Genomic DNA, 105,718 nt, shown 5'->3' with positions numbered 1-105,718 from the left:
TATACTTTCTCTCTTTCGAATATAGGCTTGCATGAGCAATTAAACTTCTTTTCTGTTTGATGTATGACGCGATTCTCCCGAGGAGTCAAAAGATGAAGGTGTACCTAACCTGTCATCCCGAATTATGCACTTGGCGAGTTGAAGAAGTCAACGTGTCATCTGATATTCCAGCCCATGATCCCAATATAATTGGTTTTGAGTATTTTGGGTTGAACAATGATGAATTGCGTTGATTTGTGCATGGTAGGGCAAACTTGCCGCTGCTCCAGCCATATGGCGTGTTGTGCTTGATTTTGATACTGATCCAGGTGATACACTTGATAGCTTGATGGAGAGTTGTGTAAAGTGACTGTCATGGTTCGGCTGGTTGGTTGCTGGTTGTTGAATATTGTGATTGGTATTTGCACGGATGATGATATGATATGGAATGTGATGAGATGGTGTACTAGCACCCAAGACGACACGTGAATGTTTTGGGGGATTTGATGCGTAGGTAGAAGAAACAAAGCCTCAGTGTCGACATTCCCGCCCAAAAGCCACAAATCTTGAAGCTGTACACAGTTTATATGCTTCTTTTGTGCTGGGAGAGTGCGGGTAGATATCCTATCTTCTGTATGTGTGGAAAACTCAGCTGACTTACCTCACTTGCTTTCTTCAGCCAGGACGGGCGTCGTTGAGACGGCTCGGTTACCGGCACGGCGTTATAGAGAACATTTTCTCTGCGATTTGTAGCCGAAAAAGAAAGGTGGAAGAGTGGGAAAGGAGAAGAAAGGGAAACGTGCCCGGATACGTGGCATGGTGGGATTATGTGGATGGTAAATACCTACACATGACCTCGAGGTCTTTGATCTGACATCTGTGACTAGCGTTGCCAAGTGTAGCAACTCAGCTTGAGAAAGTTTTCAGCCCTTATTTTTCTGTTTTTATTGACGTAAAGAGGGTTATAGTTTCTAAATCAGCACTAGCTTGGAAATTATATTCACACTTATTCTTTCATCACAAGAAATCATATATTTGCAGATATGTTCGATGTTCGCCATCCTGTCTCCTTTAATCTGCTTCGAGACCTCCACGCAAACCCCAATCCTCTTTCTTCTGTGGGGATTTCTCAAAACTATACTCCAGATTCCACGTCCTCCGAAAGCTCCGAGAGTCAACATTTATGGATTTCTATTTGCAATTGGACCCGAAACTTTGCTATACAACCTCTATACACACCCCCACTAGGGCTTCGTGTTGAATTCTCAAGTATCTCTAGATTGAGGGGACACTGGTCCTTTCTATCCCCCGCCCCAGTCCATGGAAATGTCTATTGCAAGCCGATAGTGGATTCTTAGAGTGAAATATATTCAAACAAATCCTAGCTTTTCAAACCATGGAGACCAGTCCTTGTATTAATGGTGTCAATCCGGATGACCGGATCTCCTAAAACAAATGAGACCCTCAATTTATCAATGAGCCTTGTCATAATGAATCTTAAGATATGGTCTAAGACGCATCAAACATTCTGTGTGATGTCATCAAGATACTTGCTTTGCATTGAAATTCGTAGACGAGTATATTTGATGCGATTAGCTCCAAGAGAGTTATACCACGCCATGAGCATACTTGGGTGGCCAGGAGAGTATGCGACTCCGAAGTTAGATGGAAATAAGACGTTGAACTATAGTCTACAAGACCGACCAAGTTTTCTTAGCGTCGAGTTACATACTTTTGGGCCGCAAAAGCAGTGATACATCCGTGGAGACATGATGCTGATGCATGGGCCATAAGTGATAGCTTCGGCGTAGCCGAGATTGAGTGCACATTCGAATCAAACATCGTCTTCAAAATTCTTTGGTTAATTAATCAACACATATTCCCATCTAGAACCAAGCATCGAATGGTTCGGAAGCTAACTGTTTATGTATGTGTCAATTTTTTTCTAAACTCAGAAAAGATTTGTTAACAAAATCTACATCTGGGAAGAAACATTTTTTAAGATTCATCGATTTCGGTGATTTCGGTGTGTATACACTTTCATTCACACCAAGATAGCTTCATAAAAAGCGTCGGAAAGAGTTCCGCATTAAGAAGGTACACCCAATATCAGAAACCGATGATTTGAGGGGTCAATTGCGGGACGAGCCCACTGTCACGGTATGGAACAAACCGTCGCGAACGGCTGAACTTCGAAATGTGTATCATCCCGTGTCTAGACTTCGGGGTTCAATTAAAGTTTCGAGATACATGTGGAAGCCCTGTTGAATTCAAGGCTAGCACCTGTTCAAACTTCAAAGCGTTTGGCATCACGCTAAGATGGCAGATTACGACTGAACTCGTAATTTGCGAGTTCAGTTGGCGTTTACTCGCTTGTGGCGATAGGAATAGACAGGAGACGTGCAAAAACTGGAAGATAATCATTGTAAGGTTTTTGAATGCGGCTCGAACATCTGATTACACGGATTGGCATCACTGGATTGTATGTAACCAAAAGGACTACTACTTGCGAAGTCTAACAGTTGTATATGCCGATGTCAAAGCAAATGTGCTATCCCTGCCTCGGTAGCTTCGGAAATTGTTCATTTTGCAATCAATTGAACATTTCTAGCTGATTTCTGTAGCAAAGAGCTTGTCTGTCAGCATCAAGCCATAGGATTTGCTCCGTCGGCTCTTTTTTCTAATAAAATACTGAAGCACAGACGTTGCCCTTAACTGGAAGGGCTCGGTACCGGTATCATCATAAGTGCCTAACAGTGTTGAATAGAGTTTGTGGATAAAATGTCTTTCTTAACGGCCTTGAAGAGGACCAAGCATCAATGAATGTTCTAGCTTCCCACGACTTATTGCCGATGCGACTATTGAGCCACCTCCGTGATAGAATGATGCACTCTGATAGTAGTGCGCTTGAAGAAATCCTTGCTTTGACGTGGAAAAAAGTATAACGATACATCATAACGTTCATCAAGTCAACGATACATCCTTGAATTCCCTCTACCCGAGGTTTGAGGAAGGCGAGAACACTTGAGCCGTCCTGTATCAAACTCGTCAACACCGCAGTACACATTCATATCCACATAGAATACCATACGATCATACGAAGTCCCTAGCTAGGTATGTACAACATACCTCTCAAACAACTTCGAGATGGTGCAGACCCATACGTCGTTTCGAATGATCTTCATACAAGTCGCATTGGCACGAGTACAACCCCGTGCACACTCTCCATTGCAATGATCGCATCATACATGTTGAAGCCACGATAGTAACCTTACGACGGATACATCCTACCCGCAATATAGAAGACTAATTTCGAGCGATAAAAATCAATGGAACATACGCACTACCTCTGTATGTAATGTTGATATCCACACCTAGTAAATATTTATCCGCCAAACCCCCACATCCATCCAAAAAAATCGAAGTGGGGGATCTTCCATCCCCTGTCTCTCCATCCATCCATTCTTTTCAGCCTCCCGCTTCCTCTTCCTCGTTCCAAATCCACGGCTGAAGAACTCGGTTACCTCACCATATACAGTGCTTACATACATATTACATACATACATTCCTCACATTTACGTTTCAGCTGAGGAACTACCTCCTCAACATTATCGGGAGTTAAAAAGCAAAAAAAAAACTGTCTTTTTAAGTTTCGATTTGTCAGATCTGATCCCCGTGGGCCCCCCCAATTACCCTTAGAATTCAAAGGGGGTCCCCATATTTGGAGAAGAAAAATCTTCATGTGAGGAGGCTTTGAGCTTGATGTCAAGCTAGTTCACGCCATGAAGAAGAAGCTGTGTCCAGAAGACTTCCAAAGCTTCATCGTACTGATTGGGAAAGAAGAAACAGTCAATACGTACAAACTTAGCCGTGAACACGCGGTGCCCAGGTGGTGTTCGGTGCCGGAATGACTAAAAGGAGATATGTCGTATTTTTAAGAACTCGTTGATTCCTTTTTGCACCCCCAAAGATATCATCCATGTGATTATCAATACTTCTACATTTCATTCGGCTCGATTCTCCCGATCCTCGCTTTAGCATGGCGAGGATCGTCGCAGCGTTCGTGGCTCGAACAGAAATCATGCTGTATAACTGGCTCGTAGACAGCCACATATGCGGACACTAATGTAAGGTACTCGACTAGAATTATCAAAAGAAAATCTCGCCCACCAGAAATTCGGACTTTTGAAGATGGACATTGGTTAAAATATTATATTTGAACATGAATGGAGACTTGGATGAAGCCTGTAATCAGAAATTGTGTATCTGTGTATGCACCGAAGCTGAACCTTTCCCTTGCTTCTCAATGAATAAAAATTCCATGCTGTTGATCGCTCAATATGCTCCTTCGTCCCTTGCTTTTGCAAATACCTGAGATCCAGCTCTTTCCATGTTTTTTCCCTAGCCGTTGACGATACAAGAGAAGCAAAATTGACCAATAAAACTCCATCGGTGACGAATATATATCCCCAAATTCAAAATGAAACCCATCCAATAGCTTTCCCGAACACCCTGCTCAAAAAAGCTCGCCTAATAAAGAAGTACATCGATTCGCTGAAGTGCTATGTTGATGCCCGGAATTTGTTTCGGAAGAAAATCGTCCAAAATCCTGCCATGTGATGTTGGGGGTATTGGTGCAAGGTCAAACGCGAAATAAAAGTGTCAATCATGGTACGTGAAGTCGAATGTGATATGTGGAACCTCATAGAGATTCTGGAGGATTGGTGATGACGTCGACGTTCATGAGCATAAAGGGCAATGCCCGGGCACGACAATGTATCGTTCATGGGGCCCCTTTGCACATTGGCGTTCTTTGCTTCCGTCGATGGAGGTTGAGAAGTAGTGAGCTCCGGGATCGATACATGAAGTGTAGATGTAGTAGTTCCTTGTGTATTCGCACATGGTTCTGAAGAGAATGGTGTATTTTGAGGATGGCTTAGGTATAGGTCAGTATGGCGAAAAGGGTTGGAGGAGTAGGTAGCATACGTACTAGGTGGGGCTAGGGGAAATAGTGACGTGAGGTATAACTTCAATGAAGCTCGAGTTGGAATGCGAGTGTGAAGTTGATATCGGACAAGTACGAGTCAGGGAGAATCTCATACCTTTATATATCCACTGCCGAAACTTCTTGAGGCTGAAATATAATGAAAAGAATAGTTGTGGATATATCACCTGAACCTTCCCTGTCACAATGTTTGAAAAAGCAACAGAATGTAAACAAGTATGAAGGCGTCACGGAAAGGTAATCAATGAGAAAAGTAAGGGAAAGTTGTAGCCACCAATGTCAAAATGGTGTCTGAGCAGAGACAAATCGGTGACTGTGTTAGATCTTGAGTACAACTGTGATATTGTAACCTGTACACGATAGATACAAACTCAAGAGTCAAGAAGCGAAGAAAGAAACGAATGATGATACCATATACCTACTCTAAAGTTGCGGATGCGAACGGATGATATACGCTGCCAGCGGGGAGGGCTCGGTAAATCAAAGCTTCACACCCGTAACCCCTGGTGGGATGGCGCGCCGCGTACCCAAACATCCACAGGCAGAGAGAGATACAACGAGCATCCGTATCGGGTACCGGGCAGATGAGCGTGGGAAAGGCGACTGTCTGGTATGTATCAGACGCCATATTGGGACTTTGCACCTACCATCCATAGTTCATGGGCATTGGGGGCTGTTGGAAATGTGGATCATGTGGGAGGATCCGATTTAAGAGACGTGGGAACTGGACAGGGTATGCCCGTGTGAGATTTGGTTGTGTCTGTTAGATAAATTAACTGGTGCGGTGTTGTGCGAAGCATTTTGGGAACTTTTGAGTGAAAGTCGCAGCTTGAGAGATGTGTGTCCGTGACATGGCGTTGAAAAAAAAAGTAGCGCAAGGTCCGTGATTTCTTGGATCTAAACCTGGTGGAACCATGTCAATAACCAATTCTCAATAACGATTTGATGTATGTATACATGTATATCTGTACGGATGGGGGCGATGAAAAGCAAAAGGCATCTTGTACGAAAGAGACAATTTCCCGTTCTGAGAGTCATTACATCCATCGGCACACATCAATACCTAGATAGATTTTGAGATCTTCCCATTACTCCCATTACAGAAAATCTTACAAGGACGGAAAGGGCTAGAAAGGCTGACGAATACAGATATCTGTTCGACGAAAGCATCTAGCTAATATCTCCAATACTTGAGAAAAAACATTGAGAATGATCAAATATGGTAATATGGTTGTTCATCTCCCACAAACCTGCTCAAACGCGTACTCTACAAGGAATTACAAGGACTTTGCAAACCGGGGATTATCCAAACGGGACCTCCTATCGGATCGTGGATTCAATAATTTATTCCAGAAGTCGTCTGTACTGCACTAGATCTAAGCACGCATCCCTATCTTATCTCGCCAAAACCTCCTATTTGCGTATTCTCTACCGTGCTCTTCGATCACGATCTACTCAGATCTCACACACCATGCTACCGCCAAATCTCAAATCGATTTGATGAAGCGGAACCGAGATATCGAAGGGCAAAAGCAATTATTTGCTCAATGCAAGCAAGTCTGTGCCCTATGGATCCTATCTATTTCTACCCCGAGCCCCAAGGAACACACCCACCCATGTAAACGGCTCGACGGCGATATAATTGCAAAAGTCTAAGGAGGGCTTGTGGAACCAGATTTCATACATGGGGCCGCAGGATCGTTGCTGTCTTGCTGCTACTAATTTCTCGGGACATGATTTCAAAGAATGCCGAGGGAAGAAGTAAATGTATGATAAGAAAATGTCCTCAAAATTGTCCACTTGTGATAATTCCCGAGGTTTTTTCAGGTGTAAAAATAGCAAGTGCCGAAACTAGCTCAAGGTCACATGCGATAATTTTTAATAGACATACGATGTACACAGTAATACAGGACATGAACAAGTCCCAAGGAGCTAAATAACCTCATCGGTGATACTTTTACTACCTGTCCTCACCTAGGTCCTTTGCCTTGCTTCATCTCACCGTTGGATAAAAAAGAGGTCCAAGCTGAAACTAATACATCACTGGATTTATTTACAGGTCATAGCAGATTCTCGTCTGATATGTATAAGGAATTATTCGCCATTTTTGCTGCATAAGAATGCATCAGCTACGGGAGCTAAAAACAACCAGCCGGTTAAGCTCTTAAGGTTTCTGACACAAAGATGGATTCAAGGACAGCTGTCTCCCAGCACTACCAATACCAAGCTCGCACTCGGGAACCAGGGGACGTGACAACAGTGACATGTAATTATCGGGGAATTCATCTATGTGGCACGAGGACATTGACAGTTTGGAAAGGCTGGCATATCGGCTACTCTCCCCCGTCCACGGTTAAGCAGTATGCACTGTATGTATTAGAGTATTCTTTAATTCACGGAATGTATCAGTATCAGCATCAGCATATGCCGAAAGTCATCTAATCTAATCGTCTCTATGCCATAAACACACACGTCCCGTCCCTCTCATCATCGTCTCACTCTTTCAGATTTCTTCAATCGAGGACGGGACTAGGTATGCTTCATGCAAGATCACAGAACCGAGCCTCCTCCGAGGTTGTTTCCCCAGGTCGAGACTCTAGGCTCATTTCAATCCCGGGAATACGTACAGTATCCTCATAGTGTTCCTGGTCATTTCGGTAAAGAAGCCGTTCGAACGACTGATATTATGGACCCGCCGGTCTGGTTGAAGAATCTAATCCTAGCATTGCAAGGTGCAACGAACTTCCGGGTTTTGAAGTGAGAACATTGAAAGTGCCCTACTTATGTAAGAGATTTTAATCTCGATGTCAATGTCGGGAAGAGCGGCGGAGAATTCCGAAAGCTACAGTTGATTTATCTAGACGATCTCAAAATTCACTATCCGTGATCGTGTTTCGAGAACCTTGAAGGGACAGTCGCTCTTTCTTTTGCGAATTGATATGAGCATTATTCATTTGTTCAGCTTCTGGAAGCATGGAAATGATGTATTATGTGTGGAAAACTAGAAGTGAACTAACTCGGCAGCCTTCTTCCTATCCCTGAAAAGCCCCAGTTGTCTTCCGAGAAGCAGGTGCTTTGGTCTCAGGTACCAATTATTTAATATAACATAACCACCGGATTAAGCTCCACAAACCTAGATTTGACCCCGTATGTCAACGTATCATGCTTGCAGAATCAGAAGTAATCCCGCCTACACCCCTTTGTCATATGCTGTGTAATCTCTTACAACAAACCGACGATGACTGCCAATCCACCAAGCAAGCCAGCTCCAGCACCAATTTCCTTTTGAAGTCCCGCGTTACTTGTGGCAGAAGCTGACGCAGAAGTCGAGGATCCAGTTGCTGTATTTGACGAACTTGTGCCCGTTCCCGAAGCTGTAGTTGAACCTGAAGTTGTTGTGGCTGTCGCTCCAGTCGCACTGCTTGTTGCGCCGGACGAGGTCGAGCTAGCGGACGATACGCACGAGACTACTGATGGTAAATTGGTTACGCCCGAAGTTCTACATAGATTCTGAGCATAAGCAACTGCAGTCTGCTCATCCTCGGCATCACAGGCGTCGGCCAAGCAACACGCGATGCCACTCAGAAATGAAGAGTTTGAGCAAATGCAGGCGATGTCGAGGCTGGCGCATCCAGCGATTTGAGAGCCCGTCGTGTACTGGGTAACACACGATTGCTACATGGAATATTGATATCAGCAAGCTGGCTTCATGATGCACAACATATTGACACACGGCTGAACCAGAGATAAGGGTGATTGGTATAACGATGGGAAGGAAAGCTTATCCAAACTCACTGCACAGGTTGGGAGACCATTCTGTGCCGAGGTGAAACCTGCGAGCACTGTGGTGATGGCAATCACGAGGGAATTAATCTTCATGTTTTCGAAAAAGGACGACGATAGATGGTTTAACGAGTGAGTTGTCGAATTGATTGAGTTGCTTTGGCAAAATGAGAGTAAATTCGCGCAGACTGGGTTGAAAGATGGATGACCTCGGGATTCAAGAGAACTCTGAAATTCACTGTCTCTCTCAAAGAGGAGGTAGCATTCAGGTTTAAATAAAATCAAGCCATACAGAGTACAAGTTGTGCAAGCCACCACCATACCATTTCGCGATTGGCACGACTTGCAGTTCGCGTCTGGGAAACAACATTGGCAGCATCGGCACTGCCCCTGCTAAAACCTTTTTGTACAACAAACTCAAAATGACAATCGCAGCTATACTGAGGAATTCACGAGGTAATTAATTTCTTTTCTTATTGTTGAATGGATAAATAGAAAATTAAGAAATGAAGGTCATCACGGTCGAACTTTCAATTACCAGTATCTCCTAGCTCTAGGTTCGTATTTTTCATATACAACCCTAAAGTTTATATAAAGTTTTGGCAAAGTATAAGTACCTAGGTACCTCGCTAACAAGATAAGATGGTAATTGCAAGACTTGAATGAGTAGCTCTCCAGCTATATCAATACTGCCTCATCTGTACTAGATAGCTACCTGCTAGGTGAATAGATAGTAGGTAGTCTTTTCTATTCGTGGTCAATATTGAGTCTATGCAACAGACTACCGGTAGTAAGTGAATCATTGCTTTCACATCTTGTTGATAGGTCTCATTCCAAATATACCCTTTAACAATTGCTTCTAAATTCTTCAAGACAGTGTCTATTCAAATAGCCAAATTGCATAGATATTGTCGATATTAACAGTATAATTAGTTCTGTTTTTGTTTACCATTGATTTCTATTAGATCACCACCCTATCTATCTATCTATCTATCTACAAGGGCATGTTTTGATGAATGTCAGACTGAAATTTAAGCGAATTTCCTCACGAAAATCATACTTTATTTTATATATTTATAAATATATAATAATTCAAATATGATTATAAAACTTTGAAATTTATAATATATAAAGAGATTTAACTAATAATTATTTTGAAATTAGAATTATTAATTTTTGAACTAAATTAATAATAAAATTCTATATAGAAATTTGATTCGTAAAATAAATATTATTTCTCATAAAAATTTTAAATATCAAAAACTCAATATAATTTTGATTTAATTAAAAACTTTAATAAAAAAACTAAAGGTTTATTATTAGATTTTAAATAAAAATTTATCACTTTACAAAATTTCAAATATATAATAATATTGATTGATTTTAATATTGAATTCTAAATGAATAAATTTTAATATAGAAAAGTAACTTTGCACACAGAACCCAGTATTCAATAAAAACATGCCCTCATACCAAGCAAGATACTCTTCCTCTTCCTTTTCTTTCTTGTCCTTTGTCCACCTGAATAGCTGGAAAGTAACTTGGGAGCTTAGCTATAACGTGGTTTATCATCGGATCGCCAATATCACCAGATCGCTACTTTTTTCATTATTTAATTACTTTAATTTCAATTCACAATATCTCAATGAATTATTATAAAAACACAATCAAAAGAAGCCCGAATCATTTTAATTATTAAAACTATTCGAAAGTCTAAAAATTTAACAATTACAAAAACTACAAAAGTCTATTTAATACCTTGATCTATATTATATAATAAAATCAATAATTGAAACAATTAAATAAAAATTCGAATAAATAAATATAAAATAATTGAATTAGAAAAAAAAGTATTTCTTTAATATATAATTGATATAAATAATAAAGGGTTTATATCTAAATTGAATAGTATAAAAGATATAGCAAATTATATTCTTGAGTTACAAGGAATAAAAAAGATTGAAAAGCTTTAGGCTTATCAATTCATAAAGTGTTATATAAAATTAAAGATATGTTTTAATTATATTTATAACTTTCAAAAAGCTCTCTATAAAGATCCTAAGCTTATTGAAAAGTGATTTCAAATAATAATAAATATACAAGCGAAATATAATATTCAAGATTGCGATTTCTACAATTTTGATAAAACAGGTTTTATAATAGAGATTATAGTTATCTATATAGTTGTAATTAATGCTAAACGAAATAGCAGAAGCAAGGCAATACAGCCAGGCAATCGAGAATGGGCTATAGCAATTATATATAGTAATAGAGAAAGTGAAATTATACCTCTATTTCTGATAATTCAAGGATAAGTCTATCTTTCGAATTGATATACCAAAACCGATTTTCCTGCAAATTGAACTATTAAACCTACTTCCAATAAATAGACGAATAATGAGATAGGATTAGAATGATTAAAGTATTTCGATAAACATATTATTCATCAAAGAAAAGGCAAATATCGAATATTAGTACTGGATGAATACAAAAGTTATGAATCAATACCTTTTCAATTATATTATAAAGCAAATGATATAATATACGTAAAGCTACTAGTACATTCTAATTATTTAATTCAATCATTTGATATTAAATATTTTAATATCCTGAAACACTTGTATAATAATCAAATTAATAGATTTATCAAGGTATATATTAATTATATCTCTAAGATTGAATTCTTTATAGCTTTCAAAGCTACATATCAATAATCAATTATATCTCAAAATATAAAAGCTGGATTTTAGAGAACTGGATTGATACCATTTAATCCTAAAGCTATACTCTCAAAATTAGATATTCGAATTTATATATTTATTCCCTCCCCTTTCGATCTAGATCCTTAAATTTCTCAAATCTCTTATAATCCAATTGAAGCTTTTTCTTAATCAATTTTAATAAAATCTCAAATAAATCAATATTAATCAAACTCTCCTATACCTATATTCGAAACCGTACTAGTTTTAGCTAAAGGTATAGAGAGATTAGCTTATAAGAATACACTTCTGAATACAGAAAACCGTATATTTCGAAAAGCAAATGAAGTATTAAAGCGGCATACCATGTTGCAATAGAATGTATACAAAAGCTACCCTTACAGGATAAAGCAGCTTTCAAACAAATACTATATAGGAGATCGGAAAGCGCGCACGGAGGCGCTCAGAGGATCGGAGACAAAGGCGCAAGTGCGTTAGCCATCGCTTGGGAGGCTACTGAGGGTATTGAGACCCCATCCCTAGGAAAGGGGGATCATGTAAATTAGAAGATCATCCCGCAGTTAGCCCAACCGTAATGCCCCCTGGGAGGCTCGCCTATACGGCCCGGTTGAAAATTACTAATAATAATAATAATAATAATAAATGAAGTATTAAGCAAATATCGATGTGCAAAAAAGATTCAATTATATCAAGAAGAAATATTTATTGAATAAAAGGCTTTTGATATATTATCTCAATAAAAGATTGATATTCAGATTTAATATAATAAGTATAAAAAGAGGGGGAATTTTAATAAAAAAGCATTTTCTAATTGATACTATAATATATATGAAAAAACTGATCACAATTCAAGAACTTGTCAAAATAGTATAATAAACCTTAGATTATTAGATCCTTAATAGTTTCAATTAATTGATTAAGTAATTGTTGAATAATACAAAATTGAAATAATTGAATAGTGAAAAAAGTGGCAACCCGGTGATATTGGCGACCCGATGATAAACCACATTACCTGCTACCTAGGTAGGGATGACAACCCCCATCCATGTTCAAGGTTCCCCGCAAGCATTCTCGAGCCACTCTGACCCTTTTTTGGCTGATCATAATATCAATTGATCTTAAGCTTACCTACTACCTAGGCACGTGCTAGGTACTCCAGTCCAGCTCTACCGAATGAATAATCTCATTAGCCGATAACCATTTTAGCCACAGCACTAGCCCCAAACATCTCCCATGAACCCCCAATAATAAGTTATAATCGTATCACCGGTCGCATTTCCAATTCCAGCCTTGTCCGTAAGCACAACCAAAGTATCTAGGAATGGATCCCAAATTATTGCGAGAGTAGAACGGAAGCACTTCCCATCACTAAGCCCAACCAGTACAAACCATTTCGCTGCTGGACTTACATTCATGAACAAGAGACCTTTCTTATCTATCAAAGATGGGGATGCTTATTCTAGAGGATAGGATGGAACATGTTCCTGGTAGGATTTCTACCTTTTTTGGATCGGAAATTTACTTTGTACTGATTGTTCCAAGGCACCACTAGATATTTTGACGACCCGGAAAGACCCCAAGTCGCAAGTGCTGCATCTGCCGGCTTGAAGTGTGATACATCGGGTCCTGTTCCTATCATTCTCGTCCCGCAACCCAGCGATGACCCCAGGGATCCACTGGTATAGTCTTCTATCCAACACGGGGAGACATGTCTCTTACTGATTCCTTCAATGGTATTTAGAATTGGCCATTATGGAAGCGCGATGTTATCCTCCTGGTCCTCTCAGTCGTTTCGATATTCGCAACCTGTCTGGGTCCTATCCTCGCTGCGAATACCCTAACTCTGTCATTGCATTTCGAGCTGCCATTTACAGAGATTGCGATTCTGACGGGGTACTATCTGATGGGCGTAGGAGCTGTTGGAATCTTCTACATACCGTCGGCTAGAATATGGGGCAAGAGACATCAGTTCCTTCTTGGGACGGTCATCTTGATTTTCTCAAGTGCTTGGGGAGGTGCTTCCAAATCTTACGCAAGTCTGGTTTGGGCAAGGATATTCCAAGGGATAGGAACAGCTCCCTTCGAAGCTTTAGTCAACGCTACCGTTGGCGATATATATTTTGTTCATGAACGTGGTAAACGTATGGCTTTGACTAACCTTGCAGTGTTTGGTGGTTGCTTCTTTACACCAATTCTAGTTGGCAAAATTACCCATACAATTGGTTGGCCATGGTCGTTCTACTTTGTCGCTATCTTCGTTGGAGTTTGTCTTCCACTTGTGATCTTTTTCGTTCCCGAAACCGCATATGTACGACCTCTTCATTTTAACACCGATCTGGCATCTACCGATGAAATAGATCAATTTATATTGAAACCAGGCCATGAATTAGAACAAATACTTCGTGGACCTAATACGACAGAAACCACCGTCACAGCAAATAGTAATGGTAGCTTGTCCCCGCATGATAAACCTAGAACGCACATTTCATATGGCAAAGGTAAATCGAATTACAGGAGCACTCTCATGCCATTTAGTGGTCGCTACTCCGATGAAAGTTTCTGGAAACTTTGTTTGCGCCCATTCCCTCTGTTTTTTCAACCAGCAATCTTTTGGGCCTGTCTTATTCAAGGGGCCCTTATTGGCTGGACCGTCTTCATTGGAATCATTCTTGCGGCAATCTTTCTTGGTCCTCCTCTTTTCTGGGACGAAGTCAAAACTGGTTATGCCTATACGGGTGCGTTCGTCGGCGCGATTCTTGGTTTCATTGTCGCCGGTGTTCTCTCTGATTGGAGTGCCAAATATATGACGAGAAAGAACAAGGGTATATACGAGCCAGAATTCAGAATCTTGTTGGTGATCCCACAGTTTATCTTTGGGTGCGCGGGGCTTTATGGATTTGGGATTACGGCAAATAGACCAGTGGATTTTGGCTGGTTTTGGCCAATTTTCTTCTTTGGCTTAGAGGTTATGGGAATGGTAATTGGAGCTGTGGCTAGGTGAGCTTGTTCTACCACGCTTTAAATCTTGCAGAATAGATTAGCTAACATGTTTAGTTCTCTTTATATTGTTGATGCGCACAGTTTGTTTTCCCATTTCTATTTACCCTTCCCTAATCTAATATGCATGATTCTGACAATTGATATAGGGGACATCGCTATCGAAGCATTTACTTGCCTTTTGATATTTAAGAACTTCTTCAGTTTTGGCCTCACATGGAGTGGATACGAGTGGCTTGTCAAGAATGGCGTTTATGATACTTTTATGATCATTTCAAGTATCCAGGTTGGCATTTGTCTGCTAAGTGTTCCAATGTGTAAGTTCTATTTGGTTCTTCAATAGTAAAATCAAGCATGATTTTCTAGAAATCTTACTGATAATTACTCTAGATGTATTCGGAAAGCGGAATCGGGCTTTCTTTCATAAGCATGATATCCTTGGACTTTTGGGTTTAAGGTGAACAATACGAGGTTTAATATCCGGATCTGTGAGAATAGAGCAAATTAATGTCTTTGATGAATTTTGTTTCAAGTTCGCCAACGGGTATCTGACAAATTGGATAAATGCGGGATGTCAATTACTCTTTGCATGCCATATCCTACCCATATTTTAATGGTTATGTGGAGAGGGGCTTAAACCTCTTTATGAATTTACCCATATAAGGGTGTCCTGTTGGAAAGATTGGACTTGGTAGGAAATGTATTCGTGCCATCGGTTCTTAAGTATACATCTGGCGTGTCTGACTCATTTCTCTTCTTACATTTTCCCACTCTATGTCAATTCTGTATGCCATACATAGAAGTCTCAAGTGAGAGTCAATTACCACAGACAAGGGTCTGGTTCATTCGGATACACATGCCTTAGATGGCAGTCTCTTCAATTGATGAATCATTCCCCTTTGGACCTCGGATATCACATTGCCAACATCCAATCTAGAAACTGAAAGAAGTCTTACTACTTTTATTGTAGGAGCTTCGTTCTTAATTATTATGTGGGTTTCACCTCTTCTGCTTGTAGGGTATAAGTCCGCTATGGCATGCTTGATTAGCTGAAGGATGAACTGGATAATATCAAAACCTCGGACAGACATAATGTTCCGATTTCTATAGGGGCTGATTGTAGAAATCCAACTATAGGATGACGGAGTACCGAACCCTGTATTGCGTGAATAGGAACGGCTTCATTATGATCCATGTCAGGCTACAAGTAGATTTTATTTCTCTAGATCCATATCATTCTCCACCCCACTTTCTGCGAGACAGCCTCAACCTAAAGTCCTATGCTAGGGTACGATTATCTTGATTGTTGACAGCTGGAGGAGGTATGTGCTCATACGAAAGGTGGAAACAGTCGATAAAGCCTCTGAGACGCATCAGGGTCAACGCAGTCCGCAGTCTATGCCTAATACTATCAAGCTCCACCACGCGATTATGATTCATTCCTACCAAAGGTTGTCTAACTTCCTGTCCACGAAGTTGCCAACCAACCCCAATCCATCGAAGTGCGATGTTGTTGATATTACTAGGAACGTAATGATCCCCAATTGTGGAAAGGATCGAATTCAGCAAATTTACATTATGGCCGTCTGTCGAGAATAGACAGATCTGAAACCAGTTTGTCTCTTCTTGAACTCACTGTCCTCTAACCCAAGTCATTTCCATGAATGCAAAGTCAACGAAGAGCAAGGAAACTTTATCAAAAATGTCACAGTCCTTTCTGACGTATTCTGCATATTACAAAGTTACTCGTTGCTTCAGAGAATGTTTTTGGCGGTTTTAGAGTGCAGTAATAATCAATCTTTCATGATTTTGATATCCAACATCTTTGGGGTATCAAGTCCTTTCAGGAAGATGGGATTATGTTCAAAGGGTTGTAATTCTCTCGAAGATGCAGAGATTCAATGGTGGGTTGCATTTGATTTATTTTAAAGTTGTGTTGCCATCTCCCAGATCAAATGAGATGCTCAATTCATCCGCAACAGCATTAGCGTGTGTTGAAAGATTTGATAGTGAATATAAAATACAAAAATTATTTTGGGTTGAAAAATCCACATGAAGTGCTATACTGTTTGCTGCTTCACATCAAAGAATTTATCACTGTTATCGTTAATCCAATAATTCAATCCATCGCAAAAATGTTTCCATCATGAGCAATGTTTATTCATGCAAGTCATTATATGAAACACAACCGTGAAATCAGAATCCATTCAACTGTTTATTTGACTAAAGGAGGAAGGTAGTATGAATATATTGCCAATCACTGCAAAAGAACCCCTTCAAGCAAATTTCGCTTGTTCAGAGTTCACCAATTCAAAAGAAAGTGCACTGGTCATGTTGTTCACCTCCCATAATGACCGATACATTCCTCTTTTCCTAAACCATTCCTCTAGTGTCAAGTGATTGATGATATATTCGTGGGCCGCAGTACACTTCCCTCCCCCATTACTTGTGCCTACATATCCGCAAAGTATCTTGTATTCTGATTCATTCCACGAAGTCATCTACTATGCAATATTAACCAATCTCCTCCCCTCCAACTTCCACAATACCCCCACATCCCACCTTCACGCTTCACCAAAACCCGACAATAAACCCCCCAATCCCCCCCTCAAGCGTTCTCCAACTCCATGAAAGAAACAGTCCCCATCTGCCCCTGACTCGACGACCCCGCCTGATACGTCACACACATAAAATCTCCACTCTCCCTCTTCTGCAGCGTCAACGCCGTCACAATCCTCTCATGCTGTCCCTTATGCAGTTCCAAATACTCATCGTTAACCCCATACTCGTAGAGTACCTGCGGGGCGTTCTCGCCGCGGCCCAGCTTCCACTTGATTTCTATCTTGCAGATCTTGTAGTTCCAGTACTCGTAGTGGCGGTAGTGGTTGCGGATGGAAGACTCGATGCTGGTGGACAGGGCGTTCCATGCTTCGGTTACAGAGGGATTCCATATGGTCTGGATGGTTTCGTACCAGAGTTCGTAGTCGCGGGCGTTGCTTAGATTGACAGTCATAGGTGGCGTGGGGAGTCGAGTGAATCTTACTAGGACCATAGACATGATGAAAGTTTGGCGATGTGTGGTTTTCTTACTTCAAGATTGTAGATCTGGTCTGTGTATGATGTTGAAATTTATGGAGATGGGGAGCACATTTATATGGTCAAGTTATTAGCTTGAGAGATTAAAGAACTCACCTATTCTTAGGAGATGAAAAGCAGAGCAACGTTTCGATGTCAATGGTTGTTTGGAAAATCCCACCGCTTTCCATGCCTTTCAACCCTGGCTTCAATGAATATCTCGCATTTTCACCATCTCATTTGCTTTACTCATAGGAGACGATCAATGATGGACTAAATTTCCACAACCATTGAGGACATACCATCTACGACTCAACAAAACTCCCTTATTGAAATCGAATTCGAACACACAAGGGAATCTTACCATATGAGCTAGAGAAGATTAGCATTAAGCGAAGTATAGCAATAAACATCATCAAGATCCCAAGCCTCCGTACATATGTCAAACAGAGATAGATCCGACTAAGCAGAATAGGATAGAAAGACTGCAAGACTTCGGCTATTATCCCATCACAACAGATCCTCAACCTCCCTCCCGACTACAAAATCTCACGATCCAGCAATCCCATAAACCACATGCAAAACCTCCACCATCGAAGCCCCTCCCCCCAACTCCTTCAATTTCAATCCCAACGCCCCCGCATCAACAAACCGACACTCTTCCATCCCAAGTCTCCCCACCCAAAACGTAACGGCAATATTTTGAATCAGGACACTCGTCGCGCTGCAATCATGTTTTTCTGCAATCAGTTGCGCAACGAAATTCCATAGGATTTCGGCGGGGCCATCATCGGGGTGGACAAACGGCAAGTCGCGCTGTGTATCCCATGATTCTTGAGAATCTAGGGTTGCAGGCGGGGAAGGGTCGTTCACTTGTGTGAATCTGATTGTCACTATGGTCATCGTAGAATTCCTGTACACTGTCTATTGAGAAGTGCTGCGTAGGTGGCGATTAGCAGAGTCTCGGTTGCTATTCAAATTTGATACATTCCGAACTAAGTGATTCTAGACTTTTATATAGGGAGGTAAGTGAAGGTAAGAATGTTTGTAAAAACATCCCGTGGACAGCGGAGACTACAGGGTAGCAGATGATAGTCTCTTCCTGTACTATGACTAACATACAAGCAGGAGAAGAAAAATACACCAGACAGACAAAAATCACAGGTTCGAGGTTCAAACGATACGCAGTCACAGGGGGGGTCATCTACAATTTATACAGATATCTAAAGTCCAGCATGACTAAAATAGGAACTCCTGATATATCCTATTAGGAATAGTCACAATAAAGATGAATTTTACCCTTCATTATCATACTTCGTGGCATATCCATGGGTCCTCTTCACAATCATTTCCTTCAGTGCTCTTTCCGCTGAATAGTCTCCATGAAATGAGTAAATTTCAATATGAAGAGAAAAATATCCAGACTTGACAGTCAGTAATTGAAGTCTGCAATTTCCCAAAAAGACAGTGCGCATATTTTCACAATGGATGAAGTAGCAGTTATGTTCCAACGGATAGGGCCTAGTCATCTTCAAACAGTCGTAGATTGAAAAGGAAAACCAAAGTTGTGCTGATGAATTCATGTTGTACTTCCTATCTACACAAACAGACTTAGCAATAACCGCCCAAAACACCACAACCCATTGCTGAAATGCTACCTCATCATGTCCCCACATTGATATCATTTTAGACTTCTTAGAAAGCCATTTCCTTCTTAATCTCCGCAATCGCCAAACCAGGGTTCAATCCCTTCGGACATGTCCTCGAGCAGTTGAGAATGGTGTGACATCTGTACAAACTCATGCTGTTATCCAAAGCTGCCTTACGTTCTTCCTTCTTCTGATCACGGGAATCTGCAAGCCATCTGTAACTTTGCAACAAAATAGCTGGTCCCAAGTACTCCTCACTGTTCCACCAGTAGGAAGGGCAAGATGTCGAGCAGCATGCGCAGAGAATACATTCGTAAAGACCGTCAAGCTTCTTACGGTCCTCCTTGGATTGTAAGTATTCTTTTCCTTCTGGTGCTGGGTCGGTGTGTTGAAGATATGGCTTAATGGACTTGTATTGCTTGTAGAATTGTGTCAAATCTGGAACAATATCCTTAACGACATAGGTGTGGGGTAGTGGGTAGATCTTCGTTTCGTGCTTAGCGTCTCTTGGAATGCGGCCTGTAGAAATTAATGGTCAGCAAATGTGTTTCAATGTCGAATGGATGATTAACGTACACAAACAAGCCAATGTGTTTACTCCATCAATGTTCATTGCACAACTACCGCAGATACCTTCTCTGCAGGATCTTCTGAATGTAAGAGTAGGGTCGACCTCATTCTTGATTCTAATAAGCGCATCCAACATCATAGGTCCAGTCTTGTTGAGATCCAAGGTATACGATTGCATGCGGGGCTTGCTGGTTGGCTCATCTGGGTTCCATCTGTAAATGTTGAATGTCTTGATCAAAGACTCAGAGTCGGCAGCAGGTTCCTTGACAGTGGAAGTCTTGGATGCAGATTCCACAGGACGAGATGGAGAAACGGTAGGACTTGGAGGTGCTGAGCTGTCGACTGATGCCATCGTTCGCATCTGTGTTCTGAAAGCTGGTCGTGCTGCGGCGAATATCGCGCGTGCACTGCGGGCACTTGTGCGGAGAGAAGCCATTATGGAGGAGTGGAGTTGGGATATCAGGATCAATTGGATAAGGTGAATAGGTTTGAAAGGTAGTTGAGTATTATTACAATGTTATATGTATCAATGGTAAGATAGAGAGAGAGAGCCCTTGTTTGAAATGTCAAAGGATCAAGACAAAATTACGAACAAAGTTGTCAATTGCATTTAAGAAGTTGTGGAGAAGGCGAAACTGCTCTTGAACCGAAATACCGACGAAAGTCGCTTACCTCACCTGATGAACCAATCAGAAATTGTTTTATTCAAATCAAAAAACGGAAAAAAGCGGGTGAGGTTATTCCCGTAAACTTGTAGCCGGGTCCCGACCAATTATTGGTATTGGGATTCAATTACCTAGGTAAATTTATTACCGTATATCTTCAATATATACCGAGTTGGAGCTATGTATTCTTGTTTTATCGTCTTAATCATGTTTTATATATTTTATATCGTTTATATAATTTGAATCCATATAAAGCCATCAACATTACCATCACATTACATTCATTACATTACATGAATTGTTTGGAAGCCGACGTCGTGCGTGCATAACAGACTCAACCTGAGTATGTAGTCAAGAGCGGCTCCAAGCAGATCCCGGCGCGGCTATGACTGAGTATCTACCTGCAGAGTGTTCAATGTCATGTGATATAGGATGAATGAATCATGTTATTGGTTGTCCACTGCTTCAATGGGTCCGGAATTGTCGTATTCGGAAAATGTGTGAAAGAGCAACTGCAATACACTCACTCTATGACGTTTAGACTACTTAGGTAATGCTAGGTAGGTATATGCTACATTTCTTACACTCAAAAGCTGCGGGCCAGGCATAAGTAAGGCGCAACACGCTTTTAATTCTTGCCACTTGTTAAACTTGAGATCCGATCCATTAGATCCAGCGTCTTGTGCTTGTGTATTGATCGAAGCTAGCAAATCGAGTAACCGTTCTGAGCCATTTTCACCACAGCACCCACCTCTCTTTCTTCAGCAGTACTAGAAGTCTCTAAATTGTGCTCGCACATGTCGATAGACACTGATCGAATTACATTTCAGTGACGGATTAGCTCAATGGATTAAACACTGAGAATAATTAGATACGCCATGTATCAACTGCCAAGAGCGTGGTGGAGTTTGCAAACATCTGTGCAGGCGAGTTTAGGGAGTTGTTCACATGTCTGAACTGCTTTGGCAAAACATCAAGTGATGAATTTGAACATGCTATTGGCAATGAGAAATAATGCAACCAATTGCGCATTTCGTTGGAAATGACATCTCGAATCTGTGTACGTTCAAAGCATGCCATTATCTCGCCTGTTATTTGAGTGCATTCGGACCCGGGATCTAGGAATTCATTTTTTCCCCAGCAAGATGGATACTGAGTAGTATCATTGCCCAATGTTCTTACATAGCAGGCATGATTAGGTTTCAAAAGTCTTGGTTGGGTAGGCTTTATGCGATGCTAAGTCTCGTGGGAGCTGGCAATTGATTGCTCATTTGGCTTCAAATTGATACCAGTACAAAAACACTCCACAGTCTCGCTTCGCCCATATTTAGAGCATCATTGCTAACAGGGGATTTGGAATCCAGCCAGTCTTCAATATGTCTTCAAACATATCTTTCCTTTACCGACTGCGGCGTCTGGAGCACATCTGTCATTCCTTCAGAGAGATGCCAGGCCTCACAAATTCTTGGAATATGCTATTTTTATGGTAGTATGACAAGGGAAACAATGGAGACCGTCATAAATGGCGATATACTCCGAGTAATCGATTCACGTTGCATTTACTCCACGATAATGTCAGGAGCTAAGATTCGGGGGATCTCCAACGGTAAATGATTTGAAACTCCGTAACATTCTGATAAAGGAAGGTGTGGATGGAAAAGATATTTTGGCTTGCGACAGGTATCGTTATCGTTAAGAGGGACAGGGCATGACTTTGTAGCATCACGGGCCTTAACTGCCCCTCTCAGTCCTGATACCATCATGGACTGCAATCCACGTACGTAAATCTACGACAAGATCTTTTAGAGGAGGCAATCTCCGCTGAGCACAAGGAATGTATGGCTGCAACTATCTTTCTTCCTGCAAAGAAGTGTTTAAGGTTAATCATCCTTGGGGTGTCAATGATCAATCTGTGCCCGGGTTCGCTGATCTCCAGTTTAGAGCAAGCAAAGTTTCAAAGATTCAAAATCACTCTTTGGATTTTCTCCACCCTTCGAACAACAGCTATATGTTTGAGTCTAAATCAAGATGCCCATCAGAATTTACTAGGAATTGGAGATAAATTTATCTGCACATGGCAAGCACGGAAGTGGCTTTACCCCAGCAAAGTATAATTACCCCGATACCAATAAGTAAGACTGACAAAATTCAATCTCAAAACACTCGTCAATCTGACCAGGAACCCATTTCAAGAAACAATGCGCAGCCCTTGAGCTGACCTTGGCCCAATTTCGTGTCAGCTGATGTTACATCTACGCCCAAAAGAAGACACTTACCACAAGAAGCGAACATGATTTTTCCAGGTATGTCATCCTCATCCTGCCAAATCACACCCAGTAAAATTCGAGAATTTCAAACTTACATTAACGGCATGCGAAACGTGTCTAAGAAGCTATTCTGCCGTAAAAATTATGTTTGGCAGGATCACATCTTCCGTTATTTGAGGAGGTGCACAATTTTGCTCACTCCTTATACACTGAGCCACCATGCCGAGCATGTATGGAAACTCGTTCGTAAGATCCTCTTTGGCTGATTTCTGCAAGTGCTTCATAGTAAGTCCTATCTCTATATATACATTCTCGAGTTTCTTCACCGGAAATGTTTTTCTTGCATCATCAAGTTTTTCCATTTCCAGTTTTCAATACTTCAAAAGCTTTTCAGCTTATCGTCATTCCTTGTTTTCAGGCTTAGTCCTACCCACATTCTTTTCTGTTTCAAAACACACACATATATTTACAAAATGCATTACTCCTTTGCTTTGTCAGCTTTCGCTGCCCTCGCCTCAACGGCATCTGCTTCGCTCATTATCAACAACTGGTCAGCATACGTACTTTCAATATCGTTCAAGTTATTGCTAACGTGCGTCTAGGTGTTCTACAGATGTATACCTCTACAAGTCAAACAATGGAGGTTGCAATGCCGGTACTAATGGAGCTTGTTCCACTGCTTCCAATGCTAGCCCTTGGATCATCAAAGCAGGAAAAGGATCTAGCAGCACCCTTACCCTTCCATGGGACACCGATGGACACGGAACATCAATCAAGATCGCCAAGACATCCAACTGGAAAACCACCCCTTCGGTTCTTCAATTCGAATATGCTTGGACAACTGGCCAATACTCTGGCCTTTACTGGGATCTCAGCGATTTGGACGGTTCCGGGGCTGGGCTGGTTGGAACTCCTTTCATGAATGATAACGTGAAAGTTACCCCATCTGGTACTGGCAGCGGATCAGGAACTTGCGTGAAGCTCAAGTGCCCTGCAGGTGCTCTATGCAAGGATGCGTACAACACCCCCGATCAAACCGCCACCCGATCCTGCCCATTGAAAACCGGAACCATGTGGTTGGATCTGTGTGAGCCAACCGGCGGCTTCAATTCCAGGAGGGAAATTGGCTTTGCGGCTTAGTCGTTGTTGATGATGGAGCTAAATTTTGGGGGATGGGATGATCTCGCTTATGGTCATGCTTTATAGGAGAAAACTTGCCTGGTTGCTAGAGTTTTCTTTTCATATGTTCATATATTTGTGAGGGGGCGGGAGTAGTGCGGCACCATTGTATGATAAATATGCTGGTGGCTAATTTATCTCATATGTTCATGTACAACCAAATTTAAATACCATGGGGGCGTTGAAGGAGCAAGGCAAATGATACCCTTTTCTTTGCTTTGAATTTATCCGTTCTATAACCAGCATCTCTGAACCAAATCGGAACACAGGTCATTATGTTTCGTCATGATTTTCCAGCAGTGCTGTTGAAGAAGAGGAAGATACCACGTTTCAGTTTCGATTTGTCTGTCATCGATCCTAAAATACGACACTCATAACATTCCCCTGTGGCGGAGTGCAGAAGTGTCAGACGAACCCTGGTTTGAGATTCTGAGACAATGCAATCTTGCTATTTGAATAGAGCCTTAGTACATCGTAAATATATCTGTTGCGTCACCACCGCAGACTTGGCTTTTGAACATCTTCTGAGTTCCAACTGACCACAAGTTTCTGATGCTCGAGTAAGTTGTCTTGTAGAACAGAAAATCGCGGATAAGGTCTTAAGCGGCTACTCGTATGTGATTGGCTGGGCCAGACGTCGGACTCTCCACACACTACATCTCCCCGAACTTCAATGCCGATGTTCTCTTCCCCAGGAAACATATTAATCAATGAATGGGGTAAGTTTTGCTGTAAGTTACTGATTTTTTCATTTCCTTCTATTTATATTCTCTCTTCTATCATTACAGTATTTCGCATACTCGTCGTGGTTAATTGAGACAGGAAACCGTTCAATTGACAAATCGTCAAGAATTAACTACCCCTCCATCCCAATCTCCCCTCAATCCACAAACCAATATGTCAACCGGACCTCTTCGCAGAGGTCTCTCGCAGATCCTCAAAAAAGACCCCTCAGACATCGTAATTCTCTCTTCCCTCCGCACCCCCATAACCCGTTCCTACAAAGGACAGCTCTCCTCCGCATACCCCGAACAACTCTTACACAGCGTTCTCAAAGCCACCCTCTCTGCCAATCCCTCTCTCGACCCCGCTCTCATCGACGACGTATGCGTGGGCGTTGTTCTCTCTGAGCTCGGCGGCTCGAAAGCCGGTCGTATGGCGATGAACCACGCGGGCTACGATACCCGCACCTCGTTTTCGACAACCAACCGCGCGTGCAGTTCGGGATTGCAGGCTATTACCAATATCGCAAATTCGATTGCGACGGGCGGGATTAATATCGGTGTTGGAGGCGGAATGGAAAGTATGACGAGGAATTATGGTTCGAAAGCTATTCCTGTGGATTTGTGGCCGGAGCTGAAGGATGCGGAGAGAGATACGAAGGATTGCATTATGCCAATGGGTCTGACGAGCGAGAATGTAGCGAGTAGATATGGAGTTGGCAGAGAAGAACAGGATAAATTGGCGGTGGAGAGTCATCGTCGTGCGGCGGAGGCACAGGAGAAGGGGTGGTTCGATGAGGAAATCGTGCCGGTTACTACCATGTGGCAGGAGACTGGTAAAGGAGGCGTGAAAGTAGGAGAACCTAAGGAGGTTACTGTTACAAAAGATGATGGGATTAGAAAGGGTGCTACGTTGGAGAGTATGCAGAAGCTAAAGCCTGCGTTCAAGGAGGATGGTGCTTCGACTGCGGGTAACTCGTCGCAGATTTCTGATGGTGCAGCAGCTACATTGATGATGCGTCGTAGCACTGCTACCTCGCTTGGATTATCTTCTTCGATTGTTGGTAAATGGGCCGGTACAGCAATAGCTGGATGTCGTCCAGATGAAATGGGAATCGGACCTGCGCTCGCAATTCCAAAGTTGATGGAGCAAGCTGGCATTCAAAAGGAAGAGGTAAATGTATGGGAGATTAACGAGGCATTTGCTAGTCAAGCTATCTATTGTGTGAGGGAATTGGGATTGATGGGTGCATATGAGAAGGGCGATGTGAATCCAAAGGGAGGAGCCATTGCATTGGGTCATCCATTGGGTGCTACTGGAGCAAGAATGGTGGCAGGTTTGTTGGCAGAGTTGAAGAGAAGAGATCAACAGGTGGGTGTTGTCAGTATGTGTATTGGTACCGGAATGGGAATGGCAGGAATGTTTGTTAGGGAATAAGTAACATAAGGAAACACAAAAACTTGTATCAATTATTGGCTTGCATGAGTTGTACGAGATAGGTATTTGGCACATTAAAATCTGATTATCGAGTTAACAATTTCTTGTTTGAGGCCTAACGGTTCAGGTACTTTGATTGTCCCTGTCGAAATTTGACAATTGAATAATTAGGTAGTCTCCAAAGACTCCGGCCATTGAGTACCTCCAGCTAGTCCTTTCCTTTTCCAGCCACAACCTTGAGCTTAAGTCCTTTTCAACGTTTTCAATGTCCCAATTCGAATTTGACAATCGAATGAGCTCCCAGGCCAGCAATTATATTTGTATTACTACATATCTTATTAATGTCTCCAAAGGCGCACTGCCTTATCTGCTCCACCACTGCCCACTTTTTCTCCATCCGGACTCCAGTCTACGGCATAAACTTCGTCTTTATGGCCAGGTAAATCTGTGATCATTGTGTCAGCTTTTTATGTACATTTGAATGTCGAACTTAAATTGGAACATTGTGATGTAAACATACCTTTAGCTAACTTGTGGGTTGCCATGTCCCATACTTTCAGTGTTGTATCCTTACTACATGTCACTAATAGCCTAGAATCAGAGCTAAAAGCGCATTGGTAGACGGGTGCAACATGACCTCTCAATGTATTGATGAACTTTCCATCGCGGGCGTTCCAGATCTTGGTATGGTTGTCGAAACCAGAGGAGGCAATGAGTAGTCCATCGGGCGAGAAAGCTACATGGTTCACTTGTTTTTGATGACCTAACATTCGTGCTATAGGCTTCGTTTGCTTAGAAGGTTCCCAGAGATACATGGTGAAATCGTCACTGGCTGTGACAAGGCGTTCCACGACTTCACCCTGAATTCGGGAGGCTTTGAGGAAACGCTCCTCTGCTTTCTTGACCTTTTCCTCCTCTGTTGCAGGGACCTTGCCAGTGTGGTCGAAGTAGCCGGTTCGCGTGACAAATTCTGTCGATAGTGCGAGATGGTTGACCCAGTGCGCATGAGCATTAAGAGAGTGTGCGAGAGTTCCGTCCTTTGCATTCCAAACTTTGACAGTCTTATCGCGGGATGCGGTATATATAAATCCAGTTCCTCCCCATTTAACACATGATACTGCGTCTTTGTGTCCAGTTAAGACCAATTCAATCGTCTGTTGATTAGTCGACCATACTCTAACAGTAGAATCTTTAGAGGATGAGGCCAGTCTAGGTTCTCCCGGTTTTTGAACGTGATACGGCTCCCAAGCAAGATTTGTGACCCATTTTGAGTGTCCCTTCATTGGTCTGCCTAATTGCTTTCCGGTTTTAGGATCCCATATCCTGACAGTGTTGTCCATACTACCCGTCGCAATCCTCGACTCATCCGGCGACCAACTAACAGCCAATACCCAACTTGTGTGCCCCTTTAACGTGTGTACCGGGGTTCCTGTATCGCAGTCCCAGATACGTGCCGTGTTGTCTCCGCTACCACTGACCATTCTGGAGGAGGACCTAGGAGAAAATTGTGCGACTAAAATGGATTCGCCATGGCCGGGAATAGTGGAAGCGCATCTCGAAACTGATTGGACTTTAAATACAGCTTGTGGTGCTGCTGAAATATTTTGGGTCTCTTCGGTACTTATTAGACCCGGTTTTATCAAGGTTTTGTAGACTTCAGTAGGGTAGGCGGTTGTAATCTTCTCTGCGGACTTCTTGTCTGATACGGGTAGGGTAAATCTGTATGGAATATACTCTGAAGAGTCCTGGGATAATTGTTAGCTCTAAAGATTCAAGACCGTTGTGAGCAATGATAATTCTTCAATCTTCAGGATATTTGCGAACAATCAAAAGCTTTCAATCTTCAGGATAATTGCGAACAATCAAAAGCTTTCAATCTTCAGGATATTTGCGAACAATCAAAAACTTTCAATCTCCAAAATATTTGTGAGAAACCGTAAGGTTTGAATGTCCATAATCGAAGCCAACAATGACAGCCTTTTGATTGTCTGTAAGATATAGAAACAATGATAGGCCGAGAGTTTCCATAGTATTCTTGAAAAATAGTAAACTTACATGTCCTAAAAGAGTATTCAACAATAGCTCCAGATTCTTTGGGTCTGCGTTTGCGACTGGTACAAGAACTGGCCCATTGCCGATAGGAAGACCTGTAGTTTCGTCGAAGAACTGGATTCGAAGACTTCCTGCGTCACTGGGTATTTCCTCAATGTCTTGTTGCGCTCTCGATCTCTCGAAAGCATCCGTTCTCTGCCTTTTGCTTGGGGGTGGAAGTTGGGTCGACATGGTGGAGAAGGAACAGTCTGATCGATGAAGTATTTCCAAAGAGTTGCAAAGTAAGAACAGACTTGCCTCTTCGCAAGTTCTGATGGAGAGGATGTAGATATTAAAAGAGGAAAGGTCCTTTGCGGGGATATTTCTGGAAATTTATAGTCATCAAGGATTATTACGCTAACAAGACTAAAAGTGAATTCTTGCGTCTTGATTCAACTTTTTTCAACAAGATTTTGTGGGGCTAGCCTTGTTGGCTTATCATCGATAAGGACTTGATTAGTCACTGATCAACAAGCCAATCATTCACAGGATTGAAATCTGCAGTAACCCGATCAAGATGATCTGCGCAATCTCCAGTGCTCTCCCCACATTTCCTGCCAATCTTTTCTTGTCATCACATGCAAACTATTCCAACTCTCGCAAGATACTAGAGTAGTGGTATCCATTCATCAATGAGGACTAAAATCATTCATCGTCACTTCACTTCATCGTCTCATCATCTCATCACCTCATTACAATTACAATCCAATTAGCTGATTCCGTTGATACGGGAAGAAGAGTCATATCGTCGTTGGATCTCAGCAATCAACGATCCATCCATCCACTTTGATACTCGAACTAATACTTTAGTTGTTAACTCGTGATACTTCCACAGATTCGACGTTACATATACTTCAAAGGAATGCTAGGTGGTATTGAGCATGGCTTCATTATCAAGACCCTCAACGTCTTACAGTACTAACTCTACGTCTTCTCCGTGTGGGTACACAAACTCTAATTCGTATTCCTTGCCTCCTCATGGTCGTCGCTCAAGCACTGCTCGTCCTAGTACAGCCCGCCCAAGCACTGGACGTAGGTCACGGGCAAGTTCCATTCTTGGAGGGGGTGAGTCTCAGCAGATCATTTGTGCTGTCAGTGAAGGTCGTGGAGTATCTCCGACTGTCGGATTAGCATTTGTCAACATTTCAACTGGCGAAGCAGTCCTCAGTCAGATCTGCGACAATCAGTTCTATGTCAAAACTCTTCATAAATTGCAGGTCTTCGAACCTACCCAGATTTTGATTGTATCTACTTCCGGGCCTCCGAACCCGAAATCTAAGATGTATCAAATTGTGGAAGAGAACATATTGGGAGCCAGAATTGTTACAGTAGATCGTCGTTACTGGTCAGAAACGTCTGGTATTGAATACATCCAGCAATTGGCGTTCAAAGAAGATCTTGAGGCGATCAAGGTGGCTATCGGAGGCAACTACTTCTCAGTGTGCTGCTTTTCTGCTGTAAGCTTTCACAGCAGCCCTTTGCCCCCTCTTCGTGATAATTTCTAACATATACAACATATGTAGGCATTGAAATACATTGACATGAGCCTTTCTCTTACTTTTGCATTTCACTCTCTGCGAGTTAAATACCAACCCTCGGAGGACTCTATGATGATAGATCTTGCTACCATTCAATCACTTGAACTAATCCAGAATTTGCAGAATGCCAAGTCAAAAGATTGTTTATTTGGACTGATGAACGAGACGCTGACACCAATGGGATCACGATTGTTGAGAAGTAATATTTTACAACCTTCGACCCAGACAACCTTACTAGCTGCCCGTTACGACGCATTGGCCGAATTGTCGGAAAATGATGACATGTTCTTACAGACCAGACAAGGTTAGTCCTACGTCCATATGTTTGTGTGCTCTCGACGTGGAAATGGTTTCATCGCTCTTCCTGTCGACGCATAGTCCAATCATACTCCCATGTTTCGTTCCTTACTAATCAAGTTGTAGCTTTGAAGTTGATTCCTGATATTGAAAAGTTGCTTACTTGTGTATGCCCCCGAGTCTGTTTGTTTGTGCCAACATCCCCTGACATTCTGTAGCTTATTATCATCCCGACTGTATCAGGTATTTGGAATTCTGAGCAAGATATTAACAACATTCTGATGTTGAAATCCTTTGCACATTCAATCGGTCCAGTCTTTAAAAGTCTATCAGGTGCTCGATCAGAGCTATTGGTTCAGATACGTGATAATTGTCGTACAGAAGTGGTCGAATCTACAATACAGTTCATTGATGAGGTCATAAATGAGGATGTTACATACCAGAAGACTCCTCTAGATCTACGAAACCAACGGACATATGCTGTGAAAGCGGGGGTCAGTGGTTTCTTGGATGTGGCACGCCAAACCTTCAAAGAGGCGACTGAAGATGTACATCAGCATGTGTCAGAACTCAATCGTATGCTTACCTTCTTCTGATGTACTGCATTTTGCTCATATTGGTGGCAGAGAACTATAAAATTCAAGGGGAAATTAGATTCGATAATCTCCGAAAATACTACATTCGCTATTCCGAAAATGAATTTGATGATCGAGCCATACCAGATGTACTCATTAATCGATTTCGCAGAAAATACTATCTCGAATGCCAGACTCTAGATTTGATAAAGCTCAACCAGAAAATTGAAGATTCTCACATAGAAGTTATCTTGGGAAGCGATAAAACCATACAGGAACTCCTCGAAAATGTACGAACCGAAATTCCCAACCTCTTTAAAGTGTGTGAGAGTATTGCCATGCTCGATATGATTGCTTCCTTTGGGCAAATAGTCACGAACCAAGATTGCTACGTCAGGCCGGAGATTACTGATTGCATTGCTATCAAGTCTGGACGTCATCCCATTCGGGACAAGGTATGTAGGGCTTAATCTACATCGTTTCAAAATACTAATTCATCTCTCTCTAGGTGCCATCACACAAATTTGTACCCAACGACTATTACGCAACGCAGCAATCCCGTTTTCAAATTATAACCGGATGTAACATGAGCGGAAAAAGTACGTACATAAGAGGGGTCGCTCTTATGAGTGTGATGGCGCAAGTTGGTTGTTTCGTACCAGCAAGCTATGCATCTTTTCCAATAATTCATCAACTTTTTGCCCGCGTGTCAATGGACGATAGTATCGAAGCAAACGTTTCTACATTCGCGTCTGAAATGAGAGAAACAGCATTCATCCTTAGGTTCATTCCAGATTTTTCTCGCATTTTCATTTTACTGACTCATGGTTATAGAAATATTGATGAGAAGAGCCTTGCCATAATTGATGAACTTGGTCGTGGGACCAGTACAAGAGACGGTCTAGCGATCGCTCTAAGCATTGCAGAAGCATTATCAGAGAGCCGAGCACTCATCTGGTTTGCCACCCACTTTAAGGAGCTTGGTTCGAAAAAACTCGTTATGATCTGATGAGTATGCTTGCTAACAAGAATAAGCACAAATCATGTCTGAGCGCCCTGGGGTTAAAGTCTACCATTTGTCAGTTGACATGAGCGACCCGACCACCATGACAATGCTCTACAAGCTTGATCAAGGCTGTGTTAAAGAACAACACTACGGTCTCGCTCTAGCGCGTGTGGTTGATCTACCTCCAAAAGTGCTCACAGTGGCAGAGGAAGTATCAAAGACTCTCATTGCACAAGCTGCTGCGAGGAAGAAGTCTTCTAGGACTTCAGCGATTGATAAACGAAGGAAGCTTCTGAATGCACTAAGAGAGCAACTCAAACAGCTTCTTGATAGCCCAATGGAGAATCAAGAATTGCTAGAATGGATTGGAAAATTGCGCAGAGAATTCATAATTCGTATGGAAAATATAGAGATTGTAATGGTGGATAGTGAGACAGAAGATTCAGAAGATGAAAGCGCAATTGAAGAAAGCGAAAGTATTTTCAGTGGGGATCTGAGAAGTGAAGAGACAGTGGCAAGCGACGGTACTTGAAGTTATGAATTCACAATCACTTAGCCTAAAGAGCCTCCTAAGTATGACTAGGTATGAGAAAGATATCTTTTGAGATGTGCCGCAAACGCCAGATCAAGAAGCACTGCAATACTAATCTCGAATAAAATTTGGAAGTCCATTATGATCCCTTCTTTTCAAGCCATTTGGAGACCCAGAAATAGAAATAAGCACTTTTCAGTATATTGCCATTGGCCATTGTGTTGATGTATTTAGGCATGCAGCAGTACGTGCGTGGGAGTGTATATGGAAATCTCAAGCACGAAAGATGAGGGCAATTTGATTTCGAAGTGCTCCCATTGTCTATCAACGTTGTCGTTGGCATTCGTGTAGTAAGTCGAGAGCTAAGGTCATGAAGCAAATAGATGGCGGAAGTGTGTTCTTTTTGAGAATCGGTAGAAGGACTGGAAGGTATTATTTGATCGTGTAATCAATGAAATCATAATTGAGGACCTCGGGAGGCTCATTTGGTGTTTAGGTTTGGAATGAAATATAATGCGATAACAAGATGCAATTATGATTGACTTGCCTATTATTGACAGCAAAAATAGAACGACTTCTTGCACAGGACATATTTCGGAAGGTACCACAACCACTCTCCAACCATCACAGCCCCTTCCCGAAACTAGCTGCCATGCTGATCATCACGCAAATGTCACACAACAGGTCGTACGACATCCACCACATAAAATCATGACAAAAGACCATTTATGCAAGCGACCGAACAATTACATGACATGCTCTCCTCATTTTGCCAACATGTGTATGCTGTTTCAAAATGCGGGGTGGACCATTGCGCCCGCTCAGATGATGTGTGGGGTGATTTCATCAGCATCGTACGACCTCTTCGTCTGAGGTGAGGAATCCTGCGGTTTTCACAACAATTGTGTTGGCTGATGAGTGGTATGAATTGTATTGTATGCAATGGATTTTAAATGAAGATGCGAGGGAGGATTTTTTGATATTCGGTATATAATATCAATAACAAGTAAAGATTGCTACATTTCCTCACACATTGTCCGAGATCTAAATCAATTGAAACTCTTCCTCTACTATCACTCTCACAATACCACATACAACCACCATAAAATGTCCATGATGGCAAAACGCGAAGCAATCGTCATGACCGTCGCTGCAATCGGGGGTCTCATCGGCGCCAACGCCTTCCTCAAGCCTTCTCCTCACCACAGCATCAAGGCGGGGATGGATTCGCAATTACATTCCTATAATGTTCATACCAAACCGCATATTGAACAAGATCCTATGTATGTATTACTTTTTTGTGATTTTCTATCGGTGCGTGGATGTGTATTTTATTGTGATTGGTGAGAGGGGTATTTTGAGGGAGTGGGAGAAGGAAGGGAATGGAAATGGCTAATGGGTATTGGGTAAATAGGGATACGATTTTTGATCGCACGGCGTTGATGGAGAGTGTTAAGGATAGGAAACCGTGGAACAAGACGTATGCCGAGAAGGAGAGGCATAGATAGATGGATGGATGAATGGACAGAGATGGTGTGGGTATTGGGGGGGGGGGGGGGGGGGCAATGAGTCGATTCGCGTGTGAGCGGGGTTCTGGGTCGGCGTTGGAATTGGAATTGGAACTGGAGTTAGATTTCTTTTCTTGAGAGATGGATGGGATTATGTGATGAATAATAATACAATTGATGCATATGCTTGCTATGTTTTGATCGGGTACCGTTTGTGTGTGTTCGCGAATCTCGATGTTGAAATGGGACCTGAAAGTATCGAAATCACCAAAGTGACGTATTGTGGTGGAAACAGAGCATTTAGGAACTATGCCTTCTATAAAAGTGACAAATGCCATCAGAAACACAGGAGAAGGATATATGAACTCGAGAAAGGAAATTTCACGCATTCACTTCCTCAAGTAGTGTTGTGCCACCACTACCGGGTTTTAAGCATATTGGTTACGTCCGGAAGCGATACCCCTGAACAGCAAAATAATTTTTGATTGAAAAAACTCTATAGATTGCTGAAACATCTGCTCCATTAACACAAGAGTCTCTCGTTATTTTCCAAATGATTTCAAATTCGAAGACCCTGACGAAAATTGAGCTTGCAAGTTGATGCAACCGAAATGATCTGCTAATCCCAGATCTTCGATTTTAATTATCCGTTTCATAGAAGACGGCGACCCTGCAATTATTCATCAAGCATTCATGCATCGAATGGCCTCACGTCGCAAATCTTCAAATAGCCAGGAAGCGTACGGAAAAGTCTTTCATACATCGAGGATCTCATCTCGGGTATGGGCGATGAAAGCGAAGGAACTGAATTTAGTGCAACTTCTCAATCTGACACGCACATCATTTTCCAAGGTGCCACGATACTTTCCGAATACTGCGCTTAACCGCGACAATAAGAAGCTTCAATCTTAACACCTTCAGATTGCAGAGCTGAATTGCATGGTACAAGTTGAAAAGAGATAGGTTAATCACTTGCTCTTCATTCGATTGATTATAAATGCTACGTAGCGTAACACCATACAATCGATACTCTCGGCTCAAGTCGCAAACAAGACATAACTGGGTCAAGTAACTTTTCAAAGGCTACATACAGCGGTAGCGTCTGTTAATCTACCGACGTGTACTCATACTCATGAGAATCTAGCTGATGATTTATGCGGCCAGGTCCCCAAATTCGTGAGAGAATGTAAGAATGATTGATATGGAACGCTAATAAGATTAGATGACTTCGAGAGCCTGCAAATGAGCCACGATTGAGTTGAGGTGATTGTGAAGGCCAGATCAATTCATTCTGTTCAGCACTAAATACGAATCGAGATGATGTCGCGTTGTCTACTCATTGAAAAAATAATATAAGTGTATAAAGAGATTAAGATAGCAAGATTGAGAATACTGTATTGTGTGCTGCATTGTGATGAAGCAATTGAGTAGATTTTGAATGGAACATGGCAGGAGAAGTGGTCTTCTACCCACTTGGCAAACAGTGAACGTATACAATATCTCTTTTCGAGACGAGAAGATTCTAATCCTAGTAGAGTGCTGTGGTTGATGAATGACCCTAGAATTAGATGAGCATCTCCAATCGATCGTCGGGTGTCCCCGAAGCCTGCACTTCAAAACAATTGATAGATGCGAGGTGTTGAACTACTTCCAAAGTCGCTGCGATTCAAACAATAGCGTCTCCTTTTGAAGAAAGAAATTGAGAAGGCCGGAGAGTAAAAAGAGGCATAAGTCATGGAAACGCACTTTCTCGAGTCTTCCTGACGACAAAGAAAGTTCAAACGCACATGCAAATAGTCAGAGTAGAAAATGCAATAGCAAGATGAGACAGCTGGTGTTCGATAAGAAGAAGATATAGAGCAAATAGACCAATCAAACACCTCCGAACGCACACCCATATCTAGACTTCTAGCACGTAAGGAGGTCACCCAGAGCTATTCTAACTCAGATTGGTTTATCCAGATCCACCTTTCGATGGATGGATAGATATGACTTGATTATCAAGCAGTTCTGAATTTCAAAGCAGCTCTTGGATTTCAAATCAAAGATCGACTCAGATGTCGTCTATTCACAATATGGTCAATCACTACCACATACAGTAACTCCGCCATGCAGCAACTCCGACGCGTAGGAGTTTTCGAATAAATGTAATAAATCAACCACACAACCTTATTGATTTCATATTTGGATGAATAAAAAAGGTCAATGAGATTGTATCAATATATTCATTGGAATCTCTTTCCTTTATACTGTTTCTCGTCATCAAATTAATACCGGTTGAATATTGAGGTTGTATTTTCGACTTTAGGTCGATGTTAAAAAGATGTTTTTTGAAAATATCGACTTTATGAAAACAATTAAATGATAATGAGCAAAATAATGGATTTTGATTCGAACTACAGAAGCAGTTAAATGCTAATATAGCCCTGTATAAAGTTTAGCATTATGCAACATATAGTTTTGAAAAAATCCTATGCGTCGGAGTTGCGGCTTTCAATCATCTGAGGTGGTTGACTATGTTATGAATAGCCTATAAGTAGGTATGAGCGCATCTTCCTTCCTATAAATTTCAGTCATACATCGATACAGTGGACATTTTACCTATTCTTTCACATTTGTACCTCATACAACCAGGAACAAATTACTCAAGATCGAGTATTAGCTTGAATAAAAAAGTATTGTTATTACCTGACCGATGATGGCGCCTTATAGGACCAAAGCAATCAATGCCAGAGCAGAGAACGTTGTCAGCAGCTATTCCTTTCCCCCTCCAATCTGATTCTAGTGGCTCTCTTTTAATCAAACCATAGCCATATTTCACACCTGCTCAAAATCCTCCATCCGGAACAGCAGTAAGCTCTTCATTGAAGGCTCAAATCATCCCAAAACTTTTTCAACCATTGACCATTAGAGGCGTAACTTTCCAAAATAGAATATGGGTGTGTACTTTCAAAATATCATATGACGAAAGGAGACTGATGATATTAATTTTCGACGTAGGTTTCGCCATTATGTCAATACTCGGCTGAAAATGGGAAAGTAACACCATGGCACATGTCCCAAATCGGTGGCTGGGTCACGCGTGGTCCTGGTCTTACTATGGTAGAAGGAACTGCTGTTTCAAAAAACGGGCGGATCGATCCTAATGGAGTAGGCCTTTGGAATGAGGAGCAGCTTGAAGCGTTGAAAGCGATTGTAGAATTCACACATTCCCAGGCACGTAAAGATCTCCAGTATCCAACTCTGCTTGAACGTGTCAAATTTATGATCCCACTTCCCCAATGCATCTCTTTTCCGACCGTTCCTTATTTTAGGCAATTGCTGATACTCCAACGTTCAATAGAGCCAACACATCGGTATTCAGCTCATGCATGCAGGCCGAAAAGCTTCCACGGTTGCACCATGGCTGGGAATGGGAATGCAACCGAAGAGACAGGTGGTTGGCCTGATGATATTATCGGACCAAGTCCAGTGCCCTACAGTGAAGGCTCTTTCATGCCTAAAGAAATGACGCTCTCCGATATTGCAGATTTCAGAAAGTCTTGGGTAAGCTCTGTTGAGCGTGCCTTACGAGCCGGGTTTGATGTCATTGAGATCCATGCGGCTCATGGATTTCTTTTTCATCAATTTCTAAGCCCTGTCAGTAACAAGAGAACAGACGAGTATGGTGGCAGTTTTGAAAATCGCATCCGTTTGCTTCTCGAAGTAATTCAGGATACTCGGCTTACGATACCCGAGACAATGCCTTTGTTCTTACGAATCAGTGCAACAGATTGGTTAGAGGAGACTGGAATTGATGGTTGGACTCTTGAAGATAGCGCGCAATTAGCAGTAAAAGCTGCAAGCTTTGGCGTAGATTTTATTGATGTATCTTCTGGTGGCTCCCATCCAGGACAGATCATCAAAGTCGGCCCCGGGTACCAAGCTGGCTTTTCAAAATACATTAAGAGTGCTGTTAAGGACAAAGCCTTTGTCGGTGCTGTTGGTAGCATCACAAACGGCGTGCAAGCTAATGGACTTCTTGAAGAGGGCCTCGACGCCATCTTCAGTGGAAGAATGTTTCAGAAAAAATCCTGGTCTGGTTTGGTCGTGGGCGGATGATTTGGGGTAAGCTTCCACCAATGCAAACCATCCATAGAGACTACTAACCTAAGCGTAGGATTATTGTACATGCTGCAAGACAAATACAATGGGTTTCAAGAAATTCCCAACCCACTCCATAGCCTGAAAGTTCTAGCGAATAGTGCATGACTTTCGCGTTTGTACCTATTCATCTCCTTAGATCATGTTATGAAGCACCAATATGGTATACCAATATGGTATCAGAAGAGAATGAAAATGAGGGCCGAGAGGAAGATGATATCATTCTTGTAGATTGCAAAGTATATAGACGGTATGGATACACACAGACAACTTCTACAAGCAAATATATATTATCGATGCTTTGCCTTCCTCTCCTCCAAATTTGCGTGCAAAAGTTAACATACCGGGCACAGCTTCGAGAAAATTTCCTATGTAGGTAGATACACTGCTTGTTAATCGCCATCACCGCTTTCCTGGCCTCGAAGATCGAGACAGTAGATCGTGAGCGTGGGAGACATGGCAGCAACACTTGTTACAGCATCATCAAAATTCTCAATAAGTTGAATACTTTAACTTTCTTTGTGATTTATAAATTGAGCACTGCGAGATTTTCTTCTATCTCATTGTGATACCTTCGCTAGTACCTGTGTTTTCTGTGATGTGGTTTGTTGTTGCAACCTTCAACTTGTTGAAGGTTGAAGTGTCTCGAGTGTTAAGTGAGCTTAGGAGGGATGAGCTAGGACGTCTAAGTGCACCGTGCCCCTTTAATCAACCTCACAATATGTCACGTGTTATGTCTTCCCGTGTATCGCTTCACTGCCCATTGATTGTCGTGGATCGTCTTGTTATTTTGGGAATCCAAGAATATGTGAGGGTAGCACATACTCTTTGTTGTAGCATCTCGATGGCAGCTGCTTGATGTGCTTGATGGTTGAATAGAGTTCGGCCAGTTTCTAATCTTACACAACTGACACCCTTCAAAATTAAGTTCGAATTCGCCGATATGGAAAACCGGCAACATATACAACTCACTATTGGGCGATAAACTTTCACCAGGCGATTATAAGAGATACAGTGGAAGTATCTTGAGCAAGTCAAACCAGAGAGGGATGAATGTACTAAGTAGATTAGTGGGAGATGATACAATCATACAACTACTACCATTTACGTACTTATTTCGTTCCTGCCGTGTTTGTGTTTGTGTAATGTATCCTATACCTCATATGGTTAATGGCAAAAGAGGCATATACGATCAATGGGGTCACCGTTACCTACATCATCCATTCACCATCGAAACGATATATTGAGCCGTGATTTCACTCTTCTCAACTTTCTCGGTGTTCTAGTACACCCAAAACGCGTCACATCACGACATAATATCGAGTATCGAATACAAAACACCACAGATCATCTTGTCAGACATTTGGCAAGATGACTACGTTTGATATTGTTGTCATTGGCTCCGGTATGAACTACGTTATCTTCTCTTCCTTTGTCATGGAATACTTTACTTGTTGCGTCTAAAATTACGAATCGCTGACTTTCATATAATGTTCCATAGGCCTAAGTGGCTTGGCATTTGCCAGATTCTACCTTGATATTCATCCAGAAGCGGAACTAGTTATTATTGAAGAGGATAGATGCCTTGGTGGTGTTTGGAGTGAAAGTAAGTGTTGTTTATTTTCTGGCTGTTTGCCTCGCTATTCAATTTTCATTTGTATATACTGACGTTTGTGTGTAATCTCAAGGACGATCATACGATAATTTCTGGTGTCAAAGTGGCCGACGAATGTCTGGATTCTCGGATGTTCCCCTTACTGTCCCCGAAGATGCGCCTTTATACCATGATACATTCGAAGCAAAGTATGTCACCAATTATCTCGAGGAGTATGCGCATAATCATATATACAACGGAAAAAGTATCTTTTCTAGGATACATTTCTACTGCAAAGCTGTCAAGATCAATAAATCTTATGATGGATGGGAAGTCATAACAGAACTTCCAAGCCATCTCAAGGAAAAGCATCCAAGTCAACTGCCGATTACCCATGCATGTCACAAGCTTGTTGTAGCTACTGGCCGTACTTCGTATCCTAGGATACCTTCAATTGATTGGGAATCGAGTATGAGATTTGTTCGTCACCATAAAGCTTTTGGGGAATTATCACAGCAGCCATTACCTTGGGCCAGCGGTGTACTATTCTTTGCAGTTCTTGGTGGTGGCAAGTCTGCAGCAGATATGGTCTACGAGTTAGCTAAGAAAGGTCAGAACGTCAAATGGATTATTAGAGCAAGTGGCGAGGGTCCAGCTCTACTGTTTCCCGCCCCTGGCCATGGGCGCTACAAGAATTCAGTCGAAAGTTCGGCAACTAGGCTCAAAGCACTCTTTAGTCCATCTCCGTTTATGCCAAATACTTGGTGGTTCTCCATCATTCGAACCTTGATTTATGGAACTCGCACTGGGATGAACTATATGATTCAGAGAATAAGGAATGTTGATCAATATTGTCGTAATATAGCAGGATATGACAGCAGACCGGAATCTTTGGAGGGATTTAAGCTTCTTGACTTCAGTTCTTCGTGAGTCTGCCCCAATTATGCGAGAAACGAACACTGACATCATTAGTGCATTTTGGTGTACTGGACCTGTAGGACTTGTACAGCACGATGACTTTTGGGAAACGATATCTCAGAATGTTCAAGTCTACCGGAACGATGTTGTTTCTTACAAAGACAACATCATAACTTTAGACAACGGCAAGCAACTTATAGCAGATGAGTTATTATTGGGAACGGGCTGGGATCCCCAGCAACAGTGTTTTGGCGATAAAGAAGCTTATTATCTCGGTCTTCCTCACTTTAAGTCAATGGAGGGTATCAAAGAAAGATCGTTTTGGGATCAGCTCTATGAGGAGGCAGATCGTCAAGTGATCGCCAAATTTCCACTCCTTGAAAACCCTCCTCCACACCAAAAACGCGCTTCCCCTGATACAACAGTACAAAGACTATACAAAGGTATCGCGCCACTTGCAGATGATTCAATCGCGTTTCTAGGGGCTATAGATATTTCTAACTCTTTTCGCGCTGCCGAAACACAGGCGATCTGGACAACAGCATATTTCGACGGTAATATAAAACTACCTCCATTGGAACAAATGCTGGAGGAAATAGCATACATGGGGGCCTTTTCAAAACGAAGATACCCTACTCACGGTCAAAAGGGAGAATGCTTTTTCTTTGAGCTTGTTTGGTATACGGATGCGTTGCTTCATGAGGTTGGCTTGAGATCGCATCGGAAAGGATGGTGGGCTGACTTGGTGGAACCTTGTCTTGCATCGGACTTAAAAGGTATGAAGGATGAATACAAGCAGAAGTTTGGATTGTGAGCTTTCTGTTAGTCACTTAAATGATTACTCCTGGGTTCTTGGTAGATTATGGGCAGATAAATATTGCTTCTTCAGGAATTTGTGAACGATTTTTCAGATGGCTAAAAATGCCGTCTTTAACTCAAGTACATAGCACCTGGGTAGATCATCACAACCTTTAGCTTCTCTGATGGTATCTTAATTAGTTCATTTCTGGAATCAATATTTCAAATTACCGAGAAGTATACCAATTCCTCTATGTAGGGATCACTTTATGTAAATTTCACCCAACTATCTAATTAATTTCGGCTCGCTTCAGGTTCAACTCTTTGAAGATAAATAGATCCCCAAAATTTATTCGCATTGTAAGCTCTTCTGAGTAAATCATAATTATCTAACAATTGTTCCCTAGCGTCTCTCAGAATTCCATATCAGAGCTTCGGTTGAAAGCGTGGATTCGTTCTAATTCTCTCCCCATATCTCAACACTAGCAAAGCAATTGGCACGAATCCTATTGCAATGAACGCCAAGACACTGTTACCCCACCCATACCCTAAACGATCATATAAGGGATTAGCACTCAACGGGATCAAAGTTGAACAGATCGAACGGATGATGGTGCATGCTCCAGTAGCGCTCGCAGCATAGATAGTATATGTATCTACAAGATACATCTGTACTGGCAGATAGCTAAATAGAATACCGATAGCAATAACCGAACTTCCGAGAACTGGGACGATCCAATGGGTGTGATATTCAAGAGACCATCCGTACCAGAAAAATCCGACGGGGAGGAGAAATGCACCGATGAACATGGGTGGCAGACGATATTCCGGGCGCTTGTCGTTATTTCTCGCTTCCATTTTGAGCATATAACGGTCGGAAATTTGAGCAAGGGTTAGTTGGCAGAAGAGGAAGCCAAACATGAGACCGAGATATGCTAGACCGCTTTGGCCGGGTGTAAAGGAGTAGTTGTTTTGAAATACGGTGCCGAGGGTCGCGAAACATACCATTCCGTAGGCGTTGCTTAGAGCACTGTAGAAGCCTACAAAGGGAACGATAGGTGAGAGGAAGAGAAATTTGAAGGGACGGGTCCAGGCTGCTTGCAGAGTTTCTCGAGGAGTTTTGAGGGCTGTGATATTTTGACTTGCGGGTAGGCCTGTTCCCCCTTTATTTTGCTTTCGATTCAAGACTACTGGTGCATACGTTTCTCTAAGAATGACAAGAGATAGAAAGAACAGAACACCAAACTGCAGGGTTGTTAGATATCTGAAAGTGATACATCTGGGAACACTTACAGCAATCAACGTTGAGTAGAAGATCCATGTCCAACTGATGTTTTCCACGATATAACCACCGATGACAGGACCTAAGTAGATGAGTCTTTTGACCAAACTAAGAGCCAAGAAAAAAACCGACCAATAGTTGGACCCTAGAAGTAGTTAGCAAGAAAACATATCTTAATCGTATCGAAACTCTACATACCACGACAGGCCCGGTAGACATAATACTCAATGCCAATCCTCTTTGTTCCCTGGGAATAAGATCTGCCACGATTGCAGGACCCATGAGTACGAACGTGATAGCCGCAAGCCCCATGATAGCACGGAACACTACAAATAAAGGAAGACTTCTGCTCGAACCACAAACAGCTAGAGCTAGCATAAAGCCAATGTGTCCAGGATATAGTACAGTCACATGTCCGTATAATTCACTTATAGGAGCGACGAGAAGAGGTCCGAGACAGTAACCTATGGTGTAGATGAGATGGTGAGAGAGGCGATTGAACCGTTGGTAGAGTGAAAATCAGCCATTATGGAAGGGAGCGCCGGCTCGAATGCTGAGGTACATGTTGATCTGTAATATTTAGCTGCTAGATCAGAGGGATTTGGATTTTTTGCGATGATGAGCCCTACGCTATGAAGTTTGTGACGATGAGAAGGACTATAGTTGTCCATTTACGCATAGAAGACCAGTTTGTTGGATTCTGGGGATCAATTGACCAATTGGAGAGCGATGGATTATCGTTGCTGAGATCATGCTCATTCACGAGTGGCTCTGAGGCCTGCTTTTCCTTTCCAAAGAATGGAAAACATCACTGTTTGAAGGATGAAGTGAAACATCTTCCGCGCTTGTATCGTGTACCTCGCAAGGGGAGTCTGTACACGTTGTAAGTTGAGGCCCCGATGCCATTTTCACATGTAACAACTTTAAACACGGGAGCAATCTCAAAAATAAAAGCCACAGTTTGATAGATTCAAGCCCATGGAAGAATCAAGATCACAGAGAAGATTGTTGTGGGAATCCAGTTGAAGTACCTGTGGAAAACTCAAATTCGCCTTCGGGTATGACTGGTTTCCTTACGAGGCGTTCTCGTAAGTACCTAGGAACCTTTTGTACGTTTTTTGTCACAAATTCGCCTCATAAAATGATTAAATACAGGATGATAGGTGCCAAATATCTCTCGAGGTCCACATATTTTGAAAGGGAACGTTGAAATGGTAGCACAAACTATCGTCCCATTGGAGCAAGAGCGATTGTGCTCGGCAACCACAACGGGTAAGAGTGGTGGTGCCAGAAATGCTATCACAACGAGTGTCCCCGACGTAAAAGCTTAATAAAGCCGTGGATCCGGGTCGTGTATGCCGGATCAGTCTTCGTTGACATGTAGTGCATCTTGTGTGACGGCAAAATCTCGTTTTCTCGCCGTAAGGCTAATCAATGGAACACAATGTAACCCTAAGCCTGGTTAGTACGACCAGCTTGTACATTCTTTCTCTTCCGAATATTCAAGCTTTGCCTTTGTGTTTGACAGACGTGCGGATGACTTAGCCAAGACTCGTTAATCGAAGTATCTTGCTGAGGGCTTCCGGTTTATCGATGGAGTAGTACCGGCTCTGTCTAACTGAATATCCGATTTTCAAATGGCATCATGAAGATAAATCATTGCAGTCAGGTAGATGCAATGGATATATATCGTTTTGTCAAGACTAAAAATACTAACTAAATAACTCGTATACATGAGCCCAACTGAAAGTTAACACTCCCCAAGATCAATCATGAATCATCTCGGACTTTTTATAGCTCCTCCCTTTCAAGTATTCAGAAAAAACATCCCAATTAACACATTCACGTTTGGATTGTGGACTTGCATTCATATCGTGTCTTTTATTACCAGACCAATAGTAGGGAAGAGGTGCTAGATCCGGTTGACAGATCATAGAGGAACGAAGAGATTCGAGACAATGTACTGAGACTGGTTAGTCATTTGGTTTTAAATGAATATTAATTGAAGATCAACCTACATTGGTGATGTCTATCATCTGCTCGATCTTCATCCGTCCAATTGGCATAGTAATGTTCTGGGAAAAGGGACTGTCGGAGTCGTCTCTAAAGGGCAGCGCCAGGTAATAAGCATTCAATCATCGCATGATTAGTGAAAAAGAGCTCATACCAGACAGTGAAGATTATGATGAACTGTAAGAATGACAGCAAAGTTGTTGTCCTGTAAGAGTATACTCTTGTTAATGTCTAGCCTTGCAGCTTCCTCGCGGTAAAGCCTAACACCATGTCCTCGATTTGCTGGAGAAAATGAGTTTCTGAAGGTACAATTTGTGTTATAATTGAGCCTACTAACGATGTATAAGATTGTTCCATGCCCGTTCTGATTCATCGCATGGCTCTCCCATGTAAATGTTATTTGCCCAAAGATCAGATGGAGCTGTTTCGATTTCGTACCGAATCCCATCTGCAAAGGGAGCTGAAGCTCTGTTAGAATAAAAACAATTTCTGGAGAAGCAAACGTGTAGATACTCCACAATGATGGACAGTGACTTGATTTCATTTCTGGTAGTCTGAGGAAGGTATTTCGACTCGAGGAAAGTAGTGTAACCATGCCAATGAGAGTGAATGCGGCGACAATGCCGTATATCATGATCAACATGGTCCATGATCGCAATCTCCCTGAAGGTTTTAACTTGGGAGATGTATTTCCGCAATGAGGACAATTTCTATCGTCATCACCATGGCTTTTTTCCTCTGAGAGCAATCCTCTAGTATCTTCAGATGTATGAAGGATCATAACGAATGTTTGGAGGATGGATCGGATGTAAAGAGAAGATTTGGACACGATCGAAATACAGAGTGGGGGTGTAGCAGATGATAAGAGCTGATTAAGGCTCAATTGGTGGAACTTTAACGGTCATACAAAGTATTTTCGTACTAATACTAACTGCACACGAAAGTCACTTCATCGCATCTTTCACCGCATAATATCCGGAGCCCTGCGCAACTGCACATGCTTCGATATGTGGATACGGCACTCGACAGTTAACATTTGGTATGATTGATGGCGTCTAGATAGGTGCGCGTGCTTGAATCGTATCACCTCGTCATTGGGAAATCGTTCTCTATCGAATAGCAACGCGAAATGAGATTAAGATTGAATCTGTATATCCTTGCGTAGCCCTATCAGTGTGAGAGTACGAATACAATGTTATACTTTCAGATGATCGGTTGGCGTACAAATTAAATACACAGTTAAGATATCGCTTTTCAGAGTTACATGCCATTGCTGTATTCAAGATATATATCTAGAGAGTTGCCAAGTAAAATGCTTCGCTAAAATCAAAAGCATAGTCTTTCCTTCTCGGCAAGAAGATCTCACAGCATCAAAAAACGTCCTCGAAGCGTCAGCCGAACCTCGAAAATTGAAAATCGACTTATACATTCTTCGTTATGCGTTTCCAAACTTTCCTCCTCGCAGTTTCTCTTATTGGCACGGCCATGACTATGGCTATTAGCCCCAGTAAGCTACCCACTAAGCATTATTCCACTGCAAAACTCACATAGAAATAGGGATTGAGACAAACTCTGACCTTGCTGCAGAGGGTGCACTTGAGGCACAGCCTAATCGTAATGATTGGTGATGGTTTTCGAGCTTCGAGGTCCGAATGAAGATTCGGTGGACGGAAGATACGTGGAAGGGGGGGCCAATGCTAGGGCAATTTGCGTGATGATAACCCGAATATGAGATGCCACGGCTTTAAATGTCCCTCTTCTATGTGGAATTCGGTCAGAGGATAGACTGATTTGTGAGCTGCGGTCCGACCGATTTGAATGAATAGATTGGCCATTGGAAATGTTTTGCGTGCCAACATCATCTCCTTCTCTTTATTGACGAATACCCATGTAAAATATGATGTTTGGGGGTTGCAGTCTGGAACGAACACTGCCATATTCGCCCACGAATCTGTCTCTATGTCGAGGTTGAATTACAGCATGGCTTTCGTTCTCTTAGGGTGTTCTTTCTCCCAAATCGAAGCTATTTTCGCTTCCATTTCTGATCGTTGCTTCAGAGCTTCATATAAATCCTTGTACACACCGCCAATTTCAAGAAGATTGGCTGGTACACCTCGATCATAATCAAAAAACACTATGCATATTTTGAAATCTGCAACAATAACTTGCTGGTTCAAAGACCAGACGGAGGTAATACCAAAGTAACGATCTGGGAATACCTCAGTGATATGATTCGCGACAATAAGCTAGTTCGTTTCGTGAGCCCAAATTCAACAGCATCTCACACAAAAAACTCATACCGAATCTGGGAATTTCACAGGCCTTTTGAAATTAACTGTATAGTTCTTGACAACAGGTCCAACGCCGCGGACCTTGAGCATATCCTGAAATTTCTCTTTGCCCAAATACGGTTCGAATGATTGGAATTCGCGAAATGCGCATTGGTTCACATAATGCACGTAAGCTGCGTTCTTCACGTGCTGGAATGGATCGTGATCATCGGCCCAAGTCACTCCACATTCAACCATGGTTGCCGGATTGTATCCCATTGCGATGGCTTCTTCGATCGCTTTCTTACGAAGAGGTGCGTAAGCAGAACCGCCATCGGGACTTTGATAGGAGGAAGACTCTAGAGCGGAGCCGAATTTCGTAACTGAAGCCATCGTCAAAAATGGAATATGTTTAAAACTCTCAAAAGGTTCAGATAAATTTGAGCTTCTATAGGTGGGCGTTCCTCATAACAATGTTTGGAAATGCTAATGATCGAAAAATCATCGATGAGTGGAAGGCTTTTCTTTGTATTCGTAGAATTCGAATTGTCTAATCGGCGTCCCACTATCAATTCTTGAATGGCAGGGATTTTCGAAGCAACGTGGCGGCGGCAGCACCCGGAACCACAGCTAAAACACAGACATTATAGGGGCCCCACAACAAAAAAGCACAGTAAACCGATCTAAAGTCGTGAATGTCTTCCTATTTTCTATCCAGTTAGCTGGCTAAAGCTATTGGTACGTAGCATACTGTACATTTATACAACCCAAGCTCCATTTTCGCCTTTTTATGGTATATGCCCTGCCTCATCTACTCCTACTCCGCGAAACTTCATAAATCATAGAAAGTTGATGCCTACTCCGAATTGGAGGCCCTTTCTAGTTTCCTCTCCTTTTCTAACAACGATGGGTAGGCCAAAGTTTAATTCAAATCGTGCCACGGGGTGTGCATACACCATTCCTATTCCGACAGCCAAGCTTGGGATCTCCTTGCCGAGTTCTGCGACTGTGCCGTATACGCTCTCACTTGCATTCTTTTCCGAGTTTTTAAGTGCAAGGAGACGGCCGGCATTGGCGAATAACTGGAGGCGCAGTGGGGTTGACACGTCGAGGCGGGGAAATGGGAGAAGAAGGTTAATAGATGAAGCTGCGTAGACGTCACCTCCAACTGCATCTTGTCTGTCTCGAGGTCCAAGACCGCCAATCTTAAATCCACGAACATCCGTCGGTCCCCCGAGTTGGAATCTATCGTTTATGCGTGATGGCTTGGCTGCAGTACCGAATCCAACGCCTAGCGGATACAACATTCCTGCTCTGATACCAGCGGTCAAGCTTGCACCAGATATCCCAGGAACTTTGACAGCCCCACTAGATTCGACTTCCGATTTCCAGAATCCCACATCTCCTTTTAGTGGTCCCCAACCTGCAATTTCAGATGTTGACTTTAAAAGGTATCCTTGGTTTGGTAGTATAGGGTGATTCCGTTCGTCTTTAAGCCAGATATGTGAGATACTGCTCTTGACTGTATCTCCTGCATCGTTGCGTACCGTAGGTGACGCATTTCCAGCCAAGCCCGTCACTTGTCTCCATACTCCACTGTATCCAATTTGATGTGTGCTGCCACCGCCTGAAGCCCAACTATATTTTATACCCCCGCCCTTGAGGACTTCTTCGTGACTTGCCCACGGCTTACTAGTCGCGCTCGACAAAACATCTACAGCTACTCTTTTATCGGGATCACTCAAAATTGGAGCCTCGAATGTAGCTTGATACGCAGAACGAGTTCGAGTACCAGTAGCAGCGTTGAAATTCAAGGTCTCGGCACCCCCGAATATGTTACGCCATTGGGCATTTCCATAGGCTGAGCCTTCCGCATTGCCAAGATCAGTGCCAGTTTTCAGTGTAATAACGCCTCGCTCTCGTGCACGAATGTATATATCGATATCGGAAGGAGTAGAAGAGGGGTCAGTAGGGTCAGGTTTATCAATGAACATCGAGATGTCATCGTGGAAAATGCCTAAGACGGAGTAAGTATAATGTTGATTAGATCATAGTGAGGAGTATCGTACCATGTCGACGGAGTTTGTTTGTAGCTGTACTGAGTTCCTGCAATGCTTCCGACAATGTATATGGTCCATCTCTGTTTGCACTAAGCAGAGGATCGAATATTCCGTCGAGGAATGACCTCCTTGTGTGCGAGGGGCCAAGGAGTCTAATCGAGGAGATTGTGACCGGTTTTGTGGAATTATTGCCAATCTATTCCGTGAGCCCATGAAAACATAAACTCTCGAAGCTACTACATGTACATACCAGCTCTCCATTTCTCTGTGCAGCCTCTAAAGCATATCCCATATGCTTCTCTGCTATAGCTTTCTCCAGCTCCTCTTGTGACTTGGGATCGGTTTTTAGGAGACTCTCGACAAGCTGCAACCAAATACATTAGCAACTTCACTGTACTAAAATGCTCCGAACTGTAGAAATAAACTCACAGCCCCCTTTGGCCCATTTGGCGAAGTCATATCGTATAAGTCTACCCAGAATTATTCCAGGTTCTCTGATTCTCAATCATACAGCGGGGAGGCTTTAGTTCAAACACCTTCGATGACTAAGCAGGAAACTAATAATAGGTCTATTGCACTTCCTGCATCATTGAATCATCCCTAATAAAACCCAAAGCATTCCATGTGAATCTTCTGTTACGAACAACCTACAACTCGCACATTCTAATTGACTTTTTGACAACTCAAAGAGACATTTTGGTTCTGACTGGATTTATTATCCCAACCAAAGAAAATCATCCATCAGACATACTCAAGAACCTTGCGTCAGATCCCCGAACATCTTGTATCCTCACACGCAGCGCAACAAGGCCAGCGTATCCTCAAAGTTTCAAGTGCGACGATAAAATGGCAAGTCGAGCTGCCAACAAACGGGTATGTAAATCAACATGTACATGGCAGTCTGCTTTCATCTGTTTTATGATTAACATATACTGATATAGTTAACCCGTGAATACAAAACTATCTCCGAAAATCCTCCTCCATACATCGAAGCCCATCCCTCCGAATCTAATATCCTCGAATGGCATTACATCCTCACCGGACCTCCCGATACTCCCTATCATGGTGGACAATACTGGGGTACCCTTCTGTTCCCTCCCAACTATCCATTTGCGCCTCCCTCGATTAAAATGCACACGCCATCCGGGCGTTTCCAACCCTCCACTCGTCTTTGTCTATCGATCAGCGATTTCCATCCTAAGAGTTTCAATCCCGCGTGGGAAGTGAGCACAATATTGATAGGTCTATTAAGTTTTATGACAAGTGAAGAAATGACAACAGGTTCGGTAAACGCATCTAAATCGGAAAGAAAATGGGCTGCGAGTAGGACGAGATGGTGGAATAGCACCGGAGGAGGAAGTTACAAGAAAGACGGAACACAGAAGGGCAATATCAAGGCCGGAGACGGAGGCGCAAAGTTTAGAAGTGAATGGGAAGAGTTGGATAAGGAGAACTGGAAGTGGATGAAAGAGAGGGGAGTCGATATTGTGACTGGAAATGAGGAAAAGAAAGATGAGGAGGAGAAAGGAAGGGACTGCAGCGGAATTGCGATGAAGAGACCAGGAGGTAGTCAAGCTGTTGTGGGAGCTGTGGTAGAAGGTGGCAGAGAGGGAAGAAGTTGGTTACAAACGCATAAATACTGGATTGCCGGTGGAGTGATTTTCACGTATGTCATGATTGCAAGATTGCTATCAGAAGGGCATGAGCTATAGATGTGTACATGGATCGGTTTCTAAGCATGGAGTTCAGGATGGGATATGGTTTGTACAACAGATCAGCGTCTCAATACTTTTTTTTGGAGGTAGAGAAAGCGTTGATGGAGATTATTTTCGATTGGGAACAGGAATAGTCATATTTTCAATATAACACCCCCTTTCATTACTGGCAAGATGTTGTGCTCTTATTGTAAATCAAACCTTGCCTGCAGTATGATTTTTTGGACACGAAGTTGTTGAAATTTGATATTTTTGAACATCTTGATGTTACCATTCTCTCATCTCCTCAGGGAGTGACTACAGTCTTATATCTTCCCAACAATACCTAGGTATGTGCTACTATTGTCTCAACTGTTCTTGTATCCTCTTGGGACCATTTATTCTCCTAGACACCGAAAATGCCATCTTTCCATATGAATGCTGTGATCTCCTCTTTGTATCTCTGCCGTCAACCAAATCCCAAGAATTTAAATCAATTCCAATATGCAATATCAAAAAAACTGCCACCAAGCTCAAAAACGACATCCTTATATAAGGGGGTATCAAGAACAAATGAAAGATAGCGAACTATAACAACGTAGCCCAGTGCTCCTGTCGCTCCGTGAATGCAATCCCACAGAAAACCACAATTTCCTCTCCGGTTCAACGTCTAATAAAAGAACTCCACCTCCTTCTGTGTTCCTTTACTGACTGGGCTCTATCCTTGATCCTTTCCCCTTTCATCTCATTCTCAACCTCGTCTTCCATGACTAGTCGATATCTCCTCACGCTCCCTGCGTCATCATCTCCTTCTCGCATATCCTCTTGACAGAATCTATTTCCTCTCTTCTCGGCGGGCAAGAAACAATCGGGTATACATCGTGTTACAAATCCCCGAATTCCTTTACTTGCTGCATCAATGGCTGCGTACTCTAATCTTCGGGTCTGGTCCGAAGTCCAGTAATGGATTGTAGCTGGTGGGGGTGGCGCCACAGTTGAAGTCGGGTTAGATGTTTCTTGGGGTAGGTCATCGGAGAGTGAGGGGAAGTGAAAATATTGGTATTGTGGTGGCGTTGATAACGTTTGGCTGTGGTGGTGCCTAGAGACATTGGGGCGTGAGTGAGAAGTGGAGGTACGGGGAGATTTTGGACAGCGTTTTGGTGTTGACCGGCTGGTTGCACTGGAGGCTGAGGAGGAGGTGCTGGAGGAATCCTTTGAACGCGAAGATGATTTTCGGGACGCATTCAATGAGGGCCGAGGATTATGGGAAGATGATTTTGAGCTAGGTCGTGATGACGTTCGCATGTGACTGGGTATGTAGGAAACATTTTCTGCGTAACCTGAGTCTTGACGGTTCATCTTGGTAGGGCAAAATTCTCGAGGAGAAGATATGGTGTGTGGAAGAGCACGGGATGAAGGTGATTGAGGAATTTGTTGCTTGAGCTCGATTGGTGTCGGGTGTGCTAGTGCTGAATAAAAGACTGAAGCATCAGAGTTTATACTTGAATGACTCCTATTGCTCCAATTGGTAGTCAAGGGGGAAAGCTTCCGGTGGGTTCTGGAAGACATGTCTGAGATTGAAGCGAGGTTGGATCGAAATTGTAATGACGATTTGGTGCAAGTGCGAATCGTGACTTCTTGATTTCGCTCGGGGTGTATAGCCGTCCTGTAGTTCTCAATCTTCTCGTAGATTGCAATTTAAGAACCACCTGTTGCCAGATATGCTCGCTAAGTTGGTTTGAAATCTTTGTAGAATTCCTGGGAGCGGAGTTTCTGTGGATATGAAAGTAATTCTGCGGTGGGTACGTCAAGTAGATGTACGCATATGGAAGAACCACGGGCAGTACCCCAATGGTTCTCCAAATATTACCCAAAGAATGATGTAAGTAAAGTCTGAGATTTCCCCAGTGGCTTTCCTCTAACTGTATGTACCAAGCCCACTACTCGATAGATTCGAACCTTGGAGTTCTAAGATAGTTCGTTAGATCTTCTTCCACCGCTTGGTTTGTTGAGCCGGTACTAAAATCGTCTAGTGGAGCGATGGAAGATTGATCCAGAACAATTTCTAAAATTCGGTGTAAATGAGATTGGATGTTCGTTGGCAATCAATAAAGCCCATGCCCCTCCTAGTCCTCGTTAATGCTTCTTGCTCCGCATTAGTTGACCACAACCCCACTCTCTTCCTATCTTAGCGTACTAGGTATCTTGAGCTTTTGCTGACGATGAGAACGGCGAGAGAAGTTGAAGATCTAAATTGATCACACGGAGGGTGGCTTGATTCTAGAGAAACCTGTGCTATAGTACTTGCTCCAAGATGGATGATCGGTTCAAGAAAGGAAGAAGATTTGGCGGAAATCTTTGGGTTAAAATTCAATATATTTCGCACTATCGAGAAACCCTGGGGAGGAACTCTGCCCGAGCCGATTGTCCAATTGTTTCTCGCCAATGCCCACTTGCAGTTGATTAGAAAGTGTCTTTACTTTTTCATGTAATAGTGGATATAATCAACACAAATCCAAAGATTGGATTCGCTGTGTCGATAGACCGCTACTGCACAGACAGAATCGCGCTATCTGCAAAGCGCGTTCGGGTGACAGATTGTTTAAGCCGATGTCGCCCAATAATCAGTATTTGTGGAAAATGGCTTTGGCGATGATTTGAGATTGTAAAGAGATTCTTATGACGATGAAAATGGCGTTCGACGCCGAACAAAGTGGCTAAATGATGATAGAATGAGAATAATTATCTGGGCAAAGAACAAATGCTGGAATGATATAACGCAATATAAGATATAATCACAATTGCGAAAGGATATGTGATCAATGAATGCTTCTGGCATTTGAATGACATATCGGCATTAGATATAAGTCAATCATCCCTATGCATATTTTCGCATATGAATCTTTGCCAGTCTCTTGAGTCTTGACTCACCAATAACCTCGTGGCAGTCTACACCAAGTGAAACTCCAGATTTCCTTTTTAAGAATTTGGCGCTCCACCTCGGTATGTATTTCTGTCGCACTGGAATCACACGCGCTTGTTCGTCTCACTCCATGGCCCAATCATGACTATGGGTCAGATATTCGGCGCTGAAACTCAACTTTTCACTTGTCCATGAAGTTCAATTGTTCAACATACCAACTCGTTCCAGGTTTCCCTTTCAAAAAAGAATTGAAGCGCCTGGGGGTTGTGCCTGCCTCACCGCCAATCTTCATCTTGAATGGTCACGCCGCGGGTGTGTATCCGTCCCTGGCTCTCTGTCTCCCTCCCTACGGAGATGACAGCGGGTCCACGAGTCGGAATGTTTTAAGCCGGGGAACACAGAACTTCAAAAACAGATGAAAAGAATGTTGAGAAATGAGGACTTCTAATCTCCTATTCCATGTAACTCATATTGATGATTGTACTTATCTTGAAATCTGTACACGTGTATTGAAGCGGTGTGTGTAGCAACAGAAGTATCATCTGAGTTTGGAGAAGAGCACCTACATCTATGTTTGCCCACCCAAGCCATAAGCGTCGTATCACGTTTATTGTGTCCATATCCATATCCGTATCCAAACCTATACCGTAACAATTGAGAGCAACGCAGTACAAGCCATCATACCAGGTAGACAGGTGCATTTAGAACCATAATAAATCGTCTCACAACAATCAGCATAGAAAAGATCATCCTTCAAGCAACCAAAAAAAGAAAAGTAAGGAACAATTTTAATAGTCACACGTGACCTGGAAAGACCCTTCATCATTTCCTCTCGAGACTTTCCATTGCCAGAGCTCTTCTGCAAAACAAGGCAGACTGCCACAATTGAATCTTCGATTATCCTCGACCTCGAGGGCCATTCCTACAGACAAAACCGAAATCTATTCAGAGGGGAATCGCTCGAGTCTTAAAGACTGCAATTGGAGCAAGATGACGGCATCCTGGCGTTAAAAATATCCACCTTTTCAATGTGAAGACGAGACGCTCACTCAAGCTTTTCGACTTGATGAAAGTCAAACGTCAACTACTGCAATTGTATACTGGATGAATTCACAAGACTTTATTTCATCCTTCTAACACCTGTTACAATGCAACCGCAATCTGATCATCAAGTATGGTCGAATTGGCCCTGTATAGTTTCTATGATCTGTCGCTCTTTACAAATCACCAACACCATCGCCACATGAATGCCTCCCACTTTCAGCGTCTGCAATCAGTTTGATGAGTTCGATCTGATATAGGTCTCTTATCGGGACAAGGCTGCATTCTTGTCTCGGGTACTATTTCGAGCAGTCGATTCAATCTGGATTTTGAGGCTCGTTTCCATCATAAACCTTATTCCACGTTCTTCTGAAACACTTTGTAGCCTTTCTCATAATCCAAGCCATTTATTTAGCCTATCAAGTCTCGAGTCACTTCTTCACTTATCAAAGCGTGCAGGAAGGATGCCTTACCTTGTGTCGATCATCACCTTGATAATACTTCTCACTTCATACAATTTACAACGGGGTTATTGCCTTGTATTGACCACGGGCACCCATCTGCGAAGCAAGCCGAAACGTATTGTCTCATCCTTCGCCATTGATTTGTGAAAGAGAGGGCCGGCATATAACTTCTTAGCATCTGCTGGACTAAGAAAAGCTATGCGTGCATCGTTACAGCCTGCACATTTCACGAATCATCCATCCTTTTGCGACCGCTCTAGGCCTTGTATAGTACTCTCTTTACTTGATGAAATCCTAGGATAGTAAATCCTGTAGTCGAAAGATCTACAAGCTTTTTCCCTTTGAATTATCTTTTTCCAACATTCAATGCTCTACAATACTTGCAGATTCACAGCTACGCTGCGCACAAATATAATAGTTTATAGAATCTTGAAAGAGTAGTTCATTTTCAAGTACCAAAATATGTGACTACCTACTGCTCAGCAAACAAACTCATGCATCGTGTTTACCAGTACACAGACGACTAGTTGGTCAATCTGATGAGGTATTCGAATTAGCTGCTGATAATAGAATCCTACCTTAATCTTCGACTCGCTGAAGTAATTTTGCGACCTCCTCATTCAAAGCACCTCGATTGGCTTTAAATCATGTGATTTATGGGGCGACATTATTGCTTACAAGATGTCGGCGCCTATTTTTAGAGATTATCTATTCGATCGTCGAATACCATGCCGTTTTTTAGGTAAGTGACTTGGGGATAGCACCTCCTTGGCATTTCGACCGTCTTTACCACCCCTAGAGAATTCGCGCCAGGATTGGGACCTTTAGATAGACTTGACTGCCTTTGCTAGGATTGGGAGTACTAACCACAATGCTACCTGCAAAGAAGCAGTTCAATCTGATGTGCTGTTATATATGAGAGACTCTTACTTTCCCTTAGCTGCATTCAATTTCATTCTCATCTATACCAGCACTCATCTCATTGTCGACATTAGCCTCAGAGTTCGAAACCGTATTATATTTCACAATTGTGCTCTCAACTCTCAGCTTAAATTGAAAATGTCTTTCAATGTCTACATGGTCGACTTCCTTGGTATCTCACGAGGTATCTTCGTTCAAACCGATGAACAAGGAAGCGACAGCGGTCATCTCTATCAAGTAATCGGCGACATGCAAAACGGCATGATCCATTCCCACAAAGAGATCAAACGTCCGAACAATGCCGGCAGATTCATCGGCACGGTATCGGTATCTCAATACTCGCAAGTTCGCGCCATCTGCGATTCCATCACTGCAGGACCACCGAAAATTGATCCCGCAAATTCTCTTCGCCATTATCAAGAATGGACCAATAGTGTGGTAGAACTACTTTTTGCTAGGGGAGTCTTGCAAAGACCCAACCCTCTTTCGATGTCTACACACTTACAGAATGCCTCGAGGAGAGTAGACCAATGCTGCTCGCCAATATACGATAACCGTAGCTTTGACTGGATAAGCGCGAGTCGATTACAGGCTCCTGGGATGGCAATGTGACTAGAAGATTGGGAAGTTTGGCTTGATTTGTCATTTGGCAAACGGAGTTTGGGTCCTGCGGGTCATAGGCAGAGGAAAATAACATGGGATATTTGGAGGCGTTGGAGGTGTCTTGGAGCTCAGTTGCAGCAACAGGCTTGCTGTCGCGATGTGATTTGTAGAACATTCGTTCGTTTACTGGATTTTCATCATTATAATACATTCTCTTATGAATCATTTGCATTCACTATGACCCTAAAAGTTTGCCGAACAATTTACCTGCTTGAATTTGCCTCCACATTTCGCTTCATAAAAATCGAATGATCTGTCTTGAATCCTAGGAGTTTCAGGTTGTACAACATTGACACCTTTCTTGTGCCGGGGAGATCATGTTTGAAGATTGTTGAACTTCTTGAAGCATCTCGCCATAATCGACGTTCTTCCAAGTCTTCCCATATCTAGATACCAAACTATAAGGAGCCAATACTCGTAGTTAGTTGCTTATTGCCGATTGTAACCCAGAGTTCAAGCACCTATAACTTATTTTTTGTCCACAACTCAAGGTCCTGGCCAACTGTCTCGGTCAATTTTGAGGTCATCGTTTCTTGTCCAATCTGATTGTAGAGTTTTGAACTATGTTGGTTTTCCCTTAGATCTCATGTCAAGAGCTTTCCCCGTGAATCTGTACTGGGCGGTCATTCATCAGGTCGGACCAGGAAAAGTTTTCCACGCCATCTGGTAACGAGGTCGATTCAACAGCCTATATGGCATAGTATCGCCCTTTATTGGTTTCTTTTTCTCCTAACAATAATAATCTTTGGGCGAGAATGACTCTAAGATTGAAAAAAAAACAAGAAAAACTCGACCTACATGTCGTTGTACGCGACATATTGGTTTTCGGCCAAAGATAATAAGATCCTTGCCACCAGGTGCCTACCAAAACACATTTTTTTCTTGGCCATCTAGCACACATTCTTACAGTTTTACTTCTCGTGGTCCTACAGACTCGTAACTTTCTTTGATTTACACTTGAGAAATACGGATCTTCTCTCGTCAAGGCTTAATTGATATCGATTCCCTTGTTGTAGTAAGATCTTTTTAATAATGCGTCGAACACATTACATTTTGTGGGGAAATGCATGCGAAATTCTCTCTAACGTCATTTTTCAGGCTCTCACCTTAGACATCACACCTAAAAAGGGGATAAAAAAAGCAGTCATGCATAAATGTAATCATTTTCAGTATTTCTCCCGCTCAACTGAGCCGCCAGAGATTATTCGACGTCATCATCGAAACCTGCCAGGCCGCGCTGTGCAGATCGTAAGTTTCTCACACTCCACTACATCTAACTTCTTCCAAACCTTAAGCTCACTTGGATGCAGCCTTCAGGGCGGCTTTACACTTCAAATTGTCGCATTGGATTCTATTTCCTCCTCCACTATGCTACTGTTGGTAGAAGATTACTAACTTCCGAACCTCACAGGGTCGTATCCGTAAAGGTGACCACTACCGTCGCTTCAAAGAAATCGTTGCCGAAGTAGAAAGAAAAAAGCCCAGGAAATGTAAAGAGAAGCATCTGTACTGGATAAGTCAAATTATCTCCAAATGCTGTAAAAACATGGGTCGCGACGGTAAACCCGATCCTATAATCGAATGGCCGAAAAGTTCCGCATTGCTCGAAGAATATTTGTTCCTCCGCAAAACATTTCCCGATGCAGCGGACTTCCCATACCGAAAAATGGGACCCGAACAGTCTTCTAAGGTGGTGAAGGCCGCACGTAAAAGTAGGAATTTTGTCAAAAAAGCGGCAAATATATTGAATATTTACACACCGGGAGATGATAAGAATGGGCAAAAAGGTCCGTTTGACCACGATGGAAATATCATTCAACCTGAACCCATGACACTCCACAACGACGCATCTAGAAAAGCAAAAGCTGCCGAAGAAGCTGCGAAAAAGGCAGCCGAGGAATCAGACAAGAAACTGGAAAGACTGCTAAACCGAAATCGATATAAAACCGAACGAGACGAGAAGAAGCATCGCATCAAAGACAAAAACCCGGAAAATCCTTACGCACCAGAAAGAAAAGAAGACGAAGAAAGTATTGTCACAGATAGCGATTTTGTAGGTAACTATCGAGAGAGAAATGAAGCAGATAATGATCCACCTCCTGAGAAAAAGCCAAGGGTTCATCATCGTCATCGCGAATATGTGCGAGATGGTTATGGAAGTGTGGCTTCTTATCACTCCGATTCAGATTCATACTCAGGTATAAGCTCTATGTATGCGCCATCCGTAAGAAGAATCTATGATAAGAGGAGCGGGCATCATGGGAGACATCGGAGGCATGGAAGTGGACATCATTATCGCCCGGCTCATTATGATAGTGACGTTAGTAGTGATACGGGGAGACCGCCGAGCGTTTATAGCTATCCTCCGCCGCATCATGGGGGTTTTAGGTAGGTACGGGTAGCCAGTTATTTGGTTCTTGACGTTTTAACGAGAGGGTTATAATGTGTTTGGATACTTAGTATATCACGGGGATTTTCAATGTGCCATAGATGTAGCTGTGAGTTTTGATAGTTGAATACGGCATCTTTTGGCAAAGGGAATAAAAGTCATACAGTTCAGAGCTTGAGAGTGGTTAATTGTAAGAGAAGCTTGCTTATTATTCGTTTGGTATCTAATAATCAGTTTGAACTCTGTATTCACTTAGATCTTCAGGGGCCATTTTCGCTGTTCTCTTTAGCGATTCCTTCCATGTTTCCTAAAGCCATTCATTAAGAAAAAAAAATGGTGTCTATTTACATATGATCCTGGTCGTATAAAATGTTTTGAGTAATTGTCTCAACGCTTCTTTTCGTTGCGAGCAGCCAACTTCAAAAGAATAGTCAACATTGTTTCCCACACCTCGTGAGATACCGCTCCAACCCCCTCCAAAAACGAGGCGTAAAAATATTTGTCAATCAACCAAAATTTCATGTAGAGCCCATAACATAGTGCCCATGCCTCAGACCAACCTTTTACCAAATCCCAGCCATAGAGAATCAGACTACACTTCTATATTGAGATTTATCTGATCGTTATGGTGTACCTGATGGCATTGACATGTAAAGTCACCGCTGCACTGACAGCAAGCTCTGATCACCAGTTCGGTCCGAGCGATGGGAAAGGATCGAACGATTTAAACGAGATAATAGGGACTGCGATGTCTCATCACATTGATGCTGTGCGCTGATTGTCTATCCACTGACTTGCACGTGTAAAATTGATGAACATGAACTGAAGTATTCGAACTAAAGTCTCCTAGCATGTTATGCGTTGTCTTGATCTTCCTGTAATATCGTTAACATTGTTCACTTCCGTAGAAATCCGCATTATCCAATACAAAGCCTAGCATTCGACCAAAAGATACCTCGGACGAAAAGATCGGTTGTATTTCCCTATTGTGTAAGCCGACCGCTATTGAAATCCAGCTTTGTCATTCAGGAATCCGAATCCTTCTGGATCGCAGGGTGTTAACCTGGTGGGGATCAGAGTGTTCGGACGAACTAAATGGTGCTAGCCAATAGTCCTATCGCAGTTCCGATCTAGCTAACTTATCTATATCTCCGAGAACTCAAATTTCATTGGTAGCCACGAGTTAGAGACGAACGACAAGGTCATACGGAGTAGACATATCTCTAGGCACATCAAAAAAATGTATGCATAGGGTGTGATTAGTTCTGAACTAAAATTGGCAGTTTAGCCGATTACCGACAACGAATCATTTACGAGCTTGCTGGAGAGCAATTTTAAAAAAGCCTCGTGAAATATATTTCACAAAGTATTATATATTAGAACGAGACGCACTTGTAGCTTACAGTCGGTCAGCCAGTCTACTCGTAACTCGTTATTGGAAAGCAAACAATAGTTGCATTCATACAGCATTCGTGAATTCCAGTCCTTTTGGAGTTGACATACCAACAGTCGAGTTTTGACCCTCTCCCATTAACCGAAAGCAGATCCTCCGCAAAATTGAAATTTGTCACAACCGGGCACCCCATTCGAAAAATTTAACGTGAAGAACTATCCACCAAGTAGCTCCAAAAATCGTATCTCGCAGGTGCATCGTAGATACGATTCACGAGGTTATCGCGTGGCTTGAAGAGAGACCTATATTAGACTTCTTTCGTAGGCGTTAGACTCGCTCTTGCCGAGAAATTGTCGATACAGGGAACTATTAAGAAGCGTCATAATCCATGTCCACCTGCCTGAAATCTCTCTGCTTCCATCTTCATATATACCAGTGACTTGCAGATTTTAGTATCTGAAAAGCCAATTGCTTAACGTCATCCTCAATTTCTGTTGATGATCAATGATTGCCTTTTCCTTCTCTCCTCATGAGCAACACTTCCTCGATATACCATGGTCTCAATCGCAATGATGGACCTCATCTCTCGTGATGATCATGTTCTCGGTGTTAATCGAGGAGCCCAGGTGACGGGTGTTGCCTGTGCTGCTCTAGCCTTACCGTGGATTGCCGGTATACTTCGATTTTATGTCAGGATTGGAATTCAAAAATTCTTTGGACCTGAGGATTGGTTGACTGTTGCTTCCATAGTATGTATGTCACTATGATGTATGAGGATCAATGTTAACGTTATGGACCTTAGACTATACATACTGCTTTGTGTGGACTTTTATTGCGGTCACTTGCATTTGGACTCGGTGCTCATATATACAATATCAATTCAGATTATCTCGATGAGCTTGCTAAGGTGTGTATTCTCGAAGAATACAATTGGATATTCAGCTCACTATTTCCAGTACATATTTGCGAGTGAACTTCTCTATGTCATCACCATGGCTATTACGAAAGTTTCCATCGGGGTCTATTTTTTACGACTCGCCAACAAACGATATCAATTTTGGATTATCTACAGTGTTATGGCTATTGCAGTTCTGGTCAGCATGGCGTATTTCATCTTCGTACTGTTGCAATGTCAACCAATATCTTATTTCTGGAATATGTTCGACGACGGCAGCGGATTTTGCTTGAGCACATCAACTCGAGCTAACGTTACCTATGCACATGCCGCCATGAGTGCTCTAACAGACTGGGCTTATGGTATTCTACCAATTACATTTGTCTGGAAGATGAAGATGAATCCGCGCACAAAACTTTCAGTTGTTCTTATTCTATCTCTTGGTTTCTTGTAAGTTTTGCCAACGTACGTTTCAAATACAACGATTTGCTAACCTACCTATAGTGCAAGCACAGCAACAATAATCCGCATATACTACATTAATAAACTCAACCAAACCACCGACTACACTTGGGAAGGAATCAATCTAGTTAAATGGTCCATAATTGAACCCGCCATCGCCTTAACTGCCGCATCCTTTGCTACGCTTCGACCTCTCTTCAGTGCCCGTCAAAAGAGAACCTTTAGTATCTACTCTGATAAGTCGGCCACCGCTGGCAAAACTTCCCAGGAAACCCTTGTCAATTCTGATGACGAATATTCGAAACGATTTGCTGCAATGCTGGGTCTAGACGACACTTATGGCGTTCGAACATACGTATATGCGGATAAGAAAATCGTGCGGAAGGATGATTTAGAAAGAGAACGACTACAGGCGGCATGGAAAGCAGAAGAGTCGGATGATTCAATAGAAGTCAGTGTTCTGAGTGCAGGGTACCAAACAGGAGAGAGCAGCCGCTCGATCGGAGAAAGTAGTGAGACAGGAAGTAGAAGTGGGGAAAGGATTGATTGGGCGAGTGGATATAAGACGACCGTTATCACTCAGACGAGTGAATGATTTGTTTATTTTGCGAAGATACCTTTGTGTTTGCTTTACGTTTGCTGTGTTACTTAGCGGGAATTTGGGATATTGTTATTGGCTCTTCTATTCTATTTTATAATATACTTTGGAGAGAACGGGCTTGAAATACTATGTTTATTGAGCTCTAAAACATTGTATGTCTGTTCATATGAGCGCAGTAATACATGTCTGATGACGTCTTTTAAAAAAGCTTTATGATTTGCAAAATAATTCAATGTCAATGCCAAAAATTCCAGACCCTAAAATCTGTTGCAATGTAAAACGAAGTGTTCTTTTGGAGGGGGACCTCGGATAACACTGCCGACTTCAGGTCAATATCGTCGAGTCCCACTCTGCACAATCAGGGAGACAAATAAGTGCGGTATTCATGTGTCGAGAATTTACGCCAATTCTTCGTAAACTTCGATATGAAACACGTGGAAATCTGCCATCACCCTCTTCACCCTGTGTGGAATTTTTATGAAAGAAGTCCTCATGAACAAACGATAAAACCATCTCAATGCTCACTATCAGAACTTCCACCCTCAACCTCTTCCTGCACTTCTAAGTCCGATTCAGAGTATGAACCCGACGCTTCATCCTCCTCGCCATCAGATGCTTGTTCCCGGTCTCCTATATCCACCCCAGATTTGCTTCGTTTTCTCTTCTCCTTGTCGATACCCCGCCATCCTCTCTTCCCGGTGAGCGGCTTGAGAAATCTATCGGTATGTACCGCTCCTTCCATCTCTTCATCACTGTCAATACGAGAAGCATTTCGCTTTGTGGGAGGGTGGTCTTTACTATCCGCGTTTTCCGTGTCGGAAGCTGAATATGACGATTCGTCTTCGTCTTCATCGAAAGACGCTCCAGATTCTTCAGATTCATCAAAATCAGGAATCATTCCCGGGCAATATTCTGTTACTTTATCGTCCTTTCCTCCTACTGCAGGTCCCTCAACCATAGTCCTCATTACCATATTCTCCCCAAAAAGATCTGCACATCTTTGCGTAGCCCTAGCAATGACATTCGGCGAGAATCCAACTAATGCAGCAGATCCTAGTACCTCGCTCCAATCCCTGAGACCTAGCATCTGCTTGCGTGTCTTATCTGAAAGCTTTCTAGGTGATTTTTGAGGAGACACCGAGGCAGGTGTTCGTTCCCGTTTAGGTGTACTTGGCTCGATTGGTGGGGCAAAAATTGGCAGTGGTTTCTTCTGAATTCTGGCAATCCGAGTGAGATATTCATGCTGGGTTTCGCCCTCTAACCTCGCGTAAACCTTCTTCGGCCGTCCTCGGTGAGTTTTCTTCACTCTCCAAAGTTCGGGGTCGTCAAGGCCATTCTCATTTGGTGTAAACACAGGGACGGCTGCAGGATCAATGGGCTGAAGTTTGCGTGGCCGACCCACTGGCCTTTTAACAGGCGAATCTCTATCTGTAGCATCACCTGCTATGCTAGTTGCACGTGAACGAGACTCCACGTCCGTATCGAACTCAGTTTGAGCGGCATACTGTCGGCAGGTTTTGCGCGCATGGTGCAAAGCCATCAAGACATCATCTAATTTCGAAAGGGTATGCCTGATTGATGGGTGCAACAATTCTCGAGAACGCTCGTCGTCAGCTGATATCTCGGGTCGGAGTATAGTTGTGGTGAGAGGTGGCTCCGATGATTTTCTAATACCATCTTCTCCAATCTCAGGATCTTCCGACTGCTCTTGTTGTGGTTCATCAATATTCATTCCCTCGGTAACACTATTTTCGACTTGTCTTTCATGGTCCTCGGCGATTTCCCTTTGCAGAAATCTCTCTCTTGAATACTTTAACGTGACCCCGATCAATTCATCTTCCAAAGCCCTACTCAATTTTGTAGTCTCCTTTCTTCTCAGAGTAAACACTTCGTCATTATCATCCGGACCTATCTGCTCGCCTTCCCTTGGGACCTCCGTCGCTTCAATTGGCCATGCAGTCCATTTTTTAGGAGGTACAAATTCATTTGAGTTATCTTGATCCTCATCTTTACCATGAACAGTTCCATCAGCATTGAATTCTTTGGCTCGCTTTTTCAAAGCGAAAGCATTATATAAATGAAGGCTCAAATCTCTGTTCCGAAGTTCATCCAGCGAGGCCGCCAAACCACGTTCTTCTTCTGTGATTTGTTGCCATGTTGAAGCTGGTCCATTCCAGCGGTTTTCGCGGGGCGGAGAAGAATTCGTGAATGTCGAGTTTGTTGGCGACGACATTGTGAAAAGTCATGCAATGAACATTGTTACGAAGATCTTGTGAATGCTTTGGAAAATGGACAGAAAAATGTTAATTCGGCGTTAGGCAAAAAATGTGCTTACCGCTTACCGTATTTGATTTCACAACACTTTCCATAACCGCAATCGACAGGTCAGAATTACATTAAATTTCCAACTCTCCCTCAAAGAACATTGAAAATCATAAAGTTTCAGAGGTGTCAAAATGATTTGTTGGCTCCAAATTATCATATCGTCATTCCGATATTCAATACCGCTACTTTTGACTGATTTAGTACTACAATATGTGTACACATTTGCAACTGATGTGCACGTAAGAGAGGTACAAACTTTGAATCTCTCAATCTTGATTCAGTATAGTTTGTCCAGTCACATTCGTTGTAATCAAGAGTTACAGCAATTTATGTAATTTCAAAGTTAGTTTGTAGAATCTGTCACCGATCACGTATAGCCATGGACACCACAGCAGAACGGTTTTTACTCTTAGTTTTTTTTTTTTTTTGAAAAGATCGCCCACTAAGCTTTAGTAACCATAGGTTCATTCTCAAGCACCGTACTGGGTATAGTGGAGTCTAGACCTATATCCTCAGTATATCATGCTACATCATAGACCTTTCATCTGCATCATAAAACTTCTACCACAATTTGTAGACCTCCACTGATCATTCGAAATATACTCGGCGCTGACGGATGTTAAGATTCTTACCGTGATCATGAACACCCCCAATCGGATTCCCCGACTTCCTCAGAAAAGAAACCCTCAACGCTCTACAAATTCAAATCCTCAATCTCTCTCGAATCAAAATCGACGTCTCATCGCAGCGAACTCCTCTCAGACCCGAACTCAACGAACCGAACTCTCACCAGTTCCCAAAGAATATCCGGCCCGATCAACCAAGGTATCTCCGCAGTTGCCTTCGGGCATCGTCATGTCACTGACCTCTCTTTAGTCTCCCGAATCCTCGTTTAAATGGACAAATCCGGATCCTTTCAATACTGAAAGTAAAAACCGTTCGGTACGTCGGACTCTTGCGTCTCCCGCGCGCTTCGACTCCGGAATTGACAGCATTGCTCCCGATTCACTGGTACCCTTCGACTGCGGCATTGACAGTGTTACTCCTGATTCACCGGCATCCTCCGAATCCGGCATTGACAACGTTTCTCCTGCTTCACTGACACTCTCCAACTCCGACATGAATGCCAATGCCAATGCGCCAGAGGTGTCAATAAAGCAACGTATCTACAATGCCATACGCACCTTTGAGATTGAGATCAAATCACGAATGAAATTGGAAAGTAAATCGAAAAGGGAGGAGAGAAGAGCGCGAGAGAGACTAAGACGCAAGAGCATAGCAAATGGTGCCGCAAGAGCAAAGGCCGAAGATGTGAGGATGAGGGCCCAGCTGGATGTGCACTATGAAGATGAACGGAGAAAAAACAGCAATGCGCGAAGGAAAGCAAAGGAAAATGAGATAGAAATAAAGGCAAAAGAAAAACGTCGGAAGGTCCAGGAAAAGAAGCGAAATGACCAGGAGAAGAAAGAGCGCAGGGAGGAGAAAGGGTGGGAAAAGATGTGACTGGGATTCAAAACGGAAAATTGGGAATGTCGCCCGTAGACTAATGTAAGGATAAAGATTGCATTGGATTGATTATATGGAGAGATGCTTTTGCACATACATCGTCATTTAAGGCATAGAATAGAGGCCGTGTACCATAGGTTCTGGTACGAGATCTTCGGCAGGCTTTGAATTTCTTAGCCTTCATCGTCATGGATATATTTTTGGAAGTTTGTAATGACGTAGTAGAACCGAAGCCTCGTTGTACATAACTTCATAGGAATCACGACATGTCGCATTGTACCAAAGAAATATCGATGATGGATGCGATCTGATCTGATTGCTTTATATCATACTTATATTTGCCTGACCTCTTTACCCTTCATTTCCGGTCGTTCAACTTCCCATTCATCCCTGAGGACTGCATAGAGTAAATCTGCAACCACCAGGACACTCCAGCCAAGGCTCCATACGAGTGTAATTGCGTAGAAAAAATTGGCATTTCCACTTCCGGCATAAATCCAAAGATAGTAAAAGGCAGGTCCCAATAATGTTGCATATAGAACCGTAGAAGAGGCTAGGAAAGAATATCGCATTAATGGGAAAAGGTGACTATAGACTGGCAGCATCCCTAAGAACAGAGAGGTATCTGATATTGATGGATATGGTTTAAAAATCGCAAAGATTCCGAGGAGTATTGTGAGCACAAAAAGAGGCTGACGTCGTACGCGAATGGTAAGGCCCCCGACATATGATGAGAGGTGGAGCCAGAATACACCGAGGAAGAATGACCTAAAAGAGTCAAACATTTCAATGAAGAAATACCACCACAGTCCAACATTGGGCGTGAGGTCTGGAAGAAGAAGTTGGACACCATAAGTTGATGATAGAAATTCCCAAGACCCCGTGATTATGTACGACATGTGTAAAAGGGAGTATAAGTAACCACAGACAGCTATGGCATTGGTGCCAATGAACAATGGTAAAGACTCCTGACGCTTACTAGGACGTTGACGATCATAGCATAGCAGGGCCAGAGGAGGGAAAAGAAGTATGGGATACATAGACAGGTACGCTGCGAATGCTATGGCGAACATCGAGGTATAAGATGCGCCAATTAATGCTTTTGAAATGGCATATAATATAGCATAAGTTGTGAATATGCTTGTTGGACGGCCAATGCATGTTGCAATGGTGAATGGGTTGAAAAGAAAGGCAGCAGCAATGGCGAAGCTGGTCCACCGTTTATCCTTTCTAGGAGATGTGAAGAGCTTCGAATTTCCTGCCTCCCCAGACTCTGCTATATTGATTAAAGCATTTGCGCTGGCAAGGTCGACCAATGTGTATAGTAGGTATGTGAATGCGGGATACATCGAAGAGCTTGGGAGGAGAGAGAAGAGAGGGAGGAATAACGGTGCCTGATGATAGACACCACCATCGTATGGGGAGACATTGTGATTGTAAAGAAAGAGGCCCTCTTGTACTGCATGAAGTTAGTCGCCAATTCAATGCTTTTCTCTGCGTATGGGAACATACATCTCTTGAAGCTTGTAACTGGTGTAGAGATCTCGACTCTCGCTGTCAACAAATCTGGGAGGCCCGGGAAAGATGCAAATAGTAACAGTCGAACAGCTGCTGCTGCACCGAAAAGAGCTGCCTTCCTCCTATCGATACTCATGATGGTCATGAGCTAATGTCAAGTTGTTGAGCAAAAGAATGAAGCTCAATCATCAAATCAACTCCCTTTCTCATCTTATTAACCCATTCCCTCACTCACTCAATGCAGTAACCATCTTATGTACTTCAATTCATTCTCAACCAATAGATTTGTTTTGATGTTCTGTTGTTCTAGGGTCAGGTGGTCCGTGTAAGGCGGTGAGATGGTCTATCCAATAAGCAAAGAGTTCTTCTGTTAATCAGCGGATTGAGAAGCTTTGGAGAAATAAAAAAAAAGTTCTCTGGGAACTTTTTTATCAGCACGACTGAGAAACCCCCCCCACGATACTATCTCCATTCTCATCTCGATCTCAATCGCAACAGCAACAATGGGAAGAATTAAGAAGAAGGGAACTTCTGGTCAAGCCAAGAACTTCATTACCAGAACTCAGGCAGTCAGAAAATTACAAATTTCGTAAGTACATATTCATATACATTGTAGTATTGAAAAAGTCCCTCCCCCAATTCCTTCAGTCGCATTGTTGCTTCTGCTTCACTTCTACTTATATGTTGAACAATAGTACTAATTCTTTGATTTGAATAGTCTACCTGACTTTCGTAAGTTGTGTATCTGGAAAGGAATTTATCCTCGAGAACCAAGAAATAAGAAGAAGGCATCGAAATCCTCGACACATTCTACCACCTTTTACTACACAAAAGATATCCAATGGCTATTGCACGAGAAGATTGTCGATGCTTTCCGTGAGCAGAAAGCCTTAGAGAAGAAAATCTCGAAAGCTTTAGGACGAGGAGATGCAAGCGACGCTGCGAGACTTGAACGCAATGCATCAAGACCGGAGAAGACTGGAAAGACTAAATACAATTTGGATCACATCATCCGAGAAAGATATCCTACATTCATCGATGCGCTACGAGATCTCGACGATTGTTTGTCAATGCTTTTCTTATTTGCAAATTTACCCTCGACCTCGACTGTTCCTGCAAAGATGATTGCGAGATGCGAGAAGTTATGCTTGGAATTCGAACATTATTTAATCGTCTCAAATAGTTTGCGCAAGTCATTCTTGTCTATCAAGGGAATTTACTACCAGGCAACTATACAAGGACAGGATATTCTGTGGTTAGTGCCTTATAGATTCAACCAGAGAGTCACTGGTGATGTGGACTTCCGAATCATGGGCACCTTCGTCGAATTCTACCAGACTTTGCTAGGATTCGTCAATTTCCGCCTCTACACTTCTGTTGGATTGGTGTACCCACCAAAATTCGATGCGGCTAGAGATGATCAAGATGCAGGTCTAGGAGCATTCTCATTGGAAGGAAATGGTATTGGTGCTATTGAGCAACCAAAGCAGATCACCAATGGCGATGCAAAGCCCGATCCTAAACTCCAAGCAGAGATTGACAAACTGATGCTTCAACTCAATGCACCAGAGAAGGAGGCCGAGGAGACAACCAAAACTTCACCCGATGGCGAAGATGAAGAGCAAGCAACTGAGACTATTGATAAATTCGAGCCAGCTGCACCAGGTGGTGATATCCTTATGCAACCTTCTTATTCTGCCACAGATCCATCGACTTTGTTCTCAAAGTTTACTTTCTTTTTATCAAGAGAGACTCCACGCCAGCCTCTCGAGTTCATTCTTCGGGCATTTGGCTGCAAGCGTATTGGTTGGGACGCAGTCCTTGGAGAGGGTGCTTTCACTCATAATGAATCAGACCCATCGATTACCCACCAAGTGGTTGATCGCCCACCCGTACAAGTCCAACCTGAGGAAGATGAGGAAGTCAAGGAAGACAACCAAACAGCACAGCGCTTGAGGCCCGGAGCTCGAGTCCCTGGTCGCATTTATATTCAACCACAATGGATTTGGGATTGTATCAACGATGAGGAGCTCAAAAGACCGGATCTATATGCACCCGGTGCACAATTGCCTCCACATTTGAGTCCCTTTGTCAAGAAAGTACGTGGTCAGTATGATCCATCTGCCCCACTTGAAGACCAAGAAAGGGAGGACGAGGAACTCGAAATGGATAGCGGTAGCGAAGATGAGGCAGATGTCTCCGATGAGGAGGCAGCTGTTAAGAAACAGGATCTGGTTACAGCTATGGATGTCGATGAGACTGCTGAGGGTATGGATGTTGCTGGATCTGATGATGAATCAGACGAGGCTCCTGAGAAGGTCGATGAGTCTTTTGGTGGATTCTCTGAAGCCGAAGACAGCGAAGATGAAGAAGAGACCACTGCTCTTCGACGTCAACGAGAACTTGAGGCTGAGTTATCTGGTGTGGCCTTACAAGAAAAGGAAGTTGACCCAAGAAATAAAGCTAAGATGGATGCCAAGAAGAAGGCCGCCAAGAAGGCGAAAGAAGAAGACGAGGAGTTGGAGAGATCTAAGATGATGATGAGCAGAAAGAAGAGGAAGATTCTAGAGAAGATGGTTTACAGTAATAAAAAGAAAGACGCAGAGGCAGAGGCATTGAGAGCCAAGAGGAGAAAGATTGAGAAGTCTGGAAAAGCAGCTCCAAGAGAGTAAGAGAATAATGGTGGTCACTGTAGCTGAGAAAAGTATGGCGTTCGTGGCTTGGACAAGGAGTTTCAACCTGCATTTGGGGGTTTATTACTGTGGTTATACCTGTGAATATTAGACTAGCCAATCTTTCTTTTATTATCATGAATATTAAACACAAATCTGTGTGGCTTCTTGTGATTTTTTGTGACTTGCTTTGTGACTTTGTGAAACTTATTTATTTTATATACTTTTGGATGACTGATCATGTGATAGGTACCCAAGGCCTGAAAGGACTTAAATACAGGGTCTCTTTATGACTTTTTGGCAAGGTCGGGTTTCAGAAACAGTAAAAGCAAATTCGCGTCAGAACTACCGAACGTACACACTATGGCTGTGGATCATCATTTCTCCCGGCATGTGAAAGCTTAATCTGCTGATTGTAAAACAGAAAGTACAACTTTCAAATAACACAGCTATCGGGCGACCTCCTCTACTTTCTGTTTTCCAACATGCGAGAGCAATCATTCTCATAACTTGGATGCTACTGCATATTCGGATAGCTAGGCCGGGAGAAAAATATGACATCTCATCCTCCTCTCGACGCCACGACAAGAAATAGTTCTAGCACTTCACCGATCGAACGCCGAACGACTTCAAGCACGTATTCGAGTTCAACCCAACGATATAGTAATGACAGCAGCGAGACGGGCGAATCTAGCACGGCGGTCAGTAATCGAAATAGCTTTGCGACAAGTACCTTGAACGAAGAAGGTAGTGAACAACAGGGTGGATTGGATGGAGGCATAGAGGACAGAAGTAAAAAGGATGGGAGAAGCAACCATAGGGCCCACAACAAGAGTCGAAGTAGTGGAGGATTTTTATTATCAAATTCTCTATTCCATCGCAATGCAGAGACCTTATCTACGGCCACGGCAGAACAACAACCTCGCAATCGGGGGGTTCTTCACGATGTGAAAGGTAAATCAGCGGACAAAAAACAGAGCAAGAGACAATCACGTAATGGTACTATAGTAGGAAGCCCCCTAGCCTCCAATGTGGCGAGCGCTCCCACGGCCCAGGACATAGAAGAGGAAGATGTAGTTGATGAAAATACGACGCCGCACAGTGATCAAGGGCGAGGTGCAAATGCGTCCGAAAAGCCTGTTACAAGCGGGCTTGATGTTGATTCTGCCCAGATCGTCAATTTGGCCCTGAATCTTAGTGAAAGTAGAAGAATCGCATCGAGACGTAATGCTTCTACACCATTGCCCTCGAATGCTGTAGGATTTAGAGATGAGATGGCAGGAGGTAGTCTACGTCACCATTTACAGCAGCAAAGGAGAGTGTCCAGAAACATCTCACCGAAGCCTGACAGAATTGATAGGGCACTCACAAGTTCTCCACGCCTTTCATCGGGAGTAAAAATTGGCCCTCTGCCGATAACTTTAGATGCATCCGAAACTGCCTACCAATACCAATTCTCTTCATCTACATTGGCGAGAGCAGAAAAGGCTAAAAAGGCAATTGAGCTCATGGCCCAATACCGTCGATTATTACAATATGTCCCTCCATTGAAGGCAGGATCTGTGGAGAAGAATCAGCACAGCAGTCCAGGCTCGACGTCTGAACAACCTCATCGCATATTCGGCAGGCAATATAATCCTTTGCAGTACATCAGGAATAGAAAAGTGCGTGCTCGAGCTCGGATTTCCATTGATGGAGAAGCACAAGAATTCGGAAACGTTCACAAGGTTTCATGGTGGGTTGATGAAGTTTCGAAAGCTGCTTTAAGTGACGGTTTTGTCAACGGAAATCATGTAGCACTACCGCCATTCTCAAAAGCTATAGAAGAAGGCCATTCGCCCCATACATCACCTCAGTCTGCGGGGAGTAAAAATCAAAGCGCCCTTAAATTGGCAAGACCCAGAATTGACTGGGCTACTAGTCCTGCAGATATGCTTGCAGACATCTTCTGGATGGAACAGGGTGACAACAAGACGCTGATTGAAGATCGAAATGGGAGACCAATATTTTCTCGAAATCCTGAGCCTAGGCAATCTATCCCACGCAAACTTGACGACTTTGACATACTTAAATCGCCGGATCGCTCCCATCACAAGAAATCGAACTCGGCTGTCGACCTTCGTATCGATACTAAGCTTCCAGAGTTCAGATCTTCTAAGGTTGATTCAGATAAGCATCTGGAAAGTAAAGCCTCCAAGGTTCGGCACAAACTACATGACGCAACCCATGCGCAACATGGCAGCCACAGTGTAAGCCGTGAGCGTTCCCGCTTTTTACGATCTAGGAGTAGATCTAGTTCCGATTCCTCCGACAGTGAACATATAAAAAGGTTTTCAAAACGGAGACGTAGTGGGACGAACGAAAGTCAAGATGATCACGGTAAAGACATTCTTGAAAAACAGATGTTGGAAATGCTTGCGAAGGAATCTGGCGATTTCAATTGGATGACACCCAACAAGCTGGATAAACAGGCCTCCGTTCCAGCTGTAGAGACGCCAACTCTCCCTATACTCAACAGTGGGGAGAAATCGGATTCCAGTATAAGTTTGCATCAAAGAAGGACGGACCTGAAGGGTATCAATAAAGATTCTCCTATCAAGAAAAGACACCCTTTCACATCTACCCCATCAGGACGACCAAGCCTCGAAGTACCGGGCGTTAGTCCTCGAAACTCTTTGGACGGCCTTGATACTACTGCTCCCAACTCCCCACAAATACGGGCCTCGAAGTTGTCTAATTTTGTTCCTAGTATTGGACTAGATCTCTCATCACCTCGTAGTCGCCGGTCATCGCCAAACAGAAAACGGGCCTTATCACGAGTGCGGTCTAAGATTAATCCGTTCCGTGAGCACAGCAGAGACCGCAGTGGTGAATACGAACCAGATAGATCTCGTGTATCGATAGACTCTATTGGTTCCATAGATTCAAGAATTGATCCTAGAGAATACATTCCTGAAGCTCTCAATGGCCGTAATCGGTCCTTGAGCCCCACGAAGAAACTCACGTCGAGAGACACAGATGAAAGTGCAAAGTCTTTGAAGAAACAGACAAGCCTGCGGAGGGGTAAAGGTGACGAACCATCTGGCATCCGAGGATTGTTCAAGGGCTCTCGTGGACCTGTTGCTAGAGTTAGCGAGTTTTTATGGAAAAAGGATTCGAACAATTCTACTGCTTCAACCGATGAATCCGACATGGAAGATTTCCGCACGCCGGTGCGCGAAAACGAAAAGACACTTCTTTTGGATAGGTATGACTCGAGACTAGTAGATGTGGAAGTGTCACATGATAAATCGATTCCAACTTATCTCAATGACATGCCTTCATTTAAGTCGCCTTTGGAAAATCGCGGAAGGTCTACGAAAAGTCGTAAAGCAGAAGCAGTCATTGAAGCAGAACCTTCGGATGTTGAAAATCCATCTAGTTCAAAACTCGAACCTCCTCCAAGAATCGAAATAGACGGCGTTTCACCAGCATCATCTCCGGAAGGAGGAAACCGACACGATTCTGATGTCTCTGATGATTCAACTCGCAAGGAAGGTTACGCTCGAGGTGTTCGTAACGCGGACGCTCGGTTGAATGCCATACTCGGATATCCTGGCAGGGTCGATACAATGCCAGTAACTGGCTTGTCACACATCTCAGCGAATGACAATAGACGCCCCTCACTTGATATAAATCGTCGTTGGAGCCACTCTGATAGCGGAGTATCAATTCATCGTGGTCCCTTGACAAAACGAGACATTGCATACGTTAAAACACGTCTTTACTCATCTGGCGTCAAGTCAATGTACCTCACACGTCAAGCCGCGGAACCAGTAGACTTTCGAACTGCGCAGGGGAGTTGCTACAAAGGTATAATTTCTCTCACCAATAAGTCTCTTTCTCCGGTCCCAAGATCACAACAGCATATATTAGCAGCAAACATCATTAGGGATGACATTCAACTTTCAGCACAATTATGGCAAAAATCTCAAGAAAACTTCTCCATGAATACTATTCAAACGCTTCTGGACGAAATGGGAGCTCTACATAGCCGTCTAGTTGATAATTTAACTCCAATGGCAAGAAAGGCAGCGGATGAAGCGGATGAGGTCTCCAAAGATCTGGTCACAAGTCAGATATTGGAAGTCAATAAGTTGACGGCTAGCATGGATAAGATGATCCGAAGAAGGAGGAGAAGATTTAGATGGGTGAGAAGAGGAGGGTGGGTTCTGGTGGAATGGGCGTTGGTGGGAGTAATGTGGTATGTTTGGTTTATGGTTGTGTTGTGCAGAGTTGTTATGGGGATTGGAAGAGGTGCGGTGAGGGCTGTGAGGTGGCTATTTTGGCTGTAAACGGTGTTACAGTCGTATCTATTGCATAGAAGAAGAACTTGCGACTTGGAGAATTTCACATTAACAACGGAGCAGTAAGGGAATAATTTTGAATGGTATGCTGGGTTTCGCAAGTGGAGCAATGGGTTTGGAAATAAAAGAGCTATGGATGAATAGGATGGATGGACTCGGAAAAAGTCTCGTTTGTCGGTAGAATTGGAAAGAACACTTTTAATACATTAATGATACCCGATAATTTAGTCTAATACAATACATTTCAATATGAGAGGTTCAGTAGTCCACTTGAAACCTTCGTGCAACCTGAGATACTCCCCAGTGTGAGATGGAGATGCTTGCTTGGTGAATCGGTTGAGCATTCGAGTGGTTGCCGCTAATTAACTTTTTGATGTTTTTCTTTGTCTCTTACACTTTGCTTCCTTTATTCTTTTACTTCCACAATTCTATTTTGGTCCAACATCTATGGTGATTCTTTGTCTCGGATCTCGTTGTTGGCTGACAACACTGAAACAAGTTACGACTGTCACGTATTTAAGCTCTTCATTCCCCTATTTGTCTTCCTCTACATCTTTCACCATCTCCCGATACACATATCACAGCAACGAGCTCGCGGACCATTCCCAACATCTCATCAATTTCACATCTATATACAGATACTAGCAAGCAAAAGTGAGGCATCATGTCACATAAAGCCCAAGCTCCGGTATACAACACCGACAACGGCAAAAAGCCACCTCCATCGATCGAAGACGAGAGAATTAGTCCCCAAACTTTCTACAAGCTAGCTGCTCTTGATTCAGAATCTGCTTTAGAATCTGCGTCTGAATCTGAATCTGAGGTTGAGGAGTATGAAGCTTATCAGGAACCATATTATGATTACAGACATGAAGAGGGATCTCGCGCGAGATCTCCATCTCCTGAGCCTGTTTATCGGCAATCGAGCTCCAATTATCATAGGGATGATCATAGACCACAAGATACTTATGGAAGAGAAGAATATGACAGGCCTTATGTTGTTTATCTAGATATGCTAAAAGAATTTCGTGCTCGAAGGCGAGCCGAGCGAGCTGCTCGAGCTACCCAGGATGATGAACCTCAACCATCTCACCATAGCCGCAGAGCTCCTTCCCCTGAGAGAGAAGAATATCGCAGGCCTCATGTTCCTTGTCCAGATTCGACAGAAGAACATCGTGCCCGAAAGCGAGCCGAGCGAGCTGCTCGAGCTACCCAGGATGATGAACCTCAACCATCTCACCATAGCCGCAGAGCTCCTTCCCCTGAGAGAGAAGAATATCGCAGGCCTCATATTCCTCATCCATCCCGAGATCAATACTATAGCCCCAGAGCCCGATCATCATCTCCTCCTCCTACACGACCAAGATATCAACCCGAATCTTCCCATAAATCTTCATCATCTTCATACTCATCTTCAAGTCGCACACGTGCCGAGAAATTAAGGAAGATGGAAGAAGAACGAGAAGAAAGAGAAAGAATTAAAGAGGATCTTCGAGCAAAACAAGAATTCAAAAATGAAAGGCTTAGAAGATATCACGAAGAGAATCTGAGAGCTGAAGAATTAGATCACCTCAAATTGCGAAGAGAAGAGGAAGAAGAAGATCGTCTTAAAGATCGTCTTAGACAGAGACAAAATGATCCGAGCGAAAGATATCAATCTCGTTCCAGGCACGAATCCCGCGAAAGCTCCAGATATGAAGAACCAGAATCTACGAATCTCGCCCGAGACCTAACTATAGAGATCCAGAGTACGGCTACGATTATGCGAGAAAGGAAGTTAGAGTTCCGGAGCCGAGAAAGGGGGAGAAACTGAGAGTGGATGTCCCTGAGGGGTGGAGAATCGTTATTGTGGCTGAGGATTAGATTTAGGAAGCGGTAAGTAAGAGGAGCGTTTCTACTGTTTTTTTCTTTGGTGCTGGTATAGACTTTTTCGTCTTTCCTAGAGTCACTCCTTATATCGATTTCCTTGAGTCAATATCTTATAGTCGCTCCTTCAGTCACTTTTCTCGAGTCATTTTCTAGAGTATAGATATATAGGTAGATAGGTAGACATATGTTTCTTAGTTATCTTTCCTAAAGTCATTTTCTTTAGTTTAGTATGAGGAATTCCCAAGTGGGAACAGTAATAAAATCAGATTTTCTTTTTGAACATAATTTGTATAATAAAAATGTGAGTAATTTCGTGATTGTATAACGGTAAACTTATGCAGGCTTTCCTTTCAGTATATTTTTGAGATAGATCATATAATTAGAGTTGGCCGAGTAAAGCGTCGAAGCTATGTGATGTGTATATTTTATGGTATCGAGATCATGTTGCCTTAATTTGTTTGCCTACTGGTGTTGTATAAGCCATGTGGTCTAACATCCGCTCCCTCACGGAGTTCATCTGCCCAGTAGATTGTTCGAACTATAGATTGTCTTAGATTTCCTTTTGAATGAAGTCGGTCTATACCGGTCTGACTTTCTATGTTTTTCCAGGCGCGTTTGTGAGTATCAGAACTTCAGAAGTAGTGCTGTCGAATTGGCCTTCCTCGGAGTGCCATCGTCTCATAGTCTCAGAATTCCAAATCTCGCCCACGTTTGTACGTCGTCGAATCATAGTGATTTCTCCCTTTAATGTACAAAGCAAAGACATCGAATCAACAGCGAAGAAATGGAGGGTGCCGAAATTCGAATCGTTTGTTCGAACAGTACAACGCACATTCGTCGTTGTTCTGTGATGGTTTTTGTATCATCAGAGCTGAGTATCTGTTCTTCTTTCCGCGAACAACGCTATTACTTCAAACCTTCTTCTCAGAACAATGCCTCATCATGACGATAAATAGCTCTGAATCCTGCCGTTATGTCTTCATTTCCATAAAAACCAGAAGACTCTGAATCTAACAACACAAAACACCAATCACTAACCAAGACACCAATCTCAACATGTCAGCTAAAGAAGTCACCACTCCCAGCTGCCAAGCAACAGAAACTTTCCACAATCATTGTGGCCACATTATCACCACCTTCACCCATCACTCAGACCTCTGCGTACGGAACCAGGACAGCCGACCCACCACCTCCGACTCCGCAATCTCAAATGCTAGCTCACAGCTTCGACGCTCAGCCAGCTCCGCGTTTAAAGGCATGGGACAGACTTTGGGAAAATTGACTCGACGATTAACTCTTCGATCCTCTCAACAACAGCAGGCTCAAACCACTTCTCACGAATTCACTTTCACATCTCGAGTCTCCTGTCCTCAAGTTCTTTTTCAACCCCTCTTCCAACCCTATCCCTGTCCACCTTGCGCAAAGGTCATGGGAATGGGTCCTGGAGACTTGAATAAGATTTTTGCTGGACCCGAGGAAGAGCTGTGGCAACAAAGGAAGAAGATTCTCAACCGAAGGCGGATGAATGGGCTGCGAAGATGGGAGAATGGGAACGTGGGGTTAGAGTTCCGAGGAAAGATGGAGATTCATAAGTAAGTCAAGTTTTCTTTTTTCCCTTTGTTTTTCATTCCTTCTAAATAAGAATAAATCCGAGAGAAACCCCCTAAAAAAAATGGCAAGTACTTGATCATTTAAGACACCATCTAGTTCAGGTAAGTAATATATACATACAATTTTTCCTCAAAAATACCCTTTTAACACGTGAAATGACTTGTGTAATGATTTTAATGAAAAAAATCTGTGATGAGTAAATAGCCCTTGGAAGTGAATCGCAATAAGGCAAGCAGATCTATAAACCTGTAGTTCGATATTAGAAACAGACATAGGATATTCTCAAAATTGCACAAGCATATTCGCCTAGTCAATATTGATTGATACATTCAGATATTGTTGATTCTTAATAGTAAACTTAAACAGTGGATATCATGTTGTACAATGCATATCTTTCATACGCACCCATATCCCACGGCCTAAAACCTGAACGCCAATCCATAGATACAAACTTACCATTCATATTACAGCAACATTATATCCGCAGTCCATCTTATTTACCACACCATTCCCTCAAACTCTCCCTCCCACAACCCCAGCCTGATTCCCATTCGCGATCCCTCCACTTCTCCTCCTCAGTCTATTTCCAGCCTTCTCTCTAAACCCACTATTCGTAAACTCTCTCATTCCCTGCTCTTTAATTGCCCGATTCTGTTCGAGGTCTTTTTGATCCCGAAGTCCTCCTGCAATTGCAGAGTTTACACTCCCCCTGAGTGCTTCTCCAGCTCCATGGATACCTCTGGCAGCATTTGCAATACTTTCTCGTTTGCCTCCTGGTCGGGAGAAATTAACGTTAGGCTTTGTAGGACTACCTGGCGTTTGTTGTTCATTGATTGGCATTCTTGGTGAATTGGTTGTATTTGCGTTTGATGTTAGGTTCTGATCGTGAATATCATGGTTGGCCTGTGAATTCATTTGAGCGTTTGTGGTGCTGGTATTGGTGCCGGTGATGTTTGAGGGATTGGGGGAATTCGGGTCCATAGTATGGTCTATCACGAGAGGGGGAACGGGATTGGAGTTTCGAAGTGGTGAGCGTTCGGGAATTACACGACCCCCACCAGTACTTGTTCTTCGAAGGGAATGTTCTGTTTCTGAAGGGACTGGTGTTTGAGTAGGCTGAGGAGTCCCGATTGGTGGGACAGGTGGCTCATTCGATGGGTAGGTGGTTGTTGATGCAGGAGGAGGGTCGATTGAGGGGTCATATGGGTGAGTGTAAGTTTGGGTTGAACCATCATTACGGACTGTTGTGGTCGCTTCTCCATGTCAGTTTTTTGTTCAGTCATTGAATAGGTCTAGTTTTAGATACTCACTAGTGGTAGTTGTGGTTGTGGTTGTGGTTGTGGTTCCGGGATTTGGATTTTGAACTTGATTTATCCGAGTATCTGCGCTCGAGATGTTGCTACTTCTAAAAGAATCATTATTGCGATTGTTCAAGAGCCTATTTTCATCGTCTGGAGGAACTGGGAGTGTCGCTGAAGGCGGTTCAAGGCGAGTTTTGTCTTTACTTCGGAATAAACCCATGGTAACATTTAAGTCTAGTAGAGAGTAGTTTAAAATACTAGTTGAATGAAAAACGTAGAGAATTGTACATAAACTTAAGCTCTCCAATCTCTTCTGACGTAATTATGCATCAAAATCTCAAAGCAGGATATAAATGTCGATCACTACTATGCCTGGACGAATGGCGGGGTGTTGCAGGAGATTGCGCCACAAATTCCACACTTCAATTGTGGCTGCAGTCATTACGTAGCGCCACAAAATGCGATTTTCTCCCACATGTGGGAGTGGCCATTCGCATTTGAATATGGACAATGAATGGATCCTTCTTCAGCTATTATGATCGTCTCAGAATAAAGATTAATTATTACCTGCAAATTATACAAATACCATTGATTAGTCCGATAAGTTGTTAGTTGAGTAAACCATTGGCTTGCTTGAAAGCTACATCGTAAGACTTGTCCACGAAATAGTTAGACGACTGTAACTCGCCTACTAACCCCTTCATTTATAAGCGAAGGGTACAGCCAATACTTAATTCCGTCAGCTATTCTATGGCGTGCAATTGAATGATCATGCAACTGTTCATGACTTATTTATTGTGAGTGTACTATTTAAATCTTAGTCCCAAGTTCTATACAAGCTCAAACTGGTGTAATCATCACTGCATTAAACTACTGGTAATTATATATTGAAAATTCATACCAATCATGTACTGTCCCAGTCCCTCATTTTTAATACATAGAACTCATCTCAAGTACATGCGGACGTACGCCAAATAAACAGAACTATTATTTAACATATAAACAAATATCCCATCCAGCAATTTATTTCTTCAAAGCTCCCAAGACTTGAGGTGCATGAGACTCACAACGCTCCCGACATTAACGTGTCAGTTTGAACCGGTGTCGGTCTACTGCCTCTCTTCTTTCTACCCCCCTTTCCACCAGCACTCCCACTTCGGTTCCTTTTCTTCCCGCCATGACCGGTCCTCAATACCAAGGCCCATCAGAATCACGCTTTACCTTTCTCCCTTTCACTTCACCTCGAGCAATATTCCATCCTCCTGCATTTTGTAACGCCCGATGCTCCTCCATATCTATTACAGCCAGTTCCCCTTCATATTTCTCCCTCTCATCCCTCGTCATACTCTGCCAACTCTTTCCCTTGGCCAGTTGCTCAATCATTTTTAATCCTTTCGTTTTCTTTCTGCCATTGACGCCAATCTCTTACGGCCCTTGCTTCATTGTCTTCTCTATAGTATTCAGTGAGGTTAGGTAGGCCAGCCGTAGATTGGGCGGCGGTAATGGTCTTTTGGCGCAAGATTTCGACAGGGATACTTCTGGGTCGAAACGAAGGGGGGATTCTGGGGAGTGCAAAACGGTCTATCGGTGACTGGGGGATAGCGGGAAGAACTTTATCGAGGAGGCTCTTTGGTTTAGGTTTAGGGTTGAACTCGGGAACTGGGTGATATGAATGTTAGCATCATGATTCACAGTCCGATATTAAATTCACCCAAGAAAAACACGGGACGAGACAAAGGTGAATGGAAACTTACCATCTTTTCAAATCCTCCGTGATCCTCCAACTCTGATAAGCCTGTTGATAAGGCGTCTCTCCGAATGGGAAATTAGGTGGTGCGCCCCCAATATGTACCGGCTCTTGCTTTTTCCTCAACGAATCCATCTTCTTCTCTTCATTCGACTTTCTGATTGCCGGTTCCTTGACAGGCTTTACCTGTATTACCGGCCACTAACCTTGATGATCTGCTGACTAGCAGCACTCTGTTCGCATGGTGGCCATCTTCGCATACTGAAATATTGACGCGGTCTATGATATTCTGTAAAAGTGCGACCCGCGACTACAGTGCGTACAGGGTTGATCAATCTATCACGGGCGAATCCCCAAACATTTTCTTTAATGGGGAAACGAGATTCCCAGTTATTATTCAGTTCTTCGATGACTTGAGTTTGAATAACTAGAGCGGAGTATTGCAAACGGGTGGAATAAGGGACAGAGGAGTCGAGAAGTGTTTCGAGATTGAGACCATGGTCGGTGAAAATGTCAGGGGCGACCTTGTAGAGATCAGAGGCGATGCGAATTAGAGTTATATTGTTTGGGTTGGGATTCGCGGGAGGTACGTTGGGTTCCCCAGGATGTAGCTCTTTGCCTTCTAAGCGTTTCATTGTATCTGAGTAACTCTGGTGAACAACTTCGAGGCTGAGTTCTCGCGTGTAGTGCCTTTCATCCATTGTGAGTTCTTCCGTATACAAAGCGATTGCTCTGCCAAATTTGAAAGCCGCCTTTTCGATGAAACTGTAGAGATTAGGCTGGATAATTGGAGGTCCTGTGAATCGAGCCGCATTATATTGAACGCTGAAGGTGTTGGTTGCTTCATCCCAGTGAATTCCATAGCCGGCAAACGCTTCGACGTCGATCGTCAATATACTTCATTTCGGGGTGGACCTGTGAGTGCAACTCTTGCCACACGATCGAGCTCGAAGCCAAGTTCAAGTTCGGGTTGAAGCCCTGTTCGAAACTATACACATTAGCTATTTTGCTATCAATAAAAATGGCATGAAACATACTGTATGTGATGGTATTCATGCATTGTCGTAAGTGCCTTCTCGCTGTAACCCGGTCAAAATGAGGCAAATTCTGTCTAGTCCGGCGATCGTTTATATGCTGGAGAAGTTGTAACATGGGCACAAAATTGGTACTCTTGACACGGGATCATACTTGTTGACTGTACGAATATCTCTCTGGCTCAATGGATAAGTACCTATCGGTGGTTCACTCGGCCCTTCTCTGATACCCCAGTACGGAGGTTTCTCAGGTTCTGGTAGTGCTTCGATATCTCTTTCAAACTCATCGAGAATTTGTCTAGGCACATCTTCGTTGTCATCTGCGACCGGAGGATATGGTAGCCAATGACAGTTCCAAGATGGTTCGGTTAGTTCCCGGAGGACACCGAGTTCTTGCGGCACCAATTTTACCTCCATACCATTTGCTACTTCGTTAAGCGTATCGAATTCTTGATCAGGCTCAAATCTTACACCTCTCTCAATGCGTGCAAGAACTGCTGTCAGAAATGGCCTCGGGTAGGTCTTGACTGCATTTAACAAAGCATCCCAAGTTGGAGTCAAGTTTCCCAAGTATTTGGCAGCAGCGTCTTGGTATTCGAACATCGATGGAATCGTAAAAGGGCCATTGAAATTAGCCGGCGGTGGAACGTAACCCGGGGTAGTCTTAATGATTTTTCACGAGCATCATACCAGTCGTCATCCTTCCACCTCGTGTACTCAACCATGAGTTTGGTGTAGTATTTCGTGTCCAACTCTACGGGTCGCTTGGTCGGTTCAAGTTCCATTGATATTGGAACTTCTGGTAGAGGTTTCTGCCATGGCGAAGGAATTACAACGCGACGGAATAGATCGTCCGGACGCCGTTGCTCATAATTGGAAGCTAAAAAGTTCAAAGCCATTTCAATAGCGGCTCGTTGAATACCCCTTCTTTCTTCGGCCTGGACTGAAAGTTTAACGCGCCCGTGTCATAGCGAGACGCTGTTTGCGGATAGCCTAGGATAAATTGTTGCCAATTTTGTTCTCGATTGCGATGGATGCCAGTATCGAGATCGGGTACAAGAGAAAGAGTATCAACTTTCGTAGGACTAATGGACATCGGTGAAGGTGGTTCAGTGGCGAGATAAAAGACACCAGGAAGATTGTCGGTATCAACATCCGTGTCGACAAAATCTACACTTTGTAATACTTTGATGGTTTTATCCTTCAATTTGGAATTGGCTGCAGCTTTGACCCCGATCACAGTCCGTGTCTCTTCCTCGTCAAGCCTCTTCTTGACGAGGCCCCATTCTTTCTGCAAACCAGCGAGAGCAATGGAGGGCGCATCAGCTTTCAAGCTGTTTATTTCATCCTCAATCTTGTCCAATTCTGCTTCTATCTTTTGCAAAGCCGGAGAACCTAGCAGACTCGCGTAGGTTTTCTTCTTCTTTTGGTCCCATCCTGCACCAGTAACATCACCGTCATCGGGGATATCCTTGTTGAGTTGTGCGTTGAGAGTGTTTAGCGAATCTGAGTCCAATCTTCTATGAGTCTGATATAGAAACAGATGGATCGCGCTGTCTCAATACGGGAGCTTTTACAGCATCAGGTGCATCAACGAGGGTCGCCGGTATGGTTGACGTCAGGAGAGCTTGCTTATCCTCCGGTTTATAACTCCTTATCTCGATTCCAACTCCTTCGAATCCCGCTAGCCAAGGATCTAGAATGTCAGAAAATGCCTTAAGTGCCTTGTCTCGAACCTTTTTGTTATCACTGAGTGTTTGATCATACATTCGACGAAGTCGAGGATAAAAGAACGGCGCTAGATTTGTCGAAGTGCTGCCATCCCAACATGATTTAGTAAACCTCCTTGATCACTCTTTGCTTTTAGAAGTCGATGAATTCTTTCCAATTGCTTTTCCAACTCTGGAGAAAGCTCAGGTTTAGGAGTGGCCCAAGGTACATAGAAGATATATGGTTGCAAAAAGTCTGACGACATCTTATGCCTTATTGGGTCAGTCCTTAAAGCTCCCTTTTGCAATGGTAATAATACAATCCATGGTGCCCCACTTTCTATATCAGCTTCTTCACGTTGAAGTTCTGGTTCGTTCTCGAAAATGGTAGTCCAGAGATCCCGTAATCTCTGGATATAAGGATCAATCATGGCTCTGTCTCCCACACTACGAGAGGCGAGCCAATTTCTCTTGGATGGTAGATCGAATGCTTTATCCCAAAGCAAAGGAACATGTCTCGTCTTGAATCGGGCCCAATGTTTTCCCACTTCCCCAAAGATATCAGGTTCAACGGGTGAAAGTATCTCGGCCATTCTCCCTAGTATCCACCAATTGCAAGATTGCGGGCCATTACTATCACGACATTCTCGCATAAGTTCATGAAGTTCTGATTGCATTGCCTGGACTTCTCGCATTCGTTCGCCATATTCCCGTGTGATGTTAATCTTCGTAGGGTCGTACGTATCTTTCTTGACCATGTCTGGCTCGTCAAAGTACAACTGTATTTGAGGGGTAGTCTTAGCAGAGAGATGTTCCAATAGCTGATCTTGTAAATCATTGTACTTCTTCCAATCATCCTTAACAGCTCTGTATTCTTCATCTGTCATGTCGCCTTTCCTTTGCCCAGTTGAATAAACATTAGCGTTACGCTCAAGCTTTTTTGCCTCTGGCGTTGGAAATAATCGCAAAAAAGCCCTTCAAGGCCGCTACACTCCACTGTTTGGCATGGCGTAGATCTCCACATCCAAGAGAAATGACATTCTCCCTGTACTCATTCAATAGTATCGTACAACTTCCAGGTATCCTTTGACTACAGGTGGGAGAGGGTTGTGCTTTGGCTCACGTTCGGTTTTACCTGGTGGAGTAACCCCCAGAACCTGGCCGCTACCATACCAAGGATCAGCGCTACTTTGGGCCTTTCCAGTATCTGAAATACCGCGAATAGGATCTGTCCAAAGAGGAATTAATGCCGGGTCTTTATTTGCATCAATGTATGCGTGATTCTCAATTTTGAAAAGATTTCGATTCTCTTCCTCTTCCGTAAGATCCGTCAAAGTTTTCTTCGCATCTTCTTTGATAGCCCTGAGAAATACCGCGTGATCCTTAGTACGCTTGACCGTGAAAGGAGGCCGATCTTCACGGATTTGTGTCTGTGTGCCATTGATTTCCTTCGTTTCGCGAATAGCAAGAGTCACCTCATTCGACATGAGTCTCGTGCTGTAAGGCTGGATTTGAGGAGTGTCTACACATAAAGGATCGCCGAGATCTGATTTTTCCATGCGATCATGCCAATCTGCTTGAACATCTGTCATTACTTTTGCATCTTTAAAGAGTTTTTTATCGCATGGGACTCGGTGCTTCTCAATGTGAGCAAGGTAGTCTTGTATCTGTGTGAGCTTATCTTTGAAATCTAAGCATCGGTTCGCATCTTCGTCGGCAAGAAACGTCTTGATTTGTTCAAGGCGTTCATTTGCCGGCGGCTGTTCGTGGCCTCTGAAAGAAGTCCTTGGATCGGGACGTGGTTCACCATGCACTATATCAGTCAAGAACTTCGGAACTTTCAACTCTCTAGGTGGTGTGGCTGGTCGTGATTCATGTTGATCGGATTGATCAGATTCATCTCCATTCTCCTCTCCTGAAGAGAGGTCCTCATGGTCCGTTCTTTTTGAGAATAATTAGATCGTATGGCCTTTCTTGTGATATACAGATCTTTACTTACCCCTCTGGTTGTATCTCCATGAATGCTTGTGGTAATTTCTATTTCCACTTCTTTTTCAAACTTTAATGATACTCAATGCCTGCAGTCTCACAGAGGATAGAAAGCTTGGGAGTAGTGAGGTTGCTATTGAGAATTGGGTCGAAGTCCTGCTTGAAATGTTCTTTGTGTGCAAGCTTTTACTTTCATATAAGTTTTTCTTTCAAGAGAAATAGCTAAGCTACCATTTGCATTCAATCGAGCTTCTCTAAAGAAAATTGTTCCAAGAGAAAAACCTAAACATTCCTCACAATGAAACAATAGAGTAAGCAACATCTCACATCGCGGGGTAAATTCTTGCACATACTTCAATATACGATGACTACCGAGTCTTAGATGGATGGAAGTGATCAAAGATACACCAAAAAAAATGGCATCAATACTGGCTATAGTCAATTGCCACGATCTATGATGCAGAATTGGCAAAGATCTCCGCCTTCTCTGCCCTGTGGATGCTCCTTCTCCATGGAAAGAATTATCCAAGAAACAAAATACTTCCAAATGAATCTGTCCTTTGTCGTGCATCATTTTAGACTGCAAACGGAGCCAGCACAGTTTCTGATTTCTTTGTCAATAATCTCATCTCTGTTCTTTCCGACTCCTGGGAGAAGCCCTCTTTCAACCTTCTTTGCCAGCTTACTTTTCTTTGTTGTAATAAGAATGAGTCTTTGTGAACTTGCGTGTTCTAACCCATTTTGTTTGAGCAACCACTTCAAGCAAATCTGTAGACTGAAAACTTCACAAAAAAATTGAGAAGGCATAGAAAGTTCATGTAATGAAAAAGGATTTACACTCATTTGAGGTCGAGGGAATCAAGGCAGCCGCACAACATTCAAGGCAAGTGCATTAACAAACATTTCGATTCAAACAAGACACAGACATACATTTGAGAATTCATAGCAGGTGGGTCGCTACGAGGCTGTAAATTGTTTTTTTTTTTCATTGCGCATCTTTGACAGCCATCTTTAACATTATCAAAACCTTTCTAGAAGTATATGGGCATGAATTCCTTCGACTTTACATGCCGATCTTCACTCGCAAGCGCAAGTCATCAAGCTGATGATTATCCATGCAAAAGTCACGATATATATCAGGCATACCCTTGGGGTGTCTGTCGTGTATTTCGTACTCAGCCAGCTGAGCTTTCCTGTCAATCCTCCACCGAGAGCGCCTTCCTAGTTGACAGGCCTCAATATTGGACATCGTACCACTGAGTAATTTCCAATATATGCATGAGACCTTTCCGACAATCTGAAAGAGAGAGAAAGAGAGATGCAAAGTTTCCTCGTCGGGAATGAAGATTGTTTGTGCTACTAGAGACTCCTAGGCGGCAGACTGACCATCGATTTCGAAGAGAAAGCATTGTTTGCGATGCACTCATCGGATATGACGGGTATTTCAAACAATGCGAAGATTTCACATCTTCTCTAACCGAAGCAAAGACATTTTCCTCTTGATTTTTCGCCCCTCTGCTTTACCTTGCGCAGGAAATCACGCACAATATCTTACCTATACATTACAACCCAGCCTTCATCCCATCAATGTGTCCCACAGCTCTCGCAAACAACCTCCATAACCCCTGAAGAAGCTGCGCGTACCCGAGATCTACCCCTCTTCTTTCAAACTTCGTGCCCTACAATTCCACTGCTCGATGCCCATTGTACCACGTAATCTTTGCCTGTCCTGTCCTGTCGATCAGAGGAATGGGGAAAAGAGGCTCGATGCATGAAATGAGCTGTCGTGCGCAATTATCACCACCCCCATCACTCTCTACACAGTCTATCCATTCTTCACGATAGAATTAGAAATAAATGCAAGGAAATGAATTGCCCGCCCCAGGAGTGGAGTCGTGATGGAAGTACAGCGTATGTCATACTGATTCCAGATATGCATATTGGGAAATATGCATAATGCACATGACATTTGCATGGACCCCGAAAATCTCAATTTCCTCCTATTTCCCCATTCCCATCCTTTACATCAATCCATCGAAAGAGAATGGGAAGGGATGCCCTGATTAATTGGTGTTTGACAACACATATTAATCGATCAAATCAAATCAATCAATCTGCACGCATTTTGCTTTTTACTATCTCGGTTCCTGCGCATATAAAACATTTATTCTAGAATGAGATCAAAAAGCTTCCATGACCTTCAATTTTGTTTGCACTGCAAGCCCCGAAAGACTAGGATGAAGATCTTCCGGTTCCGAGAGATGGGGTCTTAGATTAATACTGCATAGGCAATAGGTGAAATTTACGTGACTGCATATGATTGATTCTTGAAGCAGAAGTCGCTAGGACGATTCCAGTCAAGAAAGATGTGCAGTGTGTTTGATGGAAATTGAAATGTTTGTGATTCGGATATTTGATACTTATGAGGAACGCGAAATCCGGATGTATCGGTGACTAACCAGCTAATTGTATCAACTTTACCCTGGCGAGCATAGTTTCTGGGCGATAGGACTTTTTATTTCTATTAGCACCGTCTAGGTACATACATGTATACATGATGTACGGTAATTTGCTTTTCGAAACTTTCACAAGGAAGCGCGTAGATTTGGTGATAGTTTCGTATTATTTGGCTTGTTCTCCGTTCTAGAGATACCTAGGTGCTCACCCGTTTTGCTTCTTCACGCGTCAGACTGGGGTTATGCAAGTTTCTCATGGATTTATGCTGCGAGTTGGAACGAAGGTGTGGCAAAGACCAAGAGAATCATTTCGTGATATGAGGTATGGTACTATAGTCAAGGCATGGCATTCAATATCCGTGTGGGTCGTAGGATTTTTGGTGTCAATGAGTTCCTAGCTGGGCCTCCTGAGCAAGGCACTAAGACTCTGTGATAGGATGGGGAATATACAATTTTACACGGCGAGACGGGATAAATATGCTAAAGATGGGATGGGAAATACAGGAGGTACCTAGGAACGTGATACCTGCAAGAAGTGTGGCTGTAATGAATGAATTGGCCAATTAAATAATTGAGTCAGGAATTTGGGTCATCTTCCAGCCACAGCCACCACTTTAGACCTTGGGAAAAGGGGATGACTTCCATCGAATTAATTCTAGACATAATTTTCCGTTTAATGTCGTATTCAACTGAACCTCACTCCACTCGCAGAAGCAAACCACACATCTAAATATACACCTTCCCATTCCAGTACCAACATCTAGCAGCCTCCGGTTCTCATTTCATGGTCATGGTATGATGGTAAGATGGTAACAGTATTTCCCAACCATAATGATCCCTCCTAGCCTTACAACGCCACCCATACGAACCCCCATTCATTCCAGACAAGGAACACACTAGGTTGAGATGAGATACGCCGAGCCGTATTATTGGCATCCTCTTATCCTATCCTACCCTATCCCATACTCTTCCAAAGATTCTCGCTCGGGGTACGACATAAATGCATACACACAGTAATGTAATTCCCAAATACGTACGTACTTACACTACCTAAACATTGCGTATCTACCAACGAAAGAGTCTGAGAACTAGGTAGCGTGTTAGATTCGCGATGAGGCTTTTGGTGATCAGGGTTTCGCGACAGTTTCGTGCTTCCCAACTAGACATATTGAATTAGCATGAAATGCTTGGGTTGATACCATGTAAAGCTGTTTAGAGATATTGTGTTAGGCACTTATTTTCGCGTGTCTGTTCGCAGTCCCGTCTCCCACTATGATATCCTGGCACAGTAACAGAAACGGGATAAGACTTGCATGTACACTTACGATGATCTTAAGACCTGTGTTGAACCTTATTATAAAGACCGTATAAACTCAACAGCTTCATATGGCACTTTCCCTCTTGCGAAATAAGGTTTCGATGTATGCCTGAATCACTCGCTCGGGAATAGGAAAGTTGCGCAGTCGATGGGCCTGGTTTCACACTTGATATCATTATTCACTCAAACCACGAGACTATTGAGCCGTGGGGAAGATGTCTTCAACCCGTGTCAATTGCTTGAGGGATAGGGTATACTTGTCAAAACCTTCAATTTCGTATCATAACGGTACACTTCATGCAAATGAGTTTTGACAGTGGTTCGTTAGAGCCATCCAAAATGGCGCAACGACCTGACAAATCCCGTATTGCAGAAGTCCAAGAGCCGGATGAATTCTGGGGATGACCTCCACTGAGTCCACTCAGGTTTTGCTTTTCCGCCCGGCTTCGTAACTCGTAAGACTTTGTTGATCCTACCAACTCGCCGGTAAATGCCCGCTGCGAAGAAAGAAAAAAAAAACGGAAAAAGAAATTCAGAAAAAGAGCCATGATGATTTCGCAGATCAGTCGTTCATAGTACATAGATCTATCGGCAATCGAGGTCACATTTTCGATTCTTGATCGAGATATCCAAAATACACTTTCAACAGATTTGAAGATTTAGATGCACCGAGGCCTATCGAATTTCCCCTGGAACTTATCCTTATCAATCCAAGTCGACATCACCAGAGATGCATTCACCCCGCAAGATGAGCATGTGCTAACCGAATCCATCCTAAGATGAATCGCGCTCCGCGCCTCGCATTTTCACCACGCCAGAAACCATTCACACAAGATCAAGGCTTCAAAGACAATCCGAAATCCTGCTACACACAAACCTTACAGTCATTTCATCATCATCCAAGCGCGCCAGCCCCAAACCAAGTTTCTCCTGTCCCACGCTGCATGCACTTTGCGTAGCTCAGTGCTCAGCGTACCAAGGTATTAGTAGCCGCATATGCAAGTACTTGCAACATGCATCCTTACGAGAAAAAAAATCACGTCTCCCACTCCCACGCGTTCACGCGTTCGTGTGGAATGTGTTTGGGGACTAATTCAGATTATTGGGTTCGGGTGTCATGGTGTGATATGAGTCTCTAGCTGTGTGGCACCAACTCGGATATGCCTAGTCGGTCTTGCGGTTGCTACATACTATGGGTGAAGGAGGGGTTGTCCAGGAATTCCCTAGTGATGCAGATCAAGTGTGTACTTGACACACTGAGCTTCTCCTATCATTGCTCAAGTTTCCGGGCTCAGGAATCAAGAGTATCTACTAATGAATAGGGGTAAAAACTACAACATCATCTCATCATAGAATGTCTTCTCCTATCTGTCTGTCTCGGTTCATGGATTCCCTACATACATTATGATTCATCTTCCGACAGCCGTTTACGCAGATAGGTAGGTAGTGTATGTGTGTTGTAAGACTCGGGTCCCCTACGTAGCATGTACAATGCCCTCGCTGAGACCCTCCAAATGATGTGAGATTCGATGCTAACTCTGCAGCTACTTGGAGCATTCCCACCTCAGCGCATGCAAAAATCCAGGGGGCGGCGCAACGCTCGCATCGGCACCGATGTGAATCTGCCCGGCCACATTATCCATTTCTCCCTTACTCCGCGACCGACCCTTCGCATCCGCCGCGCCGCGGCGTCGGGGCAGACCCAAGTCTTGTACCGGTAGGTACCGCGGTTTCTGATTCTTTCTTCTTTCATCAGAGGGTTAATTGAGGCTTGGAAGGCTGAGCATTTTCGGCGCGCCCTAGGTATTGATTTGAGGCTATTGTGTACATGGAAGATTGGATGTGCAAGGCAAAGACCGACACGTAAATGAACTCGGACAAAAAAATACTGCGCAAAAATACGAACCCGCGCCTCCTTACAAATCATACGGATTAAATTTGATTACTCGGTGTTAATATGTGATTTTGCGTGTAAAATTGGCAAGAAAATGTATTATTGAATTTCGCCTTCGTTCTACTCGTATCTATCATCTAGATAGGTAGGTATGATATCAACATGACATTTCGAGAATATAAACGGGGATAAGTAGTGCATAGACGCTACATAAATAGCATAACTTTATTTGCACCACCAATATCTTTAGTGCAGCTTATGCTATGCACACCTGTACTCCGAAAGTAAGCGAGCACAAAATGCGGGGTGAGGATACCTACCTACCTAGGTAGGTATTCTTCTACAGAGCATCAATAAGGCAGGTAGGTAGATAGATGCTTGAGGGCCAGGCAAATCTCATGCAAAGCTATCAGTACAGCGTACACCGATCTCTGAGCGTGGATTTTGCACGTCGCTAGTACCTCAAAAGTGCACGTGTTAAATAGCTACTCTATGCATTGCATATCTACGGTGAGCGATTATACGGCGGAAACCGATCCTCAGTCCGTAGGTAGGTATGTAATGCAGAATGTTGCTTATTTGTGTGTGTGTGTGTAAACTCAACTTACCTACTTCGTATGATACTATTCCAAAACATATAAAGCCTAATTCGATCCATGAATTTTCTGAAACCGAAACAAAAAGTGGATGTTTTTCCACCGATTTTTATTTCCATTTCCATTTCCATTTCTAGTGATTATATACCTATTTGATCGAGAATTTTACATTTTCATTTAGCTTTAGGTGTTCGGCGTACTAGTGGTTGAGTTTATCAAGTTTATCATACCAGGTAGTCAAGAGACGATCCCAAGACCAAGGCATTTCCCTCATGATTCATCTCAACTAGCCATCCCTCTGCTACGCATTTGGGAATCCCGTCCACCGTCCCCATCCAGGCGGAAGGAAGAAAATTTCTGCTGCATACACACACACATACATACATATACATGCGATGTACATACATACAAACACATCATCCATCTATCCATCCATCCATTCCATCACATCGCATACCCAATATACCCCGTACATAAGCGAATTTTGCAAATTTGTCAACACGGTGAGGGAAGATCGAGATAGGCGATTCGAGAGGGGCGATTGGTGTTCAATCACCTACTGTAATTACCTGCATACCTCCCAGCTTTTGTTCTGGAGAAAGGAAGGATTTTGATCTTGCTCTGCCTACAATAGACTTTGCCAATCCAGTATCTACGATAAGACACCCATACAGAATCCAGATAGTGCACAGCACACGGTCGGATTGCAAGTGTAAAGACCAATATCCGAGAATTAAGTTTCTCCCATCCCTTAGCTGTGAAGAAGCTAGTTAGAGTACATAACATCACATAGGTATCTTACATCGTAGCTACCATAGTCATAGTCATAGTGATAGTCCAATCTCCCATCCAGTCGGAACCTCGCAGGACACAAAGTCTATCCGTTGCGAATCCTGCTACTAATGCCCAATACCAACTTACACCATGACATACCCATGAAGAGCCGATGAACTAACGCGCACTCGATACTATCATACTATCGAGCATCCAACCCGATTCATCATTCCTCTGTGCAAAATGCAACGAAAGCTTGAAAGATTGAGATCGCCCAAGACAAACAAGTTTCCTCTAGAGTCTACAGAGCACAAGACAAACGGAAGCCAGCGGAAACCCCACGATGCAAATCTTCCCGAATCAGAGATTTCGTGAGGAGGGTGACGACCGAGACTAAAATCCGGAACAGCGTTGTTCGAATACGTAAAGATAAAAGATAGTAGTGTATGCTAGATAATCCGTCTGTGTGACCACCGTCCGAGCTTTACTTTACGTGCTTATGTTTTTTATGTCTTGGATATGGATAGGTATGTATCTTACTTGTATAAATCATAAAAAATGAGGCTGAACAACTAAGAATGTGGGGATACAGTCAAGTAGCATAAGTGAAGCGGAACCCACCAATCGGAGGCGTAGGAAATCGTTCTTGCTAGTGTTTGTATTGCATACGGTAGTTATGCACGAGAGATAGCTCTGAAGCCCATACTCCGTATTTATTCGAATGCCTTCATCTCATCATATGGGACTTTCATGGAAAGAACCAATCCAATGATTCCAATCCAGCGTCCCACGACCCTCCGTGCGGAGAAAGAGACGGCGGACTGGGGCTCTCTAGACTCTCTGTTCAAGCACAGCGGATCCTCGCGAAGAGTTTTTAAAATCTCTTCACGATGCCTACTCCCCATCCATCGTCCAATATCGTAGGTATCCAATGACACGCGAGCTGATACACATCCATCTGCAGTTGCGAAAATTCAATAATCGTTACGAGAAAACTTGGGAAGTAATCCCGAGGGCTTACGGCACAGCGAAGTTCACGAGCAGGTTCATAAAAGTACAGCCGAGGTGCCGGGAATCCGCTTGACGCCGAAGGAAATAAGCAAATGTACATACACAGCAAGCGGCGAACAGTCCTGGAGGGGGTTATTCGGACATTACGCTGGCCTTGGAAGGTGACTGCGGTTATGAGGTGTTTGAGTGGTGTGATGGGTAAATTATTTGCGTGTGTGATTGATTGATGAAGGAATCGGAATGATTTCCCAGGACCCTTAATTTTTCTAGATCTCCGTTGGATTTCGTAAGTTCCATGGTTTCTTTTCTTGATTTCTGCAATTGCGTATCCTGATTTGCATTCACATCACCAGATATATTGTCAGATATGTCATCTCTGACCATTGAAGAGGTAAAGGAATGAATCGGGCATTAGGATATGCTGGTTGCATAGGAAGGAAGGAAGGTCCTTGTGGGTGGAGTATGAAAAGCGTTTGGATCATGGTCTAGGGTAAGGTAGCGTCATCGCGTGTGGACAATGGCCTTAAAGTAGCGTGCTATGAAATGGTAGGAACGCGTTTTTCGTGGAGCGGAGCGGCGCGGCATCGCGTGAGCGCGGGACTGGTATTGGTACTACTTGATATAGCAAGGTGCGGTACTGTAATAGACTCTCGCTAGTTAGGGAGGTTAGTACAAATGGTTGCCGTTGACACTACTAGACCTGATATCTAGTTATGAATAAAGTACCAAAATGCATACCAAGTATATCAACACTATTCACGATATTTATGTACCGAGTTGTCGGGTCCATCAGTTCTTCAATCTAAATCCTCGTCTTGCCATGCCGTTCATCCATTCAACCTCCTTTCTGATTGGGGGAATGATATCTCAAAGACTGAAAGCAAAACATGTCCCAGCCAAATAATAAATGCCAGGTAAGGTCTGTGTGTACCCAGAGATTAAAGAGCCCCATTCTTCGCTGAGGATAAACGGTCATGAGGATGAAAGTCTAGGAAGTTTGGACCATTCTGGCATCAAATGGTTTACTTCTGGGGCTGTCGAAGTTTGAAGAGTCTTGGCGGGTTTATATTTGCGGGTCGGATTGATTTTGAAGATCTCGACTGTGAAAATAATGGTACATCGTTACCAGCCATTGATATGATTTGGTCGACCTGATGATCGTCTGGTGCATGTATTTTGTGCATTAAACTAAACTTACCCCAAATTCCGGTCGTCGTTTGGTACAAACAGGACTGTTCGAATGGGTATGGCCACTGAAGACCAAGCCTGAAATAAGATCTGGATGGTGGAAATTCTGCTTGGAAAGCAGTAATGGTTTCATGATTAGTGGCGTGGGAAAGTTTGATAGCATAGCAACCAAACCAAATCTCCCGTTTGGTTGTAATCACTTGGATGGTTGGCGGATGGACAGAATTGGCTATGAGTTAGTGGTACTTGAGGTATCTAAAGTTAGGAAGTTAATGCTTGTGCTATGGGGTACCAAATGTTACTAGAGAATTTTACACTGCTAAACTAGATGTTGCTTTGCAACTGATATCAAATTGATAGTGGGAGAAGGTTTGTTCTGGGGACGGTCGTTGATTGACAGATTGATTCCAACCCATTCGAAGCTCCCCGAAGTATTTCAGCGGCGTATTGAATTTTGAATTATTGGAAAGACGAAAGTATAAGGCCATTGGACGACGGTAATTTCCAGATACAAACGGTTTGGAGATTGCACCAACCTGGGACAGCGAATGGAATGATCTGATCAAATCAAACGGAGATCTAACGAACCGGTGGCTTAAAATAAGCTGGAGACGAGGAAGGTTTCCAGTTGGAAATTATATCGTGTACAAAGTACCATAGATACGACCCATATGTTTCCGGAACGCATTCGCAAAAGGGTTAGTCCATTCATATTGCATCTGAGCTTCACAGGTAGGGGATTCTTCCCTCTTTTACCCCGTACCCTTTGCACTTCTCTTGAAACACGGTTGAGGGAAGTCTCTTTTTTTGATGGTACAAAACATGCAAGATGATCAAGGTCTGGGCGAGATCTGAATTCTCACGTATTGCTTCTTGTTGATTAATTGTTGGTAAGGGATTATTGATGCGCTCAGGTGTGATGCGTTTGCCTTGTTCTCCTCGTCATTTGCCCAATCACCAGCACATTCAGCCCTCCGTTGCAGACAAGGCACTCAGGAATAGGGGAAAGAGGTGCATTACCCTGATGTATCTTCTGTCGTTGCAACGTGATGTACATAGGTATACCCTATATAGAAAGACATCAACGAGTCAATGGTAACAAATCCATGAATTATGCAGGAGATGGCAAAGCGTAGAAATTGATCAGCACACCAATCTCGAGCCCGTGAGAAATGAATCAAATCAAACTTGATGGTATTGTTTCCTGTGTTGACATGGTTTGATGCATGTATGCAGGTATTCTCAAGCGTGTCAATCCAGGATGTGTGAATGGTTAGATTTCAATCGAAGTATAAGAAGTTTCGATGGATTTTCAAGGATGTCTGGCTTCTATTGAATTGAGCTGGGGATGTGAGTTCTGGGATGAGTGAGGGAAAGAGATGTACGGAGGATGTATGCCATTAGAAATTGGGCAAATTACACCTCCTACGTTTTGGGAGAGAAGTATATAATTTTGATATTATCGTGATGCTTTTAAGAAGTATACCGACCTAATAAAACACTCTGTCCAATCTTGGTTGGAATCATCTCCAGTCTCTACCTAAATTCAGTTTAGTCACATGGAAATCACGTTTTCATCTGTGTAGACTGTACATGCACTTCTTCCAATATGAGTGGAGCGGAGTTTACCAGGCCATTTATTCCTTTGAGTGTGTGAAGTATGAAGTGTGCAGTGTGCTTGCTCTGCAGTAGTGATACCAAGCGCACGCCCAAGTTTCTAAATTTATTTATTGATTTGATTACATGGCGAGGGATGGTGAGGTTATAACAGAGCGATCCGATCAATAGTCAGAGTGTCATTACTTTTTTCCCCTTGACGCGTTTGGGCGTGTTTTGATGAGTGAGGTGGAATGGAAATGTAGGAGATCAGGAACCAATATGAAGCAATCCATTGCACAAGCAAAAATCATATGTGAGAGTGTCGAGAATACGTAAATCATGCAGAGCCAATGGAATCAAGCAAACGCGACTTTTGCACATTGTCTGACCGGAGCAGCTGCAAAGACTATTTAGTATCCTATCCTATCCTACTGGGTATCCTACTGGGTATCCTACTGGGTATCCTATCCCATCCATCAATTGATACGAATCGTGCCATTTCTTGAAATCTTGGACACCTTTTTCCTCCGTGCCATTGCCATCTATTCCCCGGACCGTACGATGGATGCACTTGCCCTGGGTAACTCTTGTTCCTCTTCTTGGTATGGCTTACACATCCGCTTCCCTCTGATACCATGGCGAGTTAGACAGGAGGGAGGTAATTGTGCATATACCAAAGACTGGATGTAATACTCTCTACCGGAATTTATGGAAGAGACAGGATATAATGCAGGTATAATGTATAACGTAGGTACAACGTCAATAGGATAGGTAGAGGTAGAATTCAGCTGCCAACAGGGAAAGCGCGTTCAATTAGAATTTAGAAGACATTACTAGGTACCTACTTACACAGTACACTATCTACACTACCAGACTACCTACCTAAGTCTTGAACCATCAAATTGCTTCCGTACATCCAGTGAGCCAGTGTCATCCACATCCACATACTTCCGGTCGCTTCATCTAACCACAACGCCGACTAGGGATTTTTCGTCTGATGTTCTTGACCTGATGATGAATGGGGAGATGTGACCAAAGAATCAACGTATGGTACGTACTAGGTAGTCACAATCATGATGATGATGATGATACCTAGGAATAATAAGACTTCCTACTTTTGTATGACTTCCCTATCTAGGTAAGCAGGAGGAATCTAGAGCGATGGATATTATCTTGGTCCATCTATCGGTCTGTTGTCTGTTGATCCATCACGTATAATTTACTATTTACTATTTACTATTTACACATTATATACACATTACACATTATATACAATTTACACATTATATACACATCACACATTACATCTACCTCTCTCCACCTCTTCTCTTCTACTTATAGATACTTTTCTTGATGCAGCAATAATTCTTCCTATTAACCCAAAGAGGAAAGTCGTCCCCACTTGCAAAAGCACCATACGAATGTGCTTTTAATACTCCACTTCCCTCCCCCCATGTCAAAAAGTAATAATCTTCATACCATTCCTCTTACGGTGTAGAAAAAGGTCCATTACTCTCAACCTTCTCTCGAGATCCATTCGATCCATTCTTTCACTCCTTGAACTACACAAACCTCCCCTCTTCTTCTTCTCTCTCCAAATTTCTTCTCTCTTTTCCTCTCCTCCGAAAGTCCTTCTCACTTCATATATCAATAGACGGGCATAAAGAGGTCATTTGATAATTGACACCTGGTTATGTTGAAGCTCGAAGAAATTTGAAAAATCAAGCAAGAATTTGGCTGGAAGATTGCTCGATTGCAACTTCTTATACACACACATCCACATCACACAATATTCTTCACTTGAACTTTCATTCGACTGTCCATAGCTGTCACTTTCTACGAGGAAAGAAAGAAAGAAACTACCACACACACCATTCACCCCTCCTCATCTTCGTCCAAAAATCACGAGATTATTCTTTTCTGGATCGAATTGAAGACATTCATCATCGTCGTCTCATCATTCAATTCAGCAATCGAAACCACCTTCCTCCTTCCTCCTCCACACTCACACTCACACCCACACTCACACATACTTCACTCGAATCACTTCTCGACTTGAATCCTTTCCCATCTCTCTTGATACTTACCAGAACAAATTCAATCTTCCAAAAAAATTGTGTTCTTTCTGCCAACAAGGTTTCGATCAGTTCTATTCTTTTCCCAATCTCATTCTTCGATCTCGAATACCCTCGAATTGTTTCAATTCTCGGTATTGTTTGTTTCGAAGTAATAATTCTTTTCAATAATCTTCAAGTGGTACCTCTTTTGTTGTCAATCTCAATCTCGTCAACTCTTTTTATAAAAGTTAGAGAGGTTTAAGATTTGACTCCACAATTGAAAGTCAAGAATACTCGACAATTCCAGGTGAGCATTTGAACTCCTCCCCCCCTCCCCTCCCCCCGAACTTTATGCAAAAGTCTTGTCTTCAAATCTCCTTATCCTTCCAATTAAACAAGCAAAATCCTTTATGAAAGGCATTGACTAACATTTTAACTCTTGGTTCCCCTTACTTAGTTAGCATTTTTTACATGCCAACGTTCGCTCATCTCACCTTGAACATTCTTCCACAAAAGCTCTACGTTCCTCCTCTCAACCCAATACTCGGCACGTAATTACACCAAATATTTCAAGCAAGATCAAGATAGTCAAAGATCGGAGACGTTTACTCGTTCATCCTATCTTAACTTCGGCGGAGAATATCTTCGAAAAACATTTCTACGCATTATCCTCTCATTGTCTTCCATCAAGAGGGATCTACCTTGGTGAGTCTTGAATTTCCAAATTCACACTCGACTCCCCCCCCTCCACGAACAATACCATTAGCTTCATGCGTTTTTGATGACCAAAGAAGCATTCTCCTTCTCCACCTTCATATGATGAGGCTTCTCCCTTTTCCACGATCTACTCCACTTCCGGCTGAGAGTCTCGCTAATCCCATAATTCACTAGAATTTCCACCGTATCTTATAAAGTGATATTCACCTGCCACCTCACCAATATCAACTTTTAAAGGTTCAGCTTTACAGTTTTTCGCCATCCTTTTTAAGAGGCCATTGTCGTTCATTTTCGAATTATAGTTCCACACACACTCTCTAATAATAATACACCAACGTATCGTTCTTTCGAACCATACAGCACATTCTTTACAATCGACAATACAGCAATCCAGTGACTATCGAAAGCCACTGTCAAGTCGAAGCTCCTGGAGAACTTGACGTCCATTCTTTCCCTACTACCAACCACCAAAGTACCTACAACTTCAAATCACCTTCTACACCTACAACATGTCGTACAATCAACCTTGTGACACGTTCTTCGTGGAGGATAATACTTTCCAACAACAGCAGCAACAGCAACCTCGACCAAACTCTCAAGAATATATCAAGATGATGGGTCGACGGAGGCAGGAAGCCATGGCCAATGAATTATCTAGACAAGCTTGCGATGCTTATATGGATGATATCATTGATCACATGGCATCGATGGAGGTCAATTATTCTGCATTCTACTGGCTGTATGTGACTTGATGCTAACATTTTCCACAGGATGCGACTATGCCGGACGTTGCCTCGATAGAAATTCAACAGGAGATTCAATGGTTCATGAGGCCTTATCTCATCGACTCCTTATGAGCCCACTCTGCATTTCAACTTCTTCCGGAAACTCTTCACCTCGCTGTTAACCTTCTCGATAGATATTGCTCGCGACGTGTTGTCTACAAGAGACATTATCAATTGGTTGGATGTGCTGCACTTCTCATCGCTGCCAAGTATGGAGACAAAAAGGAACGCGTCCCCATGATCAGAGAACTAAAGTCGATGGGCTGCTCGTTATACGACGAGGAGATGTTCACACAAATGGAATGGCACGTCTTGAACACCTTGGAATGGATGATTGGTCACCCTACCGTTGATAGCTGGTTGCAATTGGCCTTGTTGGAAGGACCTGAATATGAAGACATGACCGTCGAGCACATGTCATGGTACATCTGTGAAATGGCTTTATATCACAAAGAATTCGTCTCAGTTAAACCTTCAGCAATGGCTCGTGCATCTTTAGCACTTTCGAGAGATATCCTTGGATGCCCCGAGATGGATACCTATGGACAGGTCGATTCGGAATTGATGCTCAGTCTTTCTCGACAACTCAACCAACCATCTTCCGTCCTTGCGAGGAAATATGCTGCCCCACACCTGTCTAGAGTCTCTGAAGTGCTTCGACGATTCCTTCTCCAACAAGCAGCTATGAGCCAATGCCATGTCACCCCACCAACTCCACCTGCTGAGCCAACCACTAACCAGAAGCCAATGCAACAACACGATGTGTATAGCACCCCACAGAAGGTGTATGGACAACATGTCATCAATGGTTACCTCACGCCACCAATCACCCCAGAAGGAGAATATTTTGGTACAGGGAATGGAAATGAAATCAAACCGTATCAAACTTCAGCACCTAGATGTCCGATTACCCCAACTCCTCAAGCTCAGATGCAATATAATCAATCACAACAATATCAGCAACAACCATATCAACAAGATGTCGTCATGCAATAATTGAAAATTTCCTGGATTTGTTCGAATTCCCCTCACTCCTTGCATCATCTACGTCTTGATCTCGGACATCATATCACACAAAACCTTCACATGTACCACAATTTGTATTGATTGACCCAATTTTATCGGTCATTTCATCAGCATTCGATCACAAGCCCAATTCTGCGGACTTCATCGTTTCTGTGTTCGGCATCAGCGCTTTTCATCGACCTATTTTTTTTTCATTAAAAAATATCTGGCATTAGCGAATCGTCGATTTTTATTTTCTCTTCAAAATCATCTTGTCGTTCTAGCGTTTTTTATTTACAACACACAATTACTACACACACACACCGCTCTTCAGCAACCCAATTTTTCTTTCTTTCCTTTGTTTCTTTTCGGGGTGCAATCTTCCTTTTGATAGTAATTGAAGAGGGAGAAGATGTGACTAGAGAAGAAATAGGAAGGAATGGAGTTGGTATTCTGAGGCGTGGATATTTTCTTTGTTTCTGCAGGAAGTTTTAAGTTCTCTTCATACCCTTCTTGCACACCACATTCGGGTCGAATCGGGTCACAATTGAATAAAAGTTTGGGGCTCGAGGAAGATAATGGATGCATTCATTACTTGCATGCATACTTTCTTAATAGAGGTTATGCTTCAGTAATGGGTGGACGTGGATAGATTTCTATTGAAATCTATGGTAATGGAAGGATGAGAGATGCTTTCCATTATATCTTAATAGAGATTGGTGCATGGGGAATTTGGTGGAAGAAGTCTTTATTTCGGGGTGGTTTTTGTTTGGTAGGATAGGGGCTGCGGGCATGGTTGGATGGAGATACCCAAGATCAGATCAGAATAAGAATGGCTGCTTGCTTACTTGCGTTCCGCAATGGTTATGGTAATCATCTACTTGATACCATTATTCCATGGATTGGTGGATGTGGAGGGGTTGTGAAAGAAGTGCATGGGGTTGGGAGCATGGATTCATGGCTGGATAGTTGGGTGGAGAGATGCATGGGTACTAGATAAAATGGATAATAAGATACCCGATCATCATAATTTTTGTTCTAATTGACCTATTTGTGGGTGGTGATGGTAAAGATGAATTTTGATCATGTAATGTGGATTTGATTCTTTGGTGATTCGTGTATTGCACAGCTTCCTTTTACACACCTGCATAAGAGATGTGTATTCGGAAAACAACTTCTGCAGTGCAGAAAGTGATCTCCCCTCATCTCTACCTCATCTCTACTTCGTCTCTCCTCTAATATTTCCATGTTGTTTTTTCGCATTAATACATGAACGACGAGTGAATAGAGTAAAGTAGAGTGATGTGATATAATGTAATGGTAAGGTAAGGTAGGTAAATGTGTACATAACTAGTGTTTTGGAAGCTACCTAGGTATGTAGAAGGTGCTGCTGGTATGTTCTTACTTTTAAGGTGGGATGTGGAGTGGTTGGTGTATGTAGATTGATAAGATGAGATGGGATGGATGATATGGGATGTGTAATTGGTGTGGTGGGAGGTACTGGGTGGGTGGAGGATGAGGGGAGGAAGGGGAGGAGAAGGGGGAGGAGAGGGAGGGAGAGGGAGAGGGAGAGGAGAGGGAGAGGGAGAGGGAGAGGGAGAGGGAGAGGAGAGGAGAGGGAGAGGGAGAGGGAGAGGGAAGAGGGGAGGGAGAGAGGGAGAGGAGAGGAGAGGGAGAGGGAGAGGGAGAGGGAGAGAGGAGAAGGGAGAGGGAGAGGGAGAGGAGAGAGGGAGAGGGAGAGGGAGAGGGAGAGGAGAGGGAGAGAGGGAGAGGGAGAGGGAGAGGGATGAGAGGGAGCTGAGAGGGACAAGTAAAGGGAAAAGAAAGTTCGGCTTGGCTGGCTGGCTGCGGATATGGTATATTGATATTGATATGTATATATAGGTGTATGTAAGGAGCAGTTGTTAGATATTAGATATTGAATTAGTTGATGGGTAGCTAGGTAGGTGGTAGGTATATTGTTTAGGAGATGGGCATTTTGATTGGGGGATATTGGGGAAATGGGTGGGAGGATTGAGGGAAATGGGGAGGGGAGAGAGGGGAGAGGGAAAATGAAAGGGATTGTGGTGAGGATTGGAGGGGATTTTCTTGATTGATTGATTGGTTGGTTGATTGGTTTGGTTTGGTTTGGTTTGGTTTGGTTTGGTTTGGTTGGTTTGGTTTCTGTGGGTGGGAATGGGAGTGGGAGTGGAAGGGGGAGAAAGGTGCGGGATATGGGTGATAAGAGGGAGGGGAAGGGAGGTATTCTATAGCTGTGGTTGGGGCTGGGGCTGACCTTTGGTTCTCGTATGTTATAGTATTTGATATTTGATATCTGAATATATGAATTCGGATGTGGATATATATGGATGGATACCTATGAATATGAATATAAATCAGGGCTTTCGATTAGAAAGATGTGGTCAATTGTGGGAGATGATGAGATAAGATGAGATGAGATGTGATCGGATTGAATCGGATAGTATCAAAGATTTTTTTTAAAGGGAATAGTTTATTAGGATATCATGTGGTTATGAGAATAGGATGGATAGGTATTATCTGAAAATACCTAGGTAGGTAAATTTGTATGTGGGAATGGAAATTTGGTGTTGAAAGTGTATGTAGATAGGATGAGATATTTGCAATTGGGGGTTAGGTTTATGTGATGAGTTGGAATGGTATGGTGTGTAGTGTTTTTGGATTTGGATTTGGCTTTGGATTTGCGTTTGGATTTGCTGGATTGGGGGATTAGGTTATATATAAAGGGAGATGGGATGGAATTTAATGAATTGTGAGATTGGGTTATATATAAAGTGAGATGGGATGGAATAGGATTGAGATGGATGGGATGGGATAATAGTATATAATATTTTAAGTATTCTAATATACAATACTGAGAATACTATTTTAAAGAGAACACAAGAAGAAAAGTATCTAGATAATATAAGTAAGATTATATACATAAAGAAGTAAATTCTTTTTCTTTAATCGTTAATTCTTTATTAGAAGTTAGATATTTAAAAATAAGTAAAATAAACATATTTCTTTTAATAGTTCTTATATAATAGATAGAAAGCTATAGGGATATCTTGAAGATTGAGATTTAAGAGTGTATATAAATAATTGAAAATTAGATAAGATAGATTATATGAAATATATTAAATATTAAGATACTTGAATTTTTTATACTATTTAATCTATTTATATTTTTGTATTTGATACGAGCATTTGAGTTGAGTATTTTCTTATCTTTGTAAAGATATAGAAATCCTATAAATAAGAATGATAGTAATATGTATTTGTTAAGTTTTCTTAAGAGATGAGAATTTTCAGGAGTTAATATTCTCTTTCATTAGAATAACTAGTATTCGATTCTCTTCTAATGAAGTTGAGATCGAATACCTAAATATCTTAAGCGAGTTTGTGTTACCAGATATTGTAGTAGGGAGGTACTAGCAAGACTTCTCTTTGTTTAAGATGAGAGGTGAGTGAACAAAGTATTGTTCTCTCTTATTACATTATTTAAGTGTACGCGCACTATTCTAGATATCTTTAGAGAGGTAAATTCATTCAAGTTACTTCAAGTCCCATTCACACATTCATGCATTCATTCCATTCAATCTTTACATTTATATTCCAATCAAGAATTTATTATTCTCATAACCTAGATCTACAATAATCCTAACCCTCTACTATATATTATCTACTCATCTCATCTCATTACCTACCTACCAATCACATAACCACCCAAAACCCCCCATCTATTCTCCCCGTTCTCCTTCTCCTCACAAACACACCGCACACATCTTCTCCTCGCCTCCCTATCTACACGATGGAAAGAGGGACAGTCTTCTGGAAAACATAGGGTGTGACGTTTGATACCGACAGAGACGGAGTCGACGCTCGTAGTGAGAAACAGTCGAAATCAAAAATTATGCTCTTACACATTTTGAGGGTTTGAGTTTAGAATTCGGGATTGGGGTCAGATAATTTTGGAACGGGAAGATATCAGAATACTTGGGGGTATGGGTTGTGAGTGTCAGGGTGGCAAAGGGGGAGAAGGGAGAATATAAAGGTGGTGACAAGGAGGGTTGCTTATATATAGGACATGAAATGGATGTTGTTCTGATGATATTTCTTGTTTCACAATCCGATCAACTAACTTTTGTCTACTTGGAGAATGTGGTAGATCAGAATAATGATGGAACAATTCCGTATCTTCGATTTCCAGGGAACGCTTTTATTTTCTATCTGAGAAGTTTGAAGAGCCCTCGCTTTACGGTTCGAATGACCGTCGCATGTTATGAGAAGAATTCTGTATACTAAAATCTCTTCAACCAGACGACATCACTCACATAATCTCAGATTCAAAATGCTTACAATACAAAGATTGATATCAGACAGTAGTTTCATGTGATCAACGCGATGATATAGTCCTTTGACTTTGTTGGTCATACGATATTACACAGTGTCACTTGAGATTGTCGACATGTAAAGTTTGGAAACCCTAAAGTCTCGTTTGTTGTTGATCAGTCATGATGCGCATAGTTTGCATAATATAAACTTCGAGACTTTACGAACTACTTGCGGGT

General features: G+C 42.8%; 33 protein-coding genes across 33 annotated transcripts; 18 read left to right on the top strand and 15 right to left on the bottom strand.

The window, feature by feature from the left end:
• Positions 1-4,164: 4,164 nt before the first annotated feature.
• Positions 4,165-5,380, bottom strand: EAF02_000302 (uncharacterized protein). The gene is made up of 2 exons (XM_038896350.1): positions 4,970-5,380; positions 4,165-4,914 (listed from the first exon to the last, which is right to left on the bottom strand). The coding sequence occupies exons 1-2, from the start codon at positions 5,077-5,079 to the stop codon at positions 4,542-4,544; spliced, it is 483 nt and encodes a 160-aa protein (XP_038763209.1). The 5' UTR covers positions 5,080-5,380; the 3' UTR covers positions 4,165-4,541.
• Positions 5,381-8,206: 2,826 nt separating this feature from the next.
• On the bottom strand, positions 8,207-8,863 carry EAF02_000301 (uncharacterized protein; the record flags this gene model as incomplete). Its single annotated transcript, XM_038896349.1, has 2 exons — positions 8,207-8,659; positions 8,780-8,863. 2 exons carry the CDS (start codon positions 8,861-8,863, stop codon positions 8,207-8,209), a joined length of 537 nt encoding a protein of 178 aa, XP_038763208.1.
• A 4,068-nt stretch (positions 8,864-12,931) lies between these two features.
• EAF02_000300 (uncharacterized protein) lies at positions 12,932-14,945 on the top strand (the record flags this gene model as incomplete). The annotated part of the gene is made up of 6 exons (XM_038896348.1): positions 12,932-12,974; positions 13,030-13,166; positions 13,229-14,484; positions 14,542-14,567; positions 14,634-14,801; positions 14,875-14,945. The coding sequence occupies 6 exons, from the start codon at positions 12,932-12,934 to the stop codon at positions 14,943-14,945; spliced, it is 1,701 nt and encodes a 566-aa protein (XP_038763207.1).
• Positions 14,946-17,092: 2,147 nt separating this feature from the next.
• EAF02_000299 (uncharacterized protein) lies at positions 17,093-17,542 on the bottom strand (the record flags this gene model as incomplete). Its single annotated transcript, XM_038896347.1, has 1 exon — positions 17,093-17,542. The coding sequence occupies one exon, from the start codon at positions 17,540-17,542 to the stop codon at positions 17,093-17,095; it is 450 nt and encodes a 149-aa protein (XP_038763206.1).
• A 1,712-nt stretch (positions 17,543-19,254) lies between these two features.
• Positions 19,255-20,214, bottom strand: EAF02_000298 (uncharacterized protein; the record flags this gene model as incomplete). Its single annotated transcript, XM_038896346.1, has 2 exons — positions 19,255-19,727; positions 19,785-20,214. 2 exons carry the CDS (start codon positions 20,212-20,214, stop codon positions 19,255-19,257), a joined length of 903 nt encoding a protein of 300 aa, XP_038763205.1.
• Positions 20,215-23,183: 2,969 nt separating this feature from the next.
• On the top strand, positions 23,184-23,850 carry EAF02_000297 (uncharacterized protein; the record flags this gene model as incomplete). Its single annotated transcript, XM_038896345.1, has 2 exons — positions 23,184-23,260; positions 23,313-23,850. The coding sequence occupies 2 exons, from the start codon at positions 23,184-23,186 to the stop codon at positions 23,848-23,850; spliced, it is 615 nt and encodes a 204-aa protein (XP_038763204.1).
• Positions 23,851-24,786: 936 nt separating this feature from the next.
• EAF02_000296 (uncharacterized protein) lies at positions 24,787-26,049 on the top strand (the record flags this gene model as incomplete). Its single annotated transcript, XM_038896344.1, has 1 exon — positions 24,787-26,049. The coding sequence occupies one exon, from the start codon at positions 24,787-24,789 to the stop codon at positions 26,047-26,049; it is 1,263 nt and encodes a 420-aa protein (XP_038763203.1).
• A 338-nt stretch (positions 26,050-26,387) lies between these two features.
• On the bottom strand, positions 26,388-28,332 carry EAF02_000295 (uncharacterized protein; the record flags this gene model as incomplete). The annotated part of the gene is made up of 3 exons (XM_038896343.1): positions 26,388-26,494; positions 26,570-27,794; positions 28,105-28,332. The coding sequence occupies 3 exons, from the start codon at positions 28,330-28,332 to the stop codon at positions 26,388-26,390; spliced, it is 1,560 nt and encodes a 519-aa protein (XP_038763202.1).
• A 689-nt stretch (positions 28,333-29,021) lies between these two features.
• Positions 29,022-32,088, top strand: EAF02_000294 (uncharacterized protein; the record flags this gene model as incomplete). The annotated part of the gene is made up of 8 exons (XM_038896342.1): positions 29,022-29,597; positions 29,664-29,982; positions 30,102-30,142; positions 30,194-30,551; positions 30,602-31,005; positions 31,059-31,333; positions 31,385-31,533; positions 31,586-32,088. The coding sequence occupies 8 exons, from the start codon at positions 29,022-29,024 to the stop codon at positions 32,086-32,088; spliced, it is 2,625 nt and encodes an 874-aa protein (XP_038763201.1).
• A 932-nt stretch (positions 32,089-33,020) lies between these two features.
• On the top strand, positions 33,021-33,635 carry EAF02_000293 (uncharacterized protein). The gene is made up of 2 exons (XM_038896341.1): positions 33,021-33,371; positions 33,503-33,635. Exons 1-2 carry the CDS (start codon positions 33,196-33,198, stop codon positions 33,594-33,596), a joined length of 270 nt encoding a protein of 89 aa, XP_038763200.1. The 5' UTR covers positions 33,021-33,195; the 3' UTR covers positions 33,597-33,635.
• A 2,659-nt stretch (positions 33,636-36,294) lies between these two features.
• Positions 36,295-37,847, top strand: EAF02_000292 (uncharacterized protein; the record flags this gene model as incomplete). Its single annotated transcript, XM_038896340.1, has 4 exons — positions 36,295-36,342; positions 36,407-36,535; positions 36,597-37,677; positions 37,735-37,847. 4 exons carry the CDS (start codon positions 36,295-36,297, stop codon positions 37,845-37,847), a joined length of 1,371 nt encoding a protein of 456 aa, XP_038763199.1.
• Positions 37,848-39,110: 1,263 nt separating this feature from the next.
• EAF02_000291 (uncharacterized protein) lies at positions 39,111-41,065 on the top strand (the record flags this gene model as incomplete). Its single annotated transcript, XM_038896339.1, has 4 exons — positions 39,111-39,144; positions 39,241-39,345; positions 39,428-40,259; positions 40,306-41,065. 4 exons carry the CDS (start codon positions 39,111-39,113, stop codon positions 41,063-41,065), a joined length of 1,731 nt encoding a protein of 576 aa, XP_038763198.1.
• Positions 41,066-41,475: 410 nt separating this feature from the next.
• EAF02_000290 (uncharacterized protein) lies at positions 41,476-43,002 on the bottom strand (the record flags this gene model as incomplete). The annotated part of the gene is made up of 5 exons (XM_038896338.1): positions 41,476-42,294; positions 42,343-42,413; positions 42,464-42,476; positions 42,530-42,795; positions 42,894-43,002. The coding sequence occupies 5 exons, from the start codon at positions 43,000-43,002 to the stop codon at positions 41,476-41,478; spliced, it is 1,278 nt and encodes a 425-aa protein (XP_038763197.1).
• Positions 43,003-44,013: 1,011 nt separating this feature from the next.
• On the bottom strand, positions 44,014-45,125 carry EAF02_000289 (uncharacterized protein; the record flags this gene model as incomplete). The annotated part of the gene is made up of 5 exons (XM_038896337.1): positions 44,014-44,294; positions 44,350-44,434; positions 44,499-44,626; positions 44,682-44,804; positions 44,858-45,125. 5 exons carry the CDS (start codon positions 45,123-45,125, stop codon positions 44,098-44,100), a joined length of 801 nt encoding a protein of 266 aa, XP_038763196.1. The 3' UTR covers positions 44,014-44,097.
• Positions 45,126-45,781: 656 nt separating this feature from the next.
• Positions 45,782-45,972, top strand: EAF02_000288 (uncharacterized protein; the record flags this gene model as incomplete). Its single annotated transcript, XM_038896336.1, has 2 exons — positions 45,782-45,851; positions 45,902-45,972. 2 exons carry the CDS (start codon positions 45,782-45,784, stop codon positions 45,970-45,972), a joined length of 141 nt encoding a protein of 46 aa, XP_038763195.1.
• A 345-nt stretch (positions 45,973-46,317) lies between these two features.
• Positions 46,318-47,007, bottom strand: EAF02_000287 (uncharacterized protein; the record flags this gene model as incomplete). The annotated part of the gene is made up of 2 exons (XM_038896335.1): positions 46,318-46,590; positions 46,645-47,007. The coding sequence occupies 2 exons, from the start codon at positions 47,005-47,007 to the stop codon at positions 46,318-46,320; spliced, it is 636 nt and encodes a 211-aa protein (XP_038763194.1).
• A 446-nt stretch (positions 47,008-47,453) lies between these two features.
• Positions 47,454-49,133, bottom strand: EAF02_000286 (uncharacterized protein; the record flags this gene model as incomplete). The annotated part of the gene is made up of 4 exons (XM_038896334.1): positions 47,454-48,631; positions 48,684-48,870; positions 48,925-49,038; positions 49,104-49,133. The coding sequence occupies 4 exons, from the start codon at positions 49,131-49,133 to the stop codon at positions 47,454-47,456; spliced, it is 1,509 nt and encodes a 502-aa protein (XP_038763193.1).
• Positions 49,134-49,520: 387 nt separating this feature from the next.
• Positions 49,521-50,559, top strand: EAF02_000285 (uncharacterized protein; the record flags this gene model as incomplete). Its single annotated transcript, XM_038896333.1, has 2 exons — positions 49,521-49,547; positions 49,616-50,559. 2 exons carry the CDS (start codon positions 49,521-49,523, stop codon positions 50,384-50,386), a joined length of 798 nt encoding a protein of 265 aa, XP_038763192.1. The 3' UTR covers positions 50,387-50,559.
• Positions 50,560-51,031: 472 nt separating this feature from the next.
• Positions 51,032-51,937, bottom strand: EAF02_000284 (uncharacterized protein; the record flags this gene model as incomplete). Its single annotated transcript, XM_038896332.1, has 1 exon — positions 51,032-51,937. One exon carries the CDS (start codon positions 51,935-51,937, stop codon positions 51,032-51,034), a length of 906 nt encoding a protein of 301 aa, XP_038763191.1.
• A 3,918-nt stretch (positions 51,938-55,855) lies between these two features.
• EAF02_000283 (uncharacterized protein) lies at positions 55,856-56,329 on the top strand (the record flags this gene model as incomplete). Its single annotated transcript, XM_038896331.1, has 1 exon — positions 55,856-56,329. One exon carries the CDS (start codon positions 55,856-55,858, stop codon positions 56,327-56,329), a length of 474 nt encoding a protein of 157 aa, XP_038763190.1.
• A 1,083-nt stretch (positions 56,330-57,412) lies between these two features.
• EAF02_000282 (uncharacterized protein) lies at positions 57,413-58,772 on the top strand (the record flags this gene model as incomplete). The annotated part of the gene is made up of 2 exons (XM_038896330.1): positions 57,413-57,628; positions 57,792-58,772. 2 exons carry the CDS (start codon positions 57,413-57,415, stop codon positions 58,770-58,772), a joined length of 1,197 nt encoding a protein of 398 aa, XP_038763189.1.
• Positions 58,773-60,438: 1,666 nt separating this feature from the next.
• Positions 60,439-64,358, top strand: EAF02_000280 (uncharacterized protein). The gene is made up of 4 exons (XM_038896328.1): positions 60,439-60,911; positions 60,965-61,069; positions 61,119-61,507; positions 61,562-64,358. Exons 1-4 carry the CDS (start codon positions 60,717-60,719, stop codon positions 62,112-62,114), a joined length of 1,242 nt encoding a protein of 413 aa, XP_038763187.1. The 5' UTR covers positions 60,439-60,716; the 3' UTR covers positions 62,115-64,358.
• Positions 62,635-64,353, bottom strand: EAF02_000281 (uncharacterized protein; the record flags this gene model as incomplete). Its single annotated transcript, XM_038896329.1, has 1 exon — positions 62,635-64,353. One exon carries the CDS (start codon positions 64,351-64,353, stop codon positions 62,635-62,637), a length of 1,719 nt encoding a protein of 572 aa, XP_038763188.1.
• A 526-nt stretch (positions 64,359-64,884) lies between the features above and the next one.
• Positions 64,885-67,795, bottom strand: EAF02_000278 (uncharacterized protein). Its single transcript, XM_038896326.1, has 2 exons — positions 67,464-67,795; positions 64,885-67,410 (listed from the first exon to the last, which is right to left on the bottom strand). The coding sequence occupies exons 1-2, from the start codon at positions 67,612-67,614 to the stop codon at positions 66,284-66,286; spliced, it is 1,278 nt and encodes a 425-aa protein (XP_038763185.1). The 5' UTR covers positions 67,615-67,795; the 3' UTR covers positions 64,885-66,283.
• EAF02_000279 (uncharacterized protein) lies at positions 65,085-65,948 on the top strand (the record flags this gene model as incomplete). Its single annotated transcript, XM_038896327.1, has 2 exons — positions 65,085-65,270; positions 65,322-65,948. 2 exons carry the CDS (start codon positions 65,085-65,087, stop codon positions 65,946-65,948), a joined length of 813 nt encoding a protein of 270 aa, XP_038763186.1.
• A 177-nt stretch (positions 67,796-67,972) lies between the features above and the next one.
• Positions 67,973-70,141, top strand: EAF02_000277 (uncharacterized protein; the record flags this gene model as incomplete). Its single annotated transcript, XM_038896325.1, has 2 exons — positions 67,973-68,058; positions 68,188-70,141. The coding sequence occupies 2 exons, from the start codon at positions 67,973-67,975 to the stop codon at positions 70,139-70,141; spliced, it is 2,040 nt and encodes a 679-aa protein (XP_038763184.1).
• A 554-nt stretch (positions 70,142-70,695) lies between these two features.
• Positions 70,696-74,475, top strand: EAF02_000276 (uncharacterized protein; the record flags this gene model as incomplete). The annotated part of the gene is made up of 1 exon (XM_038896324.1): positions 70,696-74,475. The coding sequence occupies one exon, from the start codon at positions 70,696-70,698 to the stop codon at positions 74,473-74,475; it is 3,780 nt and encodes a 1,259-aa protein (XP_038763183.1).
• Positions 74,476-75,151: 676 nt separating this feature from the next.
• On the top strand, positions 75,152-76,300 carry EAF02_000275 (uncharacterized protein; the record flags this gene model as incomplete). Its single annotated transcript, XM_038896323.1, has 1 exon — positions 75,152-76,300. One exon carries the CDS (start codon positions 75,152-75,154, stop codon positions 76,298-76,300), a length of 1,149 nt encoding a protein of 382 aa, XP_038763182.1.
• Positions 76,301-77,412: 1,112 nt separating this feature from the next.
• Positions 77,413-77,952, top strand: EAF02_000274 (uncharacterized protein; the record flags this gene model as incomplete). Its single annotated transcript, XM_038896322.1, has 1 exon — positions 77,413-77,952. One exon carries the CDS (start codon positions 77,413-77,415, stop codon positions 77,950-77,952), a length of 540 nt encoding a protein of 179 aa, XP_038763181.1.
• A 319-nt stretch (positions 77,953-78,271) lies between these two features.
• On the bottom strand, positions 78,272-79,488 carry EAF02_000273 (uncharacterized protein; the record flags this gene model as incomplete). Its single annotated transcript, XM_038896321.1, has 2 exons — positions 78,272-79,220; positions 79,278-79,488. The coding sequence occupies 2 exons, from the start codon at positions 79,486-79,488 to the stop codon at positions 78,481-78,483; spliced, it is 951 nt and encodes a 316-aa protein (XP_038763180.1). The 3' UTR covers positions 78,272-78,480.
• A 1,420-nt stretch (positions 79,489-80,908) lies between these two features.
• Positions 80,909-83,818, bottom strand: EAF02_000272 (uncharacterized protein; the record flags this gene model as incomplete). Its single annotated transcript, XM_038896320.1, has 7 exons — positions 80,909-80,927; positions 81,023-81,168; positions 81,222-81,889; positions 81,955-82,003; positions 82,185-82,712; positions 82,972-83,577; positions 83,627-83,818. The coding sequence occupies 7 exons, from the start codon at positions 83,816-83,818 to the stop codon at positions 80,909-80,911; spliced, it is 2,208 nt and encodes a 735-aa protein (XP_038763179.1).
• Positions 83,819-83,847: 29 nt separating this feature from the next.
• Positions 83,848-85,777, bottom strand: EAF02_000271 (uncharacterized protein; the record flags this gene model as incomplete). The annotated part of the gene is made up of 3 exons (XM_038896319.1): positions 83,848-84,693; positions 84,829-85,699; positions 85,758-85,777. 3 exons carry the CDS (start codon positions 85,775-85,777, stop codon positions 83,848-83,850), a joined length of 1,737 nt encoding a protein of 578 aa, XP_038763178.1.
• Positions 85,778-99,866: 14,089 nt separating this feature from the next.
• On the top strand, positions 99,867-101,138 carry EAF02_000270 (uncharacterized protein; the record flags this gene model as incomplete). Its single annotated transcript, XM_038896318.1, has 2 exons — positions 99,867-100,096; positions 100,277-101,138. 2 exons carry the CDS (start codon positions 99,867-99,869, stop codon positions 101,136-101,138), a joined length of 1,092 nt encoding a protein of 363 aa, XP_038763177.1.
• Positions 101,139-105,718: the final 4,580 nt, after the last annotated feature.

The sequence above is a fragment of the Botrytis sinoallii genome, assembly GCF_014898435.1.
Source record: "Botrytis sinoallii strain Bc 23 chromosome Unknown BSIN_001, whole genome shotgun sequence".
Taxonomy (NCBI): Eukaryota; Fungi; Ascomycota; class Leotiomycetes; order Helotiales; family Sclerotiniaceae; genus Botrytis; species Botrytis sinoallii.
This window is presented reverse-complemented; position numbering and strand designations above follow the sequence as displayed.

Bases quoted from the DNA above. Each gene is read 5' to 3' on its own strand.
- EAF02_000293 (XM_038896341.1), top strand. From the start codon at position 33,196: ATGTCCATGATGGCAAAACGCGAAGCAATCGTCATGACCGTCGCTGCA. The intron at 33,372-33,502 runs GTATGTATTACT...TTGGGTAAATAG, and splicing joins CATATTGAACAAGATCCTAT to GGATACGATTTTTGATCGCA.
- EAF02_000278 (XM_038896326.1), bottom strand. From the start codon at position 67,614: ATGACCATCATGAGTATCGATAGGAGGAAGGCAGCTCTTTTCGGTGCA. The intron at 67,411-67,463 runs GTATGTTCCCAT...AACTTCATGCAG, and splicing joins AGTTACAAGCTTCAAGAGAT to TACAAGAGGGCCTCTTTCTT.
- EAF02_000280 (XM_038896328.1), top strand. From the start codon at position 60,717: ATGGTCTCAATCGCAATGATGGACCTCATCTCTCGTGATGATCATGTT. The intron at 60,912-60,964 runs GTATGTATGTCA...TATGGACCTTAG, and splicing joins GGTTGACTGTTGCTTCCATA to ACTATACATACTGCTTTGTG. The intron at 61,070-61,118 runs GTGTGTATTCTC...CACTATTTCCAG, and splicing joins ATCTCGATGAGCTTGCTAAG to TACATATTTGCGAGTGAACT.
- EAF02_000302 (XM_038896350.1), bottom strand. From the start codon at position 5,079: ATGAGATTCTCCCTGACTCGTACTTGTCCGATATCAACTTCACACTCG. The intron at 4,915-4,969 runs GTACGTATGCTA...CCTATACCTAAG, and splicing joins ATTTCCCCTAGCCCCACCTA to CCATCCTCAAAATACACCAT.